This window comes from Podarcis tiliguerta (genome assembly GCF_965153285.1).
Source record: "Podarcis tiliguerta genome assembly, chromosome: 1".
In the NCBI taxonomy this organism is placed as follows: Eukaryota; Metazoa; Chordata; class Lepidosauria; order Squamata; family Lacertidae; genus Podarcis; species Podarcis tiliguerta.
This window is the reverse complement of record NC_139534.1, coordinates 102,384,830-102,529,008: the sequence shown is the minus strand read 5'-3', so window position 1 is coordinate 102,529,008 and position 144,179 is coordinate 102,384,830. Positions and strand designations below refer to the sequence as shown.

General features: G+C 44.5%; 2 protein-coding genes and 2 long non-coding RNA genes across 7 annotated transcripts; 3 read left to right on the top strand and 1 right to left on the bottom strand.

Moving 5' to 3' along the window:
• Positions 1-20,321: 20,321 nt before the first annotated feature.
• On the top strand, positions 20,322-27,727 carry NKX2-8 (NK2 homeobox 8). The gene is made up of 2 exons (XM_083453461.1): positions 20,322-21,716; positions 26,317-27,727. Exons 1-2 carry the CDS (start codon positions 21,563-21,565, stop codon positions 26,841-26,843), a joined length of 681 nt encoding a protein of 226 aa, XP_083309587.1. The 5' UTR covers positions 20,322-21,562; the 3' UTR covers positions 26,844-27,727.
• A 41,393-nt stretch (positions 27,728-69,120) lies between these two features.
• Positions 69,121-82,899, bottom strand: LOC310683707. 2 transcript variants are annotated; one of them, XR_014514501.1, is made up of 4 exons: positions 82,557-82,899; positions 80,431-81,511; positions 71,429-73,374; positions 69,121-71,018 (listed from the first exon to the last, which is right to left on the bottom strand). It is a non-coding gene; the product is annotated as an uncharacterized lncRNA (long non-coding RNA). The 2 variants fall into 2 exon arrangements; XR_014514502.1 differs by lacking the exons at positions 69,121-71,018; positions 71,429-73,374 and adding an exon at positions 74,580-74,730.
• Positions 77,788-86,850, top strand: NKX2-1 (NK2 homeobox 1). Of its 2 annotated transcripts, none has more exons than XM_083453292.1 (3): positions 77,788-77,795; positions 82,896-83,263; positions 84,667-86,850. In XM_083453292.1, exons 2-3 carry the CDS (start codon positions 82,906-82,908, stop codon positions 85,365-85,367), a joined length of 1,059 nt encoding a protein of 352 aa, XP_083309418.1. In that variant the 5' UTR covers positions 77,788-77,795; positions 82,896-82,905; the 3' UTR covers positions 85,368-86,850. The 2 variants fall into 2 exon arrangements, with proteins under 2 accessions (XP_083309418.1, XP_083309417.1); XM_083453291.1 differs by lacking the exon at positions 77,788-77,795 and adding an exon at positions 81,757-82,072.
• A 3,184-nt stretch (positions 86,851-90,034) lies between these two features.
• On the top strand, positions 90,035-138,978 carry LOC310683692. 2 transcript variants are annotated; one of them, XR_014514493.1, is made up of 3 exons: positions 90,035-90,172; positions 136,529-136,595; positions 138,398-138,978. It is a non-coding gene; the product is annotated as an uncharacterized lncRNA (long non-coding RNA). The 2 variants fall into 2 exon arrangements; XR_014514494.1 differs by having other exon boundaries at positions 138,345-138,978.
• Positions 138,979-144,179: the final 5,201 nt, after the last annotated feature.

The following is a 144,179-nucleotide window of genomic DNA, read 5'->3' as shown; positions in this document are numbered from 1 at the left end:
TTGATATTACCCTATACAGTATTGGCGTTGATAAGAACAATACTATTTATTATTAATTGTGGAATAATTTTATTTATTGCTTTTTAAATAATTTATAATAATAATTATTATTGGGAATAAATAATAATCAGCATTTTTAGTAATAATTATTACCAATAATATTACCAAACAGCAACATTCACACACACACACACACACACACCTTTTCTGACTACCAGTTGCTGAAAACTGCAGGAGTGCTGTTGCTCTCAGATCCTGCTTCTATGGGCATCACGTTGGACACTGTGAGACCAGGATGCTGGACCAGGTGGGCAATTGGGCTGACTCAGCAGGCTCTTCTTAAGTTCTTAAGATGGTACTCTAAATGCAGTAAAGGAAATCTTGCCATATGTCAGGAAAATTCATGACATCTGGTTTTCAGGTGTAAAAATGGCATGGGGGGAATTTTGCCAATGTCAGGAAAAACCTGGATGTATGGCAATGCGATGGAAAAAGCAGCCGAAACAGCTCCAAAAGCTATTTTGGGGGAAGGTTTTCCCATAAAAGTTCAACTTTGCGGGTGTCAGGAATTTTACTTTTTGAAATATGGCAACCCTAAAACTCTGTGATTTCTTCCTTGAACCTAAATTTGACCCAAGCTAAGGCTCAGCATGATTCTTTCTTTCTTTCTTTCTTTCTTTCTTTCTTTCTTTCTTTCTCATAGAATCAAAGGATCGTAGAGTCGTAAGGGACCGTGAGGGTCATCTAGCCCAATCCCCAGCAATGCAGGAATCTTTTGCCCAATGTGAGAACTTCTCTGTTCCTACCATTTCTGCCATGAAGTGGAAGAAAATGGTCAAAATAGCACGTGGGAGGCTTGGTGGAAACCGCAGGGTTTGCTGCCACACAGGGTTAGTACACAGAGCTTTTGAACTTCCTGGAGTGGACCCTCTGTGTGTTGTCACTTTCTTTGCCTCCACTGGGTGGGAACTCTGTAACAAAGGAGACAATCCTTTATATTTCCTTCTGCCTGTGAGCAAATTCTCTCTTTCCACCATGCTTCCAAGCTGACCAGATGTGCATGGCTAAAGATCCTGCTTTCAGCCATGTTAACTAAGACTACTAATTTATTTTATTGTAAGTTATAAGGTGGTGGTGTTGTTGTTTTTGCACACTACTTTGCTGTATTTGCTGCCTGCATTCAAATGTAAGTAAACGCTTTTCCTGTTTATCTTACTAAAAACATGTGGTTCATTCTCTGCAACAGAGTTGAAGAGGGGAAGGTCAACTGATTACATATATAGAAGAGGATAATTGCCTAATTCCTAAGCTTTAATAAACTGCAAAATTTATGTTTTACATTGCCAAAATGCTTCACATCCAGATTACTTTTATATTTCTACCCCACACATGAAATAAGATTAATCTACAAAATTAATCCTCAATCTATTTTTCCACATAAAGGTTATGGGCCCAGAGTAGAAATAAAATCCCTGAGAGTACTGTTTAATAATAATAATAGTAATAATCAAGTTTTACTTATATCTCACCCTCCCTGGCTGAAGTCGGGCTCAGGGCGGCTAACATCAAATATATAACATTACTATAAAATCAAACAATAATTAAATTACCTCCTAAAAACAGGTCAAAAGGAAAATAAAGTCTAATTAGATGGCTTTCCGCAGGGCTAGGGTTGGGAACAGTAGGTGCTCATCGGCTCAACTGTTTACGCTGATCTTATATGGGCCTGTGAGAATGCTGGGAGGCCTCTTTCATATTAGTTCTTATACAAAAAGAAAAGGGGAGTCAGGCTGAGCCCTGACCAAAGGCCTGGCGGAAGAACTCCATCTTGCAGGCCCTGTGGAAAGATGTCAAATCCTGCAGGGCCCTGATCTCTTGTGGCAGAGCGTTCCACGAGGCAGGGGCCAAGGTTGAAAAGGCCCTGGCCCTGGTCGAGGCCAGCCTAATCTTTCTGAGGCCTGGGATCTCTCTAAGGTGTTATTATTTGTAGACCGTAAGGGGGGGCGTACCAGGAGAGGCGGTCCCATAGGTATGAGGGTCCTAGGCCGTATAGGGCTTTAAAGGTTAAAACCAGCACCTTAAACCTGACCCTGTACTCCACCGGGAGCCAGTGCAGGTGGTATAGAACTGGATGAATGTGATCCCACGACGAAGACCCCATAAGGAGTCTCACCGCGGCATTCTGCACCCGTTGGAGTTTCTGGGGTTTTGAAGATTTCAAATAATTTTTGAAGGATTTTAACCTGAACAATTTTTTATTTTTTCTGTTTTGAGTTTCCTGGTGTCCACATGGGCTCATTGTCCCCTTGTTAGAGGATGAGAGAAATCCCCTGCATTTAAGCAACCAAGTCAAAATAAAGGGAACAAACAGAACAACAATGTGCAGGGAATTCTGACCACTGTGAGAAAAAGATGGACCACTGTCCAGATCCAGGAGCACTATTGCTCTATTCCTACCTTCTCCCCTTGGCAAGAGTTTGTCTAGAGATGGAGAGGAACTATGGTCTGGTTCAGCATAATTCTTCTTATGGTCTTCATAAAAAATTATGAAGTTCAGAAAACAGAACTCTCCCATTCCAAGTGAAGTGGGAAGTCTGGAGTATGGAGGCAGTAATGCTTTTGAGTATCAGTTGCTGGAAACCCCAGGAGGGGTGACTGCTCTTGTGCTCCAATCCAGTGGCCACTGTGAGAACAGGATGCTGGACTAGATGGGTCTTGGCCTGATCCAGCAAGCACTTCTTATATTCTTATCTTGCTATTATATTCTTATAATCTTGTTAATCATTATTTTAAAAACATATGATGAAGTTAGATTGAGGATTACCGTATTTTTCTCTCTATAAGACGCACCAGACCACAAGACGCACCTAGTTTTTGGAGGAGGAAAACAAGAAAAAAAATATTCTGAATCCCAGAAGCCAGAACAGCAAGAAGGATCGCTGCGCAGCGAAAGCAGCAATCCCTCTTGCTGTTCTGGCTTCTGGGATAGCTGCACAGCCTGCATTCGCTCCATAAGATGCACACACATTTCCCCTTACTTTTTAGGAGGGAAAAAGTGAGTCTTATAGAGCAAAAAATACGGTAAATCTGTAAATTACAATTTAAACCTCCTGTTCCATGTGTGTGGGAGAAATATGAGAGTAATCAGGTTGTGAAGCCCTTTTCAGCAGAGTAAAAACACTCACAAGCTTTTGCAGTTTAGCCGAAGCTAGGAATTAGGCAGTACTTTTTTCTGGGGGGGACGCATACCCCTAAACATTTTGTGAATCATCATACTTTTGTCCATTTACTGTATTTATTTTTCCCAAATAAAATGGTGGTTTTCTTGAGTCAAAATGAGAGTACCCCTAAAAAAAAATTTTAAGAAAGAAAAGCACTGGAATTAGGTAATTACACCTTTTAATCCCTGTTTATTAGTGGTCTGCTGACTTTCTCCCTGTTTGTCCCCATTGCTAAAAATAAAACACACAGTTTAGTAAAAATAAAAAGTTTTACTTGCCAAAAATGAAGGAAGCTAATACTTCTAAGTAATATTCAGGTAAAAACGCTTCTTAGGTACAGAATACAAAATTAGTTTCCAAAATGGAGTCTGGACTCTAAGCAAAGCCCAGCAAGGTAGGTACATCTGCTGTCTTGAAAGAAAGGGAGAGTTCAGGCAGGCAGGAAGTACATAAGATTATTTCCTTTGTTAGAAATTCCCACCAAAGCATTAAGGAAGTGGCCTCATACAGTCCCTTCTATATTGTTCAAGGAACTCTATGAGCATCAGCCCCTCATGTGCCTGTCTGGCAATCATGCATTACTGATTTCAACTGGAAATTTCACAAAATAAGGGCTTTGCCATGAGATTGTAAAAACCCAATAGTTCTTCCTAGATCACAAAAGCTGAGTGTTCTTAACTGAATGTGAAATTAAACATTCATTGGGAGAAGAAGAAAATTAGTTGGAAGTCCTTATGAATTTTAAGGGAACCAGGAAGCAGGGCTTCAACACAACCTATGAGAACAAAACTTCCATTGAGTCTAGCAATTGTGGGTCAAGGCTCCATCTAAGTGTAGCATCAGCAATGTACAGGGCACTTTATAGCACAATCATTCAAAGGGGTGGGAGTCTCTGCATAGGAACCTGTCTTACATTGAAGTCAGGCCACTGGTACATTGTAGCTCATTGTAGTCTGCACTGTGTGGCAGTGACTTCCCAGGGTTCCAAACCTGGGTCTCTCCCAGCTCTCCCTGGAGATGCTGGTGATTGAGCGTGGGACTTGCTTTGATGAAAGCAGATGCTCGTTGTGTTAGGGTCAAATTGTACAGGTTGAACATAAGAAGATCCTGCTGGATTGACCATCTAGTCCTTAACTGTAAACTGCCCTGTGATCTTCAGATTAAGGGTGGTATAGAAATGTAATTAGTTTGCATGCACACGAAAGCTCATACCCCTTTTTAAACTCACAGCGGATACGTTTGCTCAGGCTCGCTAAAGCCTCTATAATACCTCTTCTGGTAGTAAAGGTAAAGGGACCCCTGACCATTAGGTCCAGTCGTGACCGACTCTGGGGTTGCGGCGCTCATCTCACTTTATTGGCCGAGGGAACCGGCATACAGTCATGTGACCAGCATGACTAAGCCGCTTCTGGCGAATCAGAGCAGCACACGGAAACGCCGTTTACCTTCCCGCCGGAACAGTACCTATTTATCTACTTGCACTTTGACGTGTTTTCAGACTGCTAGGTTGGCAGGAGCAGGGACTGAGCAATGGAAGTTCACCCTGTCGCGGGGATTCGAACCACTGACCTTCTGATCGGCAAGTCTTAGGCTCTGTGGTTTAACCCACAGTGCCACCTGCGTCCCCTTATTCCCTCACAAAAGATAAGACACGACACAGTCTTCTATAAAAGTATAAAAAGAGTTTACTCACATTCTGTTCACAATCGGATCCCAGAAGGCAGACTTAGCTTAGAAAAGTTACATACACCTGGAAACTATCTCATAAGGAGACAGTCCCTTTGTCCTCTCTTGGCTGGAGGCCAAAAGAGCATCTTTGGCTAAGCAGATGTTGCTTCTTCGACGAAAATAGTCATAGAGAGAGAGATGGCTGTCCTGCCCTGTGCTTTTGTCGCTACCTGCACAGGTGAGGCCACGCCCACCTCTAGTCACACGCAGAGGAAGTCTGTCCCAGCCCAAAAGGAAACAGGAAGTTTACCTGCTGGCTGGACAAACATTCCTCCCCATGTGTAAACATGTTCACTCTAGGAATGTTGCACTTGACTGCTCTTGTGTTTCACATCCCACATCTGCCCTAAAAGTTAAATGCATATGCCTCTAATGGTAGAACACTAATGAAATCTCCTTGGCAGGGAGGGATTGGAAGCCGGAGAGGTTCTCTCTTCTCGCGCTCTTCGCTTCAGCGCCTTTCCTTCTGTGGGGTCTCAAGTGCATATTTCCCCTTATCTCTCGCTGAAGACTGAGATGCCTAGAACTATAATATAACTGGTTCCTCCTCTATTCCCTTTTCTTCCAAGAGTTGCTTGATACGCTCTGCAGTTGCAGACCTTACATCAGAGATGCAGGTGCGGGCTGAGGAGGCAGTCAGTGCCTCCGAATGTCAATTGCTGCGAATCCGAAGTGGGGCTGTTGCGCTCTCGTCCTGCTTGCGGGCTTTGCAAAGGCATCTGGCTGGTCCCGGTGAGAAGAAGATGGGCCACTGACAGAGATAGTATACAGTGGTACCTCGGGTTACAAACGCTTCAGGTTACAGACTCCGCTAACCCAGAAATAGTACCTCGGGTTAAGAACTTTGCTTCAGGATGAGAACAGAAATCGTGCTCCAGTGCGGCGGCAGCGAGAGGCCCCATTAGCTAAAGTGGTGCTTCAAGTTAAGAACAGTTTCAGGTTAAGAACGGACCTCCGGAATGAATTAAGTACATAACCATTGGTACCACTGTACACAGACATTCAGAAAGTCCTCCTCATTTTTCACCCAGATTTCAAGGCTCTGAGCTAATCCCTCATTTTCCTAAAAGGTTTTAGTAGCGGCATCAGGGAAAGAGAAATGGAGTTGCACACACTCACTTTGCTTTGACAGCACCATCCTATACATGCTTACTTAGAAGTAAGGCCCACTGAGTTAAATGTGGCTTGCTCCTAGGTAAATGGGAATGGGGCTGCAGCCTTTGACCGCCTTCATGCTTATTGCCGCACACACGTGCACGTGTGCACACACAAATATGTGTATATATGCACACGTGCGCACACACAAATATGCATACATATCCCCCCAAAAGACAAGACACTGAAAATATACATTTCAGTAGAAAATACTCGGGGTTGAGGGATCAATGGTGCTCTATTTATTGTTTTTTCCTCCCAGGTCTTCCTCCCAATACCAGCGAGTGGAGTTTATCATAGCTTTGTTCAGCAGCGTTTATGGTTTTTATTGTACTTTACTGCCTGTTGAGAACCGCCTTGAGATTTCTTCATTTTTAAAAAATGAAAGGCGATATTAAAGATATATTGAATAAATAAAAAATTAATCACCATCATTTTTATTGACGAGGGTGCACCTGAATTAGCTTGCTGCACAAAAACTAAAAAAAGAGCTAGGCCTTGCCTGACTGTTTACAATCCAGAATCTGGCAGGTACGCCTCAAATTCTCTTCCGTCCCGCTCTCGCTGACTTTCGCCTGCTGGTTATATTACCAAGGCCGTTTCTCCCCCATTTCTCTGATTCTAGATTCAGGTAGGTAGCCGCGTTGGTCTGACGCAGTCGAAATAAAAATTAAAATAAATAAAAAATGGTCCAGTAGCACCTTATAGACCAACTAAGTTTGTTCTGGTATAAGCTTTCGTGTGCATGCACACTTCTTCAGATACCATTTCTTTAAGACACCGATGCCTGTTCACAAGCGATGTCCCAGTGGCTTCCCCGAGCAGCGGGCGACTCTTTCGCCTTGCCTAGTCACAAGCGGAGGAGGTCAAACTATTCCAGGTCTCTCTCTCTCTCTCTCTCTCTCTCTCTCTCTCTCTCTCTCTCTCTCTCTCTGCATCCTCCATGCCACAAGCTGTCACTTTGGGTGGTCGTCCTTTCAGCCATTATGCACGTGGACTTCGTTGCTGGCGGAGCCGAGCCTCGTCCCTGCCACTACCTTCCCTTTGTTTAAAGCCTGGATTTAAGACGCTTGTGTTTCCCTCTTCTCCTCCTTGTATTATCCTTTTAAGCTGTTCTGAAGAGAGACCCCCAGATTTGCTTCATGCTTATTATTTCTTCAAAGTACGTCGAAATACGTCTGCATTCAGAGAACCCCACCCCACCGCCACCCCACTGCCACCCCCAAAGGGTTACAAATTTATCAGTTTCAGCTTCATGAAAACGGTCAACTCATGAAACTCAAATCAAGGAGTGTCTGGTATTTATGCAATCTCTCCCTCTCTCTGTGTGTAGCCCAGTTCATAGATGCAGTGGTACCTCGGGTTAAGTACTTAATTCGTTCCGGAGGTCCGTACTTAACCTGAAACTGTTCTTAACCTGAAGCACCACTTTAGCTAATGGGGCCTCCTGCTACCGCCGCGCTGCCGGAGCACGATCTCTGTTCTCATCCTGAAGCAAAGTTCTTAACCCGAGGTACTAGTTCTGGGCTAGCAGAGTCTGTAACCTGAAGCGTATGTAACCCGAGGTACCACTGTAGACTGTAGGATGCAATGCATCTCTTGTAAAAATAACAGAGCTTTCCCTTTACTTCCAAGAACAGCAGATCGTAGCCTAACTTAAAACACTTATTCCAAAAAAGAGTAATCTGACACCATAGAAATATACTCTAGTCTTATGCATTTCCCCTCATTAAGTGAGAACTGCAGGGTTTAATTGTCACTAATTTCAACTGGAACTGGATTGTACCCAAAAAAGTGCTGGGTAGCACCCAGATCGCGAAGCACTTTCCAGCCCATTGATTCTAAAGATTTAAGCATGTGCCTCTCTGAAATAAATGGGCCTGGAACTTGGAAGTAAGTTTTCCGTTGAGCTTTCTGTCCTATTTCCTAAGGAGCCCAGGCGTCAGACCACATTCGTCACATCCTGGAAATGCTCGATTTGGCAGACTTGTGGCGTTGAGGATAACGACCTGTTAATGATAATGATAATCATAACGATATCCTCCTGGTTTTGAAAGGCAAGCCCCATTTACAGCAAGCGTGTTTAGGATTACACAATTGACTATTATCAGCATGGAGTGCTTTTTAGACTTTCTAAAAAGTCTGGCAGGGCAATCCTATGCGTGTTCACTCAGAAGTAAGTCCAACTTTATTCCGTAGGACTGCGCGATTGCAGCCTCCCACACCTTGCAATGGATACACGATCGGGTTTGGTTTGATTCTAATACTGGCCTATGACATAAGAGGCGAGTGAAACAATTCGAAGGACCCGTGTTTTCCTTACTTCTCTGGTTTAATCGGTTTATTCCGAGGTTTTCTTTCTCAGTTCAATTTCCCAGACGTCAAATCCTATGCTTGCGTGCGTGCGTGTCGGGGAGAGAGAGGGAGAGAGAGAGAGAGAGAGAGAGAGAGAGAGATGCGGGCTTTCCCTCTCTTGCAAGGCAAACTGCGGTCCCACAGGACGATCACCCGGTTGCAAATCACTAGAAAAGGCGAGATGAGCTTTGCCTTGAACGCAGACCTCAGTCTCTTAAACCCTTCAAACCTCTAGGTCGACAGTCTGATTTGAAATCGTAAAATGTATTTGTGGTGCAAAACAGTAGCCATGGAGGTTAGTGAGAAATGTCAGTCAGGGAGACTTGGAAGTAGTTTGGGTTTTTTTTATTGCTGTGCCGATTGCAGTCATTTGCTGTTAGGGGTAAATAGGGTCGCCACCCCGTGCCTTTATTACCCTTGAGTAAATATCATAGTAGAACACGGCTCGGTTCTGGATTACCGACCACCCAACGTGGACTAACGCAAAGCTCTCTAAGCAGATCTCGTGTATTTAGGTATTTTTCGGTTGCGTTCCAAACGCGAGGAGTCTAAGGAGCATTTTGTCTCGAGCAGGGCGCGATTCTAACCCCTCTACCACAAAGCAGTTAAGCTATAACCACGTCCTTCTTGGTGCATATAGTAAGTACTTCTTGACGCGTATGGCGAGTCACGGGGACCATTGGCAATCGCCAGCAGCTTTTCCTTGCCCAAATTCACCATCCCTAAGCCCCGCGCAGCAACCCTCCTTCCCCTCCTTTCCCCCCTTTTTGTATTTAACCGGGAACAATGACAACAACAAAAAGACTATCCTTTCGAATTAGGGTGGGGGAAGCTCTGTCTCCGGGCAAAATGGAACGCGATTTCAGCTGAATATCTTAGTCTGCTCCTAATCGTAATGACCGTTGCAATTGTAATAGTAGCATCTACTACCTGTAGCAAATAATCAAATCTACTGGAGTCTATAGATAAGGAAATCGTTTTTTATTCCTGGGCACCTTCGGAGCAGAGTTTTATATTGCACAACAAATTAGAACCCATTTTCTCACCCGGTGTCCTCTCCGGTGTGTGTGTGTGTGTGTGTGTGTGTGTGTGTGTGTGTGAAGTAGCTTTGTGTGTTCCTTCGTCAACACATGGGTTTCCCTCTTGCTCCTGTTCCTCACACCAGCTGTGCCTTCTCTTCACTACCTAGGCCGCCTGCTCGGGTCTAATCTGGAGATCTGCCAGATCAGGACACCCGCTTAGAAAGAGACCGACCAGCTGCAAAACTTTCCATTTCTATCTTTCTAAAGTTACTTTCCTCCCCAACAGCATAGAGACTCTCCCTTTTGACAAAAAGTGGCAGAGGGATGCAGCTTAGCTGTGCCGATGGTTTGGCAGCCCTACATATAAGGCGATGCAATACTCTAACCTGGAATTTATCGGTGTTAGATGGATTTTGATGAGCAATAAATTAAATACCCTTCCTCTTCTTACTTGTGTAAGAATGCAAATACCTATTTCAGCAGAGTTAAAGATCAGCATCTGTGTACAGCTTATCTCCAGAAGCTTTTAGAGACAAGGTTGTATAGCCTTCTAGAACAAATTATGATATCCAAGGGTGCTTAGGCAGATTTGGATCATCTTCCTTCTGTTTCCTCTTAACAAATAAATCATGCTTAGACTGTTCAAGTAAACAAGAACGATATAATGTTCACTCATAGCAAAAGCCTTGCAAGGATTCAGCAGGGACAGTGATGAACACCAGGAAGAATACGTTTATGTTTTTTATTGTACCCCCTCCCACCACAAAAGTTTAGAGGATATGAAATCATACAGTCCCCTGTTTGTGACTCTTTAGCAATCAGGCACTTGTAGTTTGGCTGCAGATTCTTCTGCATAGGACAGCTTCCTACAGGGACCAGATTCAGGTACTTTTGGAGAAATCTGATTTTCTAGATCCATTTCAATCAGAGTTTAAGCCTGGTTTTGGCACAGAAACTGCTTTGGTTGCCCTGTATCCACTTTGGTTGCACATAGCTATCCACTTCCGTGTTTATTTACTGAAAATAATATCAATCGCAATGGTTATCGGCTTCATTCTACGAATTCCATCTTCCCTGGAAAACGGGTAGCGTTATACTTTGTAAAGCGCTGTGGCTTCCAAGGTACCTTCTATGAATTGGTTAAAAATCACATTGGACTCCTATGATTTGGTCAAAAACAGTCAATCGATACACAACTGTTTCAGCTGATGGTAAGAGCTTTAGCTGCAGATAAGCTTACAGTTGACTCCCATCGCATCTGAAATTCATATTCTTACGTCTTCCACACTGCCAATAGCCCTGCGAGGTAGTGATCCCATTTTACGGACAAATGACTCAGCGAACATGACATCAAGACCTAGCTGAGTCTCAACTGCTGATTCTTTCGCTGTCTTCTTTTCGTTGTTGGAGATAAAAAGTCAATCCGCTCGAAACGCGTTGGGGGCTTTGCTTAGTTCTTATGGGAACTGCTTTACACGTTGTTTGCTTGCTCAGGTTTGCTTTGGAAGGTCGCAAGGGAACAGCTGAGCTTCGTATTTCAGAAGGGTGGGAGCCAGAGTTTTGGGTAAGGGTAAGTGCACGATACTCAGTAAGGTCAGCAGTTGGATATATATCTTATTTAATTCCAGATTAATAATAATAATAATAATAATAATAATAATAATAATAATAATAATAATAATGGCATGCCTTCCTTTGCTTAACGAAGATGTTGCCCACTCACGGACTTTTGCACCTTTGGCATGCACATCTAAATAAGCGTCCATTTAATTGCTTATAACAATTGTCAGACTCAGAGAGTAGAACTGGCGAGTGGGTCAAATGTAAGTGTCCCACCTAAGGAATAATCACATATCCTCTGAAACACGGAGGAGGCTAGATCATCCCATCCTGCCCTCCCTGTGCCTTATTTCTTGTTCCATTGTCCTGCATCTTGGAGGCTCACATGGTTGAATCCAAGCAAATAACTTTTTAAAAAATCCCAGCACATAGAAAGCTAGAGGTCAGGGGGAAAGGATTCTAGTCTACCTGACAGCTAGGTTTCTATGTGCAGAGATGGATTGATTGTACGGGAAATAATTCCATTAGGCGACACTCCCACACACGACAACCTGCCCCTTGATCGGCTAATTGTAATAAGTTTTAAAACAGGTTCCCAAAGCAACATAAGTCCCACTAGGAAGCTTTGGAGATAGGAACAGCTTGATATAAACACACCGGTTTATATCAAGATATTTTGGTAGCTGAGAGCAAATTCTCCTCCACTCCGCCCGAGGGAATTACCTTCCCGCCCGCCCAGCGCAAGGAGATTCTCCGAAGAGCTATTAAGGGGTTGGTGTACTCAGCTCGCTCAGAGGCTGGAAGAGGAGCGTTTTTGGTGCCACTGGAGAGAATCCATAAGAGAAAGAGCAAATATTTGGTGCTGAAGGGCTCTTAAGGGCTGACGAGTACCATTTACTTATTTCTACACAGCAGTGTGGGCTTAGGATATTCAATAGCTTAAAAGGCTAAGAGAGGTCACTGGAGTAGAGACTTTCTCTCCTGACTCGCGAAGTTTGAAAAACAACAACCCAAACCAACTTTCCTTAGAGAGTCCTTGGCAAGTATTCTAAGAGGCACCTTGAATACTTCGTCCCTCCAGGCTTCAAACTACACAGAGAGAGAGAGACAACCTCCCCAGAAGCCAGGAACTGTTTGCTTTCAGGGTCAAGATTTTAATATAAGTACCTTTCTTTCTTAGAGGGGTCGAGGAGTTAGGAGGTGGGGATAGTGGGTGAGGGGTCCCCCCCTAATTCGTTGCCATCGCTGATGGCCTCAGAAATATTGGTCTGTCCTTGAGGATACATACAAAGGAGAACCATCTCCTTTTGTGAGTCACCCCCCCCCTCCTTTTTGGCTACTGTTGTTTGCGGAGAGGAGCCGGCACCTCTCTAAGCTCTTTGCAGCCACGCTGGCTCCGACCCATTTCTTCTAAACAGCCCTATTATATTCAAGGCGGACTTCGCCTTTCCAAGCAGTTGTGATGGCTGCCTTTGGCTCCCATTCTCAGCCCAGCGGAGCCGAAGGGTTTGCATTGAAACCGAGGTCCATACGCAGCCTGGTCCACAACCCAGATGGAAACCAGGGCATTTGGACGCAGACCAGTTCAGCCCCATCCACTTCCTCAAGTGTAAAAAAGGAAGCATTTATCTCCCAGGGTTTCTGCGTACCATGTTTGGCGACCCTGCTTCTAGATTGAAGTTATGAATTGATATTCATTACACACACCCCTAAGCTGGCATTCAAATGCTGGTGGGCACCCGGAGCCCCTGGCTATGAATGAGTTGTTTCCCTGAAGTCGTTTCCATTTAATCTCATTTAAAAAGACATAACTAATAAATTTGTATGGAGTAGGCTGCAGTAGACGCAAAGCAGAGTCGATCGTGGTTCAAATCCCATTGAACCCAATTGAAAACCATGACAACAAGGAACAAGCTCCGATTTATCCCGGAGAGCTAAAGCACATTGTTAGGAGGCGTCAATCACCTATTATTCCCCGTCTGAACAAATGCAAAATCTTGACTGGAACAAATGCTTCCAACAGGTCCAGGACATAGGGCTACATTTCCCCTTTGTTCACAGGCTAGCAGTTGGCATGTATTTGTGTTCCCCTCGGGCCGACCACCCAGGACGTTGGGGAGGCTGATCTAGGAGGAACCAGGGGAGGGACGGGGGAGAGGGCTGGGAAGGGGAGGGCGGGGGGGGGGGGAGAGAGGCAGGAAAGCGACTGTCACCGGGCACGCTTGATAGGTGGCTCCAATCATCACGGCCTGGGAATCTTTTCTAGAGAGCCTGTCCAGTCCCTAAGAAATATGCAGGAAGTCGGCCAACTGGAGCCCCGTCCCCTGCTCATCCCAGGCCACAAATCAGCCCCAGAGACAGAGCTCTTTGAGCCTCCCCGCCGGGCGCATTATTGCTCTATTTACATTTTCAGCCGGCCAGCGGGGAAAGAGGGCCAGGAGCGGGAGGGGCGGGACTCGGGCTCCGCTCCGAATAGGCGCGCCGAGAGGCGTTTGTGTTGGGGCGCTGTTTGCACAGGGAGCTGCGAATCAATAACCGCAGGAGATTAAAAGAATAATCCCCCCACCCTCCTCTCCCGCGGAGATACAGGCCCATCTGGAATCATAGCGCGGAAGGAACCACAAACCACAATTGCACGGATTAATTGACGGATTAATTAATTAATTAATTGCTCAGGGGAAGCCTCCTGAAGAAGTCAGTATAAGGATGTGATTAAGTGATAAGACTATATCAAAGTATCCGCATCATACCTTCCCGGACTTTTGAGACCTCTGGACTGAAAACAAATCATTGTGATGTATGGCAACAGCATTAAAAGATCACAAAAGCATAAAATACAGAACTAATGACCAAGCACTGAATCAAATTCATTCTGTAAGAAATGCTTGGCAAACCAGAAATATTTTCAGTCAACGTTGTCTTACCTAGGTAATGGACTGGATGAGAGTCAAGGTGCTGAGGCACAATCCAGACTGAGGCACTCTTAATGGGTGGCTCCCTAGACTGGATGTATGGGAGATGATCTGCTCTTGATGGAGTTACACTCCCTTTGAGGGAGAAGGTTCATAGTTTGGGGGTATACCTGGATCCTTTACTGTCACTTGAGGCTCAGGTGGCCTCTGTGGCACTGAGTGCCTTCCATCCCTTTCAGCTGGAGGCCCTTTCTGGACAGGGATAGCCTAGCTTCTGTTGTCTATGCTCTGGTAACCTCTAGGTTAGATTACTGCATCACGTTAATATGTAGGACTGCCTCTGAAGGGGGTTCAGAAACTTCAGCTGGTGCAGAATTTGGTGGTCAGGCTGCTCACTGAAGGCAAGGCAGTTTGAGCATATTATAAAGATCCTGGCCTAACTGCACTGGCTACCAGTTAGTTTCCAAGCCCACTTCCAAGTGCTGGTTTTTACCTACAAAGCCTTAAACAAGCCAGGACTGCAATATGTCAAGGACCACCTCTCCCCATCTGAATTATCCCAGACCCTGTGATCATTATCTGAGGCCCTTCTTTGTGTGCCTCCTCCATGAGAGGTCTGGAGGGCAGCAACTCAAAAACAAAACCGTTTACTTACATTTCAATGCAAGCAGCAAATATATCAAACTGGTATGCAGGTAAAAATACTTCTTAGTTGTTGTTGTTGTTTAGTCGTTTAGTCGTGTCTGATTCTTCGTGACCCCATGGACCAGAGTACGCCAGGCACTCCTGTCTTCCACTGCCTCCCGCAGTTTGGTCAAACTCATGTTTGTAGCTTCGAGAACACTGTCCAACCATCTCGTCCTCTGTCGTCCCCTTCTCCTTGTGCCCTCAATCTTTCCCAACATCAGGGTCTTTTCCAGGGAGTATTCTTTTCTCATGAGGTGGCCAAAGTATTGGAGCCTCAGCTTCACGATCTGTCCTTCCAGTGAGCACTCAGGGCTGATTTCCTTAAGAATGGATGCGTTTGATCTTCTTGCAGTCCATAGGACTCTCAAGAGTCTCCTCGAGCACCATACTTCAAAAGCATCAATTCTCCGGTGATCAGCCTTCTCTCACTTCCATACATCACTACTGGGAAAACCATGGCTTTAACTATACGGACCTTTGTTGGCAAGGTGATGTCTCTGCTTTTTAAGATGCTGTCTAGGTTTGCCATCGCCTTTCTCCCAAGGAGCAGGCGTCTTTTAATTTCGTGACTGCTGTGACTTCTTAGTTACAAAATACAAAATTAGTTTCCAAAGTGGAGTCTGGGTTCTGGGCAGAGCCAAGGCATGTACAACTGTTCACATTGCTGGCTTGAAAGAAAGAGAAGGAGAGCTCAGACAGGAAGTACATAAAATTATATTCTTTCTTTGAAATTCCCACCAAAGCATTAAGAAAATGGCCTCAAACAGTCCATTCTATAAATCTTTAAGTGTCAGCCCCTCATGTGCCTTTCTGGCAATCATGCGTTTGTGATTTTGACTGTAAATCCTGCAGTTTCTAGCTGCTGTGTAAACCACAGTGCCATCATAGGTGTTCTTGCCCAGAATATCTGGCTCTGAGAAAGGGTCCCCATGGCCCTTTCTCAGAACATGCAGGGACGCTGTGGAGAGGATGACAGAGAGTTTAGCCTCACCTTCTTTAGTTTCACCAGGGTGGTGGTGGTAAGCAGTGTTACCAACAGCAGAAAGGCTGGCAGGCAGGAAAGTGAGGTAGCTGGGTAAAGGGGTGCACCCTGTTATCTGACTGAGTTCCCTCTTTCTGCCTCATGACTGGGTGGGTCCTGCCTTCCTGAGCTGGAAGCCCACATTTATTGGACTGAAGTGAATCCAATGCATTTAAGTAGCAGTTTGTTTGAGTTGCAATTAAATCTGGTTAACCCCATTGAAGGGACTCAGGTAGCACTGTGGATTAAACCACAGAACCTAGGACTTGCTGATCAGAAGGTTGACGGTTTGAATCCCCATGATGGGGTGAGCTCCCGTTGCTCGGTCCCTGCTTCTGCCAACCTAGCAGTTCAAAAGCATGTCAAAGTGCAAGTAGATAAATAGGTACCGCTCCAGCGGGAAGGTAAATGGTGTTTCCGTGCGCTGCTCTGGTTCGCCAGAAGCGGCTTAGTCATGCTGGCCACATGACCCGGAAACTGTACACCAGCTCACTTGGCCAATAAAGTGAGATGAGCACCGCAACCCCAGAGTCGGCCACGACTGGACCTAATGGTCAGGATCCCTTTACCTTTACATTTACCCCCATTGAAATAAATCACATGATATTTTTCATTTTACCCTAAACCATCATGCAAACCCTTAGCACATGAACACTGAAATAAGTGTTGTGTCTAATGGAATTCAGTATGCAGGTGGGTTTTGTATCCCTGTGAATTGATGCCAGTTCTCAGTGTTTGGAATAAAGGCAAATTTGGTTAGTCCCCTGCATGTCAAATATGCAGTCTACCCTTTTCTCATATAAATTAAGCAGGGGATTCATAGCTAAATATTAAGTTACCACTTCTACAGTATTTTGAATAATTCCAAAATCTCTTTATCATGATCAGCTAATATGCCACAAGACAGTGAGCAGACTTTTGTTGAATTGTTCCTAGGATTTCAGCTTAAGGTATCCCAGCCAAACAGATTAGATGGAAATCAATGTATGTTGAAATCAGTATCTAATAGGATTGAGATGGGAGATATATGCAAAATCAATTGCTTCAGAACTAGGTAAGAAAGCATCAGTAACCATTGGTTCCTTATAAACAAAAAAATTGTCCAGTAGCACCTTAGAGACCAACTAAGTTTGTTCTTAATCTTTCCTTAATTACTAATTGAATTGTTGACTTCAAATCATATTTCTAAGAGATTGTCATTGTCATTCTGACAGACGGTCATTGTTGTTGACAATCTGGGTATAGCTATTGAATCCAGCAATTGCCAGGACTCTATGGGGAAGAAATATTCCCTACTGCTGATGTTAATGCATATTTGGTCTCCTTGATGCATTCTTCAGAAAACCCAAGTTTGCAATGCAATCCAGATTGAAAAGCATAGAGCCAATTGGATGGGGCCCCACCTGGTGGTATCCTTGCCCTAAAGCAGATGCAATGCTGCCCATGGATTTGGATTTGGATTTGATATCCCGCCTTTCACTCCCTTTAAGGAGTCTCAAAGCGGCTAACATTCTCCTTTCCCTTCCTCCCCCACAACAAACACTCTGTGAGGTGAGTGGGGCTGAGAGAGTGTGACTGGCCCAAGGTCACCCAGCAGCTGCATGTGGAGGAGCGGAGACGCGAACCCGGTTCCCCAGATTAGGAGACTACCGCTCTTAACCACTACACCATACTGGCCATGGTCATGCCATAACTTGCCTGGCACCAATTTTGTTCTGGTATTATTATTATTAAAACTTATATACTGCCTTCATCGAAGGACCACAGGGTGGCTTACCGTATAAACACAAAAATGCATAATAACACACAAAACTATACCCACTCCCCAGGTTAAAAGTGTGGGATGTATTATTACTAGAGCAGTCGAGTACAACAATTTCCTGTTGCCTAGAATGGACACACAGGGGAATGTGGCTCCAGACAGGGAGGACTTCCTATCATAACTGCTCTGGAGCTTCCTCCCTCTGTGTGTGACCAGGAAGATGGGCATGACCCTAGCTTACCAGATAAAAGGGATGGCCATGCAACCATCTCTCTCTTACCATTTTGACTCTTACTCTCTTACTCTTGCTCTCCTGGCTCTTAGCCAGTGCATGGCTCAACCTTCACATAGGCTGGAGCCCTCAAGCAGAAAGTCTGAGATGTAGCTCAGACTTCTTTTCACTGTAACCACAAGATAAAGCCTGCCTTCAGATTATTGCTGCGAGCAGAATATGAATAAAACTTTATTCTTACTTTTAAAGAAGACTGTGTTGTCTTATTATTATTTTAAGGGGAAACTTACCAGGAACAATCCAGACTGGACAAGCCAGACTGGATTTCTTAATTAAAGGATTCTAACGAATTAACAACTTGCTTCCAATAAGTTGCAAATGGAATGTGCTCTGCTGTTTACTCACTAGCGTGAGTGAGGAGGGATAATATCAAAATCATATATCCTCTCCTACCTTCCTTAACATTCCCACAAAAAGGTCATAGATTGTATAACTAGCCAAATGCCTTGTTGAAGAGGAATGCATCTTCTGCATTTCCCCTGTTTAACTAGCTCGCACCATCTGAGAATCTGAGAATCATAGAAATGTGGAGCTGAAAGGGAATGTGGGGGTCATCTAGTCTAAGCCCCTACAATGCCCTCATTGCCTCACTCCCCATTCTGGGCCTTTTTCTAAGCTTAAGTGTAACCAATCCGCTTACTTTTGAGTCCCAAACCCATCTGACTCTGGAAAACAATGCCTATACCTAAAACTATGTACGTTTTTCTTCTTCCTTTAAAGGAGAGTGCCATTTCCCCCCTGATCATCCATCTCACAGATGGCTGTCTTGCGTTCTTGGGATCCAGCTGTCAGCTGCTGCTTCAGAAACAACCTTTTGTGGTAACTTTCTACAGAATGATTGTAACTCTTAACATTTTATTTTGACATAACATTTCCCACTAAATTAGACTGTTGGTTTATCTAAAGTTGCTTTGCTGTTTTTGTGGGATGTAATCCACTGAGAGCAGTCAAATACAACATTCCTTGTAATGCTAGAGAAGACATGCGAGGGAATGTTTGGTCCAGCCAGTTGAAACTTCCTGTTCCTCCTGACTGGAGCATCCTTCCTTTTGCATGTGATAGAAGGTGGGCATGACCTAACCTGTCCAGGTAACAAAAGGAAGAGTCACTCAGCACACCTCTTTTTTTGGACTCCTTCATTTGACCAGCTTTTAGCTAGGACTGCTCTGCTAGCTCTCATCTAGCAGAACAGTAGGATTATTCCCCCATATGGGGTAGATCCACATGTACATATTTTTAACTAAGTCTGCCTTCAGGGATTCAACTGTGAACTGATGTAAGTAAACTTCTTTTATTGACTTTGCATAAGATTGTCACGTCTTTATTCTTTTAAGAGGATTAAAGGGAACTTACCAGGAATGTACAATTCAATCTGAAGACAGACTGAATTGTATAAAGTGAGAGGCTTACACAAGCCTGCAACCAGCTATCTGCTATGCATGTAAAAAGGGAATGTAAACTTTGCTAAGTAAAGGAACTTGCTGGTGCAAGTTAGGAAGGATATTAATAAACAATATATCCTCGCCTGCCACCCTGAACATTCCCACAAATTGTAGGTGGGTATGACATTTCCAGACCTGGTAAAGGGCCAAGTCATGTAGCCACCTCCTTTCTTCTTTCTCGTCCTGTCTGCTTCCTGATTCACCTGGACTGCACTGCTGGCTGTTAGCCGGCAGTCCCTAGGTTATCTCCCATATGGGGTAAACCTGTTTGTACATATTTGTAACTTTAAGCCTAAAGCCTGCCTTCAGGGATCACACTGTGCTCTGCTTGATCGTGAGTAAAATTACTTTTTGTTACTTACGAATAAGACTGTTGTGTTTTTATTCTTTTAGGAGGTATAAATGGGGTCTTACCAGGAATAATAGAACAGATCTCAATCTGGGCAAGCCAGACTGAATTGCATATTACTTTAAGAGACTCACATGAGTCTGCAACCAGCCTTCTTGCTGTATAAAAGGGGGAATGCACTCTGCTGCATAAAGAAGCTTGCTAGCGTGAGTTAGGAAGGATAATATTAATCAATAGATCCTCTCCTGTTACCCACAACACTCCCACAGTTTTTAGCTTCAGTTGTGTTATGCGAGGATGGGGGGTGGCATGAGATTCTGGCACTGGATTGAAATAACTTGAAAATAGATCCAAATATCCCTTCTACGCTGTTCCCCCCACCCAGGCAGGAGTGGAATAACTCCATCTTCTGGGAACACTGCTGTCAACCCAGCCCAAAATGAGCCTCACCGGTTCCAAAACTAACCACTCTAAAGCAGATGTGGAGAGTCCATGACCCTTCCATATGTTGCTGGACTCCAGCTCCCATCAGCCCCAACCATCACTACCAATGACTAGGAATGATGGTGGCTGTAGTCACACAACAGCTGGAGCTCAAGGTGTTCCCCACCCCTGCTTACTCCAGTGTAACACCATCGAATGTGTATGATCTGTGTGCACAAGAACTTCTGAAGCCCCCTGAGATTAACACCTATCCCTACAGCTTTCAATATAATTTAGTTTCAAGTAAGTGTGCTTAGGAATGCTGTTCTATCTTTGAGTTTTGGAGAAAAAAAACATGGCGAAACGATCTTTTCTTTCTTTTCCTTTTGCAGGTTTGCAGGAAGTTGTTTTGTGTTCCATCTCCAGCACTGGTAGGAAGTGACTCTTCAAGGTTTGGAGCAGAAGTCTTTCCACCCCTACCTAGAGATGCTGGGGACTGAACCCAGAATCGACAGCATGCAGAGCCTTTTCTCTCCCACTGAATGAACTGTGGCCCTTCGCTAACTTGGCTGCAAGGAAGGCTCACACCTTTGGAAAGCAGAAATCAATGGTTTGGCGCAGATGACCCTCATGGTCCCACCCAACTCTACAGTTCTATGATTCTATGGTTTGGCCTCCACAAGATGATGGGTCGAGCTAGGAGTCTGCGATACTCATTGGAAATAGGACCCCGGTCCCACTGACGGAACGGGCTTCCTGGGAAAGCGTTTTCACGACCTGGGAAGCTCAGCCACGCTGGTGCCTCCCTGGCGTTGGGCGGAGAGGGACTCAAGAGGCTGTTCCCGCGGGGTACGCCCCTGGATGTTTGAGGCGCGAAGGAAAGCCCTACGCACCCTCTGCAAAAGAAGAGAAGGGGACCCATTGAGACTGAATCCTGGGTAGCTGTGCCCCCGAAGTGGTTCCCAAACCGGGAGAAGAAAACAAACAATGAATAAATTCCTGCATTCTCGTGAAAAGGCTGAGGAGCGAGGGAGGGCTCGAGGCGAAAAGCAAGCGAGCCCCGGACAAGCGCTGCGGATGTCCCTGCGAGGATTCACTTTGTGTGCTCACAGAAGGGCGGAGGGGCTAGCGAGGGCGGCTGCTGGTCCCCGCATACCACCCAAGATGTTATTCACGGCGAACAATTACCATTATCTGTCCCCACTTTGGCCTAATCAGACAGAATCTGTAACACTGAAAGCTGCTTCCTGCTGGCTTTGGGGAGGGGTGATTCTGTGGGGGGTGGGGAGAGGAGGGGGGATGGGTAGGGGGCTGCGTGTGTGTGTGCGTGCGGGGGGGGGTGAGGTTGCCCTTACTCCCCATTAGAGCTTGAGCACTTGACTAATTCAGGTACTTAGCATCCCATAGACAGGGACGGTTTGAAAGCAGCCCGTGTTGACGCTGGGGAGGAGGACTGTTGATATAAACAGGAGCCCCCTCGGTAAGCGACACTAATCTCTCGCCGGAGGGGAAGCAGGGATGAGCCTCCGGCCGAGCCTTCCCGGCACCCAGTAGCTGCGCTCTCCTCGCCTTAGCCTGCCCATCACCGCCACTGCAGAGGACTGACTAAGAGGCGGCGGCGGGCATCTCTGCCATGACTACCGTGGGCAGGATCAGCTTCACGGTGCGGAGCCTTTTGGATTTACCCGAGCCGGAAGGCGGCGGAGGCAAGGAGCAGGACCCCAGCGAGGGATACGGCCGCTCCCTGTACCGGGAATGGATGGAAACGGACAGGAGCCAGTATCTGTGTGAGTGGGGGGCGGCGGCGGAGATCGCACAGGGATGAAGGGCTTGGGGGAGATCCGGGGAAGAGGGAGGGAGAAAATAAAGGCGACCACCATCTTAGAGGGAGATGTAACAGGCAGGGAGATAACGGGGACGTGGTGGTCACCCAGAGATAATGGGCGCAGGAATATTGAACCCCAACAATATTGCTGGGCAGAGATGATGGAAAGGTGCGTGCGCGCGGCAGAGAGGGGAGAACCCACCCACCCCACCGAAGGGAAATCGATATCGCTATGCATTGAGGAGATATTGAGCGAGAGATGTCATATTTGACTTTCATACATATCGCTCGTGTACGCAAGTGTGTGTACACGGACCCAGGGACGCCCACACACTCGTTACTCAAAGCAAGGCAGAAATACATTTCTTCCTATCATAAAGCTTACTCCAGGCAAAACCGTGAGATCCCTGTGCTAAGCCTTTGTGCTTAGGAATGGTCCAGCTTAGGTATTGTCTCCTCGGCGCTGACATCTTCAAGATGGACACATATGCGTCTGTTCAGATATTAATATAATATGTATTTACTAATTGGTCACGTATTATATACTAAAACTATTACGACTTCACGTGTAGGGTTATTTTTTTGTTTCTTGACGGTGCCTTTTACCTCGACTATTAAGGCTTTGCCGATTATCTACCGTTTTCTACAGAAAATGTACCATACGAATTTAAGGACACTTCCTCAGCCAGAAAATTCCATTGAATGAACGTGTGCCTAGATGAAGATGTTGGCAAATATATAATATATGATTCTATAGTCTTTTTTTTAAAAAATAGATCTCTATTCATAGGTTTTTATAATTGTTTAGAGGCAGGGAAACAGACTTCATAGAGATATTTCCCACCTTATGGAAAATCAAAACATTTTCTGTAGATAAAAATAAGAATCCAAACTCAGCCCACTATACAATCTATACCACAGTGGCTGTAATTAGTTAATATTACTGAAGTAATTATAATGTAGAATATGCTTGTATTGCTGGGCAACAAGATTAGATCCGTGGCTGTCTTTTGTAGTTTTTCCCCCGAGGGGCTCTGTTTGTTTAATTACAAAACACGCTTCAGTGTATCCCTGGGCAATTTCCTCATCATAGCTGATCTCTACGGTCTATCTTTCCCTCCCCTTCCCTCACCACCGATTTCTGTTCCCAAGTAATGGCTCTTAAAGCACTGTAGTCTATTTCTGTGGTAGTTAGTATGTACGCATGTACCAAATTCCAGCCTTTCTACAGAATCCATGGCTTAGATCATGATGGTAATATAATAGTGAAAGATGATCTGACTCATCCATCCATCGATGCATATTTGTTCGAAGCTCAATAAATTCCAGCGCTTGGATTCAGGTCCCATTGGTCTGAACTCCAGCTGAATGCTAACCAAGTTATGGGTAAAATCCAGCCACACTTAAGGTTGTTTAAAAAAAAAAAAGTCCAATTGATTTCCGTGGGAGATGTAGCCACGTGTTTTGATTTCCCTTTGAAATCAATGGGACAGAGCTTAATTTGGGCTGGCTAGGCAGTGATTTTTGCTTCCACCCCAGTGAGATTTGGAGAAATGTTCGATCAAGGAAAATGAGGGGGGCGGACTTAATGAAATCCACACCTACAAGCCTCACTCCTGCCGAATCGTGCTGCCTGCAGCCTTGTAAAATATAAGCTCCCCCTCCCTACGATCCCCCAATAGCCTTTTCAGGCTGCCCTTCAGTCCGATCCTGTGCATATTTGCTCAGAATTAAGTTCCCCTGGATGTGAAGGGACTCCCAAGTAAACGCGCCCAAGATTGCGACCTTCGATGGAAGTAGCTTTGGTCCCACCGAGAGCAGATGGGTTTACAGGCTGTGTGCCCGCTAAGCCTTTAAAGCACACATACCCCATTAATCCTGGGAACTGTAGCTTGCTAAAGGTGCCGAGAATTGCAGCTCTGTGAGGAGTAAACTATAGTTGCCGGAATTATTTGGGTGGGTGGGTGTGCTAGAAATGGATGTTGTGTACGCAGCTTAAGTCCAAGTCAACGTGTTTCCGGTTGTCTTGCCAATTGTTTAAGCTCCCTTGTACTCAAGATGAGGAGAGTAGTGGGTCGTTTTCCAGGCCTCGGCTCTGCGTTCACCAAAAGCAGATCCCCTGGTTAAATACAAGTGTCTGTCGCTCCGGAATATGCTTCCCGTTTGGTCCGATGTTTCCAGAAGCGGAGTAGCAGTTCTTGGAGATCTAAGGACCCTTCCTATTGTGGAACAAGAACGGCTTGCATCTTAAATCTCCGGCACTAAATTAAAGAAATACCCTAACGAGTACGAGTCCATTTACAGACAGAGTAATTCACAACGTGTACTAGCTTATTTAAAATCCTAATAACCCAGCCCAGTCTTCCAAAACGCTTCTTAGGAAAGTGGTGCGCCCCGAGGGCTTCCTGGTGGGGTCTTCCGGAGCTGATTTTTTCCATCCGCCACTTCGATGAGAGCTGGTCCCTTCGCAGCTAAGCGACTCCTGAATGAGAGGAGGTGGGGAGAGATTCTTGTCACAGAAAGACAGACAGGAAGACAGACCCATTGGTTTCTAGAAGCATGTCTCACGCACCATTAGTAAATCCACCAAGAATATCACTTCCACATACCCACCCACCATCCATGCTTAGGATAACAAATGCGCTCAGCCGCATCTTCTCTTCTTTTAGTTTACTAAGGCGAGCGGCTGCTTGGGGGGGCTTCCGGGAGATCTCTTGATCTAACCTTACGCTTGGAGACGGCGCATACAAAAGGGTACTTTAAAATAGATGTTGAGCCCTTGCAGTTGTGCGTGTGTGTGTATGGGAGAGGCAATAAGAAGGATGAGAAAGTTTAATAGATTTTTGGGCATCCGATAAATGTCTACCTCTCACTTTTCTTGTTCTTTTCCCACACTCACTCACTCACATACATATATACGCACCCTACAAACCACCAAATGCACCAATCATTGTTATTTACTGTTTCGCAGCTTTATCAAGCGCTCCAGCTGCCCAAGTATGATTTAAAAAAATAAGATAAAACGCAAAAGATTAGGAACTCAGCGAGCTAAAAGCCACAAACCCATTTCTACAATTGTACAATTAATATTTTGTAAAAGGACTGGCTGGTGCTCATTGAAATCAGGGGGAGATATTCGCTATTCTAAAACTCTTCCAATAGATAGGGTAAGATAAGAACAATATTTCATCAAGATGATAGCTGAAAGGAAATCTTGCCCGCAGTCTCGCGCTTAACTCGCGCGACACAGAAGCTGTATCGCTGTCTTCTCAACGCAAACCACAGGAAGGCGGTTTGGGCTGCGCAACATCTCCCGCGTCCTAGTGCTGCTCTTGTTCTTGTCGGAGGTTCTTGCTGGAGCGGCTTGGTGCTCCAGGAGACCAGTTAACCTCAGTCTCCAGTGTTGTTGGCTGGCAACAAAACATTAAACTATGCATAAAATAGCCACGTTTAAAAATCAAGATGAGGCGGATGAGAATTCCCAGAGTCATCTCTAGGTAAGGTTGGGAATGTCTCCCTTGGGAAACCTGGAGAGCTACTCCCGTGGATGGGAGCAATGGTTTGATTTAGTATAAAGCAACTTCGTGCGTCCCTGTGTAAATCCTACCTGATCCATCATCAAAGCCCTGTCCAAATAAAAAGGTCACAGTGCGCCCAAATAAAAGCGCTACCGTTTCGGTTCTTGGGCTTCGGCTTTGTCTGATCTCCAGAGAAAATGGATCTACGGGTGGCTGGGCAGATTTATTTCTGCATTTTGTGTGTGGCTATAGCTATATATTCTAGAAATACACATATCAGGTAAAAGAAAGTGCTTCTTCACGCAGCGCAGAGTTAAACTGTGGAACTCACCTCCACAGGAGGCAGTGACAGCCCCCAACTTGGATGGCTTTAAGACAGGATTGGACAGATTCGTGGAGGAGAGGGGTATCAAGGGCTATGATGACTATGTTTCTGAATGCCTGTTGCTGTAAACCACAGGAGGTGAGAGTACTCTTGGGCTGAACAACTGCTTAGGAGTTTTCCACAGGCATCTGGTTTCCCACTGTGAGAGCAGGATGCTGGACTAGATGGGCCATAGGCCTGATCCAGCAGGCTCTTCCCAAAGCCCTCTTTCTCCACAAACACAGCATAATGTACCATTCAGATCTAACCTATATGCCGGATCCATTGAACAGTACAGTGGTACCTCGGGTTACGTACGCTTCAGGTTACAGACTCCGCTAACCCAGAAATAGTACCGCGGGTTAAGAACTTTGCTTCAGGATGAGAACAGAAATTGTGCTCTGGCGGCGCGGCGGCAGCAGGAGGCCCCATTAGCTAAAGTGGTGCTTCAGGTTAAGAACAGACCTCCAGAACGAATTACGTTCTTAACCCGAGGTACCACTGTATTTCATTGATGATGATTATGATGTTTCGACTGCGCTTTCAGTCTTCCGGAATTTCCTAATCCTCGCTTACATGCGTCCCTTTGCAGCGGTAAATAAGCAAATGACAACCACGAAACGGGATCTAACGCGCCTGCCTTGTCTCCTTCCCTTCCCAACCCTTGTCTTGCCCCGCAGCTTCGGACGAGAGCGGCCCCGAGAGCAGATCGCGGCCGGCCGCCGCCTCGACGCGAGCGGACGAGGACGACGACGAGAAGAAGAAGAAGCGCAGAGTTCTCTTCTCCAAGGCGCAGACTCTGGCGCTGGAGCGGCGCTTCCGTCAGCAGCGCTACCTGTCTGCGCCCGAGCGGGAGCAGCTGGCGCACTTGCTGCGCCTGACGCCCACCCAGGTCAAGATCTGGTTCCAGAACCACCGCTACAAGATGAAGCGCGCCAAGGGCAGCGGCGCCGGAGGAGAGCGCGCCGGGGAAGGAGCCGGAGGAGCGGCGGCGGCGCCTCTCCTGCGCAGGGTGGTGGTGCCTGTGCTGGTGCGCGAAGGCAAGGCGTGCCAGAGTTGCAGCGGCCCGGCGCAGGACTACGGCGGCGCCCAGAGCGCGCTCGGCCTCCAGGGATACCCGGCTTTCCCGCAGGCCGCCTCGCTAAGCCTCTTCCCCGCCTACCAGCACTTAGCGCCCCCGGCCCTTGTCTCCTGGAACTGGGGGTGAGGAAGGCGCCGAGGACGCGGTCAGGTTGCCAGAAGGAGAGAGAGAGAGAGACACACACATACTGGACCCCGCCTGCCCTGGGGCTACGCCTTGGACTGGTGCCTTCATCTCGCGAGGCGTTGGCTTGGATAGTACTACTTTAGAGTAAAATGAGCCGCGGATCCCAACCAGTAAGAAAGGAAAACCCAGACTTCAAATCCCCAGCAGCTTGCTACCAAGGGAAGTGGGCCCAATCCTCTCTCCCGCCCCCGCCAAATTATCTTTACGCGGAAGTAACCGTGGGATCTTGAAGGATGCAAATCCTACGCACTCTTCCTGGGGGTTAAGTTCCAAAGAGGATTGGCAGATAGGAACGCGTATAGAAGGAAGGGTGCAAAGTTAAGATCGCCCAACCCGGGTTAATTTCCCTTCAACACACACACACACACACACACACACAGTGTCCACAGTAAGGGGTCGGGAAAATATGGGGATTTTCTACCCATTGTTATCGGTGAAATGGGATCGCAGTCCTCATGAACGATTGTGCGTAGCAAAGCCACGAATGGTAGTTGTTCCGGATTAATAGACAGAAATGTGGGAGGGGTGCTTCGGATCCTGGTGTTACTTGGAAAAGACCAGAATTCCACGGGACTTCCCTGTCAATGTTGTGGGGATCGGAATGCCTGGCGTAGCTAACCTTGATCGTCTCGCCCTAACCCTGTTTTTGGCCTTTTGTTTTAGAAAGCTGGCCGAAAACATAGTTGCTTTTTTTTAAAAAAAAAAAAAGGTGGTTGAGTTTCATTCTAAACAAAACGAATAGTGAGTTGCTTGTATCAGACATAGTTGATTTTCAAATAGAACTTTCTTACCCTGATCAATAAACCGGATTGTTGGCAAACAAACCACCCTCGGGATCCGTGTCTTTTTGGCAGAAGAGGCCGGCATCCCAAGATGCGAGCGCTTGCGATCCCAGAATTCCTATATTATCCACTGTTTCTGATGGGACCATGCCGGCAAATTCAGGTTGCCCTCTTAAATTAATTGGTGCTACAAACTCCCTTCCCGCAAAAGATCGGACTTCGGGGGATAAGGAAAGTGGGGGCGGGGGGGGGAGAGAGAATGCACTGGAAAGTGTGAGGCTAACAATTGCTTGGCCCAACTTCATATTACCAGCAAACAAATCAGAACAAAGGCTCAATAAATAGCCCTCGTCCTCTTCTTGCAAAAGTTGCGCACACAAAAATCAAGGCCGAATGATCCAATAAACTGGTGTTTGGGAGCGACCAAGATCTCTTCCCTTCCGGAAGGATCCCACTAAGTTCCCTTTTAAATATCTTTTGGATGCCGTTGCCTGGCCATTTGATATTATTGGATTAAAATCAGTCCCGCTGGAGTTCGCGGGGTTCGCAAGCCTGTAAACGCTCAGAAGGTCGAATTGCTTCCCTGCATTTATGTCGAAGGGGCAATTTACACCGGAAAGAGTGACTGTCAAGTGACAAGCTGTTAGGGAGATGCTTGACCCCTCCCCCTCTCTCTGGGGTGTTTTCCTGCATATGGGCTTCTAGGATTGTTTGCAAGGCTAGGACCCCTTCGCGGTAGGAAAGCAACACACACACACACACACACACACACACACACAGAGAGAGAGAGAGAGAGAGAGAGAGAGAGAGAGAGATCGAGATCGATCCACAGTCTGCGATCTGGCAAATGCCATATTTGAATACCACCATCTCGTCCTATTAATGCAAGGCTACATTGATCACTGTGATTGCCATTACATTTACAATACGAATGTGTGCAGGAAGACGGATGCTCTGAACTAAATGTTGCCCTAATTATATATAGTTACAGTCAGTGACTGTACCCAGTATTTACATTGTGAACTAATACTTAAAGATATTGCAGTAAAGCAATCCAAGGGCCCGATCCGACCCAATTACATGGACACCGCTGGCTTCAAAAAATCCATTTGCTCCAACTGCAGTTTCGCACGTGCTCAAATATCTCGCGTTGAAATACAAGTTAACTTGGGCCGGATTTATAAGAAACGTATCAAAAATATAGGATATATTTATTTCAAAGCGTTGCGTTCAGAAACTGGGAAAGGAAGCATTATATAGCCTAAAAACAGAACTTTGCCCCGGACCCTTTTCCTTGGAAAGGAACCTAAAACAGCTGGTTTCCTCCAAGCTTCCTGAAAAATGCCTCCCTTTCTTATTGCACAATAAAACGTGCATATATGCAAGCTGAGTAGTAGTAGTAACAGCAGCAGCACCACCATTGGAGTCATTATTGCACAGCCCTTCTAATATTCTGCCACCTCCCTTGATCGATCGTTTCATTTGATTTGATGTTGTCCTTGCTTTTTGCGAAGTGACAGTACCGAGAGTGTATATATATTTTCCAAACAGCTCTTACGACAGGAAAGAAACCGGCTCTGACTTGTTTTCGCGATGCTGTTTTGTAACAATTGCGCACATTTCCACTGTCTAATTGGCTCGCAGGGCGTGGGGGGTTAACCGAGCGATTTTCTATCGAGGGATTTTCTCGGGTTCCCTCGCGTACAGCCTTACTGTCAGCCGCAATGCGATAAGAATGAAGACTTAAACCGAGTCCGTCGAAGTTTCTCAACTTTTATAAACTGAGATGAAAGGCAGGATTTTTATTTTTTAAAAAACATTCTTTGCGTATTTCCAGGCTCTTTTAAATGATTTTAGTATGGGACCCTGCTACCTCTTTCATTGGCAAGCAGCATAATCTCAATCGTGATAGCAGAGGGAAGTGATCTGGCCTTGGGTGGAAGAATTGAAATTCTAGTGCAAACAGTGCAGGCTGGATTTTGAACTGGTCCTCTGACCTCCGTATCTCTCGCCTTCTGCCAAGTTCGAAAGTGGTGGTGTGGTCCTTCCTCGCTTCTCTTGGCGACCTGGCTGTGAAGGTAGGGAGATGGGAGTTGGGCGCATTCTCTCGAGCGCCAATTAAGAGGAATATTATTGACCCTTTGGTTTGGCTGGATGGCTTCTTAAGCCAAGGGAAGGGGGGGGGGAGTCTGCTCTATATTATACTAGGAGAAATATTACTGACCCACTCCTTTAGGCTTAATGGTTTCTAGATGGAACCTTGACTCTTTAGATGTTTTCACAATGTACGGCTGCTTTTACTTTTTAATGATTTTGTTTTATTTGGGTATTCTAGTTTTTCAGCTTTACGGCTACTTGTGCATGCGTATTTGTGTGTTTACAATGTGTTGTTTTTTTGTAAACTGCTTAGAGACTGCCTTGGCCTTAAGTGGCATATAAATAGATGAGGAAGAAGAAGAAGAAGAAGAAGAAGAAGAAGAAGAAGAAGAAGAAGAAGAAGAAGAAGAAGAAGAAGAAGAAGAAGGAGAAGGAGAAGAAGGGCTTCACTTCCCACCAGGACTGGTGCCTAAGAAGGACGTTTGCCCGGGTGTGTCCCTTTCCTTAAAACAGCTCATCTAAAAATGGACTCTTCTCAATTAAGCGCACCTCTTGCTTTTGAGGCTATCAACCAGACCGTCCCTCGTCTTGGCGCAGGATCAAATTCTCTGGGCATTGATTGGTGGGTCGACCACAAAGCAACTTCTCTCTCTCTCTCTGTATGTGTGTGTGTGTGTGTGTGTGTGTGTGTGTGTTTGCTTGTGTGCCTTTGGCTGCAGTGGGCCTTCTCAGTCCCATTGTTGTGGAGGGCCGGGGGTCATTGTGCGATGCCCAACTCCGTGGGTGGTGGTTTCAAGAAGACATCTGAGTGGGGAGCAGAAGGATATTCGGGTCCAGCCTCTTGTTTCCGGGGTTGGGGGTTGGGGTGGACAGTCCTTGTTGTCACCTGTTTTTTTGTCTCAGCTGCTGGCCACCTTGTCTTCCATATGGTTGGGGTTATCTCCGAAGAATCTCCCAGAGAATCGCTCCCTTAAACCCCCTTTTGTCTCGGGAGTTGAAAAGGGCATTGTCATGCCTGAAAGGGACCAAGACAAAAAATCCCGCACTGTTTCAATTCAGGACTGTTTAATCAGTCCCTAGTGACAATTTTATAGGTTTTAGGCGGCACAATGGTATCTTTGAAAACCTTGTGGCCTTCAGGGGAGACAAAGAGCCCGAATTTTATGGGCTTACAACGCAAATTAGAACGATGCCAACACGGAAGGGAGATTATCAAATTTGTATCATAAAAAAGCCTTTATAACAAATGATTGGGTGGGGGAGGGGCTGCGACTTCTAGCAATAGACTTTGTAGAAGATAGACTGGAAGCTACTTTGCATGTTAACTCTTCACTTAAGCCTTGCTTAGGCTTTGTTGAACTCCTGAATATAACCTGGCACTGATTTCCCCTACCTCCCACCCCAAATTGGTTTTTACGGTAAACAATCCTCTGCCTTATTCAAACAACAAAAACAGCTTTGCATACTTCACGAAACATTCTCCCAAAAAGTAATATTTATGAATGTGGCAGCAGATGGACCCAAGCAGAAATTCTTTGGAAGTATCTCCTGCTGAAATAAATGTGGCACAGCCACTGCCCCACCTGCATCTTGCAAGTTTGTTTCAGTGGTAACTGTCCTCACCCTGCTTCGAGCCCTCTGTTATTAGTTTAGCACTGGGGAGCCCATGTGTCCAGTCTTCCTAAAAGGGCTGTAGCTTGTCTCCTTTCAATACAGAAGGTCCTAGGCTCAATATCTGGCAAATGTTCTCTGGAAGATGAAATGAATGCCTGAACCACTGCAACCGTACGAAGAAGTGGGGGGGGGGGGGGCGAGTTAAGTCATTCACAAACCCAGGTCTTATCACTTGATTTCTCTATCCTTGGGCAGTGGGATGTGGGAACTGCCTCCACTGAAAAGTACTGCAAGTAAGGAGGAGTGAGAATTCTTTGTGCTGATGTGCAATCTGGGATGGCTTATTTGCACACTAACACACAGTGCTTATTTTCTAATATATATATATATGTTAGGGGGTACTTTCATTTTCCTATTCATATTGAAATACTGCCCCTCAAGGAGGCCAAACAAAATTTTTAGGGGTATGTGTACGCCCGGGGGGAAAAGCACTAAACACACCCATCATCACTGAAAATTCCACTAATTAAGTTTAAAAATATATGCATGTGTGAACCAGCTCAAAGAGGGGCCTGTCAATATGGGTAGGTTGGGTCACATGTTATATCTTCTACAGGAATGATCCACTTGGGCGGTTTAAGTTCCTTACTGCTGTTTAAAAGTGTCTCAGCCAGGTCACAGGTTGGCCTTTCCTTCCACATAAATGCAGCCTTAATTTCTAAAATGCACACATACATCATAAAATGGGAAGTTCACAAAGTCTCAACTCTACCATGGTGTCATATTTCCTGCTCGGCATGTCTTTTAATATTCCTTACATTATAGCTACTCAGGTCTAGGGGAAATTAGGTCTGCACATCCTCAGAAGTAGCCCCATAATTATTACAGAGAGACAGTGGGGTGTAGTGGTTGGAGTGACAGACCAGACCAGGACCTGGGAGGTAAAGGTAAAGGGACCCCTGACCATTAGGTCCAGTCGTGGCCGACTCTGGGGTTGCGGTGCTCATCTCGCTTTATTGGCCGAGGGAGCCGGTGTACAGCTTCCAGGTCATGTGGCCAGCATGACTAAGCCGCTTCTGGCGAACCAGAGCAGCACACGGAAACGCCGTTTACCTTCCCGCTGGAGCGGTACCTATTTATCTACTTGCACTTTGACATGCTTTCGAACTGCTAGGTTGGCAGGAGCAGGGACCAAGCAACGGAAGCTCACCCCGTCGCGGGGATTCAAACCGCCGACCTTCTGAGCAAGTCCTAGGCTCTGTGGTTTAACCCACAGCGCCACCTGCGTCCCTCTAGACCTGGGAGACCAGGGTTCAAAACCTCACTCAGCCATAAAGCTCACTTGGTGACCTTGGGGCAGTCACTGTCACTCAGCCTAACCTACCCCCACAGGGTTGTGTTGTGCAGATTGAGGGGGGGGGGAGAGTCATGAATGCCACCTTTGGGGTCCATGGAGAAAAAGGTAGGCTGTAAAGGCAATCAATCAATCAACCAACCAATCAATCAATCAATCAATTATACTGAGGCTGATTTAGGGTGTTCAAAGGGCTTTACAGACACCATCACATTAATACTTGCACCACACTTAATATTGAATTACTGAATCATTATATTACACTACATTGTTTCGATCCTAGGTAAATTTGCACTTTCATGCAAACTTTCAAGCTTCAGTACAGCTGAAGGAGGTGCTTGTTTTGCAGTCTGGCTAAAAGGAACAGTGGCTTGACTGACAATGGCTTTGTAATCTCTTTGAAACTCTGATAACTGATTTTTTTAAACTTTCATTTTCTCACATGTTCACTTTTATGACCTCACTTTTATGATTTTGCTTTTGCTTTCTCAGAAGAGCACCCTTTCTTCTCTCTTGGTGTATTATTTTGACCTGGGTCAAAACCTCTGACCTGTATCCATATAAACTGTAACTTGCTTGGATGATATTCTTTAGGAAAGTGGACAGTATGGATTGTACAGAATTCAGCATTAAGGAGAATGTTCCTTAAGTGTAAGGGTTTTTCTCTCTCCTCTTCTCATGCACCTGTTAAATTTGCTCTGGGTTCCCCCTGAACCCTCCAAAGCAGATATAAGGGTGGCATATCAAGGGGGAAAGTGCTAATCCTTGCACTAGTGCAAATATTTAGTTGACTACCACCCAAAGGGGACACGGGTGGCGCTCTGGGTTAAACCACAGAGCCTAGGACTTGCCGATCAGAAGGTCAGCAGTTCTAATCCCCGCGACGGGGTGAGCCTCTGTTGCTCGGTCCCTGCTCCTGCCAACCTAGCAGTTCAAAAGCACGTCAAAGTGCAAGTAGATAAATAGGTACCGCTCAGGCGGGAAGGTAAACGGTGTTTCCGTGCGCTGCTCTGGTTCTCCAGAAGCGGCTTAGTCATGCTGGCCACATGACCCGGAAGCTGTATGCCGGCTCCCTCGGCCAATGAAGAGAGATGAGCCCCGCAACCCCAGAGTGGGCCACGACTGGACCTAATGGTCGGGGTCCCTTTACCTTTACCTTATCACCCAAAGGATGGAAAGTCTCCCGGTTACCTAACAAAACTGCACAATCTTGACATCAATTCAGCTCCCCTTTCTGTTAACCATGTTTATTACGAAATGGTAGCAGCTTCACAGTGTAGAACAGGGGTGTCAAACTCAAATTCATCGGGGGCCGCATCAGCAGTTTGGTCACCCTCAAAGGGCCGGTTGTATCTGTAGGACTTTATCAAAGTTATTTTTCCTTAGGCACTGGTGTGTGTTGTCTTGAACCTATACACTATTTAATATACCTATTCCAGTACGATTTTAAATAAGAATAGAAGAAGAAATAATAATGATTTTTTAAAAAGATGACGAGATGGGCTTCCAGGCAGACTGGAGCTCCAACGGGGAGGAGACAGGAGCCTGTCCCAACAGAGCAGAGCAGAAGCAAATGTTGCCTCCCCCCGCCCTGCCGCCGCACTCAGAAGCCGGAGGATACGGAGCTGCAGTTTGGACAGCAGCAGTTTCTTCCTTGCAAGGGAGCCCCAGCCGCACTGCGGGCACGGGTGGCCAGGATATCCTGCTGGGGCCCCGAGCTGCTGCAGTTGCTCCCGGGGAGGAGGCTATCCGCCAAGTTCTCCGGCCTGGAGAAAGCCGATGTGTTGGCGTGGGGAGGGGGGTGGTGTTTCGTAGCCAGGCTTCCGCAGCCAAGTTGCTGGCAGGCTCCCACTTTGCTCCAGCCGCCCAGATGACGGCGTGGTCCTCTTCAAGGTGGGAGGCGCCCCTGCTTTGCGGTGTGGCAAACCCCCGCCGCCTGCGCCCCCGGCCATCTCCTCACCAGCTGCAGCGCCGCAGTGGCCTCTTTTTGGGGGCCCGAGCGAGTGAGTGAGCGGCGTCCCAAGCGTGGCTCTCGCTCCCTGCCCTCACTGCCAGCCTCCACGGCTCTGGGACTCCAAAAGTTGCCTCGCGCGCGACCCGCCCCCTCGAGCAGCTGCGCCTGGGAGGCTCCGAGGGGCAGAAAGCCTCTTTGCCCGGCCGGCGACGCAGGTGAAAGTTGTGAGACCAGCTGGTAGGCAGCGCCGACGGGGCGCGTCGGCTGGAGCCCTGTCTGCAAGCAGGCAGGGAAGGCTGTTCGCGTGGGTCACTTTTTAGAAAGGCAGAGAGCCTCCGCCGGAGTGCGGACCCTAAAATCTGGGTCGGGACCGGTAAAAAGGACGAGAAGCTCGCTTCCTCGCCCTTGATGCCACGGGCCATATGATGAGGTCTGGCGGGCCGGATTCGGCCCGCGGGCCTTGTGTTTGACACCCGTGGTGTAGAAGCATGAAAGCCAGTCTTCTTCTCACCTTACATGTTAAAGTCACTCCGGGGGTTGCGGGGGGGGGGGGGGGAGTGTGTCTGCATGCGAGAAATGCATTCATTCATCCCAGTTTGTTCCTGAATACGTATATAGCCAGAGGAGATACAATTTCCAGCTGCAATAACTGGCCGATTGCATAACTCCTGCTCATTTTTCACACCCGTATCATTTGGCAGACTGACTGGGGTTGACAATAGACTCATTCTTCAGCCAGTCAACCTGTGATACCGCCTTACCCTATATTTAGAGCCGGCCCAACCATGAGTCAAGGTGAGGTGACTGCTTCAGGTGTCAAGACCAACCAGGGCAGCAAATCCTGATACTGATTTTTCTCTGCCCCCTTGTTCCTGACGTAGTTCTTCCCTCACCCCTTCTTCCCTGGCAGGAAGGGGGCCATCTTTTGTCATATGCCTCAGGTGCCAAAATGTCTTGGGCCGGCCCTGCCGTATATGCCCACTTGACTGCTTCAGCCTGTGGAATGGGCACTCTTAAAGGTGCCACATAAGACCCATTCCACAGTTTTAACTGTGTTCACCATAACTTTAATGTTTTATTCTTGTTGCAAACCACTTTGAGCTTCTTTACAATCAAACAGTGTATAAATCTTATGAAATAAAGTAATAAAAGCAAAACACTCACATGGGCAAAGAAACATTTATCGGGTGCCCAGAGAGTGGAAGAAGCTAGATCCACTCAAACATAATGTTAAGGATCTAGGGATAGACCTTGACTCGACTATATTCCAGTAAGCAGTGTTTTTCATTTAGTGACAGTAATTTTAAAGAAGAATATGTTAATTATACCCTAGTCTGTGGTCAGCCATATGTGTGGGGAAAATAAATAGTTTCTTCAAATATAGTCCTGCAGAGTCACACAGTTGATTTATATCAATTTTCACCAACCTGCTGTCCTCCAGATGTTTTAGACCACAACTGCACATCAGCTCCAGGCTGCACCTTGGTTTAAATATTGACCTTTTGCTAGTATTTTCCACAGCAGACGCATATTATGTGGCTGAAATTGAATGTTGGAAGATTCTGGACCGACAAAAAGAAAAGGACTTCTTCACACAATGTATAGTTGAACTACATAATTCACTCCCACAAGATGTACTGGTAGCCACCAACTTGAATGGCTTTGAAGAGAGTTAGACATGACTACTGACTGTGATAATAATAATTTAATAATAATAATTTATTATTTCTACCCTGCCCCTCTGGCTTTGTTCTCTATTGTTGTGGGAATGTTGTGGGCAGTAGGAGCGGATATATTGATTAAATATTATCCTTCCTAACTCACACTAGTGAGTTTATTCATACAGCAGAGTACACTCCCCCTTTTACACAGCAGGAAGCTAGTTCCAGATTTGTTAGAATCTCTTAAGTTCTATTATTCCTGGTAAGGCCCCTTTGATTTCCTCCTAAAAGAATAAAGACACAACCGTCTTATTCATAAGTAACAATAAGAAGTTACGAATGAGTAGAAGGAGTGGATTTACCCCATATGGGTATATCCCTGCAGTGAGCCAGCAGTGCAGTCCAAGAGAAGAAAAGGCATCAAAAGAGGAAGGTGGCAGTGTGACAGGACCTTTGTTAGGTCTGGAAGGGTCATGCCCACCTACCTGGTCACATGCAAAGGAAAGATGCTCCAGACCAGGTGTAACAGGAAGTTCAACTGGTTGAGCAACATTACCCTGCATGTTTATTCTAGGCAAACAGGAAAAGTTGTACTTGACTGCTCCAGAGGATTATATCCCACAATTGTCAGAGACAGTATGCCCCTGATTGTCAATTGCTGGGAAGAAGTAGAGAAGAAGAGTTTGGATTTGATAGCCCGCTTTATCACTACCTGAAGGAGTCTCAAAACGGCTAACTTTCTCCTTTCCCTTCCTCCCTCACAACAAACACTCTGTGAGGTGAGTGGGGCTGAGAGACTTCAAAGAAGTGTGACTGGCCCAAGGTCACCCAGCAGCTGCATGTGGAGGAGCGGGGAATCGAACCTGGTTCACCAGATTACGAGTCCACTGCACTTAACCACTACGCCACACTGGCTCGCTGGAAGCAAGAGTGCTGGTGTGCTGAGGTCCAGCTTGCAAGCTTCCCATAGACTTCTGGTTGGTCACTGGGAGATCAGGATGTTGGACTAGTTGGGCCTTTGGCCTGATCCAGCAGAGCTTTCATTATGTTCTTCTGTTCTTACATTTGTACACATGACTTCAGACACTCATGTGCTCACATCTAGGAACCCTGGCCCTATCAGTTTTTTCTGGTGGGATCATGGGAGGAGGGACAGCATAAGACAAGACATTTTGATGCCTTAGGTGGGGTGGCAAATGGCCCTTCTCTCTAGGTGAGAGCGCATATTGTTCTCAAGGACTGACAAATTATTATGGCACCTAAGACAGAAAATTCCATCAGCACCTCTCCCTGGGAATAAAGATAATACAGCAATACATTAATTAACTAATAATTCACTGCTCTTATATTATACAGTGGTACCTCGGGTTACATACGCTTCAGGTTACAGACGCTTCAGGTTACAGACTCCGCTAACCCAGAAATATTACCTTGGGTTAAGAACTTTGCTTCAGGATGAGAACAGAAATCGTGCAGCAGCAGCACAGCAGCAGTAGGAGGCCCCATTAGCTAAAGTGGTGCTTCAGGTTAAGAACAGTTTCAGGTTAAGAATGGACCTCCAGAATGAATTAAGTTCTTAACCCGAGGTACCACTGTACTCTACATCAGTTGTTTGAGGTACTTGCCTCACTATGCCTAATAGCAAGGCCAATCCTACCATGGGAATAGCCAGGAATTTTGTTAGGGGGGGCAGAACTTTTGTTGGGGTGGCAGAACTGACCTGATTGGTCAGTTGGTTAAGTATTTCTATTGTTTTACATGATCTAGGGGGGCAGCTGCCCCCCTGGCTATGCCTATGAGTCCTACAACTGTAGGGAACCTTGGACCATGATGAATCTGCTGTTCCAGAAGTCTGAAATAGTATTTCCCCTAATGTAGAGTTCCAGTACAGATTGACTGTGGCTACTGCTGTTATAACTCCAGCTCACACAAAGCATGGAGGTTGGTAAAAATGCTGAGAACTTATTCTCCAAGTGCTGATCTCATTTTCTTTGGTTAAAGTCTAAAAGAAGAAGACGAAGAGTTTGGATTTGATACTCCGCTTTATCACTACCCGAAGGAGTCTCAAAGCGGCTAACATTCTCCTTTCCCTTCCTCTCCCACAACAAACACTCTGTGAGGTGAGTGGGGCTGAGAGACTTCAGAGAAGTGTGACTTGCCCAAGGTCACCCAGCAGCTGCATGTGGAGAAGCGGAGATGCGAACCCGGTTCCCCAGATTGTGAGTCTATCGCTCTTAACCACTACACCACACAAAAGAGGGAGGAAACAGCAGGCTTGGGGGAACCACAAGCTTTGCAACAGCAACAGCAACAGCAATAGCAATAGCAACACACACACACACACAGAGGTATTTAGTAATATCTCCAATATCTTTTCCATTTAAATTATACACTTGAATAAAGGAGATTGTTTCTTTTTTTGCTATTTGGGAGTGTTGCTTTTTATAAACGTAAACAGAGCCAGAGTTAAACCTAAAGCTTGCTTGAAGATGCCACCACCATCCTGGAAACTATCACCCATAATCTCATATTTGCGTGAGCTGTCTTGTTCCTGAGAGGAGCAAATTGAATATTCTCAAAACACTTTCACCTTTATTTTTACAAGTCCCGGATCTGAGCTGAGGCATTGAATGCAAAGTTCAATGCAAATTCGGTTTCGCCTTTGCCACACATTTTATTCAGTTGGCAGGTCAAGATCTTCCTCTTCCTCCCACCCACAGCACCAATAACTGACATATGATTTAAAGTTCTGGAAGTCCCTGGTTTATTGCTAATATGGGCGTGGATTTGTATGTGCTTTTGGCAAGCAGCTGGTTGAACACTTCTGTTCTCTCCCACATACAACATCTTCCTGTAATAATCTTTGATCATTACTCTGTGACACACATATATGATTGTGTCGATATCATCTGTCAGCTATGCTTGCTTTCTTACTAGCAGACACCCCCCCATAAAGCCATCAATCATGCTGTCGGTGCTGCCTTTTCTAATGACCATTCAGTTTTCCCAGCCTAACGTTTGCTCTAAATTGCTCACATAAAATATGGGTGCAGGTGATGTCCTTTTCTGCATTCATCTTTTGCTTTCTTCCTTCTCCTTCACTCTGTGCTTTTTCCTAGCTTCAGAATGTTGTGATTTCTCCATGTTTGCCGGGTGTGGGCTTTCTAAGTCAGATTGCCTTTGTTTTTGTTAGGATTTTAGATCTCCCAAAGGTTTATCCAAAAGTATACATTGGACCTATTCTGAAATGTGTCTATTAACATTAGTCAACAACAAATTGAAATGAATATTGAATACTGAAATAAATATTATTTGAAATTGCTTTTTGGCAGTGGGGTGGGGAGAATTTCATTTCCTTACTGCTGGAGAAAAGGATTATTTACTTTCTGATCTATTTTTCAGTGCCCTCTGTTAATTAATTTTAATACTAATTTAATTACTTTCACATTTAACATCAGCTGTGATTTCTGAATTGCTGGGAGTTGGACTAGATGACCTGTGGGGACTCTCCAGCCCTACAATTCTATGATTCTATGGTTTTCAGTGTTATAGATAAGAAGTGACAATTTTTTGTTGTTGATCTGCTATTTATTTATGGACTTGATATTCAGCAAATACTGCTTTTGTGCTCCCGCTTCCAAAAGCGGAAGTGGAAAGGGCCATCGATGAAAAGCAGAGCGCATTATCTGCCTACACAGAGTCCCAGGTTCAAGTCCTGGGATGTGCAGAAAGGGCTGGGAAAGATTCCTTCCTGGAACCCTGGTGAGCTTCTGACTGTAGGGTCAATGCAGAGCTCGATGGATAAGTGCTTTGTCTCCCCGTACGGCAGCTTCCTATAGTCCTCCTGTACATGACGGGAAGTTGAAGGCAAGCTTTAAAGGGTGTTTCCTCTAGAGGACAGAGCATGGTAATTGCTGGTACAAATACTTTATTTACAAAGGCACATGTTGAACAGCCATTGCAGACATACAGAAACAAGCTCATGCTGGCTTCCAGTTACCACACCAGTTCCCTGCCAGGCCAAATCCCACCCTGAGGAGAGGTGCAATTCCAAGGAGGCGAAATGGTCTCAAGATGTGCTCAGGCTCATCATGCCTCGGGATCCAGGCCTCGCAAAAGGCAACCCTTCAGTTATATTGCAAGAGACTCTGTAATCATGAGTCTGAGAAAGGGAAGAGCTGAGTGCTTTTCATGAGACACTTTCTCTTCCTTCTATCAGTCTTTTCCTAGTGGAGAGAGGAGGCCATTAGCTCCTCTTAAGCAAATCGCTTTGCATTTTTCACTATGCTCACCAGTCTTTTCTCCTGAAGATGTTGCACTAAATTGGCAGCCACTTCTGTTTTGCCCATGATTAAATGATAACTTTCCATTGTCGTTCTCAAAGCTCCCCTTTTTAAACAGTCATTTGCCGAGTGAAAGGCAGTCTGATTTCAGGAGCGCTTGTTAGAGCATGTGTGATCCTGTCATCATTTCTTCAGAAAATCATGCACCTGCAGCTGGAGTGAGTTACCTGCCGTCAAAGGAGGAATTGTCCATCTTGCTAAGCATTTAAATATTGTCTTCATTGTCAGGGATAACAACAGCAGGAGGGAGGCTTCTGTAGGTTAACCACATGCTGATTGAGCCTTGTTGCTTTAAGAGGTGGGATGATTTGTGATACTCAGCGATAAAAAGAGCAGCTACTTTGTTAGTTCTATTCTAACATGGAGGGTTGTTGGTGGGGAGGGATCTGAACTTATCATTTATGATATAATAGCAGCTGCCTGAGGCCAGAGTAAGAGATCAAAACCTTTTTCTTTTTTGGTAATAGACTCTACACACAAATGTAGTTCTCTCTCTATCTGACTGGAAAGCATGGCAAATAGCAAGAGGCAGAAGTGGAGAAAATGAGGCATGTAATGAAATGAAAGCAATGGGATCATTTCTTTATTTTATTTTTAATGTAGGCTGCAAATGAATTTGTGCTTCCTAATAATAGGTGCATGACGCTGATTTGCAAGATGCGTAGATGGGAGGCTGCTGGAGCTGAAGGCTTTATGGCCGGCGTGAGGATCCAGTGGCCCTGCTAACATCACAGGACTATCATCTCCCATCACCCCGACCACTGGCCATGATGGCCAGGGCTGATGGGAGTTAGAGTCCACAGGTTTCCCATCCCAGCCTAATGCGATGCAGGGCAAATTGAGGCCAGTGATGCAACTAGTGCCAGATCTGGGAACCCAAGTTCAAGATCCCATTAATGAGTACCTAAAGGTAAAGGTAAAGGTACCCCTGCCCATAAGGGCCAGTCGTGTCCGACTCTAGGGTTGTGCGCCCATCTCACTTAAGAGGCCGGGGGCCAGCGCTGTCCGGAGACACTTCCGGGTCACGTGGCCAGCGTGACGAAGCTGCTCTGGTGAGCCAGCACCAGCGCAGCACACGGAAACGCCGTTTACCTTCCCACTATAAAGCGGTACCTATTTATCTACTTGCACTTAGGGGTGCTTTCGAACTGCTAGGTGGGCAGGAGCTGGGACCGAAAGACGGGAGCTCACCCCCCCGCGGGGATTCAAACCGCCGACTATGCGATCGGCAAGCCCTAGGCACTGAGGTTTTACCCACAGCGCCACCCGCGTCCCTAATGAGTACCTAGAGAATAGCAAATGATCGGATCAATGGAAAACAGGCCCTGCATCAGCACCTGAACCATCAGTGCTGCCAGGGATAGCTGTTCCTGGGTGCCTAGTCCGCCTATATTTTGTCCAAAAAGTGTGGAGGCTCCTTCTCCTTCATCTTCTTCTCCTCCACCTCCTGCTGTAGAGGAGAAAGAGGGCTGAAGCAGCCTCCCGCCGGTGGTGGCACCAAGAGAAGGCAGAGGAAGAGCCGCCAGCCATTGAGCCGCACAGCTGCCATATTCAGCTCCACCCCTGGCTCCTCCCAATGTTACGATGTCACACACATGACGTCAGGACATGGTGATGTCACACGCACAACGTTGGCCTCCTCAGTCACCCTTGCAAGCTCTTAGTGCAGCCACCCTTCCTTTCTACTTATTTTAAAAATGTACACTATATACATGTACACTTTATAGTCAGGGACGGAGTGGTCAGCCAGGCATACATTTGCTTACAGATGCTCATTTTATTATTTTAAAATATATCTCATGCTTTCTTTGCTTTTTTTTTTACAAAGAAGTGGTGTTCATTCCTTAGTAAACAGCATCAGGGCAGTAGAAAGAAACTCCTTTATATTCCTGCAGTCACTATGATGATGCTATAGTTGAAGTGGATTGAAAATGTGAAACTGCACATGCGCAGAGTATTTCTTTTCTTTTGGGGGTTGGCCAAATGCTTGGATTCTTTTAGATGTAAAGGAGGCAGTAAGGGAAAGATTCATGTAAAGTGCATGCTTCACAACATAGTGCACTGTAGCCATGTACCGTTCTGGGTGCCTCACCCCAAAAAGGATATTGCGGAGCTGGGAAAGGTTCAGAAAAGGGCAAGAAAATGATCAAGGGAATAGAGCAACTCCTTTATGAGGAACGGTTACAACATTTGCGGTTGTTTGGTTAAGAAAAACAAAAGAGGAGGTCATGTTAGTGGTGCATAAGAAGAAGAAGAAGAGTTTGGATTTGATGTCCCGCAAAGCGGCTAACATTCTCCTTTCCCCTTCCTCCCCCAGAAGTGTGACTGGCCCAAGGTCACCCAGCAGCTGCATGTGAAGGAGCGGAGACACGAACCCGGTTCACCAAATTACGAGTCTACTACTCTTAACCACTACACTGGTGTAAACAAATTACAGTGGTATCTCGGGTTACAGACGCTTCAGGTTACAGACTCCGCTAACCCAGAAATAGTACCTCGGGTTAAGAACTTTGCTTCAGGATGAGAACAGAAATTGTGTGGCAGAAATTGTTGTCCAGACTGGATTATTCCTGGTAAATTCCCCCTTTATTTCCTTCTTAAAATAATAACACAACATAGTCTTCTTGAAAATAAGAATAAAGTTTTACTCACATTCAGTTCACTGCAATAACCTGAAGGCAGGCTTCACCTTGTGGTTCAGTTACTCTTGTAAAGTAAAACATGTAGAGAAAAGAAGTCTGAGCTAAATCTCAGACTTGCAACTTGTGGGCTCCATCCTTTGTAAAGGATGAGCCATGTGCTGGCTCAGAGCCAGGAGCAGTAGAGATCCAGAAGAAGAAAATGGAGAAAAGTGGAAGGTGGCTGCATGCCCAGCCCTTTTTATTTGGGTCAGCTAGGGTAACACCTATCTTCCCGGTCACACTCAGAGGGAAGTGGCTCCCAGCAGTTATGACAGGAAGTCCTCCCTGTTTGGAGCCACATCCCCCTGCATATCCATTCTAGGAAAACAGGGAATGTTGTACTTGACTGCTCTAGCAATACATCCCACATGTTCTACTTCCATGACTGGAGGCAGTGTGCTGTTGAATACCCAAAGCTGGCAGTCACAAGTGAGGAAAGTGTGGTTGTATTCAAGTCCTGCTTGCGGACTTCCTGTAAACATCTGGCTGGTCACTGTGAGAGGAGAACATTGGACTAAATGGCTTTCTGGCACAACCCAGCAAGACTCTTACATTCTTACGGCTTTCTCAAGCCTCTTGCTCCTCCTTCCTGGGAAGACCATTAAGTTTAATATTATGTATGCAACATCAGCAGCCAGGATCTTCGTCACAATGAATTGGAAGAGTGAAATTACACCTACAAAGTCGGAATGGCAAGTAAAAATGTTAGAATACATCCAACTGGCAAAAATGACAGAGAGAGTTAAAGGTACTCAAAGCAGAAGGTAAATAAAGAATGGACAATATTTAAAGTATATTATAAAAATTATTGTGATAGTAAAAATCTTCTGGCAGATCCTGAATGATTCTTGCAATGTTTAGTTAACATATTAAAGAATCTTTCTGAAAGAAATTAGGAAACAATACAATAATACGATACTGTGTATAAAGTAACAAATGAGAACTAGTTTTTTGAGAACAATCAGAAGTTTTTTTTTATCTTACTTACCGTATTTTTCGCTCTATAAGACGCACCAGACCATAAGACGCACCTAGTTTTTGGAGGAGAAAAACAAGAAGAAAAATATTCTGAATCTCAGAAGTCAGAACAGCAAGAGGGATCGCTGTGCAGTGAAAGCAGCGATCCCTCTTGCTGTTCTGGCTTCTGGGATAGCTGCGCAGCCTGCATTCGCTCCATAAGACGCACACACATTTCCCCTTACTTTTTAGGAGGGAAAAAGTGAGTCTTATAGAGCAAAAAATACGGTATCTTTAATTTTTATTTTTTCTTTTTCTAATTTTCTTTGTACAGTGGTACCTCGGGTTACATATGCTTCAGATTACATACACTTCAGGTTACATACACTTCAGGTTACAGTCTCCGCTAAGCCAGAAATAGTCCCTCGGGTTAAGAACTTTGCTTCAGGATGAGAACAGAAATTGTGCTCCGGCGGCATGGCAGCAGCAGGAGGCCCCATTAGCTAAAGTGGTGCTTCAGGTTTAAGAACAGTTTCAGGTTAAGAACAGACCTCCGGAATGAATTAAGTACTTAACCTGAGGTACCACTGTATCTTTCTTTTTTACTTTTTTCCTTGTAGTGTATGTGCATAAATTGTAACATTGTATATTGTTGTGTAAATATGTGTTGAATGTTTAATAAAGATTTTATATTCATTTTTTTAAAAAAGTCTAATATTATAGGTAAGTCAAGCTCTGATAATGGAACTCAATGCAAAGAGCTTTGGGATGTAATGGACAGACTCAAAAGCCATATGTTTCCTATCCCTGCTTTATATTTGATGTGTTTTAAGTGCCCTATTTTCTGTAACTGGCTCTTAAATTTGAACCTGTATTACTTCTTTGATTCCTTTAGCACCTCACACCTGTGATTATAATTAGTCATATTTTATGTCTATGCACAGCAATGATAGCCATTAAAACAAACCTTTGATGCACACCTAAATAATACACTGCTGGAATTCGAACATTTTTGGTGATGAGAATACAAACCCATTCATGCCAAATGATGTGGTTCTTTTACTGCAGGATAAATAAACTTTAGGGTTATTTACTTTGGGTAACTCTTTCCAGCGTGTGAATGCTCTAATGTGACTTTGGATTACATACAGTCTTCCAAGTATTTCCACCTTACTGCAATATCATCGTGTTATCTTTCTTTTTAAAATTTTTGTTGGCCACAAATTTAGAGATTGGTTAAAAGGCCACTTCAAACATTTGGCCCATAAAAATTCAGACAAAAGGATGAAGAAACTTTTTGAAGTTCTGAGCATCTGGTAAGCACAGATATCAAGAATGCAGATCAAAGGGAACAATGGATTCAATACACAACATTCATACAGTACATGTGTTTGATAGCTGATTATGGTTACTGGGTTTCCTGAGGAATGTTTGCTCAGCAGTGCAGGAGGAAAATATGCTGCTCCATCAATAAGCTGCTTCCTTTGTCTGATCAAAGTGGAGTTCAGTGAGAGAGTCAAAAAGGATGTAATTCAATGACCTCTTATGCCAGCTCAGACCTGTGAAAGTCAATGGGACTACATCAGAGCAAGTGGCTATTGAGCTTCTCTCCAAATTGTTAAAGCAGAAGAGATCTGATGTAAGAAAGACCATGATGAGGTTATTCTAGTTAGCACTTTATATTTCAAGGTGTCCTAAACGTTTACTGCATATTCTCTACAAATGACAGCAGTTGCCACAGGAGGTTGGAAGATAAATCAAGGAGTTTTTCTGTTTCATTTCCAAACTTTTACAGTAATCAAACACTGTTTGACAATAAAGATTTCCTGCATATCTTGTCCACGTGCTTATCTCCAAAATCCAAGCATGTAAGAAGATTCCTACCGTATTAGGCCAAAGCCCCATCTAGTCCAGCCAGTATGGTGTAGTGGTTAAGAGCGGTAGACTCGTAATCTGGTGAACCGAGTTCGTGTCTCTGGTCCTCCACATGCAGCTGCTGGGTGACCTTGGGCTAGTCACACTTCTCTCTGAAGTCTCTCAGCCCCACTCACCTCACAGAGTGTTTGTTGTGGGGGAGGAAGGGAAAGGAGAATGTTAGCCGCTTTGAGACTCCTGAAGGGGAGTGAAAGGCGGGATATCAAATCCAAGCTCTTCTTCTTCTTCTTTTTCTCACAGTGGTCAACCAGATGCCTAAGGGAAGCCTGAAAGCAGGTCCCAAGTGCAACAGCACCCTTCCCACCTGTGATTCCTAGCAACAGGTATTTAGCGGCATACTGCCTCCAAGGTAGAACATGCCCATCACAGCTAGTAGGCGTTGAAAGCCTTATCTTCCACAAATTTGTCTAATCCTCTTTTAAAGCCATTCAGGTTGGTGGCCATTATTACATCAAGTTAGAGTGCATTGTGCAATTGAACTGGGTCAATGCAGACGCAAGTTGGCTTGTAAACATCAGTGGCAGATCTTGGGGCCACAAATTTCAGTGGCGCCCTGTGCAACCATCAACATTTGGTGCCTCTGCCCCGCCTCTCACACTCCATTCTAAATAATAGTTGTGGTGCCCTCCAGTGAAATTGCTGGATGATGATGATGATAAATTTTATTTATTTATACCCTGCCCTCCCCGGCCAGGGCGGCTAACACCAATAAAAGCACAGTAAAAACATAATAGGGGAAAAAGGGGGGGGGGACCAATTTAAAATACAGGTTAAAATGCAATTTAAAATGCAGCCTCGTTTTAAAATAGCCAATAAATCAAGACCATAAGGGGAGGGAAACATAAGGGTCAGACTGAGTCCAAACCAAAGGCCAGGCGGAACAGCTCTGTCTTGCAGGCCCTGCAGAAAGATGTCAAGTCCCGCAGGACCCTGGTCTCTTGTGACAGAGCGTTCCACCAAGTCGGGGCCAGTACTGAAAAGGCCCTGGCCCTAGTTGAGACCAATCTAACCACCTTGCGACCTGGGACCTCCAAAATGTTGTCATTTGTGGACCTTAAGGTCCTCCGCGGGGTATACCAGGAGAAGCGGTCCCGTAGGTACGTGGGTCCTAGGATGCACAACCAGCGTACATTTCCCACAAAAGAGGCACAAAACTTTTGATTCCTGGGTATGCTGAAGCTATCCAATATTAGAAGCACTCTGCTAAATCTGCCTTTGTAAATATTATGGTTTGAGTGGATGAATACTTAGTACAGTGTGTGATGGGACAAAACAACTGATGCACTGATATGTGAAAATATCTATAAAGAATAGTTGGTACTTCCAAAATTTCTGGTGGCCTTGTAAATCAGGATTGCTTGTTGGATGCATGTCTTTTGTTGTTACCGAATATCCAAATATAGCAACAGTCCTATTTAGAGCACAATTGCCTACCCATGCCCATGCTTGATATCAGTGCTAGGTGCTAGGGGAAGTATGTAGCACAGAGAGCCTTAACAGATGTCTTCATTCCTCACTACTCCTTTTCAGACTCCAATAGAATGATGATCAAGACACTGGCAAGGACATGGCTTTGACACTTTATGAGATTATTTCCAAGCAGTCTTATGGCGGATTTAATTTATGCCAGATGGCCATTCACTCTTCCAGCTCCTAGAACTGCACCTCACAGAAAACCTTCTTCCTTGGTAATATTTCATCTGACCCAATAGGCCAGCTCAGGACTGCATCACACAGAGATTTACACTTCTAAGTGTCACGCTGAGTGTTTGGAGCTGAACAAGGAGAAACAGGCAAATTTTGTGGTGGCTTATTTGCTGCGGATTTGTTTGAAACTTGTGAATGCCATACATCTTTAAAGGACTGGGATTACCCTACCTGACTAATCAGGAAAGAGAGAAATCTTAGAAATGAGACAATTATGGAAATCAGGAAGCAATTTAATTGTCTGGAAACATCTTAATTGGGATGAATATCATTTTCTTAAATGTATCATTTTCTTAAAGTAATAGTGTTACTGGGGGGTGCATAATGAAAAAAGAGCTTTTAAGTACAACTTAGCTATTGAAATTAAATATGTGAAAGAAGACATGTATGCTTAGTGCTGACAATAATGTGATTAAACATGCTAGTTACCATTGCTGCATAATGTTAATCGGAATTGCTTAAACTTGTCTATTAGTATTAGGTGCAACTTTCTACACACCTAGGAGTACGTCCCTTTGAAATATCTGGTGCTTACGTCTGAGTAGACCTATATAGGATTGCACTGTAAATCTATTCAGGGGTGGGAAAACAACAAGGAATGGCTAATATATTCATGCATTGCCACCCACTTTGAGAGGTAGAATGCTGCGCTTGATGAACCTTTGCTCTAATTTAACAGGGTAATTAAAGACGAAACACTAATGCAGCAAAAAGCATTTCTAAGACTTGCTGCCTGATTCTGTGCAGAAGTGAGGATCCCCCAGACCAGTCAAATGAAATTATTTTGTATTTCAAGTCTATTTACATTTCTCTGCTGGCATTCTGTTATGCTGTATTTTTCTGAATTGTTTTCTACATAATTTTATTTGCTTGTTCTATTTTATTTAAAATGTATCTAGCTCAGTGGGGGAATATCTGCTTTCCATTTGGAAGGTCCCCAGTTAAATTAATGGAATCTGTAGGTAGGATTGGGGGGAGAAACCCCTGAAGAGCTGCCATTAATCAACATATTAAGACAATACTGAGCTGCATGGGCCAATGTCCTGACTATATAAGTAGCTTCCTCTGTTCCTATATCTTACCTGCTCTTTATCCAAAGATTCAAGGGCAGTATTTAAAAGTGTGAATAAAATTAATTCATGCGACATAAAAATGCACTTTGAAACCAACAAATGATCATAACAAAATACGAAAGGACAAAACTACCTCCCTAAATGCTAAGAACAGAAGACACTTCCAAAAGTCATCTGCAAATTAAATTGCCTCAGCTAATAGGAAAGTATTGACCCGGCACTGTAAAACTTGTAATGTTAGCTTGTAATACTTCTAAGCAATGCTATTTTTCTAGAAAAAGAGGTGCCAGAACTTACCATGATCTCCCTTGTTCTCTTATACCAGGAGCCAGCAAACTTTTTCAGCAGGGGGCCGGTCCACTGTCCCTCAGACCTTGTGGGGGGGCCAAACTATATTGGGGGGTGGAATGAATGAATTCCTATGCCCCACAAACAACCCAGAGATGCATTTTAAATAAAAGGGCACATTCTACTCATGTAAAAACATGCTGATTCCCAGACTGTACGTGGGCCGGATTGAGAAGACGATTGGGCCAGATCCTGCCCCGGGCCTTAGTTTGCCTACCCATGTAGACTTATACAGTCAAACCTCAGTTGTTGAACATAATTCATTCTGGAAGCAACTTCCAAAATGTTCAACAACCAAGGCTTCTGATTGGTTGCAAGAGCTTCCTGCACTCAAGCGGAAGCTGTATCAGATGTTTGGCCCCTGAAAAACATTTGAAAACTGGAGCATTTCCTTCCAGGTTTTTGGCGTTCAGGAGCCGAAATGTTCCAAAACGAAGGCGTTCAGGATCTGAGGTTTGACTGTAATGGCAATGGTGCCCACCTGAGAGGTTCCAGAATGGCATTCTGGCAAGTTCCAGCTGGAAAAAAAGCCCTGCTTCTAAGCTTGTAATGTGACACTCTCCATCCTGGTGTTCTCTAGAAGGTTTGGACTACAACTCCCATGAGCCCTAGCCAGCACAGCCATGCTGGCTGCAACTGATGGGAGTTGAAGTCCAAAAACATCTGGCGGGCACCAAGATTGGGAAGGCTGCTGTAATGTTGGCCATTATTTTTATGGAAAGGCACGTCATGCTTAAACATGACTAATAAAAAGGTAAAGGTACCCCTGCCCGTTCGGGCCAGTCTTGACAGACTCTAGGGTTGTGCGCCCATCTCACTCAAAGAGGCCAAGGGCCAGCGCTGTCAGAAGACACTTCCGGGTCACGTGGCCAGCGTGACATCGCTGCTCTGGCGAGCCAGAGCTGCACATGGAAACGCCGTTTACCTTCCCACTAGTAAGCGGTCCCTATTTATCTACTTGCACCCAGGGGTGCTTTCGAACTGCTAGGTTGGCAGGTGCTGGGACTGAACAACGGGAGCGCACCCCGCCGCGGGGATTCGAACCACCGACCTTTCGATTGGCAAGCCCTAGGCGCTGAGGCTTTTACCCACAGCGCCACCCGCGTCCCAACATGACTAATAAACATATATAAATACCACTGTATTTTAATACTCTGACCATTGTATTTCAATACTCTGTTGGAAGCCATCCAGAGTAGCTGGGGAAACCCAGCCAGATGGGCAGGGTATAAATAATAAATTCTATTCTATCCTATTCTATAGATAATAATACTAACAAGTAGAAGAACACAAATTATAACTCGCATCTATTTAATGGAGCATATAGTACTTGCACCCAATCATGGGTGCGTATAATTTTCCTATCTATGATTATTTTTCACAGTAAGTTCTACTGATTGCTATGGGACTTACTCCTGATGGAGGCTGGAATTTTGTTACCTCTGGCAAACATGCCTCTCATCACAAGGTTTGTTACACAACATCAGCAGATGTGGTATTTGCCCACCCAATTATTCTCAGCTGTAAGCATCCCTTCCATTAGGTGTTATCAACCTGCAGACATATGTTTGCTGAGGTCATGTGTAGTTCTGAAACTGATTTAAATGGTTAAATGAAGATATGGGAATATGGTAGCTTATATGATTGCATCAGGAAGAGCTATGCAGGATATTGGAAACAGAAGAAGGTTTTGTTAATTTTCTGGCTTCAGTGCCATATGGCACAAAATGGGGTGTAAAATATAAATCTGCTTAGACATCAGAAATTAAAGTTCCTACAAGCAGAGGGTCATTAAATAAGAAAATGCTGCACTTTCCAAGATATGCTGACAATGCTCAGGAAAACGATAGGGCAAAAGGCAGATTCCTTTTATACAAATAAATCAACCCTTTTTGTATTCTGTAAAAAAAGATCTCAAACAGATATGAAAGGATACATTGTCTCTTTATTATAAAAGACACATTTTAAAATAAATTGAAGGTGCACTATTTGGCTGCGTAAAAGACTGAAATTAAAACCAGATATGTTTTCTAGCAGCCAAATGCTAAAGGTATCATAGCAGCAAATAGCCATTTATGATGGGGTGCAAGAAATGAAATTACAACTTCCGGTATTACAATTGCTTTATGAATCTAAAAGCAAAAGCCAAAAAGGATATACCTGAATAGTCCTGCTGTGAGCTTCAAAGGAAAATCTAGCTGTGCTTGCTGTGACTGGCTGCTCTGACATCACAATAATCCTGGTCGCTCTCATGGGCCCTGGCCCTTTTGGCTGCCACAGATTTAGCAGCAGTGATGTCACAATTTGAGCCTTAGAGAAGGACTTTGAACAAAGCTTTGATTATGAATTCTGGGGGTCTGTGATCAACTCATGGATGATAAACCAACAGGGCTTTTTAGTGACATATGCACACCTGAGTAGTCATGGAGCCTTTTTTGAGACAGACAATCCTCTTAGACCCAGTGTGCTCCACTTCTAAAAGTTAGCTTGCAAAGAATCCCATTCATTGTTGATAGTTATTCTTGATAAGTTGCAGTTATAACATGTGTTTATATTGTGGGATGTGAAACACAGAGCAGTCAAATACAACATTCCGAGAGTGGACATGTTTGTACCAGCCAGTCGGAACTTCCTGTTTCCTCCTAGGCTAGGACAAACTTCCTCCACATGTGACTAGAGGTGGACGTGACCTTACCTGTGCAGGTAACATAAGCACAAGGCTGGCTACAATCTCTCTCCACTAACCCAGAAATAATACCTCAGGTTAAGAACTTTGCTTCAGGATGAGAACAGAAATCATGCTCCGGCAGCGCAGCAGCAGCAGGAGGCTAAAATGGTGCTTCAGGTTAAGAACAGTTTCAAGTTAAGAACAGACCTCCGGAACGAATTAAGTACTTAACCCGAGGTACCACTGTATATTTTGTAACTTAAGTCTGCCTTCTGGGATCTATCTGTGAACAGAGTGTATGAGTAAACTATTTTATACCTTTTATACAAGACTGTGTTGTGTCTATTCTTTTCAGGAGGGAATAAAGGGGAATTACCAGGAAACTTATTTTAGAGGCTTAAGCACGCCTGGCAACAAGTTATCCACTGTGTAAGTTTAAGAGGGGAATATTACTCTGCTAAATTATAGAATTTGCTAACACAAGTTGAGAAGGATATTATTAACCAATATATCCTCTCCTGCCTCCCACATATATTTATTTCTAAAGCTTCCTCACAGTTCAAGAATGAGTGGCTCTATTTGCATAAAATGATACATATAGGAGTATTATACCCTTCCCTCTTAAAATTCTGATTGGGTAAAGAGTTGTTGTTGTTGTTGTTGTTGTTTAGTCGTTCAGTCGTGTCCACAAAGAGTTAGCCCCTTTCAAAATGCGTGTGTGCACATGCATGGATGTGCTTGCCTTTTGAGACTACCCAGAACTGGGATAGGAGCATGAGCCAGTACAGATACAAAAAGAACAGTCATCTCTGCTAGTTGCACAACACGAAACAGGGACAGCAATGGGCCGAAGAGCCTGTATAATGTACTTGCCAAGCATAGATCGCAGTAAACATTAATTCAAGCCACATTTGTTGAGTGGTTTGTTTTTTTCTGAATTACTATTGTTATTATTCCCAGAAGGAAAGCTTCTGGGTTTTTAGGAAACATTCTTTTAAACATTTTCTTAAGTTCGTTATAGACCATCTACAAGGCCACCATGAGTGATAAAATGTGCCAATTGTTTCTTTATATTTCCAGCATAGGTCACTTTTAGTTCTATTTTTAGCTAATTTACTTGACATCAAGTACCATGGTTAAACAGTTCTCTTTTAATGTATAACTAACAGTGATTTTAAAAGTTGTTTTCCACAAATGTTCCCACAGGTTCAGATTAATATTATGACCCACAACTTGTGCTCATCTGCTCATAGATGATTTCACAAATTCTTCTTTAGTTTCTCAATCTAATAATATCCTATACATTTTAGATAAATTTTTTTAACCCTAGATCTTAATATTTCGTTTTCAAATTGTACTGGTTTTGCTGCAAATCCCAATTTATTACCTATATTAAATTTTGAATTGATTTGATGATAGTTTAGCCAGTCAGAAACGTATTTTTAATCTCTCCCCTCCCCCCCAAAAATCATTTTTGGTTCTCCTTCTGAAAAGTCTAACAAATAGGTATCCCAGTTATCACTCTCATTATTTTTTTCCCTTGTCTCAACTTCTATTGGGGATAACCACCTTGGTGTTTTGTTTTCTAATAAATGTTTGTATTTTCCCCACACCCTAATTAAGTTTTTACCCCTTAATAATATGGTTGGCAAAGCTTTTACGTATTCCTGCTTTGCCAGCCGTGTTTGACATCATGACGTTCCAAAACTAGCAACTGTGTGTTTTCTAGCTGTATCTAGTCTTTTATCCAACAGAGGCAGGCAGCTTCAAAAGACAATTCCAAATCTGGGAGTGCAAAACCTCCTCTGTCTTTTACATAAATTAGTATCTTATGTTTTATCCTAGGTCCCCCCCCCCTCCAAATAAAGATATTTTCACCAATCTTTTAGGCATCATGCGTCATTAATCATTGGGATTGTGTGGAACAAAAATAGCATTTCCATTTTATTCCAACGAAAGTGTTCTCATAACACTTGTCCTTGGTGCTGAAGACTGCAGAGCCTTGAGTGGCTCCAAAATTATAGCTAGTGTGTAATGCCTGTGGACAGAAACATAGCAGAGACTGACCACAAATGCTGTTTGGCATTGGGGGCTGGACTAATAGAAAGTATACATTTGATGCCTATAAAATAAAAGAGCCTGCAGACCTGCCTTTAGTCTTCCATCTCCATTAACAGGTCTATCATTTACAGATCCTTTCGCATATGTGACTTTCTAAAAATGGGAAGCTAGCTCTTTGCATTCTTGCTTCTATCAACCTTACACTACTAAATACTGGTTTTGAGTCTAAATTGGTCTCTTGGTTATTATTGTTAGCAGTAACATATATAAAAAATGAATGTAATAAATAATAATTGAATATTCTATGTTGTTGTTTAGTCGTTTAGCAGTGTCCGACTCTTCGTGACCCAATGGACCTGAGCACGCCAGGCACTCCTATCTTCCACTGCCTCCTGCAGTTTGGTCAAACGCATGCTGGTAGCTTTGAGAACACTATCAGCCATCTCGTCCTCTGTCATCCCCTTCTCCTTGTGCCCTCCATCTTTCCCAACATCAGGGTCTTTTCCAGGGAGTCTTCTCTTCTCATGAGGTGGCCAAAGTATTGGAGCCTCAGCTTCAGGATCTGTCCTTCCAGTGAGCACTCAGGGCTGATTTCCTTAAGAATGGAGAGGTTTGATCTTCTTGCAGTCCATGGGGCTCTCAAGAGTCTCCTCCAGCACCATAATTCAAAAGCATCAATTCTTCGGCGATCAGCCTTCTTTATGGTCCAGCTCTCACTTCCATACATCACTACTGGGAAAACCATATATTCCATAGTCTAACCCTATTAAATATTCTGTTCTGGCCTGCTCCTGTGTAAACTCCCTTAAGGAAGTAGGGTTTGGCAGTTTGCGGCATACAATCACCATAGCAGGCAATTATTATTCCCATTCTACAGCTGAAAGTAAAGGCTAAAAGGAAGCAATTTGCCTTAATGTATCCAGAAAGTCCAGTACGGAGACAGTGTGAAAAGATGATGCATCTCCCACAAGCTTCAGTTTGGTGTTAATTGCCAAGTTCTTCAAAGAACTAAATAAACATTTAAATCCTTAATGAGAGTTGTAGTTACCTCTGTTCTTTAATGTAGTAAAAATGCCCATTGAAATACACAACAAAGTTCTTTTTCTGAACATCAAAGCTGCGTTAAGAAGAGTTCCTACTCTTTAGAAACAAAAAATGGATTTGTGTGACTGATCCCCTAGAGGGCAGTATGACCTAAATTAAGCTGAATCGTTCAATTAGCATTTCCCCCTCCAAGGATCGGCTCAGTTGTCTCACTTAAAGAATTACTTTCCCAAATCTGCCTGGTGAAAGTTATTTTTTGATCACAAATAACAGCAGAAGGATTATAAATGCTTTGCTCATAAAATAACAAGCTGCAGAAATAAATATTTTGAGTACTGTTCAAATATGCTTCATATGCTAGTTCATTTTCAAGTCATAACCTGGTCTGTGACTCCCATTCTGCTTATGATCCAAGGTTAGGCACCTGATGCAGCAAAGATATTAAAGCTCAGCAAATATAGGCATGGCCAGTGCCTAGAATAGAGACCACCTGGGAATCTTAGGTACCCTGGATTCCGTCAGTGTATATCACATGTGATATAAATGATGTTGCTTTCAAAAAGTATATTTAGCCATGAGTAAAAACTGGATTCAGCCTGAGACCCAGAATATGTTCTTGGTGTTAGGGTTCAGCCTTGGAACATGCTGCAATGATAAGAAAGAAGAGTGTGTTATTATTTTGCTTATTGTTGCTGTATAATAATACAGTGGCGTAGCGTGGGGGGTGCAGGGGGGGCCGGCCGCACCGGGCGCAACATCTGGGGGTTAGGGTTAGGGGGCGCAAATCCATGGGTTAGGGGGCGCAAATCCACGGGTTAGGGGGCGCAAATTACTTGCCTTGCCCCGGGTGCTGACAACCCACGCTACGCCACTGTAATAATATAATGTACTATTATTGTAATGGATGGTGATAATTATGTGGCTACCCATGGTTCTTTATCGAGAACCGTAGAATCTAACAGCTGACAATCAGAAAGGGCAGGAAGAGGGAGGAAGAGAGGTAAAAGGGGGAATAATTTACTTGCCTGTACTTATGGCTCTCATTCCTAACTAAAACTAAGCCTAGCACACATGGACAATAGGGGGCCCTTACTACTTGTTTTATATAAAAATAAAAAGGTAAAAGACCTCTGGACGGTTAAGTCCAGTCAAAGGCGACTATGGGGTTGTGGCGCTCATCTTGTTTTCAGGCCGAGGGAGCCGCTGTTTGTCCACAGACAGCTTTCCGGGTCATGTGGCCAACATGACTAAACCGATTCTGGTGCAACAGAACACCGTGGCAGAAACCAGAGTGCACAGAAACACTGTTTACATTCCCGCCACAGTGGTACCTATTTATCTACTTGCACTGGCATGCTTTTGAACTGCTAGGTTGGCAGGAGCTGGGACAGAGCAAAGGGAGCTCACCCCGTTGTGAGGATTCGAACCGTCAACCTTCTGATAGGCTTCTCCCAAATGTCTCATGATGCAGCCCATACAATCTTAAACCATGCATGATGCACATGCACAAGAACACCCTGGAGATATAGGTAGCTATTATTGCCATTTTACAGGTGGAAGCTAAGGCAGGGTGCTAGAGATTGGTGCTAGAAGGAGGGGTCAGGAATGATGCTACCAAACTTTCAGAACAAATGCATCTCTCTTCCTCTTGGTTTCCCGACAAGTCTGAAATTAATAGGGACAATTATTCTACTTTTTAAAAAGATGGAATAGCCCACAGCATTTCCGGAACTTAACAGTCATGGGATCAATAACCGATTAAACTTTAGGACAAGCAGTGGATAGTAAGCATAAACTGGGTGTCTTCACAACGGAAGTAAACAAAGTTGTGTTCCTCAAGGATCTTTGCTGGCGATGATTTGCAGACAGATAAAAGGACAAAGCTCTTTCTTACTTGTCAAATAGCTACTGCTGCTCTCAAGCATGAGTTAAAGTGGGACAGAACTTGTAATAGTGTGCAATTTTGGAATGAGTGCAGATGTGTGTCCCAGGATCTCACAAGCCACTCTGGTGTGCATTTTTCTTCTTATTTTAAGTTTTTATTAACGATTTTCTTGGGTTACAGAAGCACATACATCGTCTCTATTTTCAGATCATAAAGTCCTTTAAGACAAAGCAGGCAACCTGTGACCTACTCTGATCCCCACACTGTGCCTTTCCAAGGTCCTTTCTACCTTCACACGTTGGCTAATTTAGGTAAAGGGACCCCTGATCATTAGGTCCAGTCGTGGACGACTCTAGGATTGCAGCGCTCATCTCGCTTTATTGGCCGAGGGAGCCGGTGTACAGCTTCCGGGTCATGTGGCCAGCATGACTAAGCCGCTTCTGGCAAACCAGAGCAGTGCACGGAAACGCCATTTACCTTCCCGCTGGAGCGGTACCTGTTTATCTACTTGCACTTCATGCTTTCAAACCTCTAGCTTGGCAGGAGCAGGGACTGAGCAACAGGAGCTCACCCTGTCGCGGGGATTCGAACCGCCAACCTTCTGATCGGCAAGCCCTAGGCTCTGTGATTTAACCCACAGTGCCACCCGCATCCCATGGCTAATTTAGGAACAACCCATAATTTCAAAAGTTACAGATTAGCTTCTGTAAAGCTGAAAAATCACAGCTGAATGCTTGGTTCTTTATGCTGTTAGTTATCACATTGCTTCCACTATGTGTTCAAACTCTCTGTTGTTGTAGGGAAACCATAAAAGTTAACTATGATCTCTTAAAATTAAAAAAATACTTTTACAGAGCTACTGTTGTAGAAATGTATATCAAAGTTATTATCAGGATATATGGCAATGTATGAAAATGTTGTTTTGTAAACAATAAACCGCCATGCCTGATGCTTTATTTGCTTGTTAGCTGGCAGGCATTTCTTCTGAATGCAAATTTCTTAGTGACAATCTTTGTGACACAGATGGCCCACTCACCTGCTTCATTAAAGCCTGTTTAGAATACAGGGCTTAATATAGACTTTAGTCAGGGTAAAACCATGTACAGCTAATTTGTAATGATCATATCAACTAACAAACACATAATCATGAAGCTCTTAAAATGTATTAAAATTCAGATCTCTCCATTAGCAGCCTCGCTTCATTAACATATTAATAGACAATGTGCCTTTTATAATTAGCTTGTATTTTCTTTGCATCGTTGAAGATAATTCCAGGAGGGTTTATGGAAAAGTTCACATTTTCTCCACAGAGGAGTAGTGCAGAATCCAGGGGTCCCCAAATCATTATGGGGGTTTTATCACCTTTTCTTTCCTTCCCTCTTTCTCCACTCATCCACCATATTACCTGATCAATAATAAAAGCCATTTCCTCCAGAAGATGGACTTAAGGACATAAACCCTATGCAACAGGGGAGCAAGGCACTTGTAATAGTATATTTTCCTGACTAGACTGTGTCCATTGGTTAAGATCAGCTAGGGATTTTAACCATCTTTGGTTGAGGGCCGTTATACGCCAACATAGGTAAGAGCATTCTTGTTAGGAAGCACCCCAGTTTGGGAACACCCTCTCCTTTGTGATATGGCTAGCACTTTGCTCTTCTAAATTGTAGATGACAGCTGAAGGCAAGGATTTTTTTATTTGCCCAAGACTGTGGTGGAAACTGATGGCGCTACTGGTATTTTTTGTTGACTGGTAGTGACTCACTGCCTTGTTTTTAATCATTGTTTTGTGGATTTGAAACTGCCAACTGCTCTGAAATGCCTTTGTGGTAAATGTGTGTGTATATATACAGTATAAAAGAAATAATAAATAAATAAGAAGAGCCCTGCTCTAGTGCTGCCTCTCCTAGCACTTGAAATTGATCTAAATCCTGAAATTCAATCTTGAACTCTGGTTACGTTTTTTGATTGCAGCCACCAGAATGGAATCAGTGGCCAGGTGCATCTTCATATGCAAGCATGGTTTGTTAGAACATGGGAAATGGCCTTGTTAGAACAATTGACTCAACACAATAGGATGGTAAGGGAGTAATGTGAGAAAGATAAATTGATAAGTACATAGCATTTGTTCATTGAATATATAAGCAAATCAGTATAGTCAATGCTGTGTCATGCTTCACTGTGGAGAGGTCTAATCCATGAATTTGGTTTTGTTTTGCCTCATCCACGAATCCATGTTTTGTTTTGTTCTGCTTGTGTTTATTGTTCTTCATTGAAAATCAATAAAAAAATGCATTAAAAAAGAAAAGAAAAATAATTCTCCTGGAACATACCAAAGCTCCATCTGGTCCAGCATCCTGTTCTCACAGTGGCCAACCAGAGCTTAATTAACCAGTAATTGATTAATTAACTAAAGGAGTCTTCATCGATCTGGCATCCTCCAGAGGTTTTGGAGAACAACTCCTTGCTGCCTGGGGCTAATAGGAACTGTAGCTCAAAACATGTGGAGAGGACAATGTTGGCAAACCAAATGAAGACAAGTCACCACTGAGGAGTAAGCATGGCTGAGATTGCTCAGGCAGCATTTTGTGATGTGATATTGCAGACTTGATGTACCCAAAAGCACCCCTGCCTTCATGTGTAAAATCATAGAGCGTATGAATTTAGGATTCCCCAGAGCACCTACAATAACCCTCTCAGACTGAGCAGGAAGTTAGAACAGCTTTGACGCGGGTGGCGCTGTGGGTTAAACCACAGAGCCTAGGACTTGCCGATCAGACAGTCGGTGGTTCAAATCCCCACGACGGGGTGAGCTCCTGTTGCTCGGTCCCTGCTCCTGCCAACCTAGCAGTTCGAAAGCACATCAAAGTGCAAGTAGATAAATAGGTACCGCTCTGGCGGGAAGGTAAACAGCGTTTCCATGTGCTGCTCTGGTTCGCCAGAAGTGGCTTAGTCATGCTGGCCACATGACTTGGAAGCTGTATGCCAGCTCCCTCAACCAATAAAGTGAGATGAGTGCCGCAACCCCAGAGTCAGTCACGACTGGACCTAATGGTCAGGGGTTGCGTTGCTTTGCCTTTACCTTTACAAATGTTTAATCATCAGAATGGACTAGTGACTTTAAAAACCATAATATTGTTGCGTGTAGAATTCCATGTTCCGTAGGTCCTGGATATTTCCTGAGGGATAATACCAGTGCGTGGAATATATTGCTGAAACAAAAAAGATGTGGCCTTCTTAGAATTTTAAACTTAAAAGCAGGTGGGGGCGGGGTGTTATTTGTGTATTTTTAAAGGAAACAAATAGTTGTAGTGTTGCCACCTGGTGGTGATTGTCATTCCCTACAATAACATAAACTCGATACACAATTAACATAAACTGATCCTGTTAGGACATCTTGGAACAAAATATTTGGGTTCCCAATCAACTTGAATTTTATGTAGTTTATGCCGGATCCAGCAACCTACCAGAAACACAAAGGATGGAGTTTCTAGGTGACCCAGAGATGAACAGGCAGCCCGGCAAATGAAGATTATTTCTGTATTCAGTCTATATTCTGCTTTGAATGACAGGGGAGGGGGAAATGCCCAAGTTGCATTTTCCACCTTTCCTTTCCTCCTGCCTCAATAAAAGAAGCTAAGCGACACATTTGCAATGTAGATAACCTGATGTGAAATATTCACAATGGAGCAGTGGAGTTCAGTAAAAGAAAAGGCAGGGGGATGCCACCCACGCTTTCCAGGGTGACAGTAAGTACTTATGTCAAAGGGAAAGCGTGGGAGATAACAAGCTCCCTGATGTGGTAAATACCAATGTGATAATGCACTTGTGTTGTGGTGAAGATCTGTATTATGAAATCTTGTCTGCCTCTAAACATTAGGAAGAACTTCCTGACAGTAAGAGCTGTTCGACAGTGGAATTTGCTGCCAAGGAGTGTGGTGGAGTCTCCTTCTTTGGAGGTCTTTAAGCAGAGGCTTGACAACCATATGTCAGGAGTGCTCTGATGGTGTTCCCTGCTTGGCAGGGGGTTGGACTCGATGGCCCTTGTGGTCTCTTCCAACTCTATGATTCTATGCTTCTATGATTCTTGAAGCAAAGGAAGGAATGTGGCTTCCTGTACATCATTCCTTGGTCCTCAGTCCCACCTGGTTTATGTACACGGCAGCATGTTGAAAGCTGAAATGTGTAAATCCTCTTGTCCAACAGCTCATCTAGGCTTCTTCCTATGGATATTAGAGACAATGTAGACATTGAGCGGCTCCACCTTCTCTCTGTCACCCAAGAGCATTTCTCTGTCTTCTCCATGTAGAGGACCTACCACTTGCCTGTTCTTCCTCTTGCTTTGAAAACAGCAGAAAAAAACCTTTTATTATTATTTAACTTCTCTTGCAAGCCTGAGCTTGTTCTGAGCTGCAGCCCACCTCAGCTTCTCCCTGCAGGTGTTGGCTACTCGTATATACTCTTCCTTCATGAATTAGCCTTTCTTCCATTTCTTATGCATGCCCGCTTTAAATCTCAGTTCATCTGTACAGTGGTACCTCAGGTTACAGGCACTTCAGGTTACAGACGCTTCAGGTTACAGACTCCACTAATCTAGAAATAGTACCTCGGGTTAAGAACTTTGCTTCAGGATGAGAACATAAATCATGCTCTGGCAGTGTGGCAGCAGCAGGAGGCCCCATTAGCTAAAGTGGTGCTTCAGGTTAAGAAAAGTTTCAGGTTAAGAACGGACCTCCGGAATGAATTAAGTTCTTAACCTGAGGTACCACTGTAAGCTCCTTGTGCAACCACACTAGTTTCTGCAGATGCCTCCCACTTTTCTTTCTTGTTGGAATTGTTTGCAATTGTGCCTTGACCTTTAAGAAACTCCCTTCTCTCTCAGAAAGAGAATGAATATATATAACCTTTTATTAAAATAATCAATGGAAAAAATACACATTTAATGATACTGAAATAAAATCTATACAACATCAAAAATGAATTTGAGGATTCTATCCTAGCTGAATCTTTATAAGAGAGCACCCCAACATGGCACCTATGGGTGCACGGTGCCTTTGAGGCCTTCCTCAAATGTTTATGAAGCGTCTAAGCTCCCTCAACTCAGGATGCCCTTAATCATGATCTGGTGAAAGTGGTCACTATTTTATCCCTAAGAGAAAATATATAGAACTGAAGGAAGAAGTCAGAAGAAGGACTCACTTCCAACCAGGTGTACCGGCTTGCCACCACCATTGAGGAGGCCAGGGAGCAGCTACCCTATTCTGAACTTAACAGCATAATGCTGGTGGTCAACAAAAGAGGATTAAAGACTGTCTCAAGGCAAATATAAAAAAATGTAGTATAAACACTAACAACTTGGAAACACTGGCCTGCAAGTGCTCTAACTGGAGAACAGCCTTTACCAAAGGTTGTCATGGGCTTTGAAGACACTCAGGATGCAAGGGAGAAACGTGCTGAGAGGAAGGTATGCTTGGCAAATCCACACCATGATCAACTCCCGCCCGGAAACCAATGTCCCCACTGTGGAAGGACATTGGCCTCCACAGTCACTGACGGACTCATTGTTAAAACAGTGTTTATGGAAGACAATCTTAGTCGGCTACGAGTGACCACAGCAGAAGAAGTAATGTGCTCAAGTAACGCATGCATGCCATGCGTCATGCACACATCACCACAGGATATTGAAAATTTAGGGGGGGCCAATGTCTCTCAGCCCGCCAGCTGCTGCCCTTGCTTCCCCCTTCATCTTTCAGCTCTATGTACTTTTTAAGGCTCATATTAATTCTATTGTATATAAATCTTACCCTTAGAAAAGTGAAGTGTGTGTGCATGCGTTCTGTTTCTTTGGGGTGGGGGTTGATTTGAGGAAAGGGGAGCGGGGAGAGAAGAGAAAAATGACCAGAAGTGATGGTGCCTACAGCCCTCACTCAAAATCCAAATGTGCTCATGGGCCTTAAAAAGTTGGCAATTTCTTTTTCAGGAGATGGAACATGAGGTATATTTCTGCCTTTGCTGGCTTCCTCTCCTCACATCTACCCCAGATTTGCTTGTTGCTTCATAGTCAGTGGAAACAAGAGGTAAAATGTTAGCCTTCTACTTAAATAACAGCAGTGAGTCATTTTTTTAAAAAATCACCTGTCCTATTAACAACTTCCGGTAGCAAGATTTTGGCATCTGTTGCCAATTGCTATGGCAACAGTTGCCATGTTTTATTCTCTTCTCTTTTGTGTGTACAGTATGTAACGCTTAATAATATCAACAGACCCCATGTGCACACATGAAAGGCAGAAAGTTTGCTGGTGAGGAGCCTTATCTTGTGTTCTTTTGAATGACTGTTCCAATGACTGAGAAAGCTCAGCAATGTTGGAGAACTCTGAAACTTAGTGGAAAAACATTTACTGTATCAGAATTCAAGGACAAATAGACATACATAGTATTGACTGCCACAAAAGCCCATGAACCCACCACCACTCTGGCAATCAGACAAACACCTAGCTCAGTCCAAAGTTCAACACTCAGGTACTTATGACTCAGGTCTTGTTGACCCACACCCAGTCTGCTTTTGAGTGTGTCTCTCAAGGCCAAACTCTCTCGACATCAGGATTAGACAGGAGTAAGTATCAGGCCAGACAAAAGCTGATCTGAAGGGAGAGCGTGCAGGTGTCTGGCTCCCGTTTTAGAAGAAAATATGTTCTCTTCATTTCTGGTTTAATTATGCCCCCTTTACTCATAACAGGTGGTCAGGTTTGGAATTTGTAAGGTTTTGTTTCACCTCTAGAGTCCACAGAATATGCCCAGAAAGCAAACATAAGAAAGAAAGGTCATAAGAAACTGTTGTTTCCCTCCCACAGAGCTACAATTCCTAGCAACCTTAATAAACTTCAGTTCCCAGAATTTTGAGGGGGAGGTCATGTGCTTTAAATGTATGGTGTGGCTGTGCCCCCATTTTGGTCTCCTCAGAATAAATATATTCTCCCCAAACCATGAAATTAAGTTTTTAAAGCTATTGAAGTGATGTGATTCATGAAAATGAAAACAGCATCCCCAGTAATGTTTCACTGACCAACTCTGCATAGTGAGAAGATAAGAAACAATTTCTTTATGCTCTTCAGAATTCTCTATCATTTGGCTTATTTTATTTTACAAAAGTTATATATCACTTGGTTATAACAGAACCTCTAAGCAGTTTTTTAAGCCATTAGAATTATCAATAAAAACTGCTCAAAAACAGGCATTTTAAAAATCTTCAGAATATAATTACAATCAATAGAAAACTAAAAAAAAGATTAAGACACGTGTCAGCTATTATTGCTTATAACCAGCTTTTCATTCCTGCAGAAAATTGGTTGTCAAAAAGCAGACAAATAAACAAAATAACCCTCCCCCTAATTAATACAACATATCTGTATGATAATAATTATAACAATACATCAAAATACAAAACAAGTAAGGAAAACCCCAGATTCAATATTTCAATAATACAATGGATCTGTTAATTCTATAGAAATGCATTCATAAACATTCCCTTCAACAATAAGAATTTATCTCAGTTAACAACAAAGCTGCCCTGAGATAAATATTATAGTATATTAATACCATAAGAAACCAGTCCAAAAACAATATTGATCTTCAAAGTCACTAAAAATGCAGTTAATGCATAGTAAAACCATACAATTTGTACACAATAAAACAATTACACTAGCATGCAGTCAAAAAAGTGAATAGCTGAAGCAGTTTTAATGTACAGTATGTATCTAACTAACAGTAGGCAAAGCAAAAATATTGTATCAATAGATATGGTGAGGAAGTCACAGCAGGACATTCCTTATGCAAGGGAAATAATTTCCACTGTTTTTGGCATGTTAAGATACCAAAGAATCCTGTGTGTTAAAATCTGGTCCTGCTAACTTGGAACTGAAGCAAAGTGAAATAATCGGAATGGAAATAAAGTATTTTGAAACGCTTAAGTGCTTTTATGGAAATGTTTGAGACGAAAAACCAGAATGAGAACAGACAAAAATGTGAAAACCCATAGTTATCAAACCCCATCCCCACCACTCCGGTTTCAAAGAATCCTTCCAGCATCAACAGTGTGCCCTGTTTTCAGTGTCCAGTGAGCTGCTTCACCTTCACAGACTCTTGCCTTCCGTTTATCAGGGTACAGAAATCTGAGGGCAGTCATAAGGCATACTGTACTGATAAATTTATGCATGTACCTGACCCCCTGGAGAAAGACTGGCATGCAGTATTTGACAACAGGCCTGGATTCAGCTCTTAGAGGTCATAGACAGGTTCCAGGCTGATGCCTTCAGTTACTATGTCCACTCAATCAGCAAGGTTTGCTTGTGCAAACGGTGAAAAATCCATCTAACTGCAAGAATCATAGACATTGTAGAGTTGGAAGGGTCATCTAGTCAGATTCCCCCTTACTGTACCATTTATTGCTGAGGGATGTTTTGTTATGGCATATATACCAGTGCTATTTTCCTAGAAAAGGAACTCACCATAGACACCTCCCTTGTTCTCTTAGAATGGTGATGGTGCCCACCTGAGAGGTGCCAGAACTGAGTTCTGGTGAGTTCCAGTGGAAACAAAAGCCCTGCGTATACCCTGAGGAAAAGAAGTGTGACAGATAATATGTAATGTGTTTTATACTACTTTTTTTTAAAAAAAAGATTTGCCTTGAGAGAGTCTTCAAACCTCTTTTGTTGACCACCAGCATTACACTTTCCATTTTAAAGTTCGAGTAGAGTACAGTGGTACCTCGGGTTACAGATGCTTCAGCTTACAGGCTCCACTAACCCAGAAATAGTACCTTGGGTTAAGAACTTTGCTTCAGGATGAGAACAGAAATCGCGCAGTGGTGGCAGCAGGAGGCCCCATTAGCTAAAGTGGTACCTCAGGTTAAGAACAGTTTCAGGTTAAGAAAGGACCTCCAGAACGAATTAAGTACGTAACCAGAGGTACCACTGTAGTTGCTATGGAAGACAATAATCAGGCATCTGAACCAGTGGCATAGAGTGGGTTGTCAGCACCCGAGGCAAGGCAAGTAATTTGCGCCCCCTAACCCGTGGATTTGCGCCCCCTAACCCTAACCCCAGATGTTGCGCCTGGTGTGGCCGGCACCCCCTGCACCCCCCACGCTACGCCACTGATCCGAACAACTAGACTAGTCCAACAAAGTTGATGTTAAAGAATCATTGCTTCAACACTGTTAAAACTGTGTTTATGGAAGACAATCTTACTTGGCCACAAGTGATCACCAGAGAAGAAGAAGAAGAAATGTGTTTTACATGGTTTATATAATACAACTCTGAATTTTATTGCTGTGTATGGCAGACTTAAAACACTGAAGTGTTTTAAATTTTTCATTTGTCTGTTCACTTCTATTTTATAAGTGCATTCATCATTTTATCAGTCATTCATTAATGTTACATTCATTTTATTGCTTATATTTTGGTGGCTTTTTTTCTTTTATTTTAAAACTTTTTTTCTTAGTTACTTTCTTATGGCAAGGTTTGTAGCTATGGGGATATATTGATATAGGGTAGCTTCCCATGTTCCTGTGTTTACCTCCTCTGGAGGTAGCAGCGATGACAGCTGTAGTTTCTATGTTTTAAAAGTATGGTTGTGAGTTTCTCTACTCTTTTTATCTTTAGTAAACTGCTTTGAGATTTATTTCTTTTTTTACAATGAAGCGGTGTGTAATTTTTATTAAATAAATAAATAGCAGCAGCAGCAACAACCATAAAATTAATAATGATTTGACATCCAAGAGTTTTTTGTAGGATGAAAAGAGAATAACATGGAATTGAAGGAAAGCATGTGAATTTGTTAGAATGCAGTTCTAAATGCACATGGACGCACACACTATACACCTTGGTGATTTTAAGCCTAGACCTAAGCCATCACTAACACATGAACAGCAGACAACATGACGAAGGAGACAACTGAGCCTGGTCATATAAATTTCCAGAAGTGTATATGTAATAGTCTCTTGCAGAGGAAAAAAATAGTTTTATTTTTTTAAAAACCCTGTGGCACCTTCAGAACTACAAATTCATTACGGTACAAGCGTTAATGGACTCAAGTCCCCTTGACTTGCATCTGTTGAAATGGCCTTGAGCCCACAAACACTTCTGCTGTAATAAATTTGTTAGTGTTTAAGATGCCTCAAGAGTTTTAGTTGGTTTTGAAGACAGAGGTTTATGTAGTTTACTTAAGAAAACAAGAGACAAGCAGTATCTTTTTAACCTTTCGTTATTTTTTTTAAAAGGAAAATAATTAGATATTCATGGGGTTGCTCAGTGCAACAAGTATTTAACTGTTCTGGAGAATGAAAGGTGCCATGATAAACCCTCAGAGAATAAAATTCCCTTAGATGCTTGGATATTTTCTTTTCTTAAAAAAAATGTTTTTTCTTGGGGGAGAGGAGACAGGAAACTGTTGGAGGGGAAATCAGAGGGTACAGGCCATGCCTGGATACTTTCAAAACCATCATAGGAATCTTCCTCATCAAGCTGCCACTGGGTGGTCATCACTGCTATGTATAGGAAAGTATTAGAAAGTAAATATCTCTGGAGGCCTAACAGCTATTAAATTGTCTTAGTGGCTGCATCAATCCCACTGGTGGTGATTTCGAAAGACCTGTGGGAATACCTGGGCAGTGATGGATTGGGGCTCTCAAATTTCAGTGGCACCCTGTGCAATGCTAAAATTTCGCCAGCCCACCACCTCTCCAACTCCATCCTACAGCTTTGTTGTGTCGTCCCCTGCAGCTACCCTAAAACCGCCTCTGACCCTGGACCCTGAGCTGAAGCAGGGCAGTGCTTCCATATATACCAGCCATCACACTCAGATAATTTGCTCCTAACCACTCTCACCAGGATACATATTCTTTATTCTTTGTCCATATTTACCATTGATCCTGGGAAGAGGCTAGGAAGAGACACGGTTTTCAGGGAGAGGGGAGAAATAACTACTGGGAGAAGGAGAGGGGAAGTGTGATCTTGCCCTAGCAGGGAGTAAGCAATGTGGGCAGAGGTTGCCTGCCTGTGTAATACTATCTATAAAAGCACAGTCTGCAGAGTTTTTACCTCTTACCACTGAACCTTACGAGAAAGAAACTCTGGAGGTAGGATTAGCGAGAAGAATATCCACATCCACGGGAGAGGACACATGCAGGTGTGAGACCCGAGACCCCGCGTTTCTTTTATTTATTTTCGAATTTAAGCACCAGACTTTTACGAATATTTAAATTGCTGCTGAATTAAGCGAAGTGTGCCATAGGGAAAAGTTCTGCATTGATCAGGAAGGAAAAATCAAAGCTGCCCAGAAGCGTCAGGCGGGCAGTGGCACGGTAGCACTGAAGGAACTGAGTTCGAAAGCAACGACAGTTACCCAGAAGCGGTGCCGGAAGCTGCGACCGCTCCGTAGTTATTCTTTGATTGAAGGGGGATCGACGCTCGGCTTCTCTCCGGCGCTCCCGGCTTGCGGTTCTCGCAGCGCCCGGTAGAGGCTACTGCAGATCGCCTCAAGCCAAAGCGAACGCGCCTTAAGGAAGAAGCGCGAGTCCCCGGAGTTAGCAATAACCTTTGCTACCCACAGGGCGCCTCGATGCCACTTAAATAGAAAAGGCGTCTTCTGAGTTTAACGACTCAGTGGCAGATTGCAGGATTTCCCTCCTCCACTAAATGTCTTGGGTTCTTGTTCCACGGGTCACGCTTCGCATGGGCAAGTAAAAGTGAACTAGGACTTATAGTTTTTGCTCCATCAGTGAATTACGCGCACACTGACACCCCAACACACCCACAGCACAGCTTCTCGTCCTCCCACTACCGGTACCACCACTCCCCAGGATCGACCGAACACGCCATCGATATATTTAACAGGGATTCCCCCCCTCCTTTGCTGAGTGACTCCAAGTGACCAACGGACAAGGCAACTGAGCAGCTGGTGGGTCCTTGCGTCTCCTCCGTCGCCTTCAAGGCAGGGATCACGCTTCTGTTGTGGGTAGAAACGAATAAATAAGAACAACCAAATTCCTCCATAAATCATTCCATAATTTATTTGATTAAACAAATTGCGTGGTAATTGATGCGGGAGGCGGTTTGTTTGTATGTTGGATTGTCTGTTTGGGGTTTTCAGACGAGGAGGGACGCATTCGTTTCCACAAAGCAAAGACAGAACTAAGAGAAATTAACACGTAGCCTTGAAACTGTTGGTTTCTGATATAGGTGGGCAGAGAACGCCGGGGGGGGGGGGCCGAGGCGCGGTGTTTGGGGTTTAGAGGGTCTCCAGCCGTTGTTGGACCACAACTCCCATCATCCCTAGCTAGCAGGACCAGTGATCAGGGATGATGGGAGTTATAGTCCAACTGGGTTGGCGACCCAAGTTTGGGAAACACTGCGTTAGAAACTGCCCACACGTGGAGTGTGATCTTCAGTTGTCACAAGCACATACGTGGGTGGGGAGGAAAGAAATGCGAAAGGTTGGAGTTAAAAACCAAAGGGATGCAATTCAACGAGAACTTAGAAGCATGCTTACATACCCTCTGAATTATCACAGGCTACTTTGGTATCCTATTGCCATTTACTCGCCCTGCCCCTTTTACACCCACGCACTTGAGAACTGAGGATCGCATGTACAGTATACAAAAGCCAATGCAGTGTAATGGTTAGAGTGTCAGACGAGGACCTGGGAGACCACGGTTCAGATGTCCACTCAGAGGTGAAGCTAATTGGGTGACCTTAAGCTAGTCACCGTCCCTCAACCTAACCTACCTCACAGGGCTGTTGTGAGGATAAACAGGTGGAGGAGAACCATGTATGCCGCCTTAGACTCCTTGGAGGAAAGCTGAGATGGAAATGTAGCAGATAAATTTTAAGTAGGGAAATGTGTTCGTCTTTGAGGTGTCACAAGACTCCTTGTTTTTTGTTGAAACAATCTAAAATAACTACCTCTCTGGAAACGGCTACATTATCCCAGGAAACCTGATCACAACCCTCTAAATTAGGCCAGTAGAATAATTTTCGTATTAGGAAGGCGGGTTTCCTGGAGAGAGCGTAGCTGCAGAAAGATTTAGACCTTCCTTGCTAAGACGTCAGTCCTGTCAAGTTGGTTCCCAGTCCATGAACTCAGGGATTGATCGTCTTAAACTAAGAGTGTGCTGCAGATTCACTACAGGACAATTCTCCAAGTTGGGAGAAGAGGAGGAACCATGACATTTAAATCGAGGTAAAAACTGAGTCACACACACCCATCCTACAACTACCTCTTTTAATGGAATCTTCTGAGCACCAACCCCTTAGTCTCATAGTATTTACTAGGCTATTAGGGTGACTAATTTCAAGGTGCTGAGTCTTACAGTCCTGTGGAGCTGCTGGAAAGTGGTCGTAGTCTGCAGATTATCTGGGGCTTTCAGATTTAATTCAGCCTGCCTACACACCCAACACATACTGAATAGATGCCAACACCTACACAGAAGGTAGCGGAGGAATATTGTATTTTATTTTAAGCCTGCTGTAGATTAATCGAGGAGGTGGGTATAAACTGCGAAATAAACTAGTAGCAGGTTCTTAAAAACCACGCACTGTTGTCTGCGGAACGCTCGCCCACAGTAAGCTGGAACAGTCACTTCCAGGGGTGGGGAACCTGTGGTTCTCCAAATGTTGCTGGGCTACAGCGCCATTATCCCTCACCATGCTGGTTAGGGACGATGGGTGCTGGAGTCCAGCCGTATCCGGAGGATCACAGGTTCTCCACAGACTGGTTTGTCTGGAATATGCATCCAGTTACCGTCGGTAGCCTAAGTCTAGCTGTGTTCCAAATGCGCTGGAGCCATTTAGGGGGAAAGATCGTCGGCAACTTAGGCAGGAGCCTTGCTATTCTTCTGTCTGAAATAGGCATTGGGCAGAAGTAGCAGAAAGGCCTCCCCTTCTCCAGTTTGCTTCTGTGTAATCCGACAGCCATAAAGAAGGCTGATCGCCGAAGAATTTATGCTTTTGAATTATGGTGTTGGAGGAGACTCTTGGGAGTCCCATGGACTGCAAGAAGATCAAACCTCTCCATTCTTAAGGAAATCAGCCCTGAGTGCTCACTGGAAGGACAGATCCTGAAGCTGAGGCTCCAATACTTTGGCCACCTCATAAGAAGAGAAGACTCCCTGGAAAAGACCCTGATGTTGGGACAGATGGAGGGCACAAGGAGAAGGGGACGACAGAGGACGAGATGGTTGGACAGTGTTCTCGAAGTTACCAGCACGAGTTTGACTAAACTGCGGGAGGCAGTGGAAGACAGAAGTGCCTGGCGTGCTCTGGTCCATGGGGTCACGAAGAGTCGGACACGACTAAACGACTAAACAACAAAAATCCGACAGCCGAATGATAAACTGATACACTGAAGAAGAAATCGGTGCTTTGCATATTGTAAAGCGCGCTTAAGTTTGCAGGAAGAGGGAAAAGGAACTGGAGATAACAGGATCCAATCCAAACCCGCCGCTTTAAAAGAGGACCATTGGGATCTTCTGTGTTTGAGACAAAGATCTAGTATATCTGAGGCGAAAATGAGATCACAGAAGACTGGAAAGGGGCAATAAATATTGTTATCTGGTGGCACAAGCGCCAGACACACCTTTGCAGCTCCTTCTTAAGCCTGCCTCTCTGTAGACTGCCAGGTAGGAAAGAATGGCAGGAATGGGCCATAGAGGAAGGGTAGGGTAGCTATAGATATATCTGGAGCAGGAAAGGGACACAGAGTAGCTGAGGGGCTGGTGAGCAGGCAAAGCAGTTGGAAACCAAAGAAGTGACGGACTAGCTGTAAAGAACTGCGCCCCATTGTTCCTTCGATCAATTTGTGCCCAGAGCTCACTCAACAAACTTACTTTGAAAGAGTCCCTACTCCGAGCGATATGAAATGTTGCCAAAGTGACTGGCCATGTGCAGAGTGCTTTTCCCACTTCGCCACTGAGTTGCTGCATACTTCCCGGATAAAGTTCCACGGGATGGGGTGGAGATGCAACGTGAAGCCATGGTGGCGCTCGTCAGGTGTGGGTCGGGAAGAAAGGGTGGATGGAAGGAATAAGATAAGGGCCTCCGAGCCTGAAGGACTTGAGCTCGTAGTCCTTTGAAAGCCCTGCCTGCTGGGCACTTGCCCGCGAGTCGTCCAGGGGCAACGCTAGTCACCTACTTTCCGAAGGAGAAGGCGATGCCAAGAAGGCAACTGGAGCACGGGGACCGCACTGTGCCTCAGTGTCATGGTCTCCTTCACTGGTCACTGTGTCATGGTCTCCTTCACACGTATGGCGCCCCATAACTTATTGACTGCAACTGACGCCCCGATGTTACTGCTTCATCACTAGAGCGCAGGTGGCAGGTCATCTGACCTGGAGCAATGGCTGTCAGTGGAGCGAGTGTGGGGTCACACATTGCGCTCCCCAGTAAGTGCGCAGCTACAGTTAATGAACTGCAGCGGGGAAGAGTCGCTCACCTTGTATTCGTTTGAGCTTTGCATAGAGACCTAACAGACCTCTCTACCTCTTGCATGAATTATTTCCACTGAATTATTTCCTCTCTAGCCCTGCATATGTACGTATGTGCCCCACGCATCTGGTGAAGTGGGCTTTATTTCATAGAAACGGATAATATACATCTATATTAACCCTTTCGGTTCCATATTCGGTTCCATTCTCTTTTTTGCAGCAGCATGAGGAGGCTGTATTCGTCTCCGGTATCACGTACAGAGAAATCACGTGGATGTGCAATGTATGTGTGAACCAGCCCCTAAACGAAACAGGAACCCAGTATTAAAATCTGACCAATGAGACTTAGCTATCTTTAGAACTACAGCCCATAAACCCAGTTAGACCCATTCCCAAGGAAAGTGTTCACAACCACATTTTGACTGTTCACCCCGGGGAAGCAGCCACTGACTTCAATGCCATATAGTGTATTTATTGCATTTATAGCTCACATTTTTCTCCGAGCTCAAAGTTGTGTCCATGGTTCTCCTACTCCTCATTTGATCCCTACAACAACCCTATGATGTTGGTTAGGCTCAGAGGCAGTGACTGGTCCATGGTCATCCTGTGAATTTCACCGTCGAGTGGGGAAATTTGAACCCAGGTTTCCCAGGGCCTAGTCTGGCATTATAACCACTACACCGTGCTGGCTCTGTTAAGTAGTTGGTGGTATTCTGCAGAAAAAGGCTGTTTCCCTGTGGTCCTGTTGGGTTTTTCTTGCTTTGTTTTGCTGGCTGACTTTTGCTCAAGGAGACAGTGCTTGCTGGAAGCGCATGTTTCCTGAGAGACCCTGGAAAATTATTATTATTATTTATTAAATTTGTAAAGGTAAAAGTAAAGGGACCCCTGACCATTAGGTCCAGTCGTGACCGACTCTGGGGTTACAGCGCTCATCTCGCTTTATTGGCCAAGGGAGCCGGCCTACAGCTTCCTGGTCACGTGGCCAGCATGACTAAGCTGCTTCTGGCGAACCAGAGCAGTGCATGGAAACACCATTTACCTTCCTGCCAGAGCGGTACCTATTTATCTACTTGCACTTTGACGTGCTTTTGAACTGTTAGGTTGGCAGGAGCAGGGACGGAGCAAAGGGAGCTCACCCCTTCGCCGGATTCTAACCTCCGACCTTCTGATCGGCAAGTCCTAGGCTCAGTGGTTTAACCCACAGCGCCACCGCGTCCCAATTTGTACACGGCCCTAAACCCACAGATCTCAGGGCGGTTCACAACATAAAAACACAAAATACACAACAAAAATAAAAACAAGGACAACCCAACTATCCCCCGCATGCAGAGTCAGACCATGGGCTCATCTAGCTCATCTGGAGGTGACAGGAGACTGTCCCAGCCGAATGTGGAGATGCTGGGGACCTGGGACCTGGAATGCAGCTCATGTGCCCCATCACTGAACCACGGCTCTTCCTCAATCTTTCTGGGCAGGTCCCTAGCCCGAGAGAGCTCTTGGCCAACCTTCTGCTGCGCGGCAGCAAGCAGCACCTCAGCCTCTTCTCTGCTTCCTTCGATTGTTTTCTCTTTGGTGCCTCAGGAATGTAGTCATATCTAGGACTGACAGACAAGGAAAAGCGGTGTTTTGTTCGTGTGTGCGTGCGCGCTGAAGATTTCACTATCTTGCCGGGAGAGTTTTAGCTGTTAACTTTCCGAAAAGGTCCTACTTTAGACTCCAGGCGAAAACATTTCTCTTCTCCCAGGCCTTTGGCTAATTAAACCATCTATGATCTTTTAAATTGCTGTGGGGGGGGGTATTGTTTTTGTTTGTTACTATGGTATGCATTTTTGTGTTTTTTGCATTGTAAAGCGCCCTGTGATACTCGGGTGGAGGGCGGTATAGAAATTTAATAAATAATAATAATAATAATGAAATAATAAAGTGACTTATTTTGAACGCAAATGTGGGGGAGAGTTATACTGACCATAGAGCATCCTGCTTCGCCGGCTGGAGCGTTCACCACCCCCAAGAGCTTCAAGGCGGACTTAGTTGTGCCTTCATTCTTACGGAGTAGCCTCCCCGCCATCTTTTTCCTTTCTTCTTTTTAAAGCCTTCTTCTGGCATCCAACAGGTGCATTGAGACTGAAGCTTCTGCGGACTGCAGCCCATTTCGTAAAATGCAGGAACTGCCCTTGGTATAGCACTGTGGGTGTAGGAAGGTGGAGGCCAAAATTAATATCTCTGCTTTATTATTCGCTGGAATAAATAAATATAATTTTTCGCAATGAACTACATCCTTCCGGGATCCAGAACAAGCTTGTCTATAATGCATTTTTATGCTTTAAAAACTCTCCCCATTTCTCTCCCTCTCCCTTTTCTTTTCTCTTCATTTTCTGGCTTTGGTATTGCCTGATTCTTTAGCCATGAAACGAGCTACTGCAGGCAGCAGCAGCCTATTTCGTTGGATGGGTGAAGCAGTGGTATGGGTATAGAGACGCTCTGAGCTGAAGTTCGCATAAACAGGTGAGGTGATACACCTGTTCCTGGGCTGTGTTACTTCAGCCCAAACTGAGAACTAGCAGAGAGAGATACAGAAGCATGCTGCTTTCTGGAGCGTTAACTATGTATTAATTAGATGTATGAGAACACAATAAGAAGAGCCTGCTGAATGTGTCTTTCATGGCCTTCAGAAAGCTCAGACCACCCTTTTGGTTTCAACATAACATGCAGCTCCAGGTTACTTAGGTTGCTTATATCCAAAGACGAACAATCTAAACAGGACAAGCCTATTGGCCCACGATGACAGTCCTGATGAATTAATACGAGATGCCATAGGAGCAGGACGCAGGTGCGTTTGAAAGTTCTTGCCACAGTAACCTGAATGACATTGCAATCTTTAAAAGATTACTTAGAAGGAAGAGGTCCCATCATGATAGCTGTGCACCACCTCCAGTATCCAAGGTGAGATGCCTCAGAGTGTTAGCTGCTGGGGAACAGCTGCTATTGCACTCACGTCCTTCTTTGTGAGCTTCTCATAGGGTACCATGAGAACACGATGCTGGACAAGATAGACCTTGGATATGAGTCATCAGGGTTCTTCTTCCTATAGTCTTCCGTTCAATGCGGACATATTTTCCACTAAGGCGTTTTGAAGTGGAATGTTAATGGTGCTTGCAGCCTTGATTCCGACTTTAATTCTCTCAAATGCAGCCCATTGCTTTATTGGGACTGTCCCAGATTCCAGAAGTGAGGAGTTCCAACCTCATTTTTTCTCTGAAAAGTTTACTCATGGAGTACAAGCTCAGAATCTCTACTTGAGTACAAGGGTATCAGGTATGTGGATTTCACAACCGGAGCAGTGGCAGATTTAGGGCAAAACTGGACCAGGCAAAAACCCACTCGATAGAATAAGCGAACAAGCAGGAAGACCCTCGCTCCCCAAACTCACAATCCGTTTACCACATTTTGAAGCAAGTGAAGTTGTACCCATAAAAATAGCGGGTAGCGATAATACCATTAAGTGAAGTAATTGCCGTTAACTTAACCATCGAGATAATAAAACAACACCATTAAAGAGCAGAGTCTAAATTTGCCAAAGTACGCCACTGCACCAGAGAAGCGTATGAGAACTAGAGAAACTCTTTCTCCACTTCCGGTTCCAGGTACCTCGAATGAGGCAAATCACATCGAAACCTTAATATAATAGGGGGAAGACCAAGACCCCCTATAAACGTATGTGGAAGCAATCACATGGATTTTCAGTGGAAGAGACTATCAGTTGAGGTCAAACAAAGCCCGCTTCTTCCAAAATCAATGCTAAGCCACAGATCTTTTGGGAAAGTGAGGGTGGCACTCATTCCACAATAAGTCCGGCTCAGTCCATTGTGGCTACTCCCGCCAGCGGTCGTTAAGACTGCAGCCTCAATAGAATCCTCAGTTTGCAATTTGGTCAGGACTCTTCCACTTAAACCCGCTTCCCCAGCCCATTTATTTGAACGAGTGGTTCTAAAAAGAGCTCAGAATCGGAATTCGTTCTCCCTGTTTCAGTGGCGCTCAGGGAACTGTCAGCGCAGAACTTCCGGGCAGAAGCCTAGGCCCCCATTCAGCAGACTGAGCAGCAGGTTCCCTGAAGGCAGTCTTGGGTCGTTTTGGAGCGACGTCTGGAAACACACAGAGTTCAGCATCAAAAGATGAAGGCCGGCTTCAGATTGTCCAGAGTCTAGGAATCATATGAGACTGACATCCACCCTAAACTGTTTGCTCCCATGAAACAGAGAACCCTTGGGGGGGGGGGAGCCTGAAGGGATGGGTGAAGTCCAACCTCCGTGTGTTTAAACGTGGTGGCTGCTCCTCAGCCGAAGTCCAACAAGGTTGGCTTGCTTTGTGAAGAAACCTGTTGGAAAGGCGGAGGGGGCGCGGGGGGGGGGGCGCTTCTTGAAATCCAGCCTCTGCACAATCGGGGAGAATTGATAAAGTGTTCCTGAACCCTCCCAGCTGAAAGGAAATAAATGTCTTGGGAAGACGTTAGGCGAGACCACTCTGGTTTAAGGGCGTTATTCATTAAGTGCCTAAGCGGGTGCTTAATTTAAGCAAGAGCGTCTCTAGCATTCACAGCGAAGAACGCCATCTTAAGCACACTCACTTTGGAAGGAAAGTTTCCTAAGGAGGGGTTGACCTCTAGCCAAGAAATCATCTGTCGGGGGTCTGAATTAAGCGCCTCATTGAGGCCTGCTGAACAGCAAGACCTTGGTCCTGTTTCTATTTCGGGTGCGGCCGGGGAAAAAATTAAAGCCAACCTACTGCGTTGCGACTTCTAAGAGATACCTTGTTTTATTAAGGCTTTTCTCTCTTTATTTATCTTCCTTCCTTCCTTCCTAGCACAGAGAAGCGCCTCCATTCCTCCCAAACCTTTGTAGAAATACCACTTTCTCATCCACTCCCCCCCGGTCATTGTGGCTCCTTCCTTCAGGGGGTCCTTCACGCGGCAGCCCCCAAACGGCCTTGTCAGTAGAATCCACAATTTACAATTTAGTCAGAGCTTGCCCATTTCAAGCAGCCCCTCTCCGCCCCCGCTTTTAATGGCCAGTTTTCTCCATTCACTTGGAAAGCGCTTGGCAGCTACACTGAAGGGCGGCAAGGGGAGCCTGGGGGGGGGGGGCGGGAGGTGGGAGGTGAGCTTTCTCCGGAGAGCCCCGGTGAGCTCCTTTCGAGAAACGACTCCTCTGAGTCCCCGCCATCTGGTGTGGAGGAGCCTGGAAGACGCTGCAGGTTCGGGGGGCGCCGTCCGCGTTGAGGTTGGCACCGTTTGAGTAAGGAAGTCGTCCCCTCTTCTCCTCCCCACCCGCCCCCTTTCCACCCAACGTGGAGAGTTATCAGTCGGATTCTGTGGGGTCAAACTATTGAAGCCGTCGGACAGTAAATCAAAAGCATTTCGCAGACACCGGGAGTGGGGGGGGGGGGAGGAGGTTTGGGAGACAGTGACTCGGGCATGGGCCGAGGGGGAAATCCTTTAAGCAGGCCAAAGGCATTGCATTTTTCTCCTCCTTTCTCTTTACTTTTGCATTCCGCTTCTTCTTTTTATTGACTGATTGGTGCTAATTCAGCCAGGTGAAAGGATACGGTGTGATTAGGCTAGTAGCAGTGAGCACCGAGAAGGAAGGCGTCAGTGGTTTGTGCAAAGACAGGCTCCCTCCAAATTTAGCTGGAAAGGGAGATTTCCAAAGGAAACTTTCCTCCTCCTCGAGGAGGAGAGATTAAATTGGATTGATTAGCTGTGGGAAAGCAGATAGCCGATCCGGAGGAGCGTGAAAGGGCTTGCCTCTGACAGCGCCTGGTACTTCGGGAAGTAAACCCGATTCACTTTAGCGGAACTTAATTCGGTTTAAGAGGCAGGCTATGAAGACACGCCCGGCTTTCCAAATCCGAATTAAAATTAAGAACAAGCCGCTCTCCGCTCAATCCCCACAGGTCAAATAAATTTTACCAGGGCTACTCTGGAGTAAAGGTTAGTGCCACCCGTTTACTCCAGAGTAGTCCAATCCGAGTCCACGAAATTGCTAAGGAGTCGGTCCACCTTATTATGGGCATTGTAACGAATCGATCTGCGGAAATGTTCCATGGTGCAAAATCAAAGTTCCCTGATGCTGGAGGTCAGTTTTGTTTTTTTTTCAAGGGAAACTACTTCCAATACCAAGTAAAGCTGCTCAGGAACGGGGTGGAAATATAACGGGGCCCCGTAAATCGGCCTCGGTTCAAAGCCTCGGCTCAACTGGTTTGGGGCTCAGGGTGTATCATTGAAAATCTTCCCTCAGGGGGCGATCCACCTCCTGTTTAGTTCCATTGCAAAATTCCCATTTAATTCTATGACAAAATTCCCGCATGACACTCACGTGAAGATAGAATGATCAAACCATCCCTATCTGGAATAGCCAAGTCCCACCGTGGACAGGTATTCCCTTTTCCTCATCAAGAAGATGGTCACATTAAAAAAAAAAAAAAAAAAAACTTAAGAGCGCACACCTAAAGGGGAGCACATACGAAATATCCACCTTTCCACCCCAAGAGACACTCCCAAGAAAATATTGGAGTCGAGCGGGCGTGGGCTTTAGAAGATGATGAAATCCACACTCCTTACAAGAAATAAACGAGAAAACAAATAATATCAGTGCATGCAGGTTGTATATATCACAAAACAACAGACGCATCTTCTCCTGCTCAAGAAGGAACTACCTTGCAGTACACGTTGGCAGATTCGTTTAATTGTAAGGAAGCCTTCGAGATCCATATTTTCTAGTAATGTGTATTTGTGCGTGAGTACATCGTATGTGCGTGTGCGTATCCTCTGTCTCTAATGCACCCTAAAATGTTTACTGAACAATCCTAATGGTTTGAGCTGCTGCTAGACATTTTTTAATATATATAAAATGGTAAACAATTTGGATGAGTAGAGTGAACTGAGTTCAGTTCCTTAAAATGATCAAGTTATTGAGTATATAAAAGTAGGAAAAGGAGGGCGGAATCTAAAAGCCTTTATCCTGTATCTATATAACGTATTTATTAAAAAGTTGAGATGAGATATTTTCAAGAAATCAAAAGAGTCATTAGTACAACCAAATATTATAAAGTCTTTGTACTACAGCTTGAATTTATGACCGTAGCAGATATTGAAATTCACCCCTCAGTATTTTAGCATACTGTTTTGTGACCTTCTAACTAGTTTTGGTGTTACTATGTGTTTTGCATTCTCCTTATAATTATTAGCCGAACAGTCATGAAATCACCAATCACTTCTAAAAAAATACATTTGGGAAGGGAAAGATAACTTTCGATTCCCCAGTAACTATGTTATTTTAATCACTTCGGTGAATAGATTTCCCCCAAAAAGCAAAGAAAGAAATGGCGCATTAACTCAGAGGCGAGCAGAACGGCCCCCTTTCCCCTTCCCAGCATTTGCGTCAAAACAGGGCTCAGAAGTGCCCAGATTTCTAAGTTTTAAAGTTTCCCCTTTTCTTCACGAATCCAGAAACTCCCCGGAACCCAAAAACAGATACTCTCTCCGATGCGAAGAAAACTTCTTGGGAACGAAGTTTCCTTTGGTTTCCTCCCAGGAAATCTATTTAGGGCGGTGCGTTACTTGTACCCGGTTGACACACGTGAAAGTTGTTTCCACCGTAAGCGCCGCGTCAGATCTTAGCCTAAAGCATCCCTGGCCCTATACACCTCAACGTGGGGTGTGGGTCCGTCCCATTCATTTCCACGGCATCGACTTCCGAGCGCGCTTGGGACTGCAGCGTTAAGGCGGCGGCTATCTGTAACTTGGCGCCGGAGAAGTCGAGGGGGAAACGGAGGGGCTGATGGGGGGGGGGGGGAGTTGCTGCAATTATATTGGCGTGGAGAAGCTCACCTCTTGCCGAGCGGCAAAGTATAATCACCGCGCAGGCTTCGACTTGAAGGCTGTGAAGTCTCCTCTGTGGGCACCTACTTTTCTCCTAAGCGCTTTCTTGCCTCCTCAACGAGAGGCTCCCAATTGAAGGGAAATGATCCTTAGGCACTAATATCGAGCCAGTGACAAAGCGACTGGCCATTTACGCCGCCACTTTAGACAAAGATATTTAGTTATTCCCGGGTAGCTGCAAGTGCACTTTCGCCTTTATTTATTTATTTGTTTTAAAAGCACAACCCCAGCCGAGAGACGCCAACATATTTACCAGGGGCAATTACTTAACTGTTAGGACCTAACTGTTATTTGAGACTCTCTTATTATTATTATTATTATTTAAAACAAAAAACAAAAATCCTACCAGGTTAATTGCCCCCCTCCCTTGCCGTGCTATTTCCTTCAGCTTGAAAGAATCGCTTTATTAAATTAGGTGCCAACGCTCTAGGCCTGGGTGAGGAAGGGGCTGAGTTTCCCCTCCCTACTTCGCGTTATTTTCCTTTTCTTCTTTGCCCGCCCACCGCCTTTCGCCTTCCCTTCTAACGATGGGATTCTTCCCTCCCTTCCCTGCGGAACTTGCGCGTGTTAAATATCGCTTGGAGCAAAGGCGCGCGCCCCTGGATCCACGAGCCGCCTAAGCAGACCTCTTTGGAACGGAGCCATTCTGAAGAGGCAGATCTGACACACCCACGCATGCCCATTAAAATCAACCGGGGAAATCCTCCACCCGCTTGAGCGGGGCGTGGGATCGTGCCCCTCGAGGCTCCCTTCCCCCTCCCCCCCAGCAGCAGCGCGCCTTAACCGGCTTGTGGATCGTGGTGGAGCCGCCTTCAAGCCTCCGTCCCCCAGGCAGCTCTCGATTTCTCTTGACACCGAGGTGGCCGCAATTAGGCTGAGCGGAATATTAGGAAATGAAAGACACAATTCTCCACTGGCAGGGTGATGACCTAACAGGTCTTTTCCATCCCTGGCGCCTCTGATTCATAAATAACCCGAGAAGCTGCTTTTAAGCTTTAGACGTGGCCCGGAGGAGTGCGTGACACGGTTCCTATTGGAAAATAACAAACGGGCTCTTAGCTTTAATGTGTTTTCCAGCAGCCCATCATCCTTATACAATTGCTTTACACACATTTCTATCCCCCCACCCACCCCGCGCAACATCCCCCACCCCCACCCCAAAGTTCCAGCTTCCATCTGCCTGCGGAGTAACGAGCTAGACAAAACGATCAGATGATTGCATGTACAGAGAACATATATTTGGCGAGGCGCGGGCGGCGCGGGCGGGGAGGGGATGCGCTCGGAGCCTCGGACAGATAAGCTTCCTATAGGCTCTATAGCTTATGCCTCCTAAGCAGCGCTGATAAGGCACAAGTAGTTTGCTCTAGACAACCCTCCGCGCCTCTCTCGAGGCTCCGTCCAATGTCTGGCCAGAGAGCGGATTCCTGCCAACTTGGCGATGTAGGAACGCTCCATCCCGGTGCTATTTCACACAGAGACTGTTCTTTTCTTCCTCGGGTGCTTACGAAAGGGAGGCGGGGGCGGGTGATGGTGGTGCTTGGTGGTGGCTAAATCCAGTCCTTCAGTCCTGACCTTCCTCGTTCAGACTGAGGTAGGAGGAGGAGGAGGAAGAGGAGGAGGTGTGGGGGGTGAATGGGGGGAGCGTGTGGGGCGGTGGGTGGGTAGTTGGGTGGTAGTGGGTAAAGAGGGCTTAGGATCCGAACGGGCTTCCTTTTTGTGAAACTCGCCCACGGGCGGGGCGGGGGAAGGAATAAAGCTCCCCCCCCCCCCAGCGCGCCTCTCCCAATCCTCCTTTCTCCATATTGGAACCTCTTTAGAGCCCCATCTCCAGCCTTAGGGTTCGATTCACACCCCTCCCGAACAATAAATCCATAAACCGATTGATTCGGGGGAGGGGAGAAGGCAGGACTTTCCCTTTCAACCGTTGCATTTTTAATTTTTTTAAGGCTTATGATATATACAAATTATATATATATATATTAAAAATAATAAAAAATAAAGGCTGAGTGGGCAGGTGGTTCGGGTGGGAAAGCCTGAGAAGTAAAGGAGGGGGGAAAAACTTAAAAGGTGTTTACCTTGTCATCAGCATGTACGCTAATTATCTCGGGCAAGATGTGGGGTTCTATTGTCTTGTTGCTTTAGTGCCTATGCCCCGCCTCTGGTGGCAGCCTAAAACCTGGCGTCTGGCTAAAACAAACGAAAGGCAGCTCTGAGCCTCCACTCAATCCAATTAAGGCGGACTTGGTCCACTCGGTTACGTGTTCATCCAACAAGATCGGCGTGGAGGCAACACACCAGAATATTTGGCAAAAAAAAAAAAAAAAAAAAAAGGAGAGAGAGTGAGTGAGAGAGAGAGAGAGTGAGAGAGAGAGTTTTGCCTCCCCTTTCCCTTTTTTTCCCTCCTCTCCCCCCAGCCGCCGAATCATGTCGATGAGCCCAAAGCATACGACTCCTTTCTCAGTGTCTGACATCTTGAGCCCCTTGGAGGAAAGCTACAAGAAAGTGGCCATGGAGGGGAGTAACTTGGGCGCTCCTCTGGCAGCTTACAGGCAGTCGCAGGTGGCGCAGCCGGCCATGCAGCAGCACCCCATGGGCCACAACGGGACGGTCACCGCTGCCTACCACATGACAGCCGCCGGGGTCCCTCAGCTCTCGCACACCGCCATGGGGGGCTACTGCAATGGCAACATGGGAGACCTTCCACCTTACCAGGACACCATGAGGAACAGCGCTTCCGCCACCGGCTGGTACGGGGCGAATCCGGACCCCCGCTTCTCCACAAGTAAGTGCTCGGAGCTTTCCCCCCCTTCTCCTTCTCTCTCCACCTTTCCCCGTGGCGCGGTCGCGCGGTCCCAGGCAGACGGGGGAGTGTGGGGCAGCAGTTAGAGCGGAGGTGCGCGCGAGGGGGAGCATTGGGCATGAAGCTGGTCTGGATGTTGCTCCCCCCGCCCACTCCCCCAATTTTTGTGTATTAATAATAATAACGACAAAAATTGCAACCGGTTTCTGACCTTGTCCTGGACTCCTGGGCTCTGGTCTGCTCCTGGCTTTGGCTGGGGGGAGTCAGGGGCATCTCTTGCGCCTTATGATTAATCTCAGCGGCTAAGCGCATTCACAAAGAGAGGAGAAGCGTTTTATTGGACAAATGTGGGTGGCTGAGACCAGGAGGGAAGGAAGGGACTTACGAATAAAGAATAATGCGCGCCCAGAAGAAAAGAAACCGTGTGAGGGAGCGCGCTTGGATATAGGAAATAATAAAATGTTTGGACGCCAAACAAATTGTTCAAATAAAACCCTAAGGCGAGAGTCCGTGAAGACGATGAGGGTCCAGTGGCCCTTTAAAGTGTGAATAAAAATTGAACAGGTGCGAAATGAATTGGATCTGCTTTAGAAGTACGAAGGCAGGCTCTGGACTATATCTAAGGGAATTAATAAACGGAAAGAACTAGTTAACCCATAAAGGATGTGAAAAGGGAAGGGAAGTAACGTTTATTATTTTTTGACAGGTTATTATTTTTTTGACAAATTACAAGGTGTAAAACAGCGTTGCAAAAGTGGAGTATATGGTTCTTAGATTATCCTTAGATTATCCTTTCTTAATGTATGCAGGAATGTATGTGTGAGGTAGATAGACAGATACGCATGAAAACGCTGGAATGTACACCCCAGCAAAATGTCCCCTTTCCTAAATTTGAATTCTCCTCGCTGGCCGTTTCTAGCCACTTCTCCAGGAGAATATTTTTTTGTTCTTGTTTTAGGCCGGGGGGGCGGGTTACAGGGTGGAGAACGTACTCTACAAAGCCACCAGATACATTATCCGTTTCAAATCCGATTTAGAAACGGATTTCTGCTGATTTTTCAGCATCTTGCGCGTTGACATTTTCACCGGTATCAATGTAAACTGGTGTTAGTGTTGTGGGGATTTGACCAGATGTTATTGTTTAGCATTTATTATGGTTGTTGTTGTTGTTATTATTATCATGTCTAGGGACGTGTCAACCATGGCCTTTTCCCCCCCTTTGTGGATCTTGATCCCGATAACCGGATTCGGCCTCCCGGCGCGCGGGCCGAGCCCGCTACCCGCGGGTCTGCCGGAGTCTCTCCTCCTAGGCTTTGCGCTTGGTTCCGCTGATTAACGCTCCTTCCCCCGCTGTTTCTCCCTCCCTCCTTCCCTCCCTCCCACAGTCTCCCGCTTCATGGGCCCGTCGTCGGGGATGAACATGGGCGGCATGGGCAGCCTGAGCTCGCTGGGCGACGTGAGCAAGAGCATGGCCCCGCTGCAGAGCACGCCCCGTCGGAAGCGCCGCGTGCTCTTCTCGCAGGCGCAGGTGTACGAGCTGGAGAGGCGCTTCAAGCAGCAGAAGTACCTGTCGGCGCCCGAGCGGGAGCACCTGGCCAGCATGATCCACCTGACGCCCACGCAGGTCAAGATCTGGTTCCAGAACCACCGCTACAAGATGAAGCGGCAGGCCAAGGACAAGGCGGCGCAGCAACAGATGCAGCAGGACGGCGCCTCTTGCCAGCAGCAGCAGCAGCAACAGCAGCACTCGCCCCGACGGGTGGCCGTCCCGGTCCTGGTCAAGGACGGCAAGCCCTGTCAGGCGGGCTCCAACACGCCCACGGCCGCGGCGGCGCTCCAGGGCCACCACCAGCAGCAGGCTGCGGCCACCGCCATCACCGTGGCCTCCAACGGCGCCAGCCTGGGACAGCACCAGAGCCACCAAGCCAGCAGCGCCGGCCAGTCGCCAGACTTGGGCCAGCACGCGGGAAGCAGCCCCTCGTCCCTCCAGAGCCAGGTGTCGGCTCTGTCCCACCTGAACTCGTCCAGCTCGGACTATGGGACGGCCATGTCTTGCTCCACCTTGCTATATGGGAGGACCTGGTGAAAGGGGCCGCCCCGACGGGGCCCACCACCTCGTCCTTGTCCGACGGGCTGACCCCTTCCTTTTCTTTTTCACACGCACACACACACACGCACACAGAAACACACACAAATACACGCACCCTCCTCCTCCTCCTTTGACTTCTTCCCTTCTTCTCCTTTTTTCTGCTTTTGTTTTTGTTTTTAAAAAGAAAATATCAGAACTGTGGGGTGGGGTGTTGTGTCCTTGGGACAGACGAGAGGACCAGAAGCAGACTTCTTAAGTTGTGAAATGGCTGCCGTGTTGCTGAAGGCCCGCGAGCGTTGCCTGGAGGAGTTTGGTGGCCCCTGAGACCCACGATGGACCGTGTGCCCGCGGCGTGAGGTGGATCTCCAGTGGACGCTTGTATGTACAGATAAGAAAAACAAAAAAACACCCTCGGGGCGAAGGGTGGGTGTTTTCTCCCCTCCCTCACCGCCCCCCAAAAACTTTAGCGTCCCCCCTCCTCCCCCACAAACACACACTCTTCAAAAACAATTCACAGACGGAGAACCTTCGCTGGCCTCCAGCCCAGACGGTGGATGGAAACGCGGGTGCTATCACGGCTTAGCTTCCCCTTCCCCCTTATGTTCGATGTGAACCTGTAGCTGTATAATGCTGTCAAAAACGTTGGACTAAACCCATAGTTTTTAGTATCCTGACTATTTTGTTGATTATCAAGCAACGATCTACCAAACAAATCAAAACTTTTAAAAAATAAAATAAAATAGGAAAACCCACTTTTTAAAAAATATATATGGATGTCCACAGATCGGTGAAATTATTTGGCGCACGTTTATCTTTCTTTCTCTCTCTCCGCCCCTTGTAACTTATGTAGATATATTTGGCTTTAAATATACTTCCTGAGGAGCTTCTAATAAATTATAAAGATCACTTATCTTTCTTATTGCCCTTTGCTATTTCCCCAACCTTCCTCTCACCTCCAAAAAGAAAAAGAAAAAAATGCAATTCGGGAGCCGAATTTGCGCCGTGTAAGCTTCCTTCCCAAGGCCCGTTGAATTCAGCGGGGAAAGCGGCCCAGGAAGGACGATCGGGTCCACGTTTCGGGGAAACTGGTCAGCACATACAGATATAGCATCGATTCGTATATTATATTCCCTATTAACTAGAGAATACGAGGACAGGGAGTCCTGCCCGAGATAAGTAGCAAGGCACGGAGACAAGGAAATCCAAGTGGCGTCATTCGCAGAGGAAAGACAATATTTGCAGACCCACTAATCGAAATCCCAAAAGGGTGCTTTTAAGATGCTGTTAATGCAGGGAAAGGAAGCTAACGAGGAGCGTACTAACAGGGTTGGGGGGTGGTGGATATCAAGTCTTTGTAAAGAGCGTCCAGATTTATTAACTTGTAAAAACACCATTTCTACAAAGGTTTCCTATGTAATTGTATTTTAAGGAAAGTACAGTCATCTTATTTATAATCAAAATAAAACGATAGTTTATTGTGCACGAGGTGTATCGTGTAAATTGAATTAACCTTGAAGTGCGCGCGCACACACACAAAGTGTATTGGGGGGTGTCTGAGATATATATGTGTGTGTGTATACGCATATGCATATATATATATCGCCCTCCCTTTCCGATTTTCAACATTTGTTCGACTTATTGGGAGAGGGCACAATATTCAGGCCAGGTAGATTTGTCGGTGGCTGCGAACTGAGAACAGTTGTATAACTTTCCCGTTGTTTTAAGCCGGTAGAAGAAGTCACGACGTCACGAGCCAAGAAACAGGCGGCGCTCAGAAAAGGAGCTTCCAGGGAGGGGGCGGGAGAGCAAAACGAAAATACTTTACATCTAAGTAAAGCGGCTTTCTGCCCATCGGACATCAGAGAGTTGTAGGCAGGGGAGGAACAAACCCAAACCCAAAGCAGCCTGCGAGGCAGAGCCCACGTGAAGCTCTCGGCTGATCGCGCTGCAAACAGCCGGTCTACGGGCATCTCTGGATAATGATCAGCAAAAGAGTTTAATCATTCTCTGCTTAGGAGCCCTGGCCGGATACGTAATCCTAGCTTGGCTTGATATATCCAATATATTTATATCTGCAAGGGTGAAGGGCGCAGGAACCCAGAGAGAGAGAGAAAAAAGTGAAAATAATGGGGTGAGAATTGTACAGACAGAAAGGGCTTCAACCACCGCGCAAAAGAAACGGCTACACAGCCGAAGCAGAGAATCCGCTCCCCTCTAGGGCTGGTGGCGAGGGTAGGGTGGGGTTGGGGGCTGGGATCCAGGCTTGGTTCTTGATATAACGATATGTGCACATCTATGCGTCTCCAACTCTTCGTCACGTGTGTCAGCAGAGAGATATTAAATATTCGGTGCAATATGCAAAATGTAGACCTCTTGTTTACAGAGGGAGAGCGAGGAAGTGAGAGACTTTGGTCAAGTGCGGTAGAAACATTTCCAGCTGTTCCTTTCCCCCCTTTTCTAAATCAGGTCTCTCTTTCTCTATCCCCCACCCCCAGTCGCCTTTTATACCTCTGCGCTAAAATTAGCATCCGCGGAGCCCAAAATGGAGCACTCGAGGCTGTCATTTCAAACGCCAGTGTGTCTTTTTTGTGATTCTTTTTCTCCCCCTTCCTAAATGAAAAAGCTTCAAATAACTGCGCTGAGGGTCTTGGCAAAGGGAAATCAGCAGCGAGAAGCTCGCCAATAATAAATCTCTAGGTTTGGAGACACAGCCAGTAGAGTTCAGCTCTTGGAATTAAAAACAAAAACTTATTTAAATAACGTGTCCACAATTCACAACTCTCTTGTGTTAAGGGATCTCAAAATTTTATAGTTGTTTTTTCTCTCTCCTTTTTTCTTTCCTGAAGTAAATGAATTGTTGACTGAGACTGACAGGGGAAGGGAGGCGGTTATAAAACAGCATTCCTGAAGGTACTTTAGTAGTCTCTTGTCTCGCCCTCCCCATCTCGCCCCCACCTCCGCAGCCCTAAAGTTAGGCCTTAGAAGAAAAAACATGGAAACGTGTTTGTCCCGAAGAGCCTCGGGAAAATAAATGGATCGAGTTTATCTGGACGAGCTAATAAACACATATTTGGTGGTGGGAGTAATGACTGTAATGGATGATTATGTACACTGACTTATCTTACTGCGACTAGATTTAGTTTCGATTAAATAAACTGGCTTCCACTTTGTCTGATGTCGGCTTAGTTTAAAGTCTGTTTGCTTGTTCCACAGAAAAGGTGAATTCGTCTCTTTATAGGCCTCTAGAGTCCAAGCAAACACAATTCAAACTGTATTTACATATCAGTCAGCAGAAATGCAAACAAAACGGCTCTAGCAAAATTATAGTTCTTTCTCTCGCTTTTTCTTTTTTTAAAGAAATGACGTAATAGCATTGAGGTTTAATCATAGAAAAAGACTCCCCCCCCCCCGCATACTTTTGTTTGAACTGATGCAAGCCTTTATGGTTTCGTTTGTTGGTTTATTTTAAAAATATTTTTTTAAATCGAAATTTCCCTCCAAACATATTTTGAGAATTTGGACTAGCCCTACAATAAGCATAATTTCGTTTAGGGCCGAAGTTCCAGCTGCGATTGATTTGGAAGTGGACCATTCTTGATTTCAGGGAAATTCGTTTTTAAAATGAGTGTGCTTAATACTGCGTCCACAGGCTAAAATGGGCAAATCTGTATTACACCAGGGGTGGGGGTGGGGAATCACCCTGGCCTTGTAAGATTGGTGTTGCCTGTTGTGCTGAGTGACTGGGAGGAGAAAAGGGAAGGAAAGTGATTAAAAGTGGAACGATGGAGGAGAAAAACGAGTTTTTGGTGTGCATGGAAGTTCTATCCTTGTCTACATGAAAAAAAATGATGAGAGGCCTGTGGACTTTAACAACAACAACCACAACGGGCAATGGGATCTAATGGAGGCTGACTATTTTGTTCCCATCTCTTCGCCTGGACTATGATATGCGAATACTGGAGAGAGCATTCCCTCGCCTTATATCTATGGGATGTTTAATCAAATGGTGCAAAACGCAGCTAGAGTAGGACAAGGAGTTAGAATATATTATTCTATCCCCTTGTCCCACTCTAGCCACTGTTTGCACCATTGGACTCTAAACACCCCATAGGTAAAAGGGGAGGAATTGCATATAATGGCTCAGAGCTTCTTCATATTTGAGGATCAATATCAAGCCACCTTTTCTCTCCCAAGGTCTTCTTTGGTCTCAGAACCAGGTTTTGAGGTTTCCACGGATTGCTTGTTAAAGGGAGAAAATGTCACCCAACTCACCCATTGGAAAAAGATGGCCAGTTCCCTTCCCCCACCCCCTGAGTATTGTCTAGGAATCCTGCCACAATATCAGTTCTTATGAAGGCACAAATGTTGCATGGAAGTGCAGCTGGAAAATGAAGCAAAGCCCCAGAGAAAGCATCTGCCTGTAGATATATATATATGATCAGTCAGGCCAGCAGGTACACAAGGGCCTCGCTGGAGAACCAGCTCTTGTCGAGTCGCTGAGGGCTGCTTGGACAAAAGAGGACTTGGAGGTAAACACTGAGTGGCTCGTGAAGATGATCAATCCTTGTATGGTAAACTAGTTGGAGCAAAGTTGACAGCATCTTTCTTATCTGCCCAGTTGGTCTGCTGATGACTGGGGGGGGGGCGTGGGGGGGAAGAGGGGAGGTCACAGTAAATGGAAATATGATGTCTGTGCTATCAAACGGTTCTCGAAAGTAGAAATACTCTCGTCTATGGCAATTTGGTGATTAACACGAAATGGCTTGCGTTTGTTTCCCCACAACAGGCACAGAAGAGATCAGGTAAGGTCAACTCTCTCTCTTTCTCTCTCTCGAACATTTTATGTCCATTCCTCCTCTTCTCGGAAGCGGTGGCCAGGAGGAGATAAGGAAGGCAGGGGGCTTGATCAGTCGATGCTGGGACCCCGATCTTCGACGCACTTAACCACGAGGAAAGCTTTCAGTGGGACTGACTTCCTCGTAAGTGTGTCTCGGATAGGTATACTTATTTGGAGGCGAATTTGGCAGATGAGAGGGGGCTTCTTTCCACGTTCCTTTAGGGCGCTGAGTGTCAAGCTAACATAGCATTTGTGCTGGAAGAAAACAGCTAGGTGTGTATGCTTCGGATTTTTTTTGCAGCCGGGAAACGTTTGTCTGTCTATCAGCTTTGCTTGGAACGCTTGTTAAAGAGATAACTATTTTCTAGAAAGGACGGTGTCTGCCGTTTCTGGGCCCGCCTGAAGGGACCTAATCCTAATGGAAGGAAATTTGGCTTCATCAGCCTAAGGTGCAATGAGCTACCTTTTCCACCTTAGCACACACACACTAGAAGTCATGGTTTTAGTTGGATCCCTTCCTCCAGCCAGACTTTCCTGATTGTCGACACTTTTAGCTGGGAAGTAAGTTTCATTATGTCTGTGAGGCCTGTTTCTAAGGAGTTATGTGGGTCCTTTCCATGTTTCCGCTTGCGGGGTGCTAGCTAGGTTTAAAATGTGTTCACTTTGCTCTCCCCGTGGTCAAACGAGCTGCTCTCTTTTGCGTCCTTTTCTTGAGATCTAACGCTTCGTGAGGCCGCTTGGTTTCCCTTTGGTAACGTCACCAGGAAGGTCTTTCCATTTGGATAATTTTCTTCTGACTCTAAACGTTTCGAGCTCTCTAGGCTAGCCCAGAATTTTGCTGAGTCGGGATGTCGGAGGGTCACCCTTCTTTGCGTGAAGACGTGTCTTTGAAACCATAATGAAAGGATCCAGAAGTACGGACACCTTGATGGGACCTGTGGAAGCTGGGAGGCGTCGCGGGGGGACAGTGGCTGGGATGGTGGGGCTGTAACACCTCAGAGGAGTAACTGAGGTCTGAGACCTTCTGTGATTGTTAGCGACCTGCTAACCGACTTACTCCAAGACTCTTCCTAATCCGAGCTTTGGGTCGGATTTCTGCTTTTGTTTCTTAGCTAGAAGACACCCCCATCCTTATTTTTGACCTTTCCCTTTGAATGGGGCAGTACTGTTGCGAGTATAAGAATGGTTAAAGAGACAGGGACAACTCCTAACCCACTCCCCACCCAACAACTCAAGTTAAACAACCCAAGCCGCTTTTGTAGCTTTCTCTGTCGGCCGGCTGTTTTCAGGTTTTTTTTCCTGAATGAGGATGATGAAAAATTATTTTCCCATGGGGGTGGGTGGGTATGGAGTTCACTATTAGTGCTGAGATCCGTTTCCCTTACAAGTGGATGGGCAATTTTGCAATACTTGGGCACGATCCAGCCACAATCAGGCAGTAATCCTGTACCTCCTTTCCTGGCAGTAAAGGACACTGAACTCGATGGGAATTCCTTCTCGGTAGACGCGGATAGGATTATTTCCTTTGGATTTGCACTGAAATCTGTAGCTGGATCCAAAACTTGTTACCCGAGAGGGAAGGTCCTCTGGCTTCAGTGCGATTCCTTAGTAAGTATGTCTAGTGTGGCAACCTCAAAAGTAGTCAACATTGCCCCGATGGTGTCTTTAACGCGGACCAAAATGCAGCTGCATGGATCTGGTTTCCAACAGTTCTTCGTTTACTGTTTCTGTATGTTGATTTCGAGGTTACTAGTGGATGAGAAAACTTCTCACCCGCCCACTCCATAGCAGCTTAGGCCACCAGTCTCTAGGAAAGACGTGAAACTGATTTTAAGGAAATTTAGTTGCATTTCTCAAGCTGAATGAATGACTGCAGAATTTCTGAAGTGGTTTGGGGTAAAGAAAGCCAAGCGAAAAGACGTCGAAACCTCCCGCACCTTTGAAAGCATAACCCTCATCATAGTAAAATAAGGCCCTAATTCGACTTTCGGGTAGAATCTGGGTAGTTTCACAGTACTTCGCCGAAACAGAAAGCTGTTCAGAATAATCAGAGTTAGTCATTTCATGGAATTTTCAAACTAGTACCAGAAGCGCCTAGCATTTCCGCCGTAAGCGCTTCGGGTGCATAGAATTTCAGACAGATCTCTCTCTCTGTCCCTCCATCTTTCTCCCAGCTTTAAGAAAAGGGTTTGGAACTTTGGAACCATATTAGTCAATATCTTGTTGCGATGACTGGCGTGTTTTGGCAAGGACTGCTCAGGAGCAGCTTAAATGCAGAGGTATCACTGAAATCGAAACGAAGTTTTCCTGTCTGCCTTCCCATATTATACCGATATTTATGTAATATAGTTATAAATATGAATTTTGGACGGGCGATAAAGCAAAGGGCTAGTTTAACCATTTGCCAAGCGATCTGGAGACTTCAATCTTATGCACACCGACTTGGAGGCCGACATCCGTGGGTTCTACGTGGGCCAAGTGGGTTTCACTCGCCCACTAAAGTCAGTAGGACTTGGATTAATTTTGTCTGCATGGCGCCCAAAATCAGGTGTGTTAAACTCTGTCGAAGGTCCAGTGGTGAACAAGAAGTCGGAACCTCGCCTGGATAGAAAATATATTCTTTCGATTTCAAACCGTGTAAAACAACAAGCTTCCTCATATGAAGGGAAGCTATGCAGTTGTAGGTTTTTAAGTGGTATTAGCTTTGGAATAGTCCATCGTAACTTTATTATAAACTCTCGCTCTTTCCCCCTTCCCAACTACAAACATGAAAATAAGCACACTTCTAAGGCTACAATACTACCTGGAATTAAACTCTATTGAATTCAGTGGGTCTTATTTCATAGGTTTGAATTGTTAAAAAACAAGATTATAAGCACCCAGAACAAAGTCTTAACAAAAAAACCAACTACTAATTCCATGTTCGGGTGAGAACTTTCGGTCCTTCGGCTACACAGCTTCTACTAATTATAAGAAAGAATATTGTCTGTCCTGTTAACAAAAAAGGGGGTTTTTCTAGTAATATTTCCACTTATTAGAGAGTAAATATGGTCACAGCATGTTCAGGGTTTCAGTTAGGGGCAAATAACAGATGGTACTACAGCTCACTTCCTTCACTCCGGTTGACAACCCATGTCGAGAAAAATATTTGACCCCCGCCCCGCCAAAATAATTTAGAAGGTGAGGGCTTCATTCTGCCCCTTCGAAATCAACGACGTTTTCTTACAGATTTCTAAGCAAGTAGGATTGCAGCTCTGTCGTCAGATTCCATGCATAAATCTATCCGTTTAGTGGTACTTCCTGGCAGCCCAGTGTGCAGGAGACTGCATCCTTTCAAATGTCCTTACACCCAAGGAATTCGGGTCAACGTTGAATGGGCTGTAAGGCTTAAAGGTGCGCATGCGCTTAGGTACAGGTCTCTTCAAGTGATGCTAACTAGTGGCAAACCATATACCATCACCGCGATATCTTAGTTTAAGAAAAAGTAATCAAACCCAGAATATGCTTATAAACAACCCCTACTACAGCCCCTATAAACAGAAATATCTTGCTTTAGTTAGGATTGGGGCGGTGCATTTAAGAATGCAGGTTTATGTCGAAAGTAAGTCCCACTGTTTTCAATGGTGCTTATTCCCAGGAAAATATAAAAGGGTGGTAGCTTGTAACTGCACTTCTATGCACAATAAGCTTAATTAAATACAGTGGATTTAGCTTTATGTACGCGTAGGATAAGCTTGTGGATTATCTTAATATAAAGCATTTAAGCCGAAATCCTAGGTTTGAATTCTGCTATTTAGGTTTAACTGCATCGTTGGTCTGGGCGTAAAAGGACCACTTCCACTTATGTAATTCCATTGATGTTTATGGAACTACTCTTTACACGTTAGCCACTAACCCTTACCTACCCTGGTTTGTCTTAATTGATCTGAGAATGTAATAGTATACCCGTTTATTATAGTATTTCCGCAGGCTGTACAACCCTGAAAGTGAATCTGAACCCTGGAAGATAATTTCATTACACAACCACCCTTGAATAAATTAAGTGGGAGTACCTTATGTACCTTATATGCATATTTTAATCAGGTATACCACGGGTATGCATAATTACCGCCGTCTAATTGAATTTGACGCACCCAGCTATAGATGTGTGACATGTAAAAATATTTTGTCACTATATGCACATGAACTGCTTCCTGCAGATTCCAAATATTTTCATCGCTCCTCGTCATTCTGCGCTTGAAAGGGTCATCGTTTGGAGGAAAGAACCCCAACCCCCTCCTCCCTCCCTCCCTCCCTCTCACTCACTCTCTCACACACAGATCCCTCTGGTAAAAGTATTCATTAATATTCATAGTGTGGGCGATGGATCATTTATGCATCCTAACCGCGCCGCTACACACTTGTCCATTCTGAAGCGCACGAGTGGCACCGACCAATCAGAAGCTGAGAGAAAGCTGGACCAGAGTTCTAGCGGGGAGGAGGAGGAGGAGGAGGAGTGTGGACAAGATAAAGGAAGAAGGCAGGATGGACAAAAGCAGGAGGGGAAGGCAGGAGCGGGCATATGTCCGTCTTAAGTCCTACCAAACGGTTACATTTCTCACCCCTTGCCATTCAAAACTCATTTTCCAAGCTCCCCACGCTTGGAGAGATACCAGCTGCTTTCTGAAGTTGCCAGGAGGCCGCCGCAAGTTCCCTGCAAGGGCTCCGGGGACACTTTCTGGGGAGCATTGCTGACGGGGGTGCCAACTTGAATAAAATATTATTTGGGGGGGGGGCAGGTAAGCCGCGGCCCACATAATTGATCACAGGATGCGGCGCATGCACACCGTTTCAATGGCAATGCCCATCAACTTTGGCGGGAGGGACCCTCCAATAGTTTATTGGGGGCCCGAAGGAACATAGGCCCCTAGGAGTTGATTCCTATGATTGCTGACCAGTCTGACTGGGGAGACGGTTGGCAACGCGCAAGGGAGTGTGGTCGTCCGCGAATCCTCACAGGCCAGACCACGCCAGCCACACCACACATTTAAAGCACATGACTTCTGCAAAAGAATCCCGGGAACTGTAGTTTGCTAAGGTTGTTGGGAATTGTAGTTTTGTTCCCAGCTTGAAATGACTGGCGCTGATCTGCAGTTTGTGGGGGAGAATCTCTTGCGTTTCGGAGCCTTTTGGTACTTTCTTAATAAACTGCCTGGACAGGAAAGCAGGTCCATGCGCGTGACATTATTTTAGCCTCATCCCCGGACATTTACAATGGGGGGAGGGGGAGAATAGTAATGGCCTTGCAAGCCTGAGATAAATGTGGATGAAGCTCTCGGAAGATTCCCAAGAGTTTGAGGATGACGCCCCCTCTCCTGCAGACTCAAATCTTCCTTGAGGTTTATCCTGCTCTACCCTACCCCCACTTTATTTCCTCTTTTCTTACCCTCTTCCATTTATAGATGATAAGTTGTATGGGCAGGGAAGTAAGGATGCCACTGGTCAGCCCCTAGCAACACCAGGGTTTATCTTCCTCCTGCTCAATATTTGAGAGGGAGTTTTGGGGTGTGGTAGTCAACGCACATTGCCTGTTCCTTGAGGTTAGGAGCTGGAAATGGCAGGTGCGCGCGGGGGAGAGATGGAGATGAAGGGAAGGCGAGACGGGAGAGTGTTTGTGTTTCCAAGGCGCCGCCCCCCTCCCAGGCTGCCGTAATTATCTTGCTGAAATATTCTCCAGTGGCCAAAAGTTGCAAAATAAATCGACCTCTCCGCGCTGGTTCCAGAGGTCTGTAGCCATCATCCTTTTTTCAATACATTTTAAACAAGAGGCTCTAGCGAGCGACTCCGATTCAATACACATAATCAGTTTGGAAGTCTTATTTCCATTTGAAAACAGGCCTATTTGCAATCATGAGAGCCGGACACGCTGAAAGATACAGAATAACGTGCCCGGGAGAGGGGAAGATGGAGGGGAGAGAGAGAGAGAGAGAGAGAGAGAGAGAGAGAGAGAGAGAGGAAGAACCGTCAGGCAAGCACTGAAGATTTTGTGCCCCCTCCCAATCCTTATTTATTTATTTAAAACACGAGGCTGTAGCCATGAGTCTTTTTATGCATTCCCTTGGAAAATATAACTTAATTGCTTTCTCCACCGCTACCCCAAACCAGGACCAAAGCAAAACAAGCTGTGTAATCCACAGCCAGGAATACCTCCCGTCTCCCCAAATGGTGATTGGGAAAGTATGTTGATTGTTCTGCTAGCCTCTTAGGGTTAACAGGCATTTAATCAAGGGAAAGTACAACACGGGGAAATGGTTTGGGGCAAAATGCTAACTTGGTTTGTAATAACGCGTTGTCCTTGAATACTGCGACTGAAAGGAAGTTTGCAAGGGGTGAGGAAGGACTGGGGTGTGTGGGAAATGATCGCCTTTGTGGCCGAAAAAGCCACCTGCAGAACTAGTAGGTCGTCCTCCACCAGGATGCGATGTTAGAATAATAGAATCATGGAGCTGGAAGAGACCCTGAGGGTCATCTAGCCCAACCCCCTTGCAAAATGCAACAATATGCAGCTGTTCCATAGGGAGTTCGAGCCTGCGACCTTGGCGTCATCAGCACCACGCTCTAACCACCAGAGTTGTTCTTTCTCTTTTTCACCTTGAGCCTACAGAGATTTCCTTTAGCAAAGAAGTTCGGCTGAAATCAAGGGTGGAAAGGAGTATGTTTAGGAGGGTTTTGCTGGCTGAGTGTGCGTGAGAGATGGGGAGAGGGGAAATGGGAGTGCGCACACTCGCGAGTGCTTCGAGATGTGCGCTGGGTAACTCTCGGAGCTTGGTGTAGCGAAGATGACGCCAGGAAGGGCAGGATTCCTTGAATGGATATGATATGTCTGCCAAATGGTGCTTCACAAACTCATTCAGCCTAGAGGCGATACTGCAAGGCTTTATATGGGAAAGAGGGAAGGGGGGTGGGTGGGAGAAAGAAAGAAAGAAAGAAAGAAAGAAAGAAAGAAAGAAAGAAAGAAAGAGAAAGGAAAAATGCTGCTGCCACAAGGTCACTTTTTGCTATCTTAAATAATTATGACCATGATAATAGCGAAAACGGGGGTGACACGTCAGACGGAAAGAGATATCTCTCATAACGGAGTCGATGGGACGATGTTGCTCAGACTGAATGGGAGGATCCGACTACTGTACCTGATATCTTTTCTAACCGAGGCACTGAGAAGGACGGGCGCTGCGGGTGTGTGTGTGTCTTACCCATGCCAAACACTCCCACTGCAGGGCTCTAGCCTGCCCCCAGCTGTTCTCCTAAGCGCCAAGTAATATTGCACGACTGTAGCGATCAGATTTAAGACGCGCGTGACAGACTCCTCTTGCCACAGCTTTCCATTTGGGACAAGCAAGAGACCGTAGTCTCTTCAAGGCCCTGCCTGCTTCTGGGCCATCCCGCGAGGCACCGTCTTCGGAGCCACTTCCTTGGCTGTGTTGGTAGAAAGGAACACCCCCCCCTCCCGCTTTGCCAGTCAAGTGCCAGCAGCTAAGTGAAAGCTAAGAGGCCCACACCGCTCCTTAATAATCATTATGACCGCTGTTTATGAAGAAGAAGGTGGAAAGAAGTTGAGGACTGGCAAGACAAGAACCACGGCGACCTCGGGGTGGGGTGAGGGGTGGCCTTCCGCAGCCATTGAAAACAATGGGAGGTTCGCCGTTGGCTTGAACGGGTTGCGGTTTGCAGGTGCAAACGCTATCGCTGATTTCAGGCTTTTGAGAAGGCGCCTGTATTTTCAGGATGCCTGTCCCGCTTCCTCGCCACCTTCCCGGTTCATGTCAGTGCCAGATGAGACGCCTTGACTCCAAAAGGAACTGATAGCAGCTCTTTTACTAACCGCTTCCGGTTGCTTCCTCTTTATCTTTTGCTCGATGTTCCTAAATGGAAAGAAATCGGAGGCTCCCTGGATCCTCGTCCTCCCCACAAACTGAGAGTTGGGTTCTCGGATTCCGATTTTCCTACATAGCCTCCCAAATTAACGCCTGCTTTCTTTCCACTTATTTATTTGTTTATTTCTCTTTCTTTTTTGGGGGGTGTATAAACCATTTAATCAAAAATCAGATCTGAGATCTTATGATGAAAGGCGGTATATAGATCTAATAAATAAAAATTATTATTATTATTATTATTATTATTATTATTATTATTATTATTTAAAAAGGAAAGCGCATCTCAAAGCTACGTTGTGGGTAAACTAATTTTCAATAAAACAGCACATCTTAAAGACGACTATGCATATCTAAATTATCTTTCCTGCACGATCCAGCGAGGAAGCTGTTCTGGGAAGCCCCAATCGAAGGGACTAGGAGGTGGCGCAACGACGCTTGGACAGCAGACTGTATGGGAAGGAGAAACCATCCTTTTCTTACAGATGCTCGGTACAGTTTTTCTTTGGCCCGGATCTGCTCTTCCAGGTCCCAAACCTGAGAAAATTTTCAACTGGAGATGCCAGGTTTTGAACCTGGGACCTTGGCTTCTGCATTGTTTGGAACCATAAGAACCAACCCCTAGGGACCGAGGTCCCTTCGGCCCTCAATAAAATATTTGAGGGGGCTTCCTTCCAAAAAGCTGAGGGGAATTCCCATTCAGATTGTGTGTGTGTGTGTGTGTGTGTGTGTGCCATGCCACGTGACTGTATATGTGGGGCGGGGCTTACCTGCCCCCCCCCCCGTGTTTTATTCAAATTGTCACCCGTGGTTGGAACCATTGGTCTGAAATGTGTACTAGGCACATAATGAACCAGGAGTCTCCTGCCATAAAGAGTGTTTAAGAAAGGAACCTCCCATGAATGAAGTGATCGGTTTGTGGTTAGGACCATAGGAGCCAACTCCTAGAGGCTTCGGCGGCTTCGGCCCCACAATAAAATATTTAAGGGGGATACACACACTCCAAGTTGATGGGCATTCCCATTCCAATTATGTGTGTGTACTGCGTCATGCGAACAATTATTAGGGGCGGGGCTTACGTGGACCCCCCCACAATATTTTATTCAAGTTGACGCTTCTGATAAGGAGCGTCTGACACACGTATGTTGGAAGAATTTAAAAAACATAGAATAACTTTAGACTCGAACACTGATGCCTTTGTTTGAGTTTCTAAGGTGTTCTACGTCTAAGGTGCACCGTCAGAAGCCCATTCTTATCAATAAAATAAAAGACACTGAAATGAAACAAGGAGCTCATTTACCGAATAGCTCAGTTGGTTAGAGCATGGTGTTGATAATACCAATGTCGCATGTTTGATCCCCCTGTGGGACAGCTGCATAGTCCTGCATTGCACGGAGTTGGCATAGATGATCCTCGAGGTCTCTTCCAACTTCTACGATTCTATACTTAATCTGAAGGATTGGCTCTGCTCAGCGCAATATGTCCCACCTGGGGCTCTTGCGATCCTCCAAAGCGTATGAAACTCTGCGCAAGCCCTGCGTCAACTTGAGAGGGAAATAAGTACTGAACTCAATGCTGCTTACTTCTGAATACACATGTATAGGATTGTACGGTAGAAACGCACTCCTGTAAAAAGGTAAAGGTAAAGGACCCTGGACGGTCAAGTCCAGTCAAAGGCGACTATGGGGCTCGGCGCTCATCTCGCTTTCAGGCCGAGGGAGCTGGCGTTTGTTCACGGACAGCTTTCCAGGTCATGTAGCCAGCATGACTAAACCGCTTCTGGTGCAACATGCCTGCTCAAGGGTAGGCACAGAAGCCAATGGGACTTATTCTTAGGCAAAGGTGCAGGAGAATGTAGCCTAAATCACCAGCGACAAAGACATTTCCACAGGGAATCCCTCGAGTGGAAAGCCCTGCTAAAATTCATTTTTTTAAATATCTGCAGTGAAACCGATTAACGTTTTGTATCCTAATTTGATGGCCGAGGCAATTGCTGACCTGAACAACCACGCGAAGCCAACTATGCGCCTCTTTTAGACATTTGGTCAGTTCTCTAGCAGCTGGACCGGCATTCCAGTTAACTTGAACCTTGGATACTTTAAAACGGGTTTCCCAGTTACGTTCAATAAAGGCTAAATTATCTTTAACCGAGGAACTTCGAATTAAGGTGGGATGGAACTCCTGGCCTGGCCGGGGCACCAATGGCAGGTGGCAAGTGGGTGGGGATGACCCCATAGTCAAGCGCGTGGTGTTAATAGCCCCATAAGGACAGCACTCCGATGCTTCCCATACTCAGTCAGTTCCAGGGATGCTTGTCCACAGGAATATATTTTTTGGTTGCATTTAAATGGAACAAAATTCTGCTAGCACTTCTGGAAAGCTTCCCAAGCAAAAGTGCCCATGTGCACTTAAAGAAGAAACAACGCAAAACGAGAGGACGCTGGCTTGACTTCCAGGTTCGATTGTTGTCAGCTCACTTTCTTAGATCTAGAAGTCCGATACAGCCCAAGCGAAACCCTTGTATGTTGCCCTGATGTGAATGGGAAAGCTCTGACTCTCCTGCTGACTTTCCTAGGACTTCAACACACGCTTTGCTTCAGCTGGACTGTGCCCCACTGGGATGCTGAAACCCACGAGATTTACTTCGAATTAAACACGTTTAGGAATCATAGAATCGTAGAATCATCAAATTGCAGATTTGTAAAGGACTCCGAGAGGCATCTAGTCTAATCCCCTGTGACGCAGGTTTCCAGCCCACAGTCATTTCTGGATGGCCACGATGGGGTGTAAAATGCAGCCACAGGAGCCAACTCCTAGGGTCCGAGGTCCCTTCGCTGCCTCCCAATGAAATATTTGAGGGGCCAGACCCTCCAAGTTGCTGAATATTGTCATTCAAATGGTGTGCGCGCGCCAAATCATGTGATCCATTATGGGGTGGGGGCTTACCTGCTCCCTCATATGTTATCCAAGTGGGCACCCCTGAATGCAATGGAGCCAAAGGTGGGGATTATTTGTTGGTGCTACTCAGCGCATGTGAATAAACTTCGGCATGCTCTCATATATTGCCTGGGAACTTGGTGTGTGAAAAAGAAGGCAGGGAGGCAGAGCATATATGTAGAACATCTGGTGGCTGCATCCCAGACAAAGGTTGGAAATGCTTGCGGGCTTCCCACAGGTTTCTGGTTAGCCGCTGTGAGAACAAGAGGCTGGAGTATGCGGGCCACTGGCCGGATTCAGCAGGTTCTGATTATGTACCGATGCAAGCCGAAAACTCCGAGCTAAAGAGCAGGGCCTAAAGGCTACTGTCAGCATTCTCTGATCTCTGTCCAGGAAGTGGAGAACCGCCGTCGAAACTTATCGAACATCAGTCCTAGAGGTGCGACTCAGTGACACCGGTTGGCTTGGTTCTTAGGTTAAGGAACCCGGTGGAAAAGTTGGGGGGACCACACACACACACACACACACACACAGTGTGATGTTCGTAGCTTCCCTGTCTTGCCTCTTCGGAAGAGTGGGAATGCTGCGATCTGCACCTCATCCAAGCCAATGCGAAACTTGTAGCCCTCGGCCGAGGTCTGGATCATACCAATTCTGGGGAAAGGACTGCAGCTCAGTAGTACTGAATGTGCCATAGGTGCAGAAAGTCCCAGGTTCAGTCCTCGGGATCTCCAGGTAGGGATGGGATTCGGGAAAGACCCTCGCCTGAGCTCCTGAAGAAGAGGCTCTGCCAGTCAGTGTCAATGCCTGGCAGCTGTCCAAGGCAGCTGTCTACGCTCCCAATAATTTCTCCCGACCTTCCTCCCCAGGACTTGGAGATGGACTAGGGCGTACCTGCTGCCTGAGTGACAGCGCCCACTCACTTGCCAGTTGGCAGGGGCCGCAATCAGATCCTTTCCGACACATTTAGAAATAAGGAAGCAAATAAGCTCTTGAAATATACTCGGAATCCTGTAGTGATTTCATACTCTTTATTGCAGCTTGTAAAACAGTGATTGAATTGCCCCCCAAACCTACATTATTTACACAATGAGTCTCGTCTGATTGGCTGATTCTGCTTCCCTCCTGGAGCCTGATTGGTCTTTTCTTGCAGGCCAATCAGTTGTTGCATTCTGCGATCCTGCCAGCATAATAGGCTGATTAACTTCTTCCTGGAGCCTGATTGGTCTTCTCCTGCAAGCCAATCAGTTGTTGCATTCTAGGATCCTACTTGCCTGTTGCTCTAGGATCCAAGGTTAGTACATGACAGCTCTGTTAAAGGGACGCTTTTAATTTGGTATCGTTAAGATCCCCCACTGTCTTCTTCAAAGGGACAGAGGAGAGGAGGCAGGTACGTCTCGAGAAATGAAAAAGATGCAAGCGCCTTGGGCTTCGCAGAGCAAATCCGAGAAGCACCCGAGGAGAGAATCTGGCAGATCAGGTCCTCCTCCTGCTGGTCAAATTTAGGCCCCTTGGATAGCCAGCAACCGGAGGTCAAGGGAGACTGGAGTGGGCATTGCCTCTGCATATTTCTGCTTCTGAATTCTCTGCCTTCCGTTTTGCTGTTAAGATTAATTCATTTTATCCATCGCTTGTTACATTGGGGGGGGGGGTAGTTTTAAAGCGATGGACTACTACTTAAAAATGCAAAGATGCCACAAAACAGCCGAAACCACATGGTTGGTATGTGCACCCACCAGCAACCAATAGCAGGGGAAATATCCTTCGCTACCCAACTAAAAGAGGAACACTACAGTGGTACCTCGGGTTAAGAACTTAATTCGTTCCGGAGGTCCGTACTTAACCTGAAACTGTTCTTATCCTGAAGCACCACTTTAGCTAATGGGGCCTCCAGCTGCCGCCGCGCCGCCAGAGCACTATTTCTGTTCTTATCCTGAAGCAAAGTTCTTAACCTGAAGCACTATTTCTGGCTTAGTGGAGTGTGTAACCTGAAGCGTATGTAACCTGAAGCGTATGTAACCCGAGGTACCACTGTATTATGTTTAGTTAGTAGATACACTTTTTACGGTGTTGAATTGAAATGGTGCGTTGATTGCTAGAGTTTAAAGGGACCGCTTGGTACGTTGCCCATCACCACGGTGGCATCCAAACAGTCCGTTCAGGACAAGGGCACTAAACTTTTGAAGACAACCCATAACCCATCACTGGGAAGATCGAAAACCGGCCGCTCGGAAGTCAGTTCCCTCGAGTTCAGAAGTTCCAAATCCAGAATAAGTTCTGAAGAGAAAAGGAGTCGAGCAGAGCTCTTCATCCAGATTCCCTTCCTTGGTGTCACAATGGAACCTGCAGCTAAACCATTTGTAGCCAACCGTTGCTCTCAAGGAAGGAGTCAAACCGGATTTGACCAGGGAGGGCCAGAGCTCTTGACAGTAAAAGAATGGCATTCCTACGTACCTCCATCAATGGATATTTCTGTTGCAAACCCAAGAGAAAGCCCAGATCAGATACTAATGGAAACGGAAAACTGACATCACATAGAACGCGACAAGCTGGATTCCCCCCCCCCCTTTATACCCAGCATTAAGCAGAATTCACACGTGACGCATTTCCTACGTTAAACTTTGGCTTGCAGCTCTGCAAAATATTAAGCTGTGGCCGCGCAAGTTCTCTCTTTTTCTGTGGAGGTTTGTTTTTAGCTACCTTCTGGTTTTAAAATGTTCTGAGGCATTTGCTCCACTTACAGTAGGACCCGAAACAGGTTTCCGCCGAAGTGGGGCTTCTTTCTGAATCTGAGTGGGGCTTCTTTCTGAATAAGACGGCTTAGCAAGCAGTGCTTTATTTGTGGCAGGTTGGGATTTTGGCGTTCCACAAACTACAGGATTTAGCTCCGTGTAAATCCATTTAACACTGAGCGAAATGAGAAGGTAATCGAGGAGGGGAAACCCCTCTCCCTCCTCCCTTTCGTAACCGGATGCCCACCTTTTAATACCCTGCTTTCGGTTTCTAGGTTCTCAAATCTCAAATCGCTGTTCCAACAGTACTTCCGATATCTTCTCGCTGGCCAATGGTCCTCCGAATTAAGGCAACCGCAGAGTAGCCAAATTTACTTGGAAGCCATTCCTGTTGAATCCAGTGGGGCTTCTCTCCACGAAAACGTATTTAGGAGTGGGGTCCTCTTGGAGCCAGTGTCAGTTTACGCAAAAGTAAGCTTTAAAGTAAGTGCGGCTAGGATCGCAGCCTCGATCAACGTTTAGGATGCGTGCTGCTTCTAAGCATAGAAATGTCCCCTTAGCTTCGGTGGCATTTACTTCCGCGTGAAATGCATAGGATCGCGGAACTGATGTGTTAACACAAGCCAAAAAGTTCTTAAAGTGATCCAATCCCTTTGGGGGGTGGCATGGAAGTCAATTTTGTCCCAGGACGCGATCCTTGGTACGTTTATGTGGAAGTTAAAGTCAGAGAAATTAATGTGAACCATTCCTATTTGTATTTAATGTTTAGCTGTTACTCTTAACCACATTTAATAGGAAGGAGGTCTGCTGAAACCAATGGGACTTGCTTTCCTCCTAAAGTTGGCAAGGATCGGGTACTATCACTCCCCTTTTTTTGTTTTCCACGTATTCGAAAGGATTATTCTTTTGTCCAATGAATACAAACTAAATTATCAAAGCACGTTGAGGGATAAAATGAGAAGATAATCATTAGGGGTTTGTCCAATATTTCACACGGAAAAAAACACACCCACCATCCTTCAGGCTACCTTTTTACATGTACTTGTCCTTAACCTTTAAAAGCAACGGCTGTAAATACAAGATCTGTACTTTCTCTAATAGATTTTCCTAGGAGCTGGTGACAGAGAACTGATTTCTTTTCTATTAGGCTTTAGCACATCTTTGTTGAAGGCCCCGCAGAATGACCACGGATTAGAATTCGATTTGCATCTCTTAGGCTCCCTGTGTGGTCTTTGTAAGGAGCTTGTAACTGTTAAAATGACTTGTTAGGAAGCGTGTGGGCTCTCATCCCTCTGCTTTTGACAGAATGATTGAGAAATTCAGTTCGCCCCTATAGGATTTAGCCTGCGGATTCCACCTGAACCTTAAGCAATTAGACCCTAATCTCAGCGCAATCATATGGGAGTTAGGATTTCTTGTACTTTGTTTACTCCGGGGTTCTTATATATAAAAAGCACCTCGATTATTTTAAACGAACTTTGTAATAATATTGTCCCAAATGTTACAGAAATGCACCCAGCTTGGAATGCTGCCCTGATAACCTAGCAGCAGCCAAGGCTTTACTTGAAGTTAAGAATGTTATAATAAACTTCAGTCAGAGAACATGCATGGGAGTTATCCTACCTTCACTGGAAACCTCGGATGCAACAGTGCTTTGCAAACTGACTTCTGAATCAACCTGTAGGGCAAGCAGAACCACTGAATTCAAGGGGATTTACTTTCAAGTAAACCTGTACTTAGGACAAGAGTGCTAACAGCATTCTGGAAACAGGACAGACCAAACTCTGAATGTTCATTTCTGTTTAAACACACACACCCAATTTATTTTATCATTAGCAAGTTAGTTTCTCCCAATCTGCTCTGCAAAAAACTGTAAATGCACTCAGAAAAACACCCCAAACATAATTTATATTAGGGCATGAGAATAACCTGGATTTAACAAACAAAACTAATCAAAGTTTGAGCCCAGACTAGGGAAAATGTCTGTCTGTAAATAACTAAATGTTCCACTGAGCAAATTAATCTGAGCTGGATACATATGTGATCTCAGAAAAATAAGCATTTCCTAATGAAAAGTCTTTTCAGGCTTTTAATATATCTTTCCTTCTCAATATTACAAATGCACAGTGGTCAATTGTGATCCCAGCCCCCAACCATAGCATTGCTGTCATGGTGATATCATATTTCTCCAGAACTCAAACCACAGTATTTTATTACAGTGGGGGGGAACAAGCCGGTGGGGAGGGGGAACTTTGCTTGTGCAAATGCCACAGCCACTTTTGGAACAGGACCTGTGACATCATTGGTGTTGAGTGACACATCTCCCCTCTCCTGCCCACTCCACTTTCTGACCATTTAAAAGTTTCATTTTAATGATTCCGCCCCCCCTTTCTTTAGAGGTCGAGCACTATACCATTCAACTGCAAGATCATTCATGCAGCTCTTTTAAAATATGGCGTGCACCGCAAGGCTACCCCTTCTCCCCCTGCAAAAACACTTTGTCATTTCAAGAAATGTCTTAGTGTTTTATGGTCTGTATTCCACATCTCCAGAGCTGAAATACATGGGTACCTCTGCCCTCCCCCTCCCTGCCTGGTTTCCAAGTTCTGAACACGACAGCAAAATTGTCAACCCTGCAGCATGATCCCTCCAGAGTACTGGGACCAAATTATTTATTATTACCTCTGGGCTGCCTGCTGCAAGACCGCAAATATTTTATACACAGTAGTTGGACGTGCACAGCTTGGTGCTGTGATGACACACCACTCACTCAGAAGGGGAAGATGAGGAAGAGAGAAGAAGCCCAATGGAGGAGTTCTACAGCTGCTTCAGGCAGTGGCGTAGTGTGGGTTGTCAGCACCCGGGGCAAGGCAGGTAATTTGCGCCCCCTAACCCGGGGCAAGGCAAGTAATTTGTGCCCCCCCGCTGCACTGTCCCTCCCCCAGATAGTCCCTAGCTCTCTCTCCGCACCGCACCGCACGCCTGGCACCCTCCCCTCCTCAGTGGGCGGCGACCCGGCGGTTCGGATCGGATTCGCACAGCCAGCACTGCAGTGAGAGAGAGTGAGTGAGCCAGGTAGGGGCAGAGAGCTGCGAGTGCGAGCGCGCCCCCCAGATGTTGCGCCCGGTGCGGCTGGCCCCCCCTGCACCCCCCACGCTACGCCACTGGCTTCAGGTCCTAACCTACTCACAACTGTCAGCATTAGAATTCAGTAACCACTGAATGTGCTCAGTCCTCAGTGGGCTGTTTAGGGCAGGCATAGGCAAACTCGGCCCTCCAGATGTTTTGGGACTACAACTCCCATCATCCCTAGCTAACAGGACCAGTGGTCAGGGATGGTGGGAGTTGTCCCAAAACATCTGGAGGGCCCAGTTTGCCTATGCCTGGTTTAGGGAGTTCCCCTCCCTTAGAATATTCCCTCCCCAAATGCTCCATCTCCTAAGCCTGTTACTACCCCGTCTCTCTTGAGTTTGCGCACGTGTGGTGCTACTTGGTTGCATAAGCAACTGCACTCATTTTATGTATTTTATTTTAAAAACAAATCTACCGCTTGAGCATAACCTTTAAGTGGCCTGCTAGAAATATTGAAATTACTACTAAACCAGGCTTCCTCAACCTCGGCCCTCCAGATGTTTTTGGTCTATAACTCCCATGATCCCTAGCTGGCAGGACCCCTAGCTAGCAGGGATGATGGGAATTGTAGTCCCAAAACATCTGGAGGGCCAAGGTTGAGGAAGCCTGTACTAAACGGTTAAAAACCAGTTAACAACATTTAAAGATCAATAACAGCAAAGGAGATTTGAAAATGTCAACACCTGCGTGTCTGGATAGGCTTGCCTAAGCAAAAATGCTTTAAGCTGGCACTGAAAGGAGTACAGTGAAGGTGCCTGCCTGATATTAACAGGTGGGGAGTTCCGAAATGTCACAATGCAACCACACTAAAATACTGATTTCTTATAGCTGTGGAATGTGTATTATGTGACACAGGTAACAATACAGTAGTACTTCGGGTTAAGAACTTAATTCGTTCTGGAGGTCAGTTCTTACCCTGAAACTGTTCTTAACCCGAAGCACCACTTTAGCTAATGGGGCCTCCTGCTGCTGCCGCGCTGCTGGAGCACGATTTCTGTTCTCACCCTGAAGCAAAGTTCTTAACCTGAGGTACTAATTCTGAGTTAGCGGAGTCTGTAACCTGAAGCGTCTGTAACCCGAAGTACCACTATACTTCTGCAGATCAAAGCAGTTGAGTGGGCACATATGGGAAGATGCAATCCCGTAAGTAAACTGGTCTCATGCCCTGTGGGCTTAATGGAACTCTCAGACACTCCCAGTGGAACCACCAAGGTCCCCTGCCCTTCCTATTTATTTTTTAATTATTATTATTTTAAATGAGTTTATATGGCTTTTTTGGTCATTTGATAGGGGTTGCCTGTTTCTGGGAGAGTGTTTTTTTTTATTTTTAAGGTCTGTGCTGCATCTAGCTGTAACCACCTGTGATACAAAATCAAACAAAAATTAAACATCAAGAAGAACTTTCTGACAGTAAGAGCAGTGGAACGGACTCCCTTAGGAGGTTGTGGCCTCTCCTTCCTTGGAGGTTTTTAAGCAGAGGCTGGATGGCCATCTCTCATGGATGCTTTAGTGGAGATTCCTGCATTGCAGGGGGTTGGTTGAGATGACCCTCAGCGTCCCTTCCAACTCTGCAATTCTATGGTTCTGTAGGAGGAAAGGATACAACACAGCATTGCAGTAGTGAATGAACCTCTTGGTTGACCAGTCTCAACCAGTGGGATTCAGAGCACAAAATAAGACACAATCTTGTTTACAGGTGTGATGCATCATATAGATGGTTTCTCTAGCTGGTTCCAGACATTGGGAAGGGTTTTTGTCCTCCATGTCCAAAGATAGGCAATAACAAAATCAACCTGGAATATATGTAAGTGCACATGACAAGTCAAAGGGAACATCACAGGAGAGAGAATAAAAGTCCTTCAGGAGAAGTAATAGAGACAGAGCTGGGGAAAATAAAGATGGATGGGATCAGAGGTGGCCTACAGCCATTTTAAATGGATAGCATTATCACACTGCTGGTGACAGCAGTTGACACTGTTTGTTTAGATTTACTTGGTTACAGACTAACTGTAAGTGGAGAATGGGGAGCAGAGTCATTGCACAGGAGGTGACAGATCAGATGTGCTACTCTCATTCTTCACCAACATGATGGACCTGGGTCACTGACTCTATGTATCAAGCTTTTATTTTATGACTGTTACCTCTCCCACTATCCTAAAAGCTTCTACTCTCTTTCACGTCATGTGACCTTATGATCTGAAGGCAAGAGAGCTCCACAAACCATACACACCTTTCCCATGCAACTTTAGGCAATTAACTACTGGAATGAATGCATCATTCTTGGAAGCATGGACTGTCATATTGCTAATCTGTTTGCTAGCTGAAAAAGCAGCTTTTGTCTTTTAACCGTTGCATGCTATTAAAAGATTGTAAATATTGTAAAACGTTTTGTATTTTTCCATTTAAAAAGAAAAAGATTGAGAAATGGCATCCAAAAAGGGATCAGTAACGTGACATTTTTCTCCAAGCAGAAGGAGCTGGAGAAAAAGTGTAGCAGAAACAACTTGTGTTGAAACTTTACTGACATGTACTTTCTGGGACCATTTATATCCTGTCTTTCCATTCAGTGTTATTGTTTCTGTATTTCCTTGGGTTCTGTATAAGCCAAACAATTTGGGTTTAAAACATTCCCATAGGGAATCCCGAGTGGGCTGAATATTCTTTCTTATTTTTCATTTTTATCCCTCTTTGTATATTTTTATTTGACTCATTTTTTTTTTACCAAACTGTACTATAAGGACAGAGGCATGTTGTTGTGACAACAGAGGACTTATTATCAAGGCTGATTAATGTAATTGTACAGTTATAGGTAAGACCAAGATTACAGATAAATGCTGGGTTGAAGCAGGACCAAAGTTGAGGTCACGGAGTCTGATTTGGATGTGAGATGAGATAAAAACATGGCCAGCTCAAAACACAGTGTATGGCCAGGAGCCAAAAGTGAGTAGCCAATTGAGAACAAGACTAATTACAACTCATTATGTGTAAGCGGAAGTATTTTCGAGGAACCAAATTAGTTGAGCCATAATGTCAGAAAACATTAGCTCTGAATATACCTTGAATACTAGTTGCTGGGAATCACATGAGGGGAGAGTGGATGTCACACTCATGTCCTGATTGTGGGCTTCCCATTGGCATCTGTTCAGCCATTGTGGGAATAGGAAACTGGACTAGAAAGGCTTTTGGCTGATCTAACGGAGATCTTCTTATTAAAGAACCAGACTTGTTCATATCTAGATCAGCCCAGATGTTCCCATCCACATTTCCATGTACTATTATCACATAAAGGTGGTTTAAGTCATAAATAAGGCATGAATTGGTTTAGGGCAGTAAAGTGAGAAGAGGTTGTGTGCAAAGTCAACAAAAACATAAGCAGAAAATGGAGGGTACCTAAGCCTATTTTGGGATGTGGGTGGCGCTGTGAGTTAAACCACAGAGCCTAGGACTTGCTGATCAGAAGGTCGGCAGTTCGAATCCCCGCAACGGGGTGAGCTCCCATTGTTCGGTCCCTGCTCCTGCCAACCTAGCAGTTCGAAAGCATGTCAAAGTGCAAGTAGATAAATAGGTACCGCTCTGGCGGGAAGGAAAACAGCGTTTCCGTGTGCTGCTCTGGTTCGCCAGAAGCGGCTTACTCATGCTGGCCACATGACCCGGAAGTTGTATGCCGACTCCCTCGGGCAATAAAGAGAGATGAGCACCGCAACCCCAGAGTCGGTCACGACTGGACCTAATGGTCAGGGGTCCCTTTACCTTTACTTTTTAAGCCTATTTTACAAGCTATTGTGTCGAGTTGTTCTGTGTGGGTGCCTTGGGCTCTATGCCGCCTATACTCCCAGATACAAATGGAGTGCAAAACAGCCAGACAAACAAAATCTGCTAATGCAAAGAGATATTCTGCAGCTGCAGATTTGGCTGATCTGGTCAACATGGCTGCACGAGGCACTATGGAGTTCAAAATGTGTATGGTCCTAAATTCCTTGGTCTTGTCACTGAGTGCTGTCTACTGATAATGGACAGAAGTGAGATCAAAGATGTGTACCTCACTATTAAACTCTGTGTCTGACGCGTTATTTTACTCATTTTGGCTCCAGGCCAGTGCTCCATGAAATCAAAGAACTTTGATTTTAAAGGTGATTTAAACTGAATATGCAGAGATCAACATGTGTGTGTGCGCGCGCGCACACACACACACACAGAGAGAGAGAGAGAGAGAGAGAGATGTTCCATGAAAGTCAGTACCATATAGCACCAGATTACACAGTGCAGTCTTTGTGTGCTGTTTTAAATATCTTCATGCAGGCATTTATATCACATGGAAAGTTATTACCACCCACCATGTACTCGGTGAGTTTATTCCACAGCAGTGCAACACTTTCTTTTTGGATGTTTGGGAAAGAAAATTAGTCCAACTTCATGGAATACAACTCTAACTTTTATTGATAGTACCTGCCCTGTGTAAAATTCAGTATCTATATCTATATACTTAAAATAAACACTAACTATCCAAACTCTAGTACAAAGGCTGCTAACAACACACACGTGTGTGCATCTCTACCTACAGAGTCCCCTCCCTCTTCTGAAATTAGAATAGGTTGTGGTGCCCAGAACAGTTTCTCAGATTCACATAATGGGCCCATGGGCCTGCAAAAGTTGGCAACCTATGTTTTTCATGCATCATCAACAGTTCTGCAACAAGATAATTTATTAAGCCAATTAAATATATTACAGTATGGGCTATACTTTCCCAGAAGGCCCTGTAACATTCCAAGACTTAGGCTGTGATTCTATCCATGCTTCTTCCTAGAGTAAACTCATTGAATTTCATATAACTTACCGTACTTCTGAGTAGGCATGGATAGGATTTTTCATGTTTTATAAGCAGACATCTGATTTTACAATACATTTGATATGTGCTGCTAGGTTAGCAGGCAAGTGTAGGAGGCACGGGACAGGACATGTGGCTCACACAACTCTCTCCTCCAACACTTTGCTGCCACTCCCCAGCATTTGCCACCAGAGGCAACTGCCTCACTTGGTCTTACTTTAGGACCAGCCCTACCGTAATGCATACTTTTGGTGTGTATAACTCATGGGTATCCAAGGCCAAGTGGGTTCCACCAAAGGTGTCTTTTCCAAAACCTGCCCCTAAAACAACAGCAACAACCCTGGAGGCAGCACTGTCCTCGATTCTTACTGCCTCATCCTTTTGCTCCTGCAGACAGGACACTTTCTAGACCTGTGGATAGTGGAGCTTTAGGCATGTCAATGCACAGAATTGCACATGAATCGCTGGATCTTGGGCATCTTTGCCTTTTCAAGGGCTGTTAGCTATTTCTGAAGGTTAAAATTGTGAGGCATTTTTCTGGTCTGGTTTAAGAAATGAACTGACAGAACGGAGACCCAGAAAACTTACAGACAGCGGTTCTGGAAATAACATTAAAAGGAAAGGAGGTGAAGACATCTAATTGCATTTCTCAATGGGACATTAGTTAAGTCATAAAAATGCAGCTGTCTTACCATGTACAAGGAACTGGAAGTTTTATTCAGGCAACAAAGAGATTTTCTAAATCCCAGAACCAGAATACTATTAGCCATTCACCCATTTTCAGTATTGTGACTTCTGGATAGATTGTTAAATGACATATGGAAAGGGTGATTTTAATTTTCTTGAGGGATAGCAAAGCTAGTCGGAAGTCATTTAATAAGCTCGATTAGCAAGTTGTGTTGCCCTATCTATAGCTGGTAAAAATATGTTTCATTTTCAGCTTATAAAGAGTTGCAATTTAACTATCAACTTGCATAACCTTTCACCAACAAAATTTGTTTCAGCGAAAGATATCGCTTTACCTATTTTGTACCAAATATTTCGGAATAGCAAAACATCTGTCTGTATCAAATGTTGGGGAGAATGATTAGAGTTGTCAGTTGGTGACATTTGCAGTTAAATCAATTACTTACCTTCTAACCAATTCATATTTTTACCAAAACCTCAATACAGATGTCTTCCTTGAGATGTTGAAAGATGTGTATGATAACTTGCAACTTAATGAATAAAAGCTCCCATTTGTTGTTGGATAGAAAAGTTCTCTTTAATATGTTCATTTTCATTCACACTTTCTTAGGAGTAAGACCCATTGAATTCCCAGGAACTAATTACTTTGTAAACATCTATCAGATAGAGCTGCACAGCTTTAGTTGATCAGTCTATTGATTGAACTGATTAAACTTTGTAATCATCCAAATTATATATTTTTCACTCAGTCCACACTTGTAAAAAACAAAAACAAAAAACCTTTAATATAATTTTAACTTTCTGGTCCTGAACATAAAACATGGATGGAAATTCCATCAAAATCAACTGGACTCACTGCCTCGTAATCACCCTGATTTTAGGATACTGTAGCACAGAAGAAGGCTACTGCTCTCAGGTACACAAAACAGGCTGATTGCAGAGAATTAGAATGGGGAGATAGATATAGAGGGCTTCTCATGCATTAAACTACTGATAGATGCAGGTCTTTCCTCCCATTGAGCTCCATTTTGGTTGCACCCTACCACACTGGCTGCAGGCATAGAAACCAGTTTCCAAATGCTAAACCACTGCATTGGGGCATATATATCTCTGATAGGGTTGAAAACATGGGAAAGCACTTTAATATTTTGCAGATATAGCAGGGAAACATTCTAAGGAGTCCAGCATCCTATACTTTTTGCTTCAAGGCTTTTCTTTGTTGTCTTAGGGCTGTGAAGGCCACATCTTCCATGCAAAAAACTGATTAGCAATACAGAAGTTCCCTTTACATTTCATGGAGTACCTTGGATTTCTTCCTTATTTGTTCTTGCATGGATTTTCAGTCAATTTCTCGATTGCCTGATTAAGAGGAGAGTTCAATAAAAAAAAAATGGAATCAGGCCTTGTAAAAACAAGAAATCAGTCAATCAATCATCAATCAATCAATCAATAACCAATTATACTGGCTGTATCATTAATAAAGAAGAAGAATTAAACTAAGACTTGGAAGAACCGCTGCAGACATTTTCCACTCTAGCTTGGGTGTGAGATTTCTAAACTTAATGTCTCTCTGACTTCAAATACACTCTAACCATGAGTTATTAAGATTGCCAGGAGGAGATTGCCTGGAATTTTGGGATACCCCAAAAGTGGTTTTTAAAAAGGAAATTTCAATGGAAAGCCAGATAAAAAGGTATTGTGCAGTATGTCCCTGCTTAAAATGAGAACAAGGAATGGAGCATTGCAGTTAATTAGCTCTAGTCAGCGCTGGCCGCTCTGCAACATTTCTTACAGCCGTGTTCTATCTGAGCCTTAGAGTAAACATTTCCCACATGCTTGATGCAAAAAAAGAAAAAAGAAACCTGCCAGAAAATAAACATTTTAGCCATTCAAAATCTGGAGGCATCACAATGAATCTTTCCAATAACGAGTGAAAGGAGGTTTGAAACCCTTTGCTGAAGAACAGAATAAGCCGTTGACCATTCGTGATTGTGTTCTTATTTGCTTGGCATCTTATTCTATCCTTACAGGACAATCCACACATACCCTAGTCATACCCCAAAGCGGTTGGATTTACTTATGTTGATTTAGTCCCAATGAAATAAATGGAACAAAATCGGCTGAAATCCAAGTACTTCAGGATTAACCGGGCTGTGGATCAGGCTGCACATTATCTAGCTATATTTATTGTTTGAAAGTGGATCTTCAGTGAGCATTTTATTGTAATTGCATTGCTTTTTTATTTACCGGATAATTGTTTTTCTTTGCTATCAAGTCCTCATTTAAAATAGTCTAGTTAATGCATTACAAATAATGAAGTGCTACATTGCCTCAATTATTTCTGTATTAAATATATCCTGAGCAAAGTTAGATATGTGAAATATTGCCATTTTTCTCAATTCCCTCAAAATAGCATTTAATCTTCTGATTCAGCAAAACTGACTACAGAGCAGAAACACTGTTTACAAGTTCCATCAGCTTACTTTTCTATGGGAAAATATGATAACACGTTTTATTGCCTTTTGCAGAAAGTATTTGTGCTTTACATTTTTTATTCATTAGGCACAATCACTGAATTTTAAAATAATCTCTTGTGTACAAATCATTTTGTTTCAACACATATGCATAATTCTTAGATTCCTTTAAAAAAAGATTACTTGCTTTTCCCTCAGAGTAAAAATGCCAATCCGATAAATATGGATTGTTCAAAAATGTTTTAAGTGTTGGTTAATATATTTCTTGCAATATATATCATAATATTAAAGATAATTTATTAGCCAGTTTTATATTGCAATGTTGTCTAAAAAACGACTGTAGCGTACAGTTCATTTTTAAAATATACAAAGTGATTTAATATATACAAACTGAGAACATCCTCTTGTTGCATCTCCATTTAACTTTATTTTATTTTTAAACATTGCAGTCTATATTGGATATTCTTTGAGCTTTTTCAACAAAATCCTACTTTAGCATGGGTGGGGGAATATTCAGCAAGAAATCAGATGTGATAATTACATGCCTGCTACTCAGCGTTTCTCATAAAATAGGCAATAACATGAAATTTCGATCTTTCAGTTGAAAATACACAGAACCATCCTGGACAGAGCCACCTTTATTGGGAAAAAGTGAATAGGGTTTTTGGAATGGGATTAATTAGCCGAAGGAAGTATAAGGACTTCTGCTTTCAGAGACAAAGTGCTTTGCATCATGAATCTGCTTGTTATTTAAGGGCGGATGGGGGGGGGGGAGCTCCTAAAAATCAGATCCCAAAGGAAGTTCATTTTGGGTTTGACTGAAGCCAAGTATCTCTAGCATCTAATGCGCAGAACATTTTCTCCCCCCTTCAATTCTTTTCCATGACCAACCGAAGAAAATAATTTCACACTAATTATTTAATTTTCAAACTTAAAATATATTCAATGCAGAAAACGGTACAAATGCCCAATTCATAGATTCCTAATCACATGTCTTTTCAATTAAAAATATATCCAGCATTTATATTTTGTGTATATTCCTAATAATCAGCTGTTTGCACTTTCATATAAAAATATCCAACAACCCAGGTACTCATCTGTCAATCTAGCTATCTATCCAGACAAACATAAATATGTTAATGAACAAAAACTTTGTGTTTTCATGTTAAATATTCCAGAATTAAAATCCTCACAATATATACCTTTAAAAGCATGGTTTAAAAAGCAAGTACTCTAGACTGTTGTTTTTTTAAAAAAATGCTTGAAATGGCATTTGAGTTCCTTGGACAAATCCACCATCAGTAACAGGGAATAAAAGGGTATTCCATTAGCAAATATCACATTTAATGCAATCATCTGAGTCAGAAAAAAGTTTGCGTTAAGAAAGGTTTTATTTACATGATCCAGATGTCGATATTTATTTAGACTGGAGTTAAGCAGAGATCTTTAAATGAGCAAGTGCTTCTCTCTCACTCGCTCTCTTTCGCTCGCTCTCCTTCCCCTTTGGCTCATATTGGTTTCTGATATTTTAAAATGTGATTTTAACCTATCTGTGCACACAGAAGCAATGCAAACTCTTTGTTTAATAGGACCTCCATATCCTTTTTTATTATTAAGCATCAGATTTCATTCAAAGAATTGCAAGCTAATTTTCAGCAGACCAGATTATTCTGAAATGGTTAACCTTTACAATACATAAAAACAAGGCCTGACATTTGAATAAATAAATACTATTCAAATAGCTGTATGAGATTTGGACAATTAATCAGTTATATTGCAGAAATGCAGTTGTACTAAATGAAAAGGAAGCTTTGGGGTGATGTTGAAAATTGAATCAGGTTTATTTGTCAGGACCATATGACTTGACGTAAGTCAAGTTACACAAATCGCATAACCAAGAATCTTGGAAACAGGCAGTTAGAAATTTCTGACACGCACACACGTTTCTGCAACTGCAAAGCAAGCAATCTTTTCTCTTCTTGGCATTCCTTTTCTCTTTCTGATTGGAGCAATGGTCCTTCTCAAGGAAGTAAGAGTCTCCAAATATTTGATAGCATTTCTTTACATAAGCAAATAATGCAAAAAAAGAAAAAAAGGAAAAGGTCCTCTGTTCCATTCCACTCCTTCCCTGCAAGAACAGAAGTTTGAACCAAGACTTAGGCATATTTTGATATCCAAGGGATTTAAGTGAATCGGGACTAATTTAAGTACCACTGATTTCAGTGGGTCTCTTCTAGTTTGTTGCCCTGGACTCCTTTTAGATGAAGGGTGAGATATAAATTTGAATAATAAATCAATCAATGGCCCTATTTATTTATTATCAGTGATGGCTTACAGGCACACTCATTTCTCATGACAAAATATATCAGAAAAACAAAAGGCAGAATCATAGAACTGTAGAGTTGGAAGAGATCCCAAGAGTCATCTAGTTCAATTTCCTGCAATGAGGAATCACAGTTAAAGAATCGTTGACTGATGGCCACCCAACCTCTGTTTAAAACCCCCTAATGAAGGAGAGTCACAACCTTCCAAAGGAGTCCATTCCACTGTTGAGCAGTTTTAACCATACTCCTTTTTTGTAGTTTCAATCCATTGGTTTGTGTCCCACTTCCTGCAGTAGGAGAAATCAAGCTGGCTTCATCTTCTGTGTGACAGCCCTTCAGATAATAGAATATGGCTATCATATCATGTCTCAATATTCTCTTCTGTAGGCTAAACATGTCCAACTCCCTCAACTGCTCCTCATAAGGCTTGCTTTCCAGACCTTTATCATCTTAGTCCCCTTCCGCTGCCCATGTCCCAGCTTGTCAATATCCTTCTTCAACTGTGGTGCCCAGAACTGGTTACTCCAGGTGTGGTCTGTGTGTATATTGATATAGTGTCTGGTTACAGAATTCATTTGGAAAAAACACTCTAGCCATATTTTGCAACTGTAGGTATTAAATATGTACAATGTCCACTTCCTCACCATCTTCTTCTTTGGCGATCACTCGTAGCCGAGTAAGATTGTCTTCCATAAACACAGTTTTAACAATGAGTCCGTAAGTGACTATGGAGGCCAATTCTGGATCCACATGTCCTTCCACAATGGGGACCTTGGTTTCCGGGTGGGAGTTGATCACGGTGTGGATTTGCCAAGCGTGCCTTCCTCTTAGCACGTTTCTTCCTTGTGTCCTGAGTTCGAGTGTCTTCAAAGCCCATGACACCTTTGGTAAAGGCTGTTCTCCAATTAGAGCACTTGCAGGCCAGTGTTTCCCAGTTGTCAGTGTTTATACTACATTTTATTAGATTTGCAGCTCAGTCTGCCACTGGACCTGTTTGTCTGGGAGAATAGCAGCTGTTTTGTGCATTGTACAAGAATGCAACTATTTTGCTAGGGGAGAACAAAAGGAAAAAATGATTGGGGAGGGCTTGAAAACCAAGACTTGATACTAGCCATGATGCTTACTGGGTGATGTTGGGCCACAGATATGAGTATAACATGGGAAGAGGGGATAATTTTGTATGCCACCCTGACCATCTTGAAAGGATGGAATAAACCATGTAATGAAAACAAGGTCAATTTAAAATGAAATCCTGTTCAAATTATGTCACAGAGACTTAACCCCCCCCCCCCCGACCCTATCGTTAGTTTGGAGTTAATGGATGTCTCTGTGCAGTGGGGTGGAGCAGAGTGGGAGAAATTCCACAATGTGAGAGCCACCACAGAGAAGACCCTGTGTTCCTTCAGTACACAAAGGGACACAGAACCTCCTCCATAGATGTTGTTAGAATATAATGACTCTATGTGATAAGATTGCTAGATCATTGTCAGTCCGCTTGAAGTAGCTGAGCCCAGGCCTAATCCATTAGGGCAAAATGAGACATCTTATGAAGCAGACTTTAAATTTTCAGAGCTGGGGCAGGATGTAGGCAGCTGACGCAGAACAGTGACGAAAAAGAAAAAAGCTCCAGTAGGAGGATGACTCCGATAAATCCAAAACATAAATGGAATTGGTTTCCCAAACCACTTTCTTTCATTCTGCTGTTAACAATGCAGAAGAACGTACAGGAGAATGTCTTCCCTGAGACGTGTAATAAGAAATCCATATTATAAGCTGCAATCAATGAATTAATAAATTTTTCTTCCTTCTGTTTTATGCACACACCCACTGCCATCAAGACTCTTTTATACCATTAACTTCCACTGAATTATTCCTGGAATAAAACCCAATATAAATAGCACATTGTCTCCATTGTCTTATGGGTATTATTTACCTGTATCCAATCTCATGAGGATTGATTCAAACAAGTGAGAGCTAATAGAGATTATTAAAATTTCCAAAGGGGAAACAAAATCTTTCAATTATGTCAGTGTCCTCCCCCCACTTCTTCCTCATATATTAGCTTTAATTAAACATTGCCAATAAATGTGATGGTCATCAAAAATCAGAAAAGGAAGTAGGGGAATACAAAAGGCAGAGTTGCATGAAAATGTATTTCACCGCTAATGGTTGGCAGGAAAGCATTAAAGCACAAAAGGAAGCCTTGTATAGTTGGAAAGCTAAAGAGGTAAAAGACAAATAGAATAGGTAGGATAAGTTTGAAGGATGGGAATGGAAAGTCACTTTCCAAGGCTCTGGTATTTTAATACCAGAATAGCTTTTGTTAAATAGAACGGAACAGAATAGAAACATTTTGTACTAAGTTCTTGTGGAAAAAAAACTTCCATTAAGTTATGCATTTAAAACTAATGAATTAGAGTGAGATTGCATATATTTAGAGAAATATTGGACCTGTGGTCTAATCATGTCCATTCAGACCTAACATCGATCGATTTAAATTCTGTGAATGCTTTGTAATCCTAAGGTCTCCATAGTGAACCTCAAATCTCTAGGTATGCAGGTTTTCCTCAAATGTAATCTGATTTTAAAAAGCAACAACAACTGAAGAATCAGCGATAACTTCCCTGGTTCTTGAGAAGAGAGAAGGGATTGGAGAAATGCAGAAAGAAAAAAGACAGAATGTAAAGAAGGCAGAACTGAATTGTTTATAGACAGCCCATCACAAGAGCAGTGAACAATATATAACCAGGAATGGTGATACAATCAGGCATAGGCATACTGCGCCCTCCAGATGTTTTGGGACTACAACTCCCATCATCCCTAGCGAACAGGACCAGTGGTCAGGTATGATGGGAATTGTAGTCGCAAAACATCTGGAGGGCCGAGTTTGCCTGTGCCTGAACTATATAATACAATAAAAACAATGCAACACAACCAGAAAACATTACAACAATGCAACACAACCAGAGAACATTAAAGATAGTAAGGCTATTGTAGGACAAGCCTGACTTTAAATGCCCAGGCAGGCAGAAAAGTTTTGACTTGGTTCAAAGAGTATTGCAGTGAACATCCAGTAGGGTGTGTTATTTCTCCTGCAACTTCTGGATCTAGTCAGAAAAAGGCATACACTATATTGTTGTTTAGCAATTGGAACCTTTTCACTTATTACAGTTTCCCCCTCCATTAACTGATTCTCCATATCCATTTTTCTCAGGACTAGGCCAGAATATTATTTCTCTTTGGCAGGCAGCCCCCGCCCTTTCATTCAGTCCCTGAATTACAAATGCCAGGATCTCAAGAGATATGTGTGATTTCTAAAAGCATCAAACCAAGATAATGTGTCTGCTTCGCACGGGGTGAGGTTGTGACAAACAGAAGGGTGGGAAACCTTTTTCAGCCTCAGAGTCACATTCCCTAATGAGGAACTTGTCAGGGGTTACATTCCATAAGTGAGAAGAAAACAATGAACAGATCCATGGAAAATGACCTCAATCAGCTCATTGGGCAGGAAGAGCAGGGTGCAAATTTAATAAAGAATAAAAATAAATAATCTGACCTACATTCTGGCCACACAAAAGTCACCTGCACTCACCTCTCCACTCTGCATTTAGGCAAGCAAGAGGCATTATTGCCATTCAAGAGCCCTGCTGGATCAGACCAAAGGCACACCTAGTCCAAAATCTTGTTTTCACAGCTGTCATCCAGATGCACATGGAAGTCCCACCAGCAGAACTTCAGCGCAACAGTACTCTTCCTGCTTGCGATACCCAGTTACTGGTATTAAAGAGGAATACTGCCTCTGCCAGTGGAGCTAGTAAGTAGCAGTCATTGCTAATGGCCTTTCATAGTCTTATCCTCCATGACTTTGCCTAATCTTCTTTTAAACAGTTCCAAGCTGGTGACCAGTACTGCATCTTGCGGAAAGCAAATTCCACGGTTAAAATATGCACTGCATGAAGGAATACTTTCTAAAAACCTGTCCTGAATCTTCCAACATTCATCTTCATTGGATTTCCACAAGTTCTAGTGTTAGGAGAGAGCGAGGGAACGGCCCAAGGTGAGCTTCATGGCCAAGTGGGGATTCAAAGACACATACCAGCCAGACACAAGCAGTCCAAGAGGGTGCCAGGCATGACTGGCAAGGGTGTGGCCTTTGGAGAAGGGGTGTGGCCTGAGAAGAGTCCCGAGGGCCAGGCACAGAGGCTCGGGCAGCCACATTTGCCCTATGGGCTTGAGACTCCCATCCTTGGGCTAAAATAAAAAGGGTTAGTGGATTCTTTAATTATGAAAGACCATTTTCAGCAACTGCTTAGAACATTTTTGTTTAGGCAAGCCTAACCAAACTGGTATTTTTATTTTATTTATTTATTTATTTATTTATTTATTTTCCTCTCCCAAACTGTTGATGTGTTTTAATTCCTCTTCTTGTTAGTAATAATTATTTTAAAATGATTTACCTTGTTTATAACAGTTTTTATCGATCATTTAAATATTTCTTAAATATTTAAATATTTAAGAAATATCTTAAATATTTCTTGTAAACTTAGAAGCGTTAATGCAATCAAGCGGTATATACTGTATTTTTTCATCTATAAGACGTCCCTATGTATAAGACACCCCCTATTTTGAGGGACTCAGATTTAAGGAAATGGGTGAAGATGGCTCAGAGTATAAGACGCCCCCTAATTTTTGACATTATTTTTAAGGGGGAAAACCTAGTCTTGTACATGGAAAAAAATGGTAAATTTTGCTAAACAAACAAATAGTGGGTAGAATAAGATTCTTGGATAATCATTAAGTGGAGAACTATAAATCATAAAACACTTTGTACATGCACTGCTTCCTCTCAAATATCTTAGTGACGGCGGGTGCAATCATCTCAGAACTTCTGCCCTCTAGACTTTCCATTCGCTTTAATGGGGGTTGTGTAGGAGATGTTGCCAGTGGATTTTGCCTTGTGTTTTAGAAGTTTTACTATTAACTCTATATTTGATTTTATCTGATTATGACATAAATGCAGGCACATTAAGTGGGCTGATGTCAGCAATCAGGACTGCTTGTTACACAACATCAGTAACAGGGACTCAGGTGTGAAACAACTGTAATTATAGGTATTTAGCCCAAATGTACGTCAGTTGTAACTGATTAGCTGTGTGAGTCTTTATAGTTAATTGAAATACTTTATCAATGAATGTCTTGACTTAGCAGCAATACTAACAACATAAACATGAGATTCAGCTGACAGGAGAAAGAGTTCCCTCCATGTTAATGTGCTTATTCCTCTTGCCCATTTTCTTTCATTTTCACCATGTTGCTTCATCTGGGGCTGGGGCCAAGTCATGGCGCAGAGTGATGATGCCAGATGTGCCTGCTAAGGAAAACTGCACATCAAGTACAAAACTATGACATAGATGGAAAGGTGAGCCATTGTGGTGTAGCGGCACCTTTTCTCAACCTTGGGTCCCCAGATATTGTTGGACTACAACTCCCATCATTCCTAGCTACCGGGACCAGTGGTCAGGGATGATGGGAGTTGTAGTCCAACAACATCTGGGGACCAAAGGTTGAGAAAGGTTGGGTTGGCAGGGGTGGCCAACTCCCGAGAGACTGCAATCTACTCTCAGAATTAAAAACTGGCAGTGCTCTACCCCCTTTTGGGGGGGTTCAGGTCTAAGTTGTTGATCTTTTATTAGGGTGGAGGAAAGACCCGTTTTTAGGGGTGCAGGGCAAAGTTGTTAAGCTTTTATTAGGGAGGAGGAAAGACCTGATTTTTGAGAATTCAAGCCTAAGCTCAAAGTAGAAAGTGTTAGTTTCTGTTTCCTCACTGTGCAGCTGCTTGCAGTGACAGGACTCTGTTTACATTCCACAGAGTCCAGATACTGGAAGTGGAAGCCCCACTCAGCCATGAAACTCACTGGGTGATTTTGGGCCACTCATTCATTATCAGCCTAACCTACATTACAAGGTTGTTGTAAGAATAAAATGGGGGAGGGGGGAAGGAGAACAATGAGACTGGTGCTCCTTGGAGGACAGATGGGATTGACTGACTGACTGATTGATTGATTGATTAGCCAAAGGCCTGGGAGAAGAGGAAGGTGCCAGGTGAGCCTCCCTTGGGAGAGTATTCCACAAGCAGGGAGGCACCACAGAAAAGGCCCGTTCTTGTGTTGCGACCCTCCAGGCTTCTTGCAGAGCAGACACACAAGGAAGGACCTCAGATGATGAAATACTGGAGGGTGTGGAGTTATCTGACTCCCGAGTCGTCTGAAGGCAATCCTGTATAGGGAAGTTTTTTATTAAAAAAAATAATTGAATGATTTATTTATTATGTTTTTATGTAAGTTGGAAACTGCCCAGAGTGGCTGGGGCAACCCAGTAAGATGTGTGGGGTATAAATAGTGCACTTATCATTATGGAATGAGACATCCCTATTTTCATTGGAGAAATGTTGGAGGGTATGAGAATGTAGAATGAGAAAATGGTTTGAAGCTCAACATCAAAAAAATGAAGATCATGGCCACTGGTCCCATCACCTCCTGGCAAACAGAAGGGGAAGAAATGGAGGCAGTGAGAGATTTTACTTTCTTGGGCTTCATGATCACTGCAGATGGTGAGAGCAGCCACGAAATTAAAAGACGCCTGCTTTTTGGGAGAAAAGCAATGACAAACCATCTTAAAAAGCAGAGACATCACCTTGCCAACAAAGGTCCATATAGTTAAAGCTATGGTTTTCCCAGTAGTGATGAATGGAAGTGAGAGCTGGACCATAAAAAAGGCTGATCGCCGAAGAATTGATGCTTTTGAATGATGGTGCTGGAGGAGATTCTTGAGAGTCCCATGGACTGCAAGAAGATCAAACCTATCCATTCTTAAGGAAATCAGCCCTGAGTGCTGACTGGAAGGACAGATCCTGAAGCTGAGGCTCCAATACTTTGGCCACCTCATGAGAAGAGAAGACTCTCTGGAAAAGACCCTGATGTTGGGAAAGATAGAGGGCACAAGGAGAAGGGGATGACAGAGGACGAGATGGTTGGACAGTGTTCTCGAAGCTACCAGCATGAGTTTGACTAAACTGCAGGAGGCAGTGGAAGACAGAAATGCCTGGTGTGCTCTGGTCCATGGGGTCACAAAGAGTCGGACACAACTAAACAACAACAACAAATGAGAATGTAGATAGAGCTGGAAGTGAGCGTGAGCATCATCTAGTTCAACCCTCTGGAATGCAGGAATCCTGTCCACAGCTGTCCCTAGGTGGGCGTGAGATACACTGACCCATTATGTCACTGGAGCAGTAACACATTAAAAAGAGCCTGCTGGATCATTCCAGTGATGCTACTAGCCCAGTATCCTGTTCACACAGTGACCAAGCAGATGACTGTAGGGAACTCACAAACAGGACCTCAGCACGAGAGCATTCTGCTCTCCTGTAATTTCCAGCAACTGGTATTCAAAGGCATAATGCCTCTGATAGTAGAACACAGCCATTGCAGCTAATACACCTTGATAGCCTTACCCCCCATGAATGTGATGCAATCCTCTTTTAAAGCCATCCAAGTTGGTTGCCATCACTGCCTCCTGTGGCCACCAAGTTCCATAGTTGGAAGAGACCACAAGGGCCATAGAGTCCAACCCCCTGCCAAGCAGGAAACACCATCAGAGCACTCCTGACATATGGTTGTCAAGCCTCTGCTTAAAGACCTCCAAAGAAGGAGACTGCACCACACTCCTTGGCAGCAAATTCCACTGTCGAACAGCTCTTACTGTCAGGAAGTTCTTCCTAATGTTTAGGTGGAATCTTCTTTCTTGTAGTTTGGATCCATTGCTCCGTGTCCGCTTCTCTGGAGCAGCAGAAAACAACCTTTCTCCCTCCTCTATGTGACATCGTTTTATATATTTGAACATGGCTATCATATCACCCCTTAACCTCCTCTTCTCCAGGCTAAACATGCCCAGCTCCCTTAGCTGTTCCTCATAAGGCATCGTTTCCAGGCCTTTGACCATTTTGGTTGCCCTCCTCTGGACACATTCCAGTTTGTCAGTGTCCTTCTTGAACTGTGGTGCCCAGAACTGTATTCTGACCAGAGCAGAATACAGTGGCACTATTACTCCCTTGATCTAGATGCTATACTCCTATTGATGCAGCCCAGAATTGCATTGGCTTTTTTAGCTGCCACATCACACTGTTGGCTCATGTCAAGTTTGTGGTCAACCAAGACTCCTAGATCCTTTTCACATGTACTGCTCTCAAGCCAGGTGTCACCCATCTTGTATTTGTGCCTCTCATTTTTTTTTGCCCAAGTGCAATACTTTACATTTCTCCCTGTTAAAATTCATCTTGTTTGTTTTTGCCCAGTTCTCTAATCTGTCAAGGTCGTTTTGAAGTGTGATCCTGTCCTCTGGGGTGTTAGCCACCCCTCCCAGTTTGGTGTCATCTGCAAATTTGATCAGGATGCCCTTGAGTCCATCATCCAAGTCGTTGATAAAGATGTTGAATAAGACCGGGCCCAAGACAGAACCCTGTGGCACCCCACTAGTCACTCTTCTCCAGGATGAAGAGGAACCATTGATGAGCACCCTTTGGGTTCGGTCAGTCAGCCAGTTACAAATCCACTGAGTGGTAGCATAGTCAAGACCGCATTTTACCAGCTTCTTTACAAGAATATCATGGGGCACCTTGTCAAATGCCTTGCTGAAATCAAGGTAGGCTACATCCACTGTGTTCCCTTCATCTACCAGGCTTGTAATTCTGTCAAAAAGATCAGGTTAGTCTGACATGACTTATTTTTCAGAAATCCATGCTGACTATTGGTGATCACAGCATTCCTTTCTAGGTGCTCACAGACTTTTCGCTTAATGATCTGCTCCAGAATCTTCCCTGGTATTGATGTCAGACTGACTGGGCGGTAATCATTTGGGTCCTCTCTTTTCCCCTTTTTGAAAATAGGGACAACATTTGCCCTCCTCCAGTCTGCCGGGACTTCGCCTGTTCTCCAGGCATTCTCAAAGATGACTGCCAGTGGTTCTGAGATCACATCTGCCAGTTCTTTTAATACTCTTGGATGCAGTTCATCTGGCCCTGGAGACTTGAATACATCTAAACTAGCCAAGTATTCTTATACTATCTCCTTAGTTATTCTGGGCTGTGTTTCCTCTGCTGAATCATTTGCTCCAAATTCTTCAGGTCAGGCATTGTTTTCTTTATCGAAGAAGACTGAGGCAAAGAAGGCATTGAGGAGTTCAGCCCTTTCTGTGTCCCTTGTTTGCATTTCACCATCTTCTCCTCTGAGTGACCCCACTGTTTCTTTGTTCTTCCTTTTGCTACGAACATACCCATAAAAGCCTTTTTTGTTGCTTTTAACCTCTCTAGCAAGCCTGAGTTCATTCTGTGCTTTAGCTTTTCTGACATTGTGTCTACCCGTGCTGGCTATTTGTTTGAATTCCTCTTTGGTGGTTTCCCTCCTTTTCCATTTTTTGTACACATCCTTTTTAAATCTTAACTCAGTTAAAAGTTCTTTAGATAGCCACCCTGGCTTCTTTAGGCACCTTCCATGTTTCCGTCTCATTGGTATTGCCTGAAGTTGTGCTTTTACTATCTCCCTCTTAACAAACTCCCAGCCATCATGAACTCCCTTTCCTTTTAGTATGACTGTCCATGGGATCTCACCCAGCACTTCCCTAAGTTTTATGAAGTCGGCTTTCTTAAAGTCAAGAAATTGAGTCCTAGTATGCTTGGCTGCTCCTTTCCGCTATATAGTAAACTTCAGAAGAGCATGATCACTCGCGCCTAATGATCCTTCCACTCCTACCCCACTAACCAGGTCATCAACATTGGTTAGGACCAGATCTAAAATGGCTGTTCCTCTTGTTGCTTCTCCCACTTTCTGGACAATGAAGTTGTCTGCAAGGCCAGTGAGGAATCTGTTTGACCTTATGCTCTTGGCTGAGTTTGACATCCAACAAATATCCGGGTAATTGAAGTCCCCCATTACTACTATCTCCCTTCCTTTTGCATGCTTGGCCATCTGTTCCAGGAAGGCATCATCTATGTCCTCTGTTTGGCTTGGGGATCTATAGTAAACTCCCACAATGAGGTCACTGTTCTTCTTCTCTCCCTTAATTTTGCCCCAAATGCTCTCACTTTGGCTTTGAGGTTCTAAATCTTGGATCTCTTCACTGACATATAACGCCACTCCTCCTCCTTTCTTGTCTGGTCTGTTTCTCTGAAATAGATTGTATCCCTCCATTATTACATTTCAATCGTGGGACTTATCCCACCAGGTTTCAGTGATGCCTATTATGTCATATTTAGTTTGCTGTACCAAGAGCTCAAGCTCATCTTGTTTATTTCCCATGCTTTGCGCATTAGTGAATAGACATTGAAGTCCATTAATCATTCCCCCGTGTCTCTTATTTAAGGATTTGCTCCATTTGGTCTATGACATTTGGATGATCATCTTCATCAATTGATAGACTCCTACCTTCAGGAGCACTGTCTCCCTCCCCCACATTAGTCAGTTTAAAGCCCTCCTGATGAGGTTTCTGAGATTTTTGGCAAAAACATTCCTCCCAACCGTTGTGAGGTGCAGCCCATCGCTTGCCAGAAGTCCATCTTCAAGAAACTGCAGTCCGTGATCTAAGAATCCAAACCATTCCTGTTTACACCATTTGCGAAGCCAGCTGTTCACTTCCACTATTTTTCCCTCTCTCCCTGGGCCACTTCGTTCAACTGGGAGGACAGATGAGATGACAATTTGTGCATTTAATTGCTTCAATTTCCTGCCCAGAGCCTCGTAGTCTCTTTTGATCTTCTGGAGGCTATTGCTTGCAGTGTCATTGGTTCCCACATGAACCAAGAGGAAGGGTATTTGTCAGTGGGTTTTATGATTCCTTGCAGTCGTTCAGTTACATCTTGGATCTTAGCCCCGGGGAGACAGCACACTTCCCGAGACATCTTGTCAGGCCCACAGATTACTGCTTCTGTTCCCCTCAGTAGGGAATCCCCTATCACCACTACACACCTCCTCTTAGGTTTGGTCGGGGTTCTTCCGTGAGTTGTCCGTTCCAAGGTTGCCTGCACATTCCCTGAGGACTGACTTTGCTGCTCGTCTTCATATACCTGATCGACTGTAATGAGGGAGAGATCCTCAAATGGAGTCAGCTCTTCGTCTTCCATGCTAGGGGAGAGGACCTCAAAGCGATTGTGTATTTCTAAACAATCAGAGCGAACCCTGGGCCTCCTACTTCTTCGAGTCACGTTTCTCCATATATCTGGCTCCTGTGTTGGTGAACTAGCCTCCTTCTCAGGGGAATCCCCTGCTCCTCCTTGGTGGAGACGGTGTGCTCTGTTGCTTCCAAGAAGAGCTCCAGCTCTCTAATTCTTTGGAGCGTAGCTACACATAGGTTGTCGATCAGAAGGTTGGCGGTTCAAATCCCCATGATGGGGTGAGCTCCCGTTGCTCGGTCCCTGCTCCTGCCCACCTAGCAGTTCAAAATCATGTCAAAGTGCAAGTAGATAAATAGGTATCGCTCCGGCGGGAAGGTAAACGGCATTTCCGTGTGCTGCTCTGGTTCACCAGAAGCGGCTTAGTCATGCTGGCCACATGACCTGGAAGCTGTACACCGGCTCCCTCGGCCAATAAAGTGAGATGAGCGCCACAACCCCCACGCCACGACTGGACTTAATGGTCAGGGGTCCCTTTACCTTTACCTATTCTGCCTTAGTCAGACCACACTTGGAATACTGTGTCCAATTCAGGGCACCAAAATTTAAGGAGGATGTTGACAAGCTGGAACGTGTACAGAGCATAGCTTTTCTTGCGAGGAATCCTATTCGGAATAAGGGAATTTCCCTTAAAAAAAGGGAAACGTTGACAGCTATGGTACAGAGGAGGGCAACCAAGATGATTAAGGGTCTGGAAACCAAGCCTTATGAGGAACGGTTGAGGGAGCTGGGTATGTTTAGCCTGGAAAAGAGGAGACAGAGTAGATATGATAGCTATCTTCAAATATCTTAAGGGCTGTCATATGGAGGAGGGCACAAGCCTAGAATCATAGAATCATATAATCATAGAATCATAGAGTTGGAAGAGACCACAAGGGTCATCGAGTCCAACCCCCTGCCAAGCAGGAAACACCATCAGAGCACTCCTGACATATGGTTGTCAAGCCTCTGCTTAAAGACCTCCAAAGAAGGAGACTCCACCACACTCCTTGGCAGCAAATTCCACTGTCGAACAGCTCTTACTGTCAGGAAGTTCTTCCTAATGTTTAGGTGGAATCTTCTTTCTTGTAGTTTGTATCCATTGCTCCGTGTCCGCTTCTCTGGAGCAGCAGAAAACAACCTTTCTCCCTCCTCTATGTGACATCCTTTTATATATTTGAACATTGCTACCATATCAACCCTTAACCTCCTCTTCTCCAGGCTAAACATGCCCAGCTCCCTTAGCCGATCCTCATAAGGCATTGTTTCCAGGCCTTTGACCATTTTGGTTGCCCTCCTCTGTACACGTTCTAGTTTGTCAGTGTCCTTCTTGAACTGTGGCGCCCAGAACTGGACACAGTACTCCAGGTGAGGTCTGACCAGAGCAGAATACAGTGGCACTATAACTTCCCTTGATCTAGATGCTATACTCCTATTGATGCAGCCCAGAATTGCATTGGCTTTTTTAGCTGCCGCGTCACACTGTTGGCTCATGTTAAGTTTGTGGTCAACCAAGACTCCTAGATCCTTCTCACATGTACTGCTCTCAAGCCAGGTGTCACCCATCTTGTATTTGTGCCTCTCATTTTTTTTGCCCAAGTGCAATACTTTACATTTCTCCCTGTTAAAATTCATCTTGTTTGTTTTGGCCCAGTTCTCTAATCTGTCAAGGTCGTTTTGAAGTGTGATCCTGTCTTCTGGGGTGTTAGCCACCCCTCCCAGTTTGGTGTCATCTGCAAATTTGTTTTCTCTTGCTCTGGAGGACTCAAACCAATGGCTTCAAGTTACAAGAAAGGAGATTCCAACTAAACATCAGGAAGAACTTTCAGATATTATGTGAGGTATTTTTTAATTTAATTTTATATTCTTTATTGAAAAATAAAAAGTACAAAAGTACGAGTGGGCAGAAACAAGTGCACAGACACAAAAAACTGAAGAAACAAGAAATAGTATGCTTTTAAAAAACAGAACAGAACAATATATATATATATATATATATATTTATTGTGTACATTACAAAAAGGGGGCGGGCTTGTTATTATAGTTAACCAGACCTTAATCTAATTTGGCATTTACAAAAATGAATTCCAAATGAATTCCAAATATCGTTAAACTTGTCCATGGCGAGTCTACATTTGTAAGGTATGTCAAGGAGAGAGATAATGACTGGCTCAACATTATACAGCTCGCTTCACGGCTGAGAGGGAACTTGCATCCCATCGATCCAAGTCAAGCCACAGCACCACAGTGGGCCCGCAGCTGAGAATTATTAGAAGCTATTTGAAGCGATAATGAAACAGCAGAAGCAGCATTGTTAAGGACGATATAATGAATTAATCCCATGAAAGCCTTTAACGTTCCCAAACAGAGGCAGTCATGGGAAGAGCTTCATCTGTTGAATTTCCGCCAGCAACACAGCTGTAAAATTCACAAAAATCCACCCAGGAGAGAGAGGGGAGGAAGGAGGGAGGGAGGTAATAATCCCAATGAGCTTCCAAATAAATGAACACATAGCCTGGAGATGCGTCAGTGGAAGAAGATGCTTCATAAGAAATGCAGCTTGCTTATTTAAAGGTACTTTTTCAGGCTCCTTGCCAAGATTTTTCTAAGAGCTGCTCCTTGAAGTAGCAGCCTGGAAGTGAAATATCAACTAGGCAGGGCCCTCATATGGCTGTGTATGCACGCTTTGTAATAACTGCTGTTACCCTGATTTTTTTCCAAGAAATGTCTCCAATGAAAGCTCAATTTTTAATAGCAATGCAAGCTTGTTTGTTTCCATGATTGCAGCTGTAAATAAGAAAACAACATTGCCCCGGGGGCACTGATGGAAGGGGGGAGGGGAAGCATTGTTTAATGTGGGTTTTCTTTGGAAACCCCTCCTCGCCCCCCCCCCCTTGAGGGCAATGTGTAGACAGGCTATGCAAATTACAGCTCCCCCAGCACAGTGAGAAAGGGGCCTCTCTCCATCCAGCTCATATTAAGGCAGCCTGAAATGGAGATTAACAAGCTTGGTAATTAGGCAAGCTGAAAGCCTTCCTAACACATTGCACCTTTCCAAGGCTGTGTGTTGATTATTATTACCTCAACACAATGGCCTCCAAGTACAGTTCAATGATTTAAATATAAAGCACAAACTAGGTACCCACCTTTGCACAGGTTTGGTAGAGGTATGTGGCTGAAAGAGCAGGCTGGGCTACCCCCGTTTTTTTTGCAAAAACAAAATCAGTGAAAAGAAGCATTCCATTTGAATAAGGTATTAGTGGAGCTGGACAGCAACTATCTCAGCAATATTCCTTAGTATAGGGGCTGCTACATTTTTTTCTCCGAACCTGGAAGACCTATTTTCACAGCTGTGTGATGGGCAAAAATTAAACCTCTTTCTTCACCAGTCCATCTCTCTCTCTCTCTCTCTCTCCCCCCCCCCCCGAAACTCACCTGGTGAATTTTCACTTGATGCAATTAAAAGCAGCACTCTATTGCTGGCATAGAGTGGCAACTCTATTTTTTAGATTGGGCAAAGGTGTAGCAAAGGAATGTTTCCATGGAGCTCTTGAACCCATTGATTGGTCTTCAGATGCCCTTCAAATGGCCTTTTGGAAGACTCAGAGTTTTGTTGGTGCTATCCTGGATCTGTCAGCTGTATAAGAGACAGTGAAAAATGTTCCACACAGGCAGAGTGCTCAATAACAGTTCCTCACCATCCTGGAAAAAAGTGACAAGTGGAGTGCCTAAGGGTTCTGTCCTGGGCCCATTGTTGTTCAACATATTTATAAATGCTTTGGATGAAGGTATTGCAGGGATGCTCATCAAATTTGCGGAGGACACCAAACTGGGAAGGGTAGCCAATGCTGCTGAAGACAGCATCAGGATTCAAGTTGACTTGAATAGATTAGAGAAGTGGGCCAAAACTAACAAGATGAATTTCATTATGGACAAATGTAAGGTTCTACACTGAGGCTGCACAAATATAAGATTACAGACATCTGGGCTGCCAGTAGTACATGTGAAAAGGATCTTGGGGTCTTAGTAGACCAAAAGATTAACATGAGTCAACAGTGTGATGCAATAGCAAAAGAAAGAGCTAATTCTATTCTAGGTAGCATCAACAAAGGTATACAATCCTGATCAAGGGAAGTAATAGTGTTGCTCTGTTCTGGATTGGTCAGGCGACACCTGGAATACTGTGTCCAATTCAGGGCACCATAATTTAAGAAGGATATTGACAAGCTGGAAAGTGTACAGAGAAGGGCACAAAATGATCAAGGGTCTGGAAACTAAGCCTTATGATGAACAGTTGAAGGAGCCTGGTATGTTTAGCCTGGAAAAGAGCAGACTGAAAGGAGATATCTTAACCATCTTCAAATATCTCAAGGGCTGTCACATGGAAGAGGGAACAAGCTTGTTTTCTTCTGTTCTGGAGACTAGGACCTGAACCAGTGGATTCAAGTTACAAGAAAGAATATTCTGACTAAACATCAGGAAGAACTTTCTGACAAGAGCTGCTTGACAGTGGAATGGACTCCACCAGGAAGCTGTGGACTCTCCTTCCTTGCAGGTTTTAAAGCAGAGGTTGGATGGCCATCTGTCATGGATGCTTCAGTTGAGATTCCTGCATTGGAATGACCTCGGGGTCCCTTCCAACTCTACAATTCTATGATTCTATAATTCCCTGCATTATTTGGCTTGGCTGGTTTGTTCCAGTCATTTGGAACTCTGTGCTTCTAGAAGCATTTTATTTTGCTGCAGCAGATCTGATTGCTTGTTGGCGCATTCTATTTTAGGCTCTGTAGGCTGACATAGTGGACAGCTGATGGGTGCATTTGTTTATTTCCAGCCTTAAAAAAACACCAACCCACATGATTTCCCTGCATGGTTACTCAAAGCAAGAAATAAAAATGCACAAAACTACAGTAACTAACAATGGAAATCCTGCAATCAAAGAGAGTAAACAACCAGCAAGAGTAATAAAACAAGTCATGCCTAAAAACCACCTCTACTGAACCAAAAGCCTTATTTTATGAGGTTTGCTAGAGCTCTGAAGGTCAAAATGGAGCTGGCCAGATGGGTTAGATAGTTCCAGATCTGTCATCAAGTTCCAGATCTGCCAGATAGTTTATTTAAATGTGACATCCTCTGCTAAAAGGTGATGCAAGAGGTTATGGAAAGGGCCCGGCATTTTTCTTATTAAGAGATGAATACTGGGGGGAAACAAGAAAGGGGAACTGTGTGTGTGTCCAAATGGTGTCTGAGAGTGGCTAGAGAAAAGTTCTTCTCCCTCTGTTATAACACTGAACCGTGTCAACCTCCAATGGAGCTGAATGTTGGAAGATTCGGGACGGATAAACAAAAGTACTTTTTTCAAGCAGTGCAAAATGTAACTTCCTCCCACTAGAGAGGAACTTAAATGTCTTTAAAAGGAGATTGGACAAATTCATGGAGGAGAGGGCTATTGATGACTGGAAACCACAGAAGGGGAGGGTGCTCTTGGGCTCAAATTCTGCTTGCTGGCTTCCCAAAGGCATCTGGTTAGACTAGATGGGCCATTGGTCTTATCTAGCAGGCTGTCCTTATTCAGGCAGCCAACCACTGAGACCCTGTAGTTGCCTCAAGCTGCTGTGGCCTGTCTTCCTCTTGAGGTGGGTTGCCTGCCCAGGTCATGTGCTCCTAATCAAGCTATTCTCCCCTCGCCCTCCCCTCCCTGAACTTCTAATTAAATGTAGCAGTCTTGAGAGATCAAGCCATACATCCCCCTTTTAAAATCACACCCTGGTTTGTATTGGCTGCTGCGCAAGGCTGAGAATGGATATTACAGCTTTTTATGATATAATATCCCCTTAATTGGTGCTTCATAGGGCTGCGCCTGAAATTCTTGTCCATTTCATCCTAAAACTCCAGCCTGCGATTTTCTCCCTGGCCTCAGCGTGCTGGAAAAAGCCATTCAGAGGCAACAAGGCGACTGGTATTGCACAATTCCAAAGTACCTTAATGTGTCAAAAATGTTTGGGGGAAGAAAGCGCCACTGTAAATGCAATCACCTACATTGGTGTCCCCTTTGTCAAGCGAGAGGCAAAGTATTGCTAATTGTCCTGCGTTTTAGCAGGGTTTTTAAAGCATTATGTAGTAAGTACACCGAAGGGTCAATTTGTGAAGTGAAATACTTAGCATGCAAAGCGTCATACAAGATGCTGTGTAATACTTGACCTCTCAGCATAATAAATGTAGCAGTGAAACGCTGTGCATTCAGCCGGGCCTGAATAGAGCCTCCGCAGAGGAACAAAACCAGAAAATGTTCTCTTCATTCCCTTCCCTTTTTTTCCACTAAGCGAAAATTATTCTTTATAATGGCCATTGCAGCAATTAGCCAGCATTTCGGAAGGTGGGGGGGGGGGGGGGAGAGAGAGAAAGGGAGAGAGAGAGAGAGAGAAGGAGGGAGAGAGGGAGGGAGATGGCGAATAAATGTGCAGAAATAGCAAATTTCTTAGTGGAAACGGGAGTTTGTATGGAGGGCTGCAAATTACTTGGAGGTATGTGAATAATGGTGGCCCGAGTTCTCCCTGCTGCAGAATACGGTGTGGGTGGGTCTACAGATTTCCTCTTTGCAGCAAAATGTTTAGACATTTGACTATTTTAATTTTACTCACAGTCTGGCTCAATTGACCTTGTTTCCCCCCATTGATCATTTCTTGTATGCCTTGGAAGCAAGCGTGCACATGACCGGGGGGGGGGGGGCTTCCAATTAGAGCCGTGTGTGACATGCAAGTACAATCAAGGGCTGTCCACTGAAACTGCTCCAGGATTTTAAATCTGGCTTCCCAGATCAATACATTTTAATAATTCAGCATGCTTAGCGAGCAATTGCCGGTCTTTGCAACGGACTGCCTAATTGTTTGATTTTTTTATTTTTTTAAAAGTTTAACTTTCCGAAAGTTTACCTTTTCAACAACAACAACGTAAAGCCCAGCTTCTTTATCAAAAGCGTGGGAAGAGGCACTACCACCTCTCGTTAACTGTATCATCCAGACAGTGAGCAAAATTTTGGGAAGTTGCATTAAAAAATGTTGTGCATGCACACACACACACACAAAAGTTTGGCAAGTCCCTGGTGGTTTGGTGCAGTTTCTTTTGTCTCTGCGAAAATAAAGGAGTTTCGTGCACAGCAGCCGGAGCAAAGCATTATTGCTTCTGAACGAGGACAGATATCAAGCGTTTTCTTTAAAACTACTGTATCATTTATGTGTAAGGCATAACTTCGTTTAAAAACAGCTAGTTCTCTACTTTAATCTCTCCCTCCCCCTTCCCTAATTGCCTCTGCTAATGAGTTTCAGCAGTTGCCTCTAACAGTAGTCATGTGGGGTGATTGGTGTTCTTCCTTACAAGTAGTTATTTCACCTAATGCAGATGTGAATATCTGCTTTTTCAATAATATTGAAGTCCTTATCATCTAGAGTTCAAGGATTGCATAAGATTTAATGGACAATTCATTTAGTGTTTTCCACATGGCTATTTACAGATATGCTAGGGGTTTTTTTGGTTGGTTTGTTTTTTAACAGAAGGTGGGTTTGGAATAAAGCATCTCAGTGTTATTTTTTATAATTTAAATTTTAAAAGATTCTGAACTCTTCAAAAAGACAAAGCACAAAGAAAGTTCCCACGCCTGCAAAACCACAAAATGGTTGGAAATAGTTGAAAGCAAAAATGGTTGAAAGCAATAGAGAGGTTTGATTAGGATCCTCTGCTAATATGGATTTCTGTGCATTGCATATTTTAATTGCAGCTGTCTCCGGTGAAAAGGGTTCTACTGATAAACTTGTTGTCAATTATTTGTGTTTCATTTGATTCATCATGTGTTTAAGGGTGATTTTATAAAGGATAAATGAATGGTCTGTATTACTTGGTGAAGAGAAGGTTCCCTTCATTATCAAATAATGTGAACTGTATTCAAATGCTTTAATATTTTAATTAATCAATTCCTTTCATGGCAGCAAATGCAATTAGCCAAAATATTCTATGCACTAGACAATTCTACAAAAGACCGGAGAACCTTACAATCAAAATGCTTTTTCAGCTGCCTAAGGATAATCATCTTTTCTCCCTATCTAGTGTAAGTTTATTTCCAGAAGATAAAACAAGCATTGGCTATGAATGGAAGAGAATTTGGCACCGGATAGTAAGTATAAAAAAGTATGACCTAACATTTGACTTAAAGTGCCCATAAAACATGAATATCCAGTGAATTATGAAACTTCCATAAGGTAAACATGGAACTATCTTTGCCTGAAGAGCTACAAAAGCCTAGATCTTAACATCTTCTGAAAGAAGTGTGTAAAGGTACTGCTCTAAGTGCATTCACTTGTAAGTAAGTCTACCTATATTTCCATATAAGAGAATAGTCAAGGTGCCATGCCATGGTAAGAATATACAACTAGGGAGGCCTGGTGCAAAAGAGAACAGGGGTCTTGCATTTCTCACAGTTGTGCAGAGGAGGGGATTTTAGCAAGCTGGAACCTGCTGAAATTCCTTCCTCTGTATTAAGGATGCAGGTGGAGTCCCATCCTCTTTTTATATTTTTGCATCTGGCTATCCCAGATGCAGCAACAGCAACAGCAACAGCAAAGTAGCTAAAGTAGAATCTTAAAATAACTGTGAAAACAAGCAACACCAGTAAGACGGCAACCATGAAAAAGCACCAGCAGACAGCAGCAATAAAATACATCATATGGAGCCCACAAATAGAATCTGTTTTAGTGGGAAAGGAAAGGAAAGGAAAGAGGGAAGCTTTGGAGGCTATTCCCTAAATTGGGTGCCACCACCAATAACCACATGTCTCTCATTTCCACAACAGCCACAACAAGGGGGTTTGTTTACACATCACAAAAAAAGGTTTCCACAAAATTTGCAAATGCTAATTTATATTTAAGATGGACATTTTACAACAACAACAATTTATTATTTATACCCTGCCCATCTGTCTGGACCCCCCCCCCAACCGGGTGGCTTCCAACAGAAAACTAAAAACACAATAAAAGACCAAACATTAAAAACTTCCTTAAACGGGGCTGCTTTCAGATGTTTTCTAGAAGTCAGATCATTGTTTATTTCCTTGACATCTGATGGGAAGGCGTTCCACAGGGCAGGCACCACTACCAAGAAGTCCCACTGCCTGGTTCCCTGTAACTTCGCTTCTCGCAGTGAGGGAACCACCAGAAGGCCCTCGGACCTGGACCTCTGTTTCTGGGCTGAACAATGGGGGTGAAGACGCTTCTTCAGGCATACTGGGTCGATGCCATTTAGGGCTTTAAAGGTCAGCAGCAACAATTTGAATTGTGCTCGGAAACATACTGGGAGCCAATGTAGGTCTATCAGGACTAGAAATAGAATACAACTCATCAAAGTGAGGAAGACAGGGACCAGGAAACCCAATGGTCTGGTGTCAAGGTGCTAATGGTTGATAGGCAAGTTGACACCTTCTTTAAACTTGATAGCTCTCTAATCCTTTAAACAGAGGACTGTCCACTGTAAGGTAGGTCACTCGACTTCCTCAGCCATGCCTAAGTTGGTGGAGAGACAAGAAGTCTCAAAAATTATTTTCACTGATTTTAATATATTATTATATTGTAATCTGCCCTGGGATCTTATGGTGAAGGGTGGTTAAGAAATTCTATGAACCAGCCAACCAAAGACCTGGGAAGAGGTGATTCCTGAGTTTGAAATGAATCAGCAAGATTCAGCCGCTCCCTTTCCATGCATGAGAGGGAAATATTTTGCTTCTGTATTGTGGCTGGGAGGGAAAGCATTCCATGCCTTCCATGGGCAGTGGCCTGGATGCTGAGACCAAAGCACAGCTCCAAGTCACTGGCTGCGAGCTCATCCAGGCCACCAGGATCCTGCTGAGGCTCCCTCTGTGTTTTTATTGCAGCTTCTCCCTCCTGCCTGGTGGACTCGACTAGCTCCTCTGCTTGCTCCCCTCAGAAGCTGACTCCTGCTCTGCCGCCATGTCAGTCAAGGTGTGGCTGAAGAAGATGGAGCAGCTGTTGGTGGATGGCCTGCAGCACAGCAAGAGCATCCTGAGCCTGGAGTGGCTGCTGGACCTCCTGGTCAGCCTCTGCAAAGAGTGCAGTTGCAACTCATTGCTGAAGAGGGAAGACTCGTCTCTCCTTCATCCAGTGGGAACGGACCTATTGATTATTGACAGCAATGTGGGTGAGTTCCTCAGCAACTGTGCCTGAGCAGGCTACCTGGAGTTAACCTTCACCTTCCCACTGGTATGAGAGCCCCACTATCTCCATCATGGCCCACGACCTGAGGACCCCAGCTGGTGCAGCTGGGTTGACAACAGGCATTATGTGTGTTTTATGAATATTTTAATGAACTGAATAAAGTTCAGTTCAGATCATGGGGGCATGGAAAGTGAACTTAACAGTTAATATAAACTTAAAAGCTTCATTTTTTTAGTTGCTATTTTGTTAATGTTGCTAATATTGTTTTATGGATTATAAATGCCCTACTGATTTGTTAATGATATAATATGACTTTGCTGTAATTGTGGTGTATTTTTTGTTGCTACTGTTAATAGTGTTTTATAGATTGTAATTGTTTTATTGATGATTTGTTAATTATTTTATATGATTTATGCTGTATCACAATGTTCTATTATGTTATTTTTATTTATTGTTTCTATTTATTTATTGCTATTGTTATTTTATTTATTGTTTCTAAGTCACTTTGAGATTCCTTTGAATGAAAAGCAGCATAGAAATACAATAAATCAAATAAAATATTTTTTCCCAATGAAGTTGTTGAATAATTTCTGAATAATATGATAGAAATGCTGTTTTAAGATCTGAAGGGCTATCACGTTTTGTGATAAGGCCTACTTAATGAAATACTTCTTTCCAAAAGAGAAAGATTTTGGGCCACTGCCACCACATGTGGATAAATGAGTATTTATTGTTGAAAGTTTTTATGCCACTCTGTATATTTTCTGTCATGCTAAAGCTTAACAGTCTAAAATAAGTGAAATGATCTGTATCTGCTTTCTAAAATTAGTAAACATTTCCCTCCACACTTACTTGTGGTTTTTAAAACTCAATTATTGTATGTTGGTTTTTAAAAGTTATATGCTCATAGCATATGAAAAATACCAAGACTTAAGAATATATTTACTTTACCACCAGTTGCTTATTAACCTAGTCCTCTGGGCAATGTGCAACAATGCTACAAATTTAAAACACAGATCTGATAAATAAAATAAAATAAAATGGAAATCGGGTAAAATATATCAGAAACAAAATCCCCCTATACGTCATTGTGAAATTCCAGCCTGATAATGTAAATGTATTTGGTTTGAAAAATGCCATTTCCTCATATAACTCACCTTTTTTATTTTAGCTGATACTTAGCGAGTCCCCCAGAAGGAGCAGATGGCATGACAGGGTGGTTTTGCTCACCTGACGTCTGACTGGTGACATCAGTGCTGCACACTGGGAGGTAGAGGTGGAGGGGTGAGGTGGTAGCAAGGTCAGTGCAGTGCAAATGCAATGGCTGAGTCAATCCAGTACACCTGGTGGGGCATTTGTACTATGCTGACCTCCTCATCACTTTGTCTCTGCTCCTCTACCTCTGGGGAGCAGTGGCAACACAGGTGAGTGTGTCGTCACTTCTTGGCACCTGCAGCTGGCTCCCGAGTAGGGGCAGCTGGATCGTGTGCACCTCCCTCTCCACGCATAGAGAAAAAGAAGAAGAAGAAGAAGAGTTTGGATTTGATATCCCGCCTTTCACTCCCTTTAAGGAGTCTCAAAGCGGCTAACATTCTCCTTTCCCTTCCTCCCCCACAACAAACACTCTGTGAGGTGAGTGGGGCTGAGAGACTTCAAAGAAGTGTGACTATCCCAAGGTCACCCAGCAGCTGCATGTGGAGGAGCGGAGATGCGAAGCCAGTTCCCCAGATTACAAGACTACCGCTCTTAACCACTACACCACACTGGCTCTCAAAAAGACCTGCACCCACAAGGCCTCCTTGCTGATGTGGTGAAAATCTCAGCTGCCACCACTCCTCTGTCAGAGGATGGTGCTCCAGAGATGAAAGGGTCTGAAAAGGAGCATGTTGTTGGCAAATTGGACCCCACAGATCCAAGGCCTCCCCCAAAGATCTCCTATTCCCCTGGCATGCCCTGGCAGGGATATAAACTATCCCGGCCCTGGAGCTGACAGTTATTTTCCATTCCACTGAAACCAATGGGATGGATTTTTTTTTTTTAAAAAAAAAAGGTTCAATAGAGAAAGAAAAGAAACAAAAAGGTAAAAAGCCACATTTGTACCTGGGTCAGGCTAAGCCCAAGAGGGCTTAGGAAATGACAGTTCCTCTGTCATGGAGTCTTCACACTAACATCTCAGTCGGGTTGGCCTGTCAGTGTAAAACTCTATGATCCTATGGATTCTAGGGAGTAAACCTGCCTGGATTCAGTGGTGCTTACTTCTAAGTAAACACGCTGAGGACTGCATGCAAAATAACCAGATCTTTCTAAATGACAGAGATAGCATTTAGGGTAGCGCATAATGATGCTCATTGCAGTTGTTGGTGTATTCCTGGAACACCAGAATATTTTGTATTAATTTTAAAATTCATCAAAAGTCCTCTCCATGTCAAGGTGATGCAGCAACCACCGACGAAAGAAGAAGGCCACATTTCTGCCTTTTTTGCCAATTATTGCTTGTTGTCATTGGGAAATGTTACAGTAAGGCTGCAAGTCTTTTCCTGTTCAATGAGTTGGAATTAAACATACTAATTTAAGGTCTCTTTCAAGTATTTTATTTAACTACTTTGGCCTTTAATTCTTTTATGCGGCATCATTTAATGTAATGTTATTTATATATATGAAGCACGTTATACTTATTAACCAATGTGCAAAAATCTAAAGTACAGATTTTATGTAATGGGCTAATTACAGGACTTTAAAGCCACCTACTGAGTTTTGCTAAGCATAACAACAGGTTCACTGAACTGGATAAATTTATTCAAACTTGTGGAAATGAGCCCCATTCTGCATGCAGCCATACTGGGAAAACACACAAATTATTCCTCAATACTAGTTTAATGGGTCAAACAGTGAACCTGAATACTGAACATATATCTGCATCTTGAAACAGTGGAGAAGCTATAGGCCCTTGAAGAGAAAAGAAAGTGCCTATTCATGGGTTCTTCCTAATGTTTGTAAATAATTTTCTCCCGAAACAAAAATAGTTGGAACAAGGACAGCACTGTTCAATGGGGTGGGTCCAAAGAACCAGGAAGTGCTGCTTTTCTGCAAGCCCTTGAGCATGAGTTTGTGGAAAGGTTCGCCAAGCACCACACCCACTTTGGAAGCTTCTGCAAGAGGTTGCGCACGCTCTTGGCACAAGGAGACACTGTCCACAAGCGGAAGGGCACTTTTAGAGCCAACCCAATGCTTCCAGCACTGGAAGAACCATTTGATGGGATAAATAGTTTATTATGCCTTGTCATAACTATAAGAACATAGGAAAAGCCTGCTGAATCAGGCCATGGAGCCAGAGCATAGCCAGCATGGCTAGTAGCCATTGATACAGCAGCATAGCTAGCCACTTGGGCGCCCGGGCCCCATGTTAGGATTTTTTATCTATCCGAGCTGCTCCAGCGAGTGGTACTGTTGTACAGTGGTACCTCAGGTTACATATGCTTCAGGTTACATACGCTTCAGGTTACAGACTCCGCTAACCCAGAAATAGTACCTCGGGTTAAGAACTCTGCTTCAGGATGAGAACAGAAATTGTGCTCTGGGGACATGGCGGCAGCAGGAAGCCCCATTAGCTAAAGTGGTGCTTCAGGTTAAGAACAGTTTCAGGTTAAGAACAGACCTCCGGAATGAATTAAGTACTTAACCCGAGGTACCACTGTGTTTTGTGTACATCATGTGAGTGTCTGAGCGAGCGTGAGAAGGAAGTCTGAGTACTGCTGGAAGTTAGTTTCACTTCTGAAAGTGTCGCAGTTTCTGTACTGGTGTTGAAAGAGCACAGACATGCTGGTGGAGTCTTTGTATTATAGACTGTAAATAAAGTAGTTTTAGAGCTACAGACTGAGTCTTTCTTCTGAAATGATATGCCAGAAGACGAGTGTGCTCCTCTCAGGAGAGAGGGGTCGCTTATCACCGGTCTCTCTGGACTGAGGGAGATTTACAGCCAGGGAGGACCATCAGAGAGACACTCCAAAGACTTGGGAAGTTGGCAGCCTTCCTGGGCGTGTTTCCAAGCACAGGGCGAGCTGTCCACTGGGCACAGTGAGTCTGCGTAGGGTGTGCAGAGGCAGAGCCTGTGTGGCGTCCACTTTGCCCATCGCCTCCCCTTCAGCTGCAGGCACGGTGCTGCCTGAAAAGGTGGCATGGGGTTCATATTGCCCACCGTCTCCCCCTCAGCTGTAGGGCGGTTGAAAGGAAGGTGGTAGGTGGTGCCATTTTGGGCAGCACGGTGTCTGCAGGTGCCCGAGCCACCATGTCACTCCCAAGAAGTCACCACAACACTCCCAGGAGGTATGTGGGGTGCATATGCTACGTTAGTGCATTGATAGCATTCTCCTCCATGACTTTGTCTAATCCTCTTTCAAAGGCACCCAAGCAAGGTCACAATCAGTAGTGGTTGATGGGGCAGCACAGGCATTGTGGCATTGCACACCTGCCTTCTGAATAACAGAAGAGGGGGAAGGTTTTGTTGCGCAAGCAGAAATCCTTATGCTGATGGAACTACTTAGCAACACACATAATACACCCCCATGCTTAATACAACCCCAGACTCCAAATGTTGTTGAACTGCAATTTCCATAATCTCCGGCCAGTTTAGCCAACAATCAGGGATGATGGGAGTTGTAGTCCAACAGTATATGGGGACCCAAGGTGGAAGAATACAGCTTTCAGTTCTTGAGGGAAGCCTTCCGGGAGGTTTTTTAGTGAGAGAGTGGAGCCACAGCCTGGCAGAGGAAGCCATTGAGAGCAGCCTGTAAGGCAGCTAATACAATACAGGCCTAAGAGAGAACAAATATTAAAACTACCATCTTGCTAAATCAAGGAAGTTACATTACACTGAGTACTTGGGCATCTGTCTTTATTGGCGCGTCTGAGAGAACACCCCACAACCTATTAAAGTACAACAATTATAAATTCATCCCACAGCAGCTTTGATCACCGGAGCCAGACCAAATAAAAGAGATGTACAATAGTTCTGAAGGATACTCAGGCTTTGGCAAGTATCTAGGGAAAGAGGATCCTACAATGGAGGGGGTGCCAATGGCAATACTTTTCTATAGGGCCTTTGTGGTCCTAGCTTGGCAAACAAGGATTGAGCTCAAGAAGGCACCCGTATGGGAAAAAGCAGTCTCTTGAGTGGGCTGGACCTGAGCCCAGGAGATCAGCCACACTGAATGACTTGCATATTCAAAATGGTTGCCTGGGCAAAACTCTAGCGCACACAGGATGGTGAAGATGGTACATGTCATGGCTGCATATATGTAAAATAACAATAGGCGTGATCCTTCCAGATTAGAGTCACACTGTTCCCAACATGAGCAAATTAAAGGTGAGTTCAGCTCTCCCTTTGAAATCAATGGGACTAAAAGTTTGTTGCTTTGGCCAGATTGCACCTAATCTGTGTATTAAATAGATAAAATCACATTAAGCTCAAAAGAGACTGAAGAAGACGTTAGGCTTCTGATATATTATGAACATAACATAAGAGGACCTGCTGGATC

What these genes read in the sequence shown, in the direction of transcription:
- NKX2-8 (XM_083453461.1), top strand. Translation starts at nt 21,563, where the DNA reads ATGACTACCGTGGGCAGGATCAGCTTCACGGTGCGGAGCCTTTTGGAT. An exon ending in GGACAGGAGCCAGTATCTGT is followed by an intron (nt 21,717 to 26,316) that starts GTGAGTGGGGGG and finishes CTTGCCCCGCAG; the next exon opens with CTTCGGACGAGAGCGGCCCC.
- NKX2-1 (XM_083453292.1), top strand. Translation starts at nt 82,906, where the DNA reads ATGTCGATGAGCCCAAAGCATACGACTCCTTTCTCAGTGTCTGACATC. An exon ending in GGACCCCCGCTTCTCCACAA is followed by an intron (nt 83,264 to 84,666) that starts GTAAGTGCTCGG and finishes TCCCTCCCACAG; the next exon opens with TCTCCCGCTTCATGGGCCCG.